General features: G+C 38.5%; 3 protein-coding genes across 4 annotated transcripts in view; 2 read left to right on the top strand and 1 right to left on the bottom strand.

The window, feature by feature from the left end:
* The first annotated feature begins 9649 nt into the window (after positions 1–9649).
* CLNK (cytokine dependent hematopoietic cell linker) lies at positions 9650–64530 on the top strand. The gene is made up of 17 exons (XM_083833708.1): positions 9650–9692; positions 26061–26132; positions 27128–27177; positions 32842–32882; positions 35312–35474; positions 37207–37286; positions 37593–37638; positions 38435–38498; positions 40958–41158; positions 44222–44249; positions 46713–46731; positions 47806–47881; positions 49084–49124; positions 53092–53231; positions 53594–53671; positions 56980–57135; positions 59822–64530. Exons 1-17 carry the CDS (start codon positions 9682–9684, stop codon positions 59951–59953), a joined length of 1398 nt encoding a protein of 465 aa, XP_083689834.1. The 5' UTR covers positions 9650–9681; the 3' UTR covers positions 59954–64530.
* Positions 62436–76423, bottom strand: ZNF518B (zinc finger protein 518B). Of its 2 annotated transcripts, none has more exons than XM_083836270.1 (2): positions 74823–76423; positions 62436–67998 (listed from the first exon to the last, which is right to left on the bottom strand). In XM_083836270.1, the coding sequence occupies exon 2, from the start codon at positions 67790–67792 to the stop codon at positions 64541–64543; it is 3252 nt and encodes a 1083-aa protein (XP_083692396.1). In that variant the 5' UTR covers positions 67793–67998; positions 74823–76423; the 3' UTR covers positions 62436–64540. The 2 variants fall into 2 exon arrangements, with proteins under 2 accessions (XP_083692396.1, XP_083692397.1); XM_083836271.1 differs by lacking the exon at positions 74823–76423 and adding an exon at positions 74153–74807.
* A 54817-nt stretch (positions 76424–131240) lies between these two features.
* WDR1 (WD repeat domain 1) overlaps positions 131241–144179 on the top strand; it is a 19148-nt gene continuing 6209 nt past the window's right edge. The window contains exons 1-9 of the mRNA XM_083834753.1: positions 131241–131435; positions 131581–131702; positions 135294–135384; positions 137978–138125; positions 139526–139706; positions 141548–141625; positions 142332–142412; positions 142531–142764; positions 143593–143680. Coding sequence (XP_083690879.1) covers positions 131420–131435; positions 131581–131702; positions 135294–135384; positions 137978–138125; positions 139526–139706; positions 141548–141625; positions 142332–142412; positions 142531–142764; positions 143593–143680 — 1039 coding nt within the window. The 5' untranslated portion in view covers positions 131241–131419. The remainder of the gene's footprint in view (positions 131436–131580; positions 131703–135293; positions 135385–137977; positions 138126–139525; positions 139707–141547; positions 141626–142331; positions 142413–142530; positions 142765–143592; positions 143681–144179) is intronic.

The raw sequence follows: 144179 nt of genomic DNA on the forward strand, positions 1-144179 counted from the left end.
TCATATCAGTCGAATTAGAAAAGACACAAATAAAGCAGGTTTTCTCAGCGTTTTAAAGGCACAGCAATCAGCAATGCTTCGCTGATTTGCAATCCCATATTAGCACCAGGCAGCTGTGTGACAGAATATATCTTGCAGGTTCCTGCCTGCTCCCAAAGGCATGCTCAGGTTGACACTTTCAAAATATTTTGCTTAGATATCCCTAGGTTTACTTCAAACTTACTATTAAACACCTTTTCCCCAAACTTAAGCTTGAGCAGAGAGATATTCATTACAATTTACATGGACTAATCCAAACACCTTTTTTCAGAATTGGTTTCAGCACCTTTTACCCAAGACCATATTTGACAGCCATGCAGTTTAAAACCACAAGTTGAGTACAACATAAGTTTAAAGGAGCTAAGATACTAATGATTTGTGCCAAGTTCCTAAATTAGTATATTGTATTATTCTTGATTCACGAATATAAAAATCATTGTTATTTTAATAGCATGCTTTCTAGATGTAGGTGACAAAGATATCTATGGACACTATTTTCATTGTTCAGTAGGCCTGAGAGGTTTTTATTTCTTAACCAGTATTAAAACATTCACCTGATTAAAATCAAGCTCCCTAGGAGGAGAGGAGAGGAGAGGGGAGGGGAGGGGAGGGGAGGGGAGGGGAGGGGAGGGGAGGGGAAGAGGAAAAAAAGAGTTAATTAGCTTAATATCAGTGAAGTTTTCATTTGTACAAGTCAAAATCTGTATGTTTTGTTTCAGCAAAATTTTATACCTCACAGACAGGCTTTTAAGCTGTATACAAATACCACGTTTCTAGTCAACTTGGAGCAAAATGGATAACTGTAATGAAAAGAAGATGACCTAAAAGTCAGAAAGTGACCAGTGATAGGACCCGCAGGCATGGTGTCAAACTGTGGCAGGAGAGGTTCAGGCTAGACATCAGGAAGAGGTTCTTCACTGAGAGGGTTGTCACGCACCGGAACAGTCTCCCCAGGGAAGTAGTCACTGCACCAAGCCTGTCAGAGTTGAAGAAGCATTTGGACTATACACTTAGTCACATGGTCTGAATTTTCGGGTTGACATGTGTGGTGCCGGGAGTTGGACTCGATGATCCTTGTGGGTCCCTTCCAACTCAGGATATTCTATGATTCTATGATAAAATATTCATAAATTTGATCCCAGTGTGATGTCCTGGTACCTAAATGGCAAAACTTACTTTGTCAAGAATATTTTTGTCATACACTTCAAAACAAAGTGAAACTTTTCAACATCTAGTTGGATGAGTAGAAAAGAGATTGATACCAACCCACACAAGACATTCACATCCTATTGTAGACCCCTGTGCAGTGAATAGAAAGAGTCAGAGTGCTTCGCAGAGGACATGAAAAGATGCTGCTTGAAATCATTAAGAAGAACTCAGTCTCTCTCCATTGACCACAGAGCTAGTAGCCTCCTGCTTCAGCTGTGGAATGTGTCCAGAGAAGGGCTACAAAGCTGGTGAAGGGCCTGGAGCACAAGTCCTATGAGAAGCAGCTGAGGGAACTGGGGTTGTTTAGTCTGGAGAAGAGAAGGCTCAGGGGAGACCTTATTGCTCTCTACAGCTGTCTGAAAGGAAGGTGTGGGGAGCTGGGGATCAGCCTCTTCTCGCAGAAAACTAGTGATAGGACTAGAGGGAATGGCCTCAAGTTGCGCCAGGGGAGGTTTAGGTTGGAAATTAGGAGGCATTTCTTCTCAGAAGGAGCAGTCAGGCATTGGGACGGGTTGCCTGGGGAGGTGGTGGAGTCACCGTCCCTGGGGGTGTTCAAGGAAGGGTTGGACCTGGTGCTTAGGGACATGGTTTAGTGGGTGATACTGGTGGTAGGGGAACAGTTGGACCAGATGATCTTGGAGGTCTTTTCCAACCCTAATGATTCTATGATTCTATTCTATATCTAAAACTTAACACTGTGCCAATGAAAAAGGTTAAACAGTTATCAGCTGAAACAAAGCTAAACACATCATTGTGCACCAAAATTTCATTTTTTTCACTTCTCCTGAAGTTATTTTTCTTTCTTTTTTGACCTGTATTGATACAAGTTTTTTTTTTTCCTGTTTATTTCAATTTATTGGTCAGCCCATCAAAGCAAACCCAATTGTTTTCACAGCTCTATCAACATAATTTCCCTAACAACTCTAAGAAAATACAGTAGCAGTTGTGTATTGCAGAGTAATTAAACAAAGGCTCCCATAAGACTTCCCTGGCATTACATTCTTTAATTTACCTTGGAAGAATACATTTAGGTTAAAAGAAAGATATATCGTGACCTTATTTATATTGACAGAGTTGCTATATTACTGTAAACTGTGTGTGCTTGATTGAATGTAGACATTTTAATACAGAGGCAGTCTCCAGCCAAAAAATATCAGAGGTATACTGTACACAAACCTTCCCAACGGAATATGCCAGCCTTTTGCCTCAGCATAACATTTGCTGGGATTTACTGATCTGTAGTTTGGCTTTGTAAATGACACCAAGGAATCTATAGGAAATTAAACCAAGAGTCAGCAAAACCCACTGTAGATAGATGGAAATACTCTGCTTTTCCAAGCAATAGAATGGGGGGGGGGGGGGGGGGGGGGGGGAGGAGGTTTCTGTAAGGGATTGAATATCCACCTTCTTAGAAAGGTTTAAATATAATTCTGTAATGCTCCATCCAGCTCATTGTTGCTTCAGGGCAGCAATCCACAATATACATGTTACCTGTATATTAGAATTTCCATTATTGTTACAGAATTATTATTATTAATCGGATTTATGTGTAAAATTATCTATCACCAAAACATGATCATAAACAAAAAGAATGGAAGAATTGAATGACTTGTGTTTCTTTGGTTTTATGCTGTTTTTGCTTTTTCCCATTGACTAAAACATGAAGGAAAAGCCTGTCCTACAGGATGTCAGCTGTAGGACACATATTAACAGTGTTTAAATAATGAGTCTTCCTTCTATAGGTTCCTCATTCCAGCTTTCCTCTGTACAGAGTTTCGATGTATCCCAGTTAAGACAGAAGATTCCTCTTAGGCATCCATTCATTTAACTCCCTTATTTATTTATTTATTTTTAACTCCTTCACTGACATAGGAAAACCAGCAAGCTTTTATTCCATATATCTCAAAGGTGAGTTTATTTTTCATTCCATTTTCTCTAGATACTACTAAATTGTGTTGTAAAAACTGTCTCTGTGTTTACTTTCCCATCATAATTCATCAGCACTTACACAAAAATAATTATGTCGTTAGAAGCTGAGTTTGGCAATTCTGGCATTTTATTCTGTGTTGATGACTGACGTATTTTAAAGTGTGAGTGATGTTAACGTGTGGTCATTAACAAAATAGTTGACTAAAAAGAAAAATAAGAGGTGCAGGTATGAACATCAAGTAAAATGGACATCTAAACATGGGTGTTCTAGTTCTTCATCCAAGAACTGAAGGGAATAAATAGAACATTCAATGTCTCCCCAAAACAGAAAAGGCAACGTACAACCCATTCTTCCCTCTGCTTTGCAAAAACAAATATTCCTTGTCTGTACTGTTCATTAAAGGGCATCTCCACTGATCCTTTTAAGCCTCAACTCTCCAATAGAGTAAGCCTGCAAGAGCAGCTTTATATAGGTTGGGAGAGCATCCTCCACAGAACAGAAGAGCTTGTAGGTCCAAGGATGCCCAGGGTGTTTGTGCACATTAAGCTTGTCCCACAGGCAGTCTGCAGGCTGTGTACCAAAGCAGCCATGCAGACAGAAAGATTGCAGGAGGCAAATCATGCTGTGTTTACATCTGCCCTGGGATGTTGCTCTTTCAGAGGCATAAAGACACAGCCATTGAGTCCTTTCCCCGTAAATGAAACATTTTCTTACAATGAACAGATTGGATGTTAAAGTACCATTTACTAAAGGCAAAGTCATACTGATATCAATTATAACATTAAAGGAACTTTTTCTGAGAAAAAGCATACTTAGAGGATATTTATCATCTAACTACTTCAAGATGCTGTGAAATTTTCTGAGAAATTTTCTGAAATTTTTTCAACTTCCCTGATTGAAACTTCCCTTAGTATTTACATATTTAAGCCCTAGTCACCATACATTCATCTGGGATGACTGTTACACAAAAAAATGTTGAGACTGCTCAATCCACAGCAGTGGAGTATACCAATCTTCAATAGATATACATTTTTCACATATACTTCTGTATCATCCAGAGTCAGTAAGGGAGGCTTGTTCCTTTGAATCTGAATAGTGCTTTTATAAGTAGTTCCTCCGTGAACTTGCTGGACATAGTTTAAAAAAAAAATAGTTAATTTCAGAAATTTCAAAATAATAAACTGTTTCAAATTTTTTCTTCAGCTGAACTACCAGTGGAACCCAGTTTGCAAGTAGACATGGGTACATGGGTATTAAAATTATTAAAATAATTTTTAACTAGCAAATAAAGCAAGCCTAGGTAATAAAAAACTAATTATACAGTAACAAGCACAGCATGAAAAATGCAATCCCACCAGAAACTACCTCACAGCTCCAGAACCTTCTATTCTGTGAAACACAAGCAAGCACAGACAACTTGGGGGGGGAGGGGAGGAGGAAGGGGTGTCAAGTTAGCATTTACTTAGTCAGATGAAACACAGATATGAACAGAAAACAAAAAGAGAGGAAAAAGAGCTGCAGAGTCACTCAGAGTCACTTCTGCAATATGCAACAAGAAGGGTCCATCCTGCAATGGACAGTAGTAAATGGGACAGAGATTGTAGTGTCACTGTTGTCCTAACTCTTCCTAGGAATTTTTGCAGTCATTCTTTCTACTCTTTATAGCAGAATAAGGAAAGGAAAAAAAAAAAAAAAAAGAATTTTCAGGTTGCTTTACAAGGAAATTAATAGGGTTTATTTTTATTCTCTAAAAGAACAATTAAGGACAATAGGAAGACTTCTCCTGACTCCATGTCCTGGTTTCAGGCTGGAATAGATTTAATTTTCTTCCTAGTAGCTGATATGGTGCTGTATTTTGGTTTTAGGGTGAGAATAATTCTGATAATACACATATTTTCATTGTTGCTGGGCGGTGCTTACACAGAGCCTAGGACTTTCAGCTACTCGTGCAGCCTGGCTAGCAGGGAGGCTGGGGATGCACCAGGAGCTGGGAGAGGACAGAACGAGGACAGCTGGCCCAGACTGACCAAACGGATGCCCCATAGCATATGGCATCGTGCTGAACCATAAGGGCTGGGGAGGTTGGCTGGGGAGGGCAACAGCCACTGCTTGGAGTCTGACTGGATGTCAGTCAGCAGGTGGAGAACAATTGCATTGTTCATCACTTCCTTTGTATATTTCTTTATCATAATTATTATTTCCCTTCCTTTTCTCTCCTATTAAACTATCTTTATATCATCCCCTTAATTCCGCCCCTCCCCCCCCCAATGTGGTTTTTTTTTTTCCCGATTCTCTCCCCCGTTCCACTATGAGGGGAAGTAAGCAAACGACTGTGTGGTGTTCAGCTGCTGGACAGGTTAAACCACAACACTGCAGTTTATGCTAAATCAGGACTCTAGTTTTGGAGCATATAAATGGGGAAAAAAAATGAAACTATAGTGTAACTATATGAAACTATACTGTAAGAATAAGCATATTGTTCCCAAAGTATTTGTTTTGCTTGTGTTGTCTTTTTTTTTTTTTGAGGAAATAGATTTAAAAAGTAGTTACACATATCTCAGAATAATTTATAAGCTCTTTAAACAGCTTGAGAAATAAGAAGATAGAAGATCAGGAGCAATAATCATTTTTCCCAGTTAAATAAAACAGCTGCATATCAGAAGAAATTTCTTTTTTTCGTGCTAAGGTTTGGAACAGCTATTGTGACACTGAGACAGAATTGTTGAATGTAGGTTAAGGTAGAGAATACATTCATCCTATCTCACTTGAGGCAGATGCACAGATAAGAAATGATGGGTATTCACTGGTCAGCTCACATAGTGCTGATTGGTGCCTCTATGTGCGCTAGCCATCCACAGGAAACTCACCAAAAAGCAGCAGAATACTCATCCACTTGCGCTGAGCATCACTGACCTCCAGGTAGCTTGGTGAGGCATTTAGCAACAGCGTACAATTTTTTGTACAGCTTTACAGGGGAAAACGTCTCGGCGTTGTTCTAGCTCAGAGCCCACGCGCCTTAAAGGAAAGCAACTGTGAGTTGCCCTTGTTTCTTCCTATGCTCTTCTGCTTTGAAAATGTTTTTTGTCTTTTAACCAAGAGATTAACTTGTGTATCAGTGTGGTTTTGTTCTTACAGTGTAGCTTTCTGCTATGGTTCAAAACATTTGGATTGCATTAGCAGTCGGTCCATAAAACTGCCATACCCCATTGGGCAGCCTCTCAGCCTACAGCAAATGCTCATGCCTGCCTTCTTAAACCATTTTCTTCCCCTTCTCACTCTAAGTAAATCAATAGAGCCTTCACTTTTTTTTTTGTGTGTGTGTGTGGCTAATTCATCTGTATGTGTCTTTTGCTCTGCTGATTTGTATTTCTGGGTAGAAGTCATGTATTAAAACAGAAGTGCAGTATATTTTTACACTTAATAAACCAATGCAAATAGCTTCCTAAATAACTATCTTTACAGAGAAGTTTCATGGTTCCTATTAGAGATATATTTTGTTTCTATGAAACTTCTGGTTGCATTTCTGGCAAGAGAAAGAATCACATTAATGTGCTATTAAAACAAATTGAGCAACATGCTAATTATTGCCAGAAAAAGATTAGCAAAACCAGATTGTATTCATTTAAATCAGATAAGTACTTCCTGCTACATGTAACTGTTTTCTGTTGTTGTGAAGACAGACTCCGAAAATAATCTTGACAATGCCATTTGACAACTGCTTCACACTTGCTCGTAAAACGACTGTTTCAGGTCCTACCACTGTGCCCCATTGTACTCACTACGATTGGCCTTGTACTCCAAAGCACTTCAAAAGAAGGTAGAGTGGGACACTGGCAGCATGAAAATTGAGCTATCCAACATTCCAGCACCTTAACTGTAGTCTTGTAAGTGATTTTCTGAATCATGCACACCGCAACTGTCATACATTTCCATTAAAATGTGTTGTAAGAAAACAGACAGTCAAATGAGAAAGGATAACCAGTATAAGGTTTATGTGCAGTCTCTACAGTGTCACAGTCACTGAATGGCTCCTGGTAGATATTTTTAGCTAATTATAGGAATTGATAATTATTTGAGTTTGATTATTTACAGAACTGAAAACCAAATTCTCCCATGTTGTCTGACCAAGAATCTGGCTGTGCTGTGAGCTGGATTTTCAAACCTGTTTTTCGAAGGTGTCTTAATGATTTAGAAGCTTATGTCCCGATTTCAGAAGCAAAGTATTCACTTGCTAACTCATGTCTGATTGGAGAAAATATAAAAATAAAAACATCTTTCTGCACCATAACCATGCATGCTTCATTTGCTTGTTTTTGTTTAACCTGTAGATTTTCTTCTTATTCAAATAAAAAAGGCAAAAAAGCTTGAAGTGCTAACTAGCACATACTGTCTAGCAAGTTTTTTATAGGACTAATTAGCATTAAGTGTTCATGTGAACAGAGTACTCCATTCTCAAACAGAACATCTCTGTTCAACATTTTAAGATATCGGGCATTCACAATGACCCATTGGGAATTGGGTCGTTCCCAATACTATAAATACTGTAAGTTCATGTGGCTTGCTCCATTCTGTTCTGTTTAGACAGCCAACCCATGAAATTTTCTAGGGATGCCTGAAATCTGCTGGAACTGTGCATCCTTTCTCTCAAAGTAAAAGCCCTAGGAAAACCCTCAATACTCTCCAAGCGAGCCTTCAAAAAAATGTAAGATTTGTTTGGCTTTTTTTTTTTAATGCAAGTTTTCTCACTTTGTCCTGCCTCTAATTTAGACATCGTGCTTTTAAGCTCCATTCCACACCAAAATGCCTACAGAGGAAAAAAAAAAAAAGTTTTATAACGAGAGAATTATGAATAATTCTCTCATTTGCAATACTATGAGTTACTAGTAATTGTTGGAATTATTATACAGTTACAGTTTGGCTCATGCTATCTTATAGCTCTAGATATCTGAAAAGAGCTAAATATTCAGAGGAAAGCTATCTGAATCAAAATACCCAATATTTAAGTTAGGAAAAGTAGCATTTCTACTCTGGTTACTCCATGACAGAAATCAGCATTCTGGTGAGCTTTTACAAGAGTAGACATTTAGGCAAAAGCACTCTTTTTTTTTTCTTTTTTTTTCTTTTATTATAACATCTTCCAGAATTTTTATTCCATCTTAACTTTCAAAAGTAATCAAGGAGTCATTTTTCTCAGTCAGATGTACATCTGCTTCTACTATTGCTGCTTACCGTAAATCACAAGCCACCGTTGGCTATTTTGGCTATCACAAATACATTTTTGTGGATTTCAAATTGAAAGCAACCTATCTTTTTTATTCAATGTTTGCAGAATTCTTGTTAATTAGCACAGTAAAACATCAGGATAAAATTAACTTTAGAAAATAAAACAGTTTGGCTCACTACAGATATATAGCAATAGCTAAAATTAGGTTAAGGCATTTTAAACTGGACTGAATGTGCACACTCCCTTGTAAAGAGAAAGCTTTAAAATTTCTGTGAATGAATTTAAGGCTAGTCTAAAATGAAAACACAAAATAGAGTGAAGATGATAGAAAGCTCAGAAGCAATTGGTATACATAAGGTTGCAAGGCCCTGCCGTTTGACAAGTGGCTGCACATTAGGAGAGAAAAAAAGACCATTTTTTACTCTCATTACAGTTATTTTAACTGATAAAAAGTAATGGCAGTGGACAAAGATAGAATAAATGGAAAAGTTATAAACTCTATTTGTACTTCCAAATTATGGAACTACTAAGGCTCTGATTAGGAAATATTGGGCATAGACAAGCAGACAATTGGAAAACTGATTGTGTCATCAACATAAAAGACATGGCAATACAATAGCTGACGACTCTGAAACAGTCTTTAGAGTTTTAGATTTCTCCAACAAAATTGCAAAACCAAACTTTAAAAGTGTGTTTTCACATGTATTTATTTTCATATCACCATTTGTGACCAAGAGTTTCACAAGACCTATAATGTCTAGATGTGGTTTTGACGAATTATCTTCAAACTTTATGTTTGGTTTTTAGAACTTAAACTTCACTTCAAATTCTCACAGAAATACAGATCTGTACGTACAAATTCTATTACTGAGTACACAGATGGCAGCGGTAGAACAATGTACACAAAAAACATAGAATCATAGAATCACCAAGGTTGGAAAAGACCTTGAAAACTTGTTCAAGTACACCTGGAGATTTCATTAACACCACCTTTAAAAACATGACCACGCTATACACTTTCTGATGCTGGTCACAGTCATCATCACATCTTTGAATACAGTACTCCTGCCAAAAGTGAAGCATTTTCTCTTTGAATAGATGACATCACAATTTATTTTCTAGCTTCGCAAAAAGTTATTCTATTTTTTTGTTGTTGTTGTTTGGTTGGTTTTTTTTAGGAGGGTGGCAAGAAATATATACATCTAGATTTTTAAGACTCTATATGCCTTGTATCCTCACAGGCTCATTTGAAGATTTGCATTTCCATGAGTCAGGAATCATGAGCATGGAGTAAGTATTGTACCTGAACATTTGCCAACCTCTTTGGCACTCTGTACTTAACAGCTACTGCATTTTGTTATTGATGTTAATTTTATGCTTCACTTATGCTAAAAGTTACATGGCAGTCTCACAGTCATCCCAAATCTTCTGTAGTCTGTTACTGCCTTCTACCTTAGTTCTTTCTGAAACTGTAGTCTCCTGCCTCACCTAGTTCTCAAATCATTGCTCCAGGAAGATTTCTGAAGGGTATCCTTAACTCTACTACACTTACCTCTGTGTTTACGCACATTGAGTGTATAAACCTCATTCCTCTCTGTCAGAGCATTTCATGGAGTTTAAAGAAGGCTGGTCACAAAACACTAGTGACAGTGCTGATGGGATGCCATTAGGCAGTGAAGCCAGGCACAAATTGCATGCAAAAAATCTCTGCAGACCTCAAGAAAAAGGTAAGCCCAAGGATCTTCCCATATCTGGGAAAAGCACCTGCAACACCCTGAAGTTAGCTTGTAGGAAGCTCTGGTATTAAGAGCGCAGATGGGCGCAAAGTCTAGGCTTGATTCTGAAGCCAGTTTAAATGCACTGAATGCATGGCCAGAGTCAGTTAACTGAAATCATACCGGAACTGAGTAGTGTATCCCAGTATGCAATGAAAGGTTTCTGAATCCCACTCTGATGTCCTTCACCAAGAAACACTGCCTCCCGTGTCTCTTTCCAACAAGGACATTTGAAGATAAGATTTATTCAGGCTGTTCCAGAATCACATATTAGTGGATAGAGCTACAAGTATGTTTAAAATAACCTGAATCCACAATTTTTTTCCACTGATAATAAGCGGACTTCCTATTCAGCAGCAGCCAGAAGTTTTTGGAGGGTGGTAGGTGCTACTTTTTAACTTTGTTCTGGCTGGGGTGCATCAGTCAGGATCACCTCACATTTCCACAAAGGTCAGAGGACCTGTAGCTTCTGCTTACCACCCCCGCAGAAGTGATAGGAATACGTGACAAAGCTTTTCCATAGAAGAGCTCAGTCTTGCTTCATTAAATTGGTCTGAGTATGGGCTGCTGTTCAAAAGCCCTCTGAACTTTTCCAGTAATTCATTTTCTGTTTACTGAATGTAAAATGCTGATTTTCACAGGAAATTTTGATTTTGCAAACTTTGAGAACTGGCTTTTTTGTTGTTGCTGCTGTCTTTAAGCACTCCGGCCACCAAGAAAAAGTTACTTCAGAAATATCCTGTAGCTACCAAATCTTGTGAAGAAATTAGCTGAAACTACTCACTTTCTACTCACAGCTCACAACTGATAGCAATGCACCCAAAGCAGCTCACTGCTTAACCACCTACCTGAGTATTTCCAGGTCTCCATCTAAAACTAGCTTTGTTAGATTTGCCTGGGCTTAGATCCCTCTAGAAACCAAAGACATTCAGTTACGTTTTATGTGGGGAAGGATGGGAGATGAATTTGTGGGTGTGTAGGAACGTTAACATAATAACCTAGAACAAATGCATGTTCTGGCAGGAAATTCTTGATTTTTCTTTTTTTTGCCAGCTCTTTGCAGTAAAAGAGAATTTGTATAATAGCTGGTATCAGTTCATACTGTCTGAAAAATGATATCTAGGCTGCACTTAAGTTTTCTTGTTCAGCTGGGGGAAGGGAAACTTTCAATTCTCAGAACTGAGGCTTAGCTAAATGAAAAGGTTTCATAAATATCCATTTTCTGAGCTTTCACAGAAAATAGAATGGATGTTGTAGGGAGTTAGACTTTCAAAGGACACTGGACTTAGGAACAGGAAGGGGCAAATCTGATAGTTCCTGATGTCTTGACAGATTAATCGGATATATTCTTTGCTATAGCTTTTATATCTGCTAATTATGTAGCTAGTCAGCTCTCCATTCTAGCTTACCTACCTTTTTTGAGGTTGACTGATTAGTAGCAGTCCTCGCCCTATGTAAGTCTATAATTTTGAGCATGTTTTAAAAAAATCCAAAATTTTAGAAATATATGAATTTGGACCTTGAGTTACAGCACTCTACAAATACCCAAATTCGGTAATCACTGAATGAACTAGTGTAGTCCCTAGATCTGCGGGCAGTAAAACACATGCCTGGCAAACTGGCCAGTATAATATTTGTAGGAGAAAAAAAAAAAAAAGAGTGTATAAAGTCATTTAGCAATTCTAGTGTCAGAGTTATAGTCAGCATAATAATAATACAATATAAAAAAGAATTAAAAACACATAAGAGATGTACATATTTTTGTCTCCTAACTTAAATAAAAACAAAGCCATTTATTCCCTCTAACTTGGAAATCAATGGGAAGTAAATATTTAAACACCTTTAAATCCATGGACTTAAACTAAGTTAAAGTCAACATACCCTTTCATCCTTAAGCAAAGTCATTTCTCAGATCTCTCCCAATTGTGTTTCAGCTAGCCTTCTAGCTCAAGGAGTAAAGGTATAACCCAGTATTCTTGATACTTTTAATTAAGACTGAGAAGGAAAATAATGTGTAAGATGGTACCATCTTTGTACAAGATGAAAGAACATCAGAGAACATATAACCTTTGCTGTTCACCTTTTTACATATGGTCATTCTATGGGTGCAGCCTAGGAATCGGGGTGACAGAGTTTCTGGAAGAGCATACTAGCCTTCTTTTCTATTTTGTTTTTTTCATAAAGCTGACCAGAAGGAAAGAAGTATATAGAAAAGAATGTGTGGCTATTATTATCCTCTTCAAGGTCTTACAACAGCCATACAACACATCACTTTAAAAACATTTTTAAATGAACAAGACGCCCTCAAGGCTGAAGACTCCTGAAACCTCCTGTGCTACATAAAACACATCACTTTCGGTTTCAGCTAGGGCCCCTGCTGTGGCTTCTCTTTTGAAGTGCTCACAGGTAGGGACAGCTCAGCAGAGAAAGCCCTGCTGGTTTTCACGAAGGAGCCTGAACCCAAAGAGCTTACTTTATGCTTGTTCTGGAAAAATTCCTGCTGAGCAGCAGGCAGAGATATTCAAAGAGAAGGGTGATGGGTACATTTGAAACACTGCAATTGATTAAATGACATTTTGCATGGGAAAGAGGCTCAAATTTAAGCTAAGGTCTTTACACGTAAGAGCAATAAACTGAATTTAAACTTGTGTTTTAAAGCTGGTGGCTTACCTTTGCTATGGGAGTAAACTTTTAACTACACCTGAGACTGAAGATGTTGTGGTGTCACTAGCCTTTGAAGCAGATACAAAGATAGCTCTCTGCAATGAGAAGCAAGTCTTTAAGTCAAGTTCCAACTAAGCTACAGCAAATTTAAAGCCTATGTTTTTAACTAGCAGGTTTCTTTGTCTGTAGCGAGGAGCTTCAACCCCAGCTGCAAGTACTTCAAAGGCATAGATTCCACAGCTGTAAATGTAGCTGGAAGATGCCAGCTTCATCACACCCTAGGTTTTACAATATAAAGTTTTCTAGCATCAGTTATAGAACTGTACAAATTTTATTAAACTAGAAGTTATCTATAACATTAATTTGCAGTTTTGATAGAAGTTTTAGTGGAAAATAGAGCTACACTCTAAAATATTATTTAGATAAAGTAGATGCTTTAGCATTTGTGAATTATTTACATTTGACACAGGTCTTCTTTTCCAAAAGACCACAAATATACCTTTTGTAGTTCTCTAAGGTGCTGCCTTTTATTAGCACGTCAGGTAGAGCTGTTCCTATGATCAATCAAGGCTTCTGAAATATTTATACAATATACCAAGGAATTATTTCACAACCTAGCCAAGTACAGTGTTCACTGCAAAAAGGCCAGTGCTGCTATGCAGAGGGATAACTTTATTACCCAAATTTTGTTCAGAAATTGCACAAACAACACTTCATGCACACCACTGAGTACCTGGAGGGAGAACAAAGAGTGAGATTGTGGCTTTTGCTGCTCTATAAAATATGGTGAGGAGACACTGTCTTCAAAGGAAGCATTCTCTGAAGAAAAGCACAGATTTTATAATATTGAAAAAAAAAATGGTTCTTATGATACATTTCTAAATGATGTCTCCTAGATTAATCCACAGACCCCTCCTTATCTTCTCCCTGATTCATGGGTATGTATGTCAACCATTTTCCTCTGCCTTGTGAATCTGGAGTCAGGAGAGGATCCAGACCTGGCCAAGGCAAACAAAAAGAAAACTCCCTGCTGGTTCATTGCCTGCAGGGGGTATTGAGCCAACAGAAGGAATGGAAAAGTATCTTAAGAATAGGCTTTTAGGGGGCTGACAGTTCCATTTTTAAGTCATGGGTTTTTATTTCCTCTGAAATGAAGCTTTACTTTTAAGAGTTTGCCCTTTTATTTTTAATGAAAATACTAAATCAATGATTTACAGCCTTCCTGACAAAAAAACTTCTCGAGATTTCCTTGTTGAAGTAGCTTTATTTTACTTTGTCTCAATTATTTGATGAACAAAACCTTCTAGTTCATTTGGCTTTAGTTATGTGTTTCTCTCCTTCAGAAACAAAACTAACAAAAAAAAAAGAAACACAAAAAAGAGAGAATGGAATGAAATCAGGAGAAAAAAAAAATAAACTAGAGACAGCCACATGCTTCCTAAGAGTACTTTCTACATACTCATTACACCTCCTATTTCCTCCCTTCTTCCTCTGGGCAGGAGGCAATACTCCATTTTACTAGCCCTTTGTGAGAAGCAATACAGTGTTTGCTATCTGGCCAGTCTGGAACTAGTGTCAGTTAAGCAGTTAAGCTGCTCTGTGCAAGAGACATTAAAGAGTATCTCTTATTCCATAATGGGGTTTACATTTTGTCTACAGCTGTGAAGCTTTTTCAGTCTTTTTAACAAGGGCAGCACAATGTCTTTGGAGGGATTATATGCTTGCCCTTTTCTTACTGTGACTTAAAGTATAATAGGGAACTATGGAGTAAATATAATGCTGTAATTAACTGGAGTGGCTCTGCTGATGTTATTAACCATGAGCGTGTAACTCAAGTGGCTTCTGAATAGCCACAAAACCCCAAGAGTGAAATACAACTCTGTATTCACTTCATAGCCATCTGTTATTTTTAAAGGATGCTGGATTTTCCCGTTAATGCTGAAAGTTTTAAAGTAAGGCGCTGCTATGAGACATTACAAAATGCTTTTGTAGATGGTGCATGAATAGGGGAGCAGGCAAAAATGATAATTCACTGATTCTAAACTTTAATTTAACTGTGTCACAGCAGAGGCATGCTTGTAATGCTGATTACCCCTTTTTTCCCAATGCAATATTCCTTTCCATTCTAATTCATCCTTCTGAGCAGCTTATGTACATCTAACATAACTATAGCCTGCATTATGGGGGAGTGGAAAACATACAGTTCAAAGCCATTATGGCTCTCTCTGCTCTGCAGTACAGAGTCCAGTTGCAGGAGTTGTAGCTACATTAAGGTCAATGTTCCAGCAACTGGTACAGCAACTGATGCTCCTGTGGTTTTGATCTGACGATTTCCTTTCCATCTGCTTTCCCTCTCATACTAAACTTTTATATTTCAAAAAATGTATGCTTAAAATGCTTCTCAATTCATAGGGAAGCAAGTTAAAAATGTTTGATTTTTAAGATGCTTATGTCAATTCTAGACCCTAAGAAAACATGGCAGGAACTGTAGCTGCAAGAGCAAAGCTTTAGCAGTGTTCAGGCCTTATGCTTTTAGCACAGAATTGGAAATTCCTGATTTATTTTTTTTTTCTGTTTCCCTTATTATATGCAACATTACTCTGGTTCTGTATCTAAATGGAAGATATTCCAGGACAAATCATTGAAAATGTGAAGTTGGTCACAACAGGGAGCTAATCACTCAAAGGAATCAAAGGAATGAACAGTGCTAGGTGGACCTCTGCATTTTCCTTTATAATACCATGACCAAAAAGTCTCAAGTATCCAGCCAAGTATTCACAAGTCTCTGTCAAACCACTGTTAGTTACACAGAAAGAAATGGGGACTGAGACGAGAGCAGTCAGTAGAAGTCTGGAGCCAGCTGATGATGGGTGGAGTGTAGAGACACAACTGTGGAGAATTGTTTAAATTTTTGGGTTACAGTCAGATCTGGTACTGGAGTTTGAAACTGAAGGAACCAGACCTTGTTTATCACAGGACTCTGCAAGGCATTTGGGGTTAGATGAAGGGTGCTACTGCTGTAGACAAAGAACGTTTGTTTGGTTTGGGTAATATTAAAATCACTGTTAAGTAGTATAGTGTTCTCAGATAGGAAGAACTGGAAAGGTTGTTGTGTGGCTGAATGCTGGTGGAAGCCAAGGGGCCTGGATGACACAATTCTTGCCAGCAAATACTTATTATTGGAACTGAACTTAGTACATTGGTGGATTTTACCGGAGCCAGGATGAGGGCTGTCCCAAGGGTCAGCAAGCCAGGAGCTGAGGAGCATAACAGGGCTGTCAGGCAAGAGGCTCACCAGCCAGGGCCCATTCCACCATCCCAGGCAGGTGAGCAGGGCATACTGAGGGGTAGCAGCCAGGTTCAGCCAAGGGTCCCAATCATCAGGCATGGAGCTGTGTCAGGGTTATGATCATATCTGGTGAGAGTAATCAGGGTCAGACACAGCCCAGCGATTACTGAGCAGCTCCAATGTGATGAAAGAGGTTCAAGGTCAGGCTGGGAAGTCTTTCTGTAGGTTGGATCTGAATCAACAGAGTCCATGGCCAGACATGGGCATGGCTGTGACTGAGCTGGGAACTGACAATTTGATGACATAGTTCATTGGGTAGAGTCTTACAGCTCTGGGCTGAGCTGAAATGGGGCTCCAGGCCCGTAGGCACGAGAGGTGAGAGAGGCCGGTCAAGGCCATTAAAGCCTATTACTGCCCTCAGGGCCCTGAAAACAGAAGGTGATGAGTAGTTTGCAGGGGTCCCTAAACTGTCTTTAAGGTTCCAAGTTGGAATTGAGGTTTGAGGCCTAGATTAAAGAGCTAGCTTTAAGCTGTATCTGGTAAACCCCACAGAATCTGGATATAGGCTGACAGCAACAGTATGGTTAGGTAGATGGGAATTTTCCTGTAACCTTATTTGGCTCTAGATCATTCATTAGATTATGAGTGAAGTTGATGATTAAATAGTGGAATTTTAATGATTCTGCCATAGACTGCAGAAGTAGCAGAGATAAAGTAGGTGTTTTTAGAAGTTTATGTCATTAAGTTAGCACTATTGATTTTTACCAAGTAGCCTGTTACGGTCTCCCCAGGTACTAAAGCACTCTGTCTCTGCTCCTCTAAGCAATATCTGACAGCAACTAAAGTTGCTACATGCAGGAAATAAGCACAGAAATAAAAATAAACCATTGACCATAGGTGGAAGTTAACTAGCCCAGTGTGAATCCAAAGCCCACACCTGGTCTGATTCCAAGACTATTTCACAGCACAAAGGATGGACAACTTGAGGACTGTTTAAATTTTATCACCTTCAAATTCCTGTGCACCACAGACAAACTTGACCTAGTAACTTTATGCTGCTCCATTATGAACATACAGAGTGCTCAGTTATTGACAGAATGTTTATTTATTTGTGGTTCTTGGAATCTGTTTCTGCTTCTGTTGAATGGTCTTCAAGGAGACAAGAACTTGGATAAGGATTAAATATTAGGCTGCAGTTAGCAGTGATGATTTCAGGAACCTTTTCTAAAAGGAATGTTGTGCTGCTTGTGAAATGCATCTGGTTTTCATCTTTGCCAGCTGCCAGAGTCAGGCACTTATTCACAAAGACTCCAGAAACAGCATAGCCTATGCCAACACAATCCCTATCCTTTGGTAAGCTTTTTATGTAGACATACAACATTTAGCTATCTACATGTCTGTAGCTGTCAGGCAAGGTGACCTGAAATCCCACGAAGCCACAATATCAGGCAGCTGGCAGCACCAAGCAGATATCCAGATACAGAGTGGAGTACAACTAGAAAAGAGTGGTCAAAAGCAATAAGAGGGATATTCTAGGATTAATTAGGAACAGAAACTGATAGGAATATAGGACTGTACAAAAACATGATTTCTTACATCAGGCTGGATAATCAAGAGAGAGAGGGAAAGGGGGAAAGAAAAAATCTCTAAAGTTGAGATTTTTTTTAAATATTCAGAGGCACCTGGCTACAGCTAGAGAAAATCCAGTCTTTTCAAACATGAATGCCTACAGTGAGTCAGTAACAGGTTAATTCAAACACCTAATTTATATTTCACGATCCCAATCTTAGTGGCACGAATGTTTAAATAGGCAAATATATCCCATTCAGCAAAGCACCTTCTCTTTCTTCTAAACTGCATCATTCCTTAATTTTTGTTTGTTTTGTTTTTGTTTTGTTTTGTTTGGAAATATTGATTGTAGTTTTGCTTAAAAAATATATATATATATTGTTTGACATCTGCTCATATAAGTATATAAATGAAAAAATGTAAACAATAACTGAAAAAAATGCTATAAAGATACTTGCTTGCTTTCATTTTAACATAGAAGTGCGACTGCCATATGTACCTTTAACTCAACATGGAAACCATTCCTGTGAGAATACGTGGAGTGGCCATTTTTATCCAACTCTAAACAGGATTTCATTGGCAATCTATAACTGTGGTGTAATGTGTGATTCATAGATATTAGGACATGGATATAGGTTTACAGTGCAGTAGCAGTAAGCTGGAGTCCTTTTATATATTTCCTTTCTGCTTTGGACAGGATAAATTTATTTTTTCTGAGTACTAAAAGCCATACTTTAGGCTAGACTCTATGTCTATGGTGGAAGCATCAACCACTTGTACTTTTGTTTTTATATGGAGATTATTCCACCTCGACTCAGATAGAGTGAAATTAAAATCTGCTTATCTGTCGGCTCCTTCCTGGCAGCAGGTGGACAGGGAAGGACAGAAATGGCATATTCTTTCAGTTCCGTACGGTTAAGTGTCTGTCATGTGCAATGGGTTTGCTCAGCTTGTTTTACAATTTGCTGTTGTAGAGCAGAAGCAAACCAGCCATATAACAGCAATAAGGAGGGAATTTTGATACTGATACTTAACTCAGAGTCAAACATCTCCTGAAACAGGAGGTTTGCCTGGGGCTATGGTAAAATTGCCAGACTCCCATATATGCTAGAAAAGGGTATAGATAATGACAACACCCCGGGCAGTTCTGGTTGCACAGTGCCTCCCCAGATTCTCTGGCAGGTAGCTCCAGCCAGCACTACATGCTCTGAGATAAGATGTCATCTGCTGCCTTCTTGTCTTCTCCCAGGGTATTGCTCATCTGTGCAGGAGGAAGGAGATGATAAACCTTCAGCTCCTCTGCCTGCTCAGATTAAATACTTCGGTATTCTTTTAAGAAAGTGGAAAGCTAGAAGGCTTTGGGTTCCTTTTTCACTCCCAAGCACTAGGGAGAGAATTAAGAAGTTAAATATTTTTCCTCAGACATCCCCGTGTGTACAGGGATTTGCACTTGTCATTGCAAGATATAAGGGCATCTTGCAAATAAGCAGAGTATCCTAATGTATGGACTTAAAAAAGCCAGAAAAAGCCAGTAAAAATAACTTGGTAGGTAGCTACACAGAACACATCTGGAAACAATACTGCTTATAAAAGGCAAAAGAAAAATTAGTTAAAATCTATATATGAACCTTCTGAAAGACATATATTGCAGGCAGAATTGCCTTCAGAGGAAATGTTTTCAAATTTTGCAAGTCCTCGGAGAGTATCTGTTACCAGAATCTTCACAAAAAAAGTAAAACACATTCGCTTCCCATTCATATCTTTACTCTTCATTCCAGAAGAAACTCTCTACCATTTAGATGTCAAAAATCCCAAGGGGCTGCACAGAAACTATGGAATATGAAAATGAAAATAGTCACAGTGATGCAACCCTACACCTCTAGGAAGTGTTAATATCACCCCAGGACAAAATTCAGATGAGGCATTGTACTTGAATTACACTGATTTCTATGGTCACAAATCACGGTGCTTCTAATGTATATCTTTAATATTATTATGTCACTGTAAACCATTTTATATGCATTAAGGTCTTCCCTCAGTCTTGCTCATTCACATTACTGTTTAAGTACTTGGATTTAAAAATGTGAAAGCCCTATCCACATGATATATTTGGTTCATCAATGCTTTTCCTGATCTTCTCATAGAATATATGATTTCAGGTGAGTTTAGAAAAACTCACTCATAGACCATTTTTATTCACACTTAATAAGCATTTCTATTTCAAGCCACTGTTAGCCTAATCTCCCTGGTCTATATTATGCCGTGACAGAGCTGTTATTATAGATAAGAAAGTGCTTGGCATAAACATGCATAGTAATATGAACAGTAACCACAGGTACCAAAAGCCTCCCACTAGCATTTTTTCAAGTGTCAAATGTCTGTGGTTACCTTTCAGGTATCCAAGGTCCCTGACCCTCCTGACAACATACGCTCAGCCAGCTTGACAGTTTTATTAGGGGTTCATGCTGCTGGCCCTAAGTGTTTGCACTGAGGTGACAGAACTGATTGCTATCCTTAAACAAGTACATATTGTAACGTATAATATAATATACAATATTTATATTATAATGTATATAATAGATACTATATGCAGAGAGAGAGAATATATGTATTCTACTCTTTTGTATATATATATAAATGGTCTATATGTGTATACATACATACGCAATGTGTACATATATAGAGAGAGATTATATATATGTATATATATACACAAGGTTCTGCCTTTTGCATTGTATTCCTTTAAGGAGACATACAGGAATGGTTAGGCATGGAAGAGGCAGCCCCATGGTTCATACTCCTTTCTTCAAGGGCAAAATGTCCGTGCCATACCTCCCTGAGGAAGCTTTGCAATGTGGTTCGTATTATATTGAAGCACTTGGCTTGAAGTGTCCCAAAACACTGTTGCTGTTTGAATATGTTTTGCCTGATTTGATAGCAGAGTTCTGGGGAGGAATCTCTGCCAAACTCCAAATCTTTTCCAGGCATTTCTCTGCACAGCATGGTATCACGCACAACAACAAAACATAAATCTACATTTTGCAACAGTAATTTCTTAAAAGGGCCAGTCTCTCTAAGTGTTTGCAAATAAGGCTGAGTAAAACCTTTCCTTCTCCTTAAAGATCACAAAGCTTGGCTTGAAATGTGCCTTAATACTGTCCCGTCTTTTTCTTCAGACACAATGGGTTATCATTTTTCTCTCCTTTTAATCTCTTTCAACCTGTGCAAAATCACCTGGCTAGGATTCATTGCAGCCACTCCAAACCAGATGAGGCAAATAAAAGTGTCTTCTGTGTGTCTTAATTGTCAGTCTGAATACCTGTATTACCCAGTAGTAGAGAGGTGGGAATGATAACATGTTCACCAAAGGAGCTGTTTCCTGATAAAGGTAACTTTAAAATCTTTTAATATTTTGTAAGTGGAGTTTCAAAGAGCTGGCATTTTGCTGATTGCTAGTGCAGTTTGGCACTAAGGAAATGTTTCTGTTCAACACTTCTAAAATCCGTATTTAATCAATAGGATAACTAATTATTGTTCACTTTACTTGTGTTTCTGTGGGTTTATTTTAACTGATATTATACTGATCGGTTGGTATGTTTATACATCTATATATATCATTTTAAAGGTTGCCAAGGAAACCTACAGCATGTTTATTTTTTTTTAAGAAAATAATTCAAATGAATTGTGCCAGTCAAAATTCAAATCATTTTGCAAATGAACTGTTACATAATTATACTAAGAGAATATAGCCTATAACATTTATTATTATGCTCCTAACATTCACTTTAGGTTAAAAAAAAAAGATATCCTTGGAGACTTGGAGGATCACAGCTGAAGTCATTTAAAGATGTTAATCATATAAGCATCCGTTTTAGGCAGCTTTTTGTCTGATGTCACTGCACTGAGTACAATGCTTCCACAGATGATCTTATTACTGATTCATAAAAACTGACCTTTACAAATTAAAACAAACCAAAAAAAAAATAAATAAGAGCTAATTTCCAGGACAGTGTCTGGGACTGATTTCAGAAAAGTGGTTGGGCCTCTGCGTCAGACCTGCAGGATGCTTATGTGCCTGCGTTCAAAACCATCAACCTGAAAAACGTGATGCAAAGGTTTTCACTCACCACCTCCCACGGGTAGGCCAATGCCTAAAGAGTCTCTAAGCAGTGGCTATCTCCCCCAAAAACTTCCTTTAAATTTTAGTGCTGAGTACAGCGTCATATGTTGTGGGACATCCCTTTGGTCAGCTGGGGTCAGCTGTCCTGCTCTGTGCCCTCCCAACCCCTGGGGAGCAGAAAGGGAAGAAAATTGAGCCTTGATGCTGAGCAGTCACTGCTCAGCAACAGCCAAAGCAGTGGAGCATTATCAACATTGTTTGAGCCACAAAGCCAAAATACAGCCCCATATGGGCTGCTGTGAAGATGATTGACTTCGTCCTAGCCAGACCCAGTACGGCACACTGCAAATTATATCAAGTACATAGAAAGGTAACTATGCTGGCCCAAAACTACCTCAAAAGGACTTAAAAGCTGAATGTGTGCCACAGGCAATTTGGAGTACAGAGGCTTCATGTTAGCCTGTTAAAGGTTCTAAATAACCCTGCTCAGATGTTCTTCCCATGTGTACCTCCTACCCGCCACTGGCATCAGTCCCAAAATTACTGTTTCTGCCCCTAAGTGGGATGGTAGCAGTAGGAAAGCTCTCCCGCTGCCCTTCTGCACATAATTATGGGATTCAGGAAAAGGAAGATTTGGACTCACATCCTCCTGAGCTCCAACGGGAGGCCAGGCGGGGTGTATTCAGGCACCCAAAATGTCAATGCATCCCTGCATTGAGGCAACTTTGAAATCGTCTTCAGTAGTGAGCTAGCCCAATCAAGCCAGATTCATGATCTCTCTTATTTCCTGTCACTTCCAAAAGTGAGCTAACTCTCTTCCATGCACTCCGTGAGAGGTTTTTGTGAGTGTTCTCTGCTGTTAGATTTAAACATTACTTCTGCCCTACTGACTTCAGTTGTGCTTAATCAGGGCCACAACAGCAGTAGCCAAGCCTCCTCCTAAGCCAAACCCTACTGCTAGGTAACGTCTGTAGAGAAAGATGTTACCAGAAAATGAGTGAACAGTATGATGCACTTTCAAACCACCTCATAACAGAATGGCCTTGCGATTGCAACATCCCGAAAATCTAATCACACTGCCATGTGCAGTGCACACAGCACATTTAGACACAATTCAGGAAACAAACTATGTTTTGAATGACACCGTCCCTTATTAATTGCCCTGGTAAACATTTTTATTCAGAAAATTACTTCAAGGTATGGATTGGGATAATCAGAGTGAAAAACACTAGGATCTTTCTTTTGTGTTAGGTAGACAATAAAATGTAATATTTATCTCTTTGTATAGTAGTAATGATACGAAGATTGCTTTCTCCTTCCACGGGCCTGACAGGTACCTAGGTTTTCACACCAGGGACTGACCCCCTTCAGATGTCTACAGTTATCACAGGGTTGCATACTCCATGATTTCCTCCTTTCCTTCTAACCAAACTTTATTTTTGCCTTCAGCTTATTGTTTTGTTCCCTATTTGTTGGTGGCATCCACATCTTTTCTTGTTTTATGCATTCTTTGACTTTACGATTGTGAATCATCCAGCACAGCGAAGATCTATTCTTTGAGACGAGCTCTCACAAATTTCTGCCAAAACAAATAAATATGCAAATAACTGCAAAAGTAAGTAACTACGGAAACAAATAACCACAATAATGTTTAACCAATAGGGAATTGCTTCTGAATACTTTGGGACGAATGATGGTATTTACAATCTCTCGTGAAGAAAAATTTGACGCAGGAATATGGCAGGGTGTTTGGAATGTAGTAATTGATGGAACAAAGCATCAGGCAATATTGAACTGCTTCATGTAAAGTATTGCCTGCAGAGGAGAACCGATATGATAGCTATTTTTGTTCTTCTTATTTCACTGCTGAAATAGAAGAAAAGAGAGAGAATAAAGGTAAGAAGAAAAGGATTTGTCTCTCTTTTTACCGTCAATATTTCAGCTACTGATTTAGTCATTCTTTACTCCTGGCAAGTAAAATTTACCCTAGTAATTATCCCCTTAAATGCTGGGAAGTAAGTAAACTTCCAGATGGAGTAACATAGCTACAACTTCTGTGACTCTGGGAAATTCTGAGATTTTGAAACAGGAACTTTTATACATCCAATTCGTCATGAATTAGTCATAACTTATTGCAAGAGAACTCATCAAGAGGAATTCAGCTGATATTAATGTAAATGTTATTTTTATTGCTTTAGGTGCTCCATTACAGTTTGTCTGCAGTAAAATATTAGTCAACCATCACTTAACAGGAAGTCTACCCTAGATTTTCTTCTTGGTATGTCTTCTGGCCATACACAATGTAACCTGGATCTTGAGCTAAATAGGTTTTGCTGATCTCTCTGTGCCACTAAAGTGCCCTGTCAAAGACATGCAATTTAGGTTTCTGTATCTGGTCAATCTCAAATGAGTAATAGATGAAAAATGTTCTAAAACGTAGCCAGATAAATGAAATTCTACATATCCCTTACGTTAGAAGTGAAAGGGTTTTATAATGCGTAGAAAAAAAAAATGCCTTTTGCAGAAGGAGGGAGAAAAGTCACTGTATTATTGCCCAGAGAATGAGGAAAATTCCATGAAAGCAAAAATGCATTGGCACTGTAATTAGACACAGGGATTTAAGAAATGGCATATCTGTATTTTAAAGAAAAAAATGGTGAAATGGGCTTTTTGTAATCTTTCTGGGCAAGGGAGGGATTTTGTTAACATAGGTCACCCAAAAAGTGCAGAATGTCCCCACGATCTGAACCCATGATAAGCTTCTGACAAATCCTGTACCATTAACAGTATTAGTTACCTTTAACATGTCTGTGGTTCTGAAGGACTTATGTAGGTAACCATCAAAAGAGGTATTTAACCTCAGTGCTGCATCTCACATGCAGAAAAAAAGCATACAAAGGGGACTAAAATAGTTCCATGCTGCAGGCAAAGGAGAACTTGCAGAAGGTCACTTTTCAGGTGCATGTTGGGAAATTCACCATGCAGAAGGGTTGGTGACAAATGCTGCAAATTCAAGCACACAAAAATTGCATTCACTGTATTTTAGAACATTTAAATGCAGTAGGCATTTGCATTTGGAATAGATACTTCAGTAAATGGAATTGGGGAAAATTTTGCAGAGAATGAAATTGTTCTCTTAAAGGAAAAACAAAAAGTTATACATGAATGATAAAGAGAATAGAGCTGACAAAAATCAGTTACCTGTTGTATTTCTGACATTCTAGAGAGATAACTCAGCAGTAAAAATTTAACCATTTACACTTCTGGTGGCTGGGGAATACAACAAGATTTTTAAAATTCTTGACTGGCAATCTGAGAAATAGGCAATGTCCAAAATTCTCTGCAGTTATAGCCACTGTTCGAAAATATCTCTCATGCCAAACAAAATCATGTCTTCTCTTTGTGTTTGTGACCATTAGTATTTTCACACTGACAGAAAAAAATATTTATCAATGTGTACATTCAAATATTGATTAAAGGATTTTTATTTTTAAAATGAATTTTGGAGCATGTTTATAAGGAAAAATGAAACTTGATTTGGCAATACTAATTATAGGATCTATGAACTTAGAGTAATTAGGGCAGGACTGAGCCCAAGCGAAATTGTTCAAGAGAACATGACCAACTTGACTATCTGTAGGCATTATTTAGCAAGAAAATCCTAACTCTTTTGCTGCAAACACTGAAGTCTCTGGTAGTTAAATGGTAAAAGTTGAAATCTTTTCAGTGTTTCAAATTAGTTTATTTTACATGAGTAAAATTATGTAATCTGTTTCTACACAGGGCTCAAGAGCAACCAGAAGTGGGGGACCAAGAGAAGAGGTCTCTGGTACTTTGATACATACGTTGCTGGTGTTTAGCAAGTGTTTTAGTATCAAAAGAGATCTTGGATAGGTGCCCTGTGTTTTAATTCCTATTCAGCTATACAAGAGTTTACTAAGTACCATACAGTAAAGAAACCAAAGCACTGGATGCAGGAATTCCTAGACTCCCATTCTCTCAGCAGGAAAACACTTTAGTAATAGTGTTTGGGGTGTTTTGTTTTGTTTTTTACAAATCAGAAAGAAAGAAAGAAAGAAAGAAAGGTCAGCAAATATATTCCACCAGAGGATGGAAATGTTTGAGGTAGAAAAAGCAATAATTTACATAAATGTGTTTCCCAGACTTGAAAATTTGAAAACTCACTTTTCTTTCCCATTTACTGCTACTTGCTAACAATAGACTTTGTTCAATTGTGTCAGAGCTAACAGGAAAACCAGAGTACAGTGCCTGACAGATTCAAACAGCATAAAGAAAACTATGCCAAAAAATAGGTAAGTGAATAAATTACCTTTTAAGGCATCCATAAGTAACTTTAATAAAAGCCGTAGTATTGATACGCCCATGTTTTAAGCAGCAGACAGCAAAGACCAGATGAATCTAGTGCGGTTTACATACTGCTCGCTGAACAGGAAACCACTCAGCTTCACTCTGTTCAAAAGCTGCTGCTAACCTAAATTATGTTGTGATTCCAAGAGTGGGGCACTTGAAGCTCAAAGTTTTACACTGATATTTTTGCAAACTTTAGGAAGTTCCAAGAATGGGTCATCAGAAAGTAGGTAAAATAAGTGTGTATTACTGTACTCCTGATGTGAAACCTGTCTGCATATTCATTGTAAAATAATAATTCTTGTTGTTTCTGAATACTAATTACTGTTACTGTGAAGATCTATATATGCTGCTGGACAGAGTGATACAAAGTCCAGCGGGTAACGAGGGTGATGGTGAGAAAACTGTCGTCCACAACACCAGGGTTAGGTCAAGACCTGTCAATGCATTTCTTCTGCACTCAATATATCTCATATATTCCCTGTGTCTGAGTAATAGCAGGATTGAAGAATGCCATGTCAGAGCTGGGGGAAATCGTGATACCTGTGGGGGTTGGCAGAAGGGGAAGGGCACAGCTGCATGCTAAAAGGAAGGTTTAGGTCCTATCTCTCCAAGCAAATTCATCCCTGAAGTGATATACTGAAGATGCTGTCAATAAGGCAGTTACAATATTTATGCCTAAAATTAATATTAGCAATATCAGTAGAGTTCTCTTTAATTGCACCAAATTTGGGGCTGTAAATGATTAAAAAAAAAAAAAAATAGTACAGTTTGACCAAAATTGTTGAATTTCCATGTCTATTGAATTGTTTTTCAAATGTAAATTGTTATTCTTGCAACTTTCATTCATTCTGTTATACTAGATTGTATGTAAAGTTTAATAGAGCAGTGGTAATTTCTAATATTTAAATTTATTTATTTATTTATTTTATGTTCTTAGGTCTTGTCCAAACATACTTGCAGAAATGAATCTGGAAATACATCCAAAAGGTAAAATTCATTCAGTACTGAAAAAAAAAAAAAAAAGAGTGCTATAACATATCTTTTTACCTTACTGTTTATTCAGTCAGTGATGGTTTCTAGTATGCAAGGAACAAAGGGCCAGAACATTTTAATGTGATTAAAAAAAAAAAAAAAAAAAATTGTAAGAAAAAAAGGAAAAGAAAGCTAGCTTCTTGGATACCCACTAATGAAGAAAAAAAAAAAAAGAAAAAAAAATAAGAAGGTGTTTATTTCCAGGCTGCTCCAAAAAAATGTTGGCTTCATGATGTTATATACTGAAAAAAGCCACACATAAGTTATCTTCTTGCTGGAAACTGAAAATATTACATTGGCTGATGACTTCTAGAAAGCAATTGAGGGAATTTAAAAACTCACCTGTTTTAAAACAATCACTTTTGTTGTTGTTCCAAAACAGTGGGACAATGACACAGGAGCTCTAAATGTGATTCCATGACAGTTATGGTCAATGTTAAGCATGTGTTTAATTCCCATTGACTTCATAAGTAAAGTATTGCTTCTTCTCAAGTCAGTGGAAAATGATACCGTATTTCACAACTTCAGCTGAGCTTAGAGATATTTAATGCAAAGCATATAAAATTATCTAAGTAAGTAAGTGCAAATCTGTTTAGTATACCATATATTTATTGTGTTATGTGAAGTTTTCTTAAATGTATATCAGTACAATACAGAAGATTTAGATTTAAGTCTGGAAAAAAAAGTAAAAGTGGTTCTGGGAAAATAAAACCCAACAGTCTAGCATCTTACTGCAGGTCTTTTATTCCCTCTGGATAACTGACATATCACAAAAGCTTAACATAACTGGCATTTATTCACATACCTTTTTCACAGTCTCTGAGGAGAAGCCTGCGTAGCCTTTTCCTTGGTCCTGGAATTAAATCTGTGCAATTTATGAAGGTTCTGCTTGTCTTGCCTAGCTCCTCTAGAGGCTAAAGGAAAATGCCAAGCATTTTACACAGTACTTTTGGACCTGACGGAAAAAAGTGACACTGAAAATTCCTGTGAAGGTTCTTCCTTGCAGTATTCCATCCTTTTTTTTTTATTATTATTATTTTTTCCTTCTGTTGAAGAGGTTAGGAGACACCCTGTAAGTATGACAAGGTTTATTGAAACATAACCCACAACACTTTATTGTTTTCTGTCACTTGCTGAAACACCACAAAAATGACTGAAAAAACCACAGCACATTCACAGACCCACAGAAGTCTGTGGGGATAGATTTATCTTCTGCTTTCTCATTTAAATATGGACTAGATTTCTGACATTAGATTTACATGCACGAATTGTTAACCAGTCACTCTTTTGGTCAGACTTTTTTTAGGTCACATTGAAAAGCAAGCTAGATGGTCACAAAATGCACACAATTTTATTCCGCTACAAAGTAAATAAATTTAATTTCTTCGCTTTTGTCCTTTGACAAGGACAAAAATGTCCATCTCTATCAGCTGGCAGAAACACACCCACACACATGCCATAGAAATCCAACACCTTACTGTTGTTACAACTGGTATACTCCACCTATTAATTTCACAGAGGATGCAGTGAAGCAACAAGAAATTTTAAGACTGATTATGACATGTTCAGTCTCTATAGCTTGAGGAAACTCCCACCAGTTGCAAGTTGTTAACTTCACTGAAAAAACATTGATGTGAGAATGTCCACCTGATTGCAAACTACCTGACACAAAGATGGAGAGAGACTAAGAGTGCTGGCGTTGTTCAGCCTGGAGAATAGAAGACTCCAGGGAAATGTTATAGTTAGTTGCTTTATGTTACAGTTAGTTGCCTTTCAGTAATTAAGTGGGCATACAGAAAAAATGGAGAGAGACTTTTTACCAGGACCTGCTGTGACAGGACAAGGGGCAAGAGTTTTAAACTGAAAGAGGGTAGATTTAGATTGGATATAAGGAATAAATTCTTCGCTATGAGGATGTTGAGGCACTGGAACAGGCTGCCCAGAGAAGCTGTGGATGCCGCATCCCTGTATCACAGTATCACAGATTTCTAGGTTGGAAGAGACCTCAAGATCATCGAGTCCAACCTCCGACCTAACACTAAGTACTCCACTAAACCATATCGCTAAGCTCTACATCTAAACGTCTTTTAAAGACCTCCAGGGATGGTGACTCCACCACCTCCCTGGGCAGCCCGTTCCAATGCTTAATAACCCTTTCGGTAAAGAAGTACTTCCTAACATCCAACCTAAAACTCCCCTGTCACAACTTTCGCCCATTCCCCCTCGTCCTGTCACCAGGCACGTAGGAGAACAGACCAACCCCCACCTCTCTACAGCCTCCTTTAAGGTAACTGTAGAGAGCGATAAGGTCGCCCCTGAGCCTCCTCTTCTCCAGGCTGAACAAGCCCAGCTCCCTCAGCCGCTCCTCGTAAGACTTGTTCTCCAGACCCCTCACCAGCTTGGTCGCCCTTCTCTGGACTCTCTCGAGCACATCCATGTCCTTCCTGTAGCGAGGGGCCCAAAACTGAACACAGTACTCGAGGTGCGGCCTCACCAGAGCCGAGTACAGGGGCACAATCACTTCCCTAGACCTGCTGGCCACACTGCTTCTTATACAGGCCAGGATGCTGTTGGCCTTCTTGGCCACCTGGGCACACTGCTGGCTCATATTCAGCCGACTATCAACCAATACTCCCAGGTCCTTCTCGGCCAGGCAGCTTTCCAGCCACTCATCTCCCAGCCTGTAGCTCTGCTTGGGGTTGTTGCGCCCCAGGTGCAGGACCCGGCACTTGGCCTTGTTGAACTTCATACAGTTGACCTCAGCCCATCGGTCCAGCCTATCCAGATCCTCCTGCAGAGCCTTCCTGCCCTCGAGCAGATCGACACACGCACTTAGCTTGGTGTCATCTGCAAACTTACTGAGGGTGCACTGGACGCCCTCATCCAGATCATCGATAAAGATATTAAAGAGGACCGGCCCCAGTACCGAGCCCTGGGGGACACCACTAGTGACCGGCCTCCAACCAGATTTGACTCCATTCACCACAACTCTCTGGGCCCGGCCATCCAGCCAGTTTCTAACCCAGCGAAGCGTACGCCAGTCCAAGCCCCGAGCAGCCAGTTTCTTGAGGAGAATGTTGTGGGGAACGGTGTCAAAAGCCTTACTGAGGTCAAGGTAAACCACATCCACAGCCTTTCCCTCATCCACCAAGCGCGTCACTTTGTCATAGAAGGAGATCAGGTTCGTCAAGCAGGACCTGCCTTTCATGAACCCATGCTGACTGGGCCTGATCGCCTGCTTGCCCTGCAAGTGCCGCGTGATGACCCTCAAGATAATCTGCTCCATGAGCTTTCCTGGCACTGAGGTCAAACTGACAGGCCTATAGTTCCCCGGGTCTGCCCTCTGGCCCTTCTTATAGATGGGCGTCACATTGGCTAGCCGCCAGTCAACTGGGACCTCCCCCGATAGCCAGGACTGCCGATAAATGATGGAAATCCCTGGAAGTGCTCAAGGCCAGGCTGGATGGGGCTTTGAGCAACCTGGTCTGGTGGGAGGTGTCCATACCTGTGGCAGAGGGTTGGAACTAGGTGATCTTTAAGGTCCCTTCCAACCTAAAACATTCTACAACTCTGTGATTCTGTTCTCTTTTATACCTGTACAATAGGGAATAGAAGCCAGGGAATTGGAAGTTCCAGGGCAATATATATAGTAAACAGCAGAAATTGTCTCTCCCTAAGTGGTGAGTCTCTTTGACAGTCTTCCACCACCCAGATGGCAATCAGCACTTTTCATTCTGCAAACCCAATATGTCTAGCGTAGTTGACAAAATGAAATATTCATCCTCGCTTCCAAAATGTCATCCTTAAATAACAGGAGGAGCAGTTTCTGTCTGGTTTGCACTCCTCAGCTAGCACAGAGCAAATATTTGGGAACTCACCTTATGTAAAGGGAATGCCCACAGAATAGCACAACTCTCTCTCTCCCTTCACTGGCATTGTGCAAAGGGCTGCAGTTCCTCCAAACTGTGGTGATCCTTGGGTAACAGAATAGATTATAGACTAACCTGGACATCAATTTGTAAATCAATGTTAGATATCAATAAATCGACCCAAAGGCTCACGTCAGCCGTTTTTTGGCATTAAGCATGAAATGTGCATCAATAACTTTGATGTTTACCACTATTTTTCATTTATGTTGTTCACTGTTACTCTGTGGGAGATAAAATGACCATTTTTATTAACAGATGTACAAAAGTGACAATTTAAAGACACTGACTGTTTTTTCATTGTTATATTGTCACCATCTAATTATCCTATCATCTCCATCGGTTTTACTCAGTGTCATTGATTTAACTGGCCTTACTTCTGATTTACACCAGCATAACAAAACAGAAAATCAGATAACTATTTTGCATGAATAATTCTCCTCCTTGTCAATGACCCTCTGAGTAGAGATAAGAGCACTATGTACATTGTATAAATGAACATTGAATGCCATCTGCTGGGGCATACAACACTCTGCAATACCAGGCTTATGTGCTTTTCAGACCTTAAAAAGAAAAACATAATAATAATAATTAATAATAATAATAATAATAATAATAATAATAATAATGGAGCTGGTAAAGACTGGCTTCTCTTAAAACACGTCTGGAAGGGAGGGCTGTGGGATGCTGCCCATCCTTCATATACTTGCACAGAGTACTCATTGGGTCTTGTTTTAACTCTCTCCTTGGCATAGAAGAATTTCAGTCCACAATTCTCCCTTCCTTCTAAGCGTTAGATCACGTTGTAATTATGTTAGTCTTGATAGAACCTTCATTCTCTGCTTTTGAAACCAGGCCATTACGTAGGCACAGGTGTGAGGTTAGTGAGGCTAAAGGGTCATTTCAACAGCTCAGAACAAGAGCACTTACTGCGCAAGGACATACTATGGCCATTTTGCATTTACCAGTCACCACATTAAATGTGTAAACCAGGTTAAGGGTGAAAATAAGGACTCTCTTCTCAAGTGAACACACTGTCTTGTTCACCAGCCCCTTGGCCCTGTAACATGCTTTCTTGGCTAAACCATGAAACAACATCTATGGGCAAACAGTCACCAGCTGGAACAGTTTACATCCTGGTAGATGGAGTGCTCTTATCTTGGGAATCATGGCTCTGAAGCTTCTCAAGCTGAAACCAGTCATATCTCCAGGGCAAGTGCTGCAAGTGCTGTGCTATTATCACAGAAAAGACATCAGCAGAACTCCTTTTCTCATTCAGTCTTGAAAGCAGGAGGCCACATTTGCTTGCACCACTAAAGGAACAAGATATGTTTCTATCCAGAAGAGGGATTTCCAGTCCAGGATCCCCAAGCTCAACACTTGGAGTTCTGCCCTAGGCAAGCAAAACTCAGAAGAGAGGTAGGAGATGGAGCACATCCTTCTCTGAGTGTTTTCTGTGGGTGCACTTAGAGAAGCTAGTGGTTGTGGATCCTATTTCTACATAGCTAGTTCCTTGTGCATTGTATAGGTCAAAAAACTCTTGGGTGGATTTGCTTCTGCTTCTTTGTATCAGTCACTGATCTGTAAAATACTGTGCCATTGACAAATTTTTATTACTCTATGTAATCTACTAGTTATTGTATCATCTTCTACAGAATGACATCTGCTGACATTTTTTCTCCATTTCATACAGAATATGAGAGAAGGAGTGTTCCCACTAATGCACGTTGTTCTGTAAGTACCATGCTGTTCTTCCTAGCATTTTATATTTCTTTCACTTCTAGATGTGTGCTAATATTCTCTTGGCTACAGCACCGGTAACAGAACATGTAGTCCTCACTGTTAATGTAAAATAAAGCATGAGATTTTTTTAATTACATAGGATAACTTCAACTTTGTTTTAATGAGAGCTAGATAAGTGAAGTCCATCTATGGTATGCATCTAAAATGCATCTTTATCATAAGATCATGCAAAATTAACAGGAGTCAAGCTGAGCAAGTATGTAAATCATAAACTTTGAGCTTTAATACAAAACCAATGCAAATAAAAGCTGAAAAGATAACAGTACACATTTCAATATCTTCCAACTTGTATCTGAAATATGGTTTTGAGTTTCAGCTGTTAGGTGATGCATAAAAGAGTGCAAATACCTTACAAGTTACAGAAAGATGAAAAGAAAGCACAGGTCCATTGCATAATGAAGAAGTTAAACAAATAAATGATGACAGAAGAAGGCTGCTGTAATTGATACTGTGGCTGCTTCAGGTTTTGTAGAAAGCTTAATTACATTCACACACTATATGGATTTAATAAAAACTAGAAGGCAGTAATGGTGAAAAGCAGAACAAGGAAAGAACTGCTAGGAGAATATTTATTTATGCAAAAGCACTTAAGGAAATATTTGAAGTAATTTCTGAGATATTAATTTACTATCTTTGGGAACTCTTCAAGGAGTCATAGGTTCCTAAAACAGCGGAGAACAGAGGTAACATCAATTTCTTACAAGTAAGAAAGCAGTTTCTGAGGGTTCATTGGATACCTGGAGAGACTATTACACAAAGTCAGTTTGAATGCATCTTTTGGAAATATTAAGTATGTTTATTAAAAAAAAGCTGTTAGTGTGAACACGAAGAACCATTCATTGAACCAAAATAATTTTTTGGCAGAAATATGAGCATGCTGGGGAGAAAGAAAACAGTAGATGTGATATATCTTGATTTTTGTTAGGCCTTTGACAATTTGTAGGAGACTGTCTCACAAGCAAACTGTGGAAACCTGGCCTAGATTAATATGTATAAAGTGTTTGCACAATTGATTGGAAAAATATCCACCCTCAGTCTAGTTCACAGTGGGCCTGCTGCTAAACTGGAAAGAGTTACCCAGAAGAATACCCTGAAAATGCAGGTATCCTGCAGGGGGAATGTCTAGCGTGTAGTGGTATTTTTTTGTGCAATATGTACAGTTATAAAAAGGCATACCTCACCCTGATATGTACTGTCTAAAGCACTATATTCTTGGATGTCCACGTGATGTTTTCATCAAGCTGTGTACAACCTGGAGAGAGTTTCTAGGAAGGTAACGCTGGGGGTATGAGGTTCAAAATCCTTTTGGGGATATAAGGTTCAAAATCCTTTGAGATGTCTGAGCACAGAAAAGCTTTAAGCTAAAGCTTTAAAGAATTGTTCTTGTTTAGTCTAGGAATGAAAAGACTAAAAGGAAATATAATTATAGACATTAAACATAATAAAGGTTGAAATAAAGTGGATAGTAATCAATTGTTGTGTGTGTGTATGTGTCCTTGGAGTGTGAAACAAATTGGCTTAATTTGTAGCACTCAAGAGAAAAAGCATTAACTAAAAGGATAGTTAACTAGTGGAAGAAGACACCTCAGGAAGCTATCGATTCCCTATTACTAGCAAATTCAAAACAAACATCAGAGAATATCCAAGTATGCTGTGAGTGGGTGGATGTACCTATACTGTCTCCAGTAGCAAAACATTATTAACTGAGCTGCTGGGTGCCCTCAGCTGAGTTGATATGGCAATAATCTCAGCTATGTGCTGCCTGTGCATTTCTCCTCCAGAAGTAAGCCAGCAGTGATGTCCCAGCATGTAAACAGTGAGTAAGAAGTGTGGAGCAGGACTCCGGAAAGAAATCTTGAGCAAACCTGGTCCAAGTATATAGACAAATCCAGAGACATCTTGAGTCAATTGGACTGCTAATTTGCTAGCATGAAATCCCCAAAAGAGTGCATGCTTTTATTTTAAAGCATGAAATTTATGATGAGCTAGTTGATATATTCTTGCAAGTGACATATATATGTAAACAGTCAGTACAATACAAACACCACATGGATAATATTATGAAAGGCATAGTTTCAAATGTCTGCAATGATCATAAAATTAAACATTCTCAATGCATTTTCAAGAGTGCTGACAGGGAGATTTAAGCTGCCTCCCAAAAGGTTATTGTAGGAATCAAAATCAAAAATGTAGAGCCTCAAAACTCTTGCTCAATTACTTTTCAACCCTTCAATTTCCATCAGAAAATGTACGGTGTACCAAAATATCTTGTTCTGGCCATCACCTATTTCCAAATCTGAAATTAATCTTGAACTTAAACTTATTTGCATTATCTGTATATCTCTACCTCTTTTATCCAGGACAAAAATTTCACAGGGGAGTATCAGGCTGACTTCAAATCATGCTCTAATCTATACGAGAAGAAAGAAGATGATTATGAGACAATAAATTCTTCCACTCTGGAACCCATACATACTTTGAGAATCCTTCCTCCCAAACCTGTACAGGAATCTGAATATGCAGGTATTTTTTTCTTTTTTCTGTTTGCTGAAAGCAGGCCAAACCTAAACATAAACAGGAACAGTACACATTTGGTTTTATTTCATTCTTGGTATTTATTTTAATGGTATAGTTTAATTGAAAAAATAAAGCACTAGTGAGCAGGATCAAGAGAGGAACTTTGTCTGCAGTTTCATATTCACCGCCTTTTTCCATTAGAGTATGTTAAATCAATACTTAGATGCTTTTTGTTGTGTTTTTTTTTTTTTGTTTATGTGTTTGTTTCATTTTGGTATTGCTTTCATGGAAGAAATTCTATAATCCCACCTTCTAGAAGAAATTCTATAACCCCATTTGCAAAAACCGACTAGTCAAATCTACAACCTTTACAGAAAAGCTCACTGCTATTTAAGCATAGAAACCTTTAAGATGGAAAGCATATTAAAAAAAAAAAAAAAGTTTCCTCCAGATAATAATTTGCAGATGGATGAATGCAGCACTCTTTTTAAAGATATTTTCTGCTGCTTTTAATATCCATAATTAACAATTACTTCGAATGTGTTTCTCAGAAGGTATTCTTAACTTTACAAGATAGCTGCATTAGTCAAGTTTTAGATTACTAAAGCAATCTGAAGTCAAATTTAATAACTAAACATGGCTAGAAGCCATGGGTTATAGAGATTCTAAACTATTCTCAAAATAAAAAGTACAAAAATGGAGGAAATCCTAGATGAGGAAGAATGGAAAACAGAAGCCAAACACAATCTGAATTTACAGGATATGTGTATACATATATATATATATATAAACTTGCTCCGGTTCCCATCAAAGTTTGTGAAGATTTTTCCATTGATTTTTGTATGAGTTTGATGTCTAAACAAATAAATGGCTTTTTATGTGAGAACTCTATCAGTGTGTGAGCAGATCACAATCAGTCTGAACATCCAGATATTCTACATAATGTTCCAAAGAGTCATTTGGGCATTTTGTTTGGAAAAGAGTTATGTCGGTTAGAAAAGATTTTACGTCAACAGCCAGTACCTTCTGTGGTTTATGTAACTGTCCCGAAATATCAGAAAGAAACTTTTGTTTTTTATGGTTTTGGAGAAAACACATTAAGCAAAAAGCTGCCTTTTACCTGCATGTTATGCCCAGTAACTATGATGTAGCATTGATACAAGAATGATGAAAAGGTACGAAAATGTATTTCAGAAAGGCAGAATTCCATGCTACCGTCCCATTTTGCCATCTTTCCTAGAAAAATAAAAATGCCCTTGAGATACAAAGTAATGACTTGAAAACATGCCAGTTAACAATCTGCGCATTTCCTTTAGAGGGCGATAAGTGCAGTATTTATTAGAGGCTAAAGTAAAAATTAAGATGTTCTCTGGAGACACCCCCCCCTCCACCCCTTGCTAAACCCAAACAATCCATTCAAGAAGGCTGTTGGCATCTCCAAGAACAAATGTTCCAGTGAAAAACAGAATCACTGATATGTTCGCAGCCTACATCAAACATCTGCCTTAACTGTGCATCAGCTCACAAAGGCTTTTTTTTTTTGCTTTTTTTTTTTTTTTTACCACAGTGAGGTATGCCTCAATACCATTACCAAAATAATGTGGAAGTTCAGAAAAGACAAAATGAAAATGCTATAAAAATGGCATCACCTGACCTCATAAACATGTTCTGAACCTATTCATATTGAGACACAGCATCACCGAATTACTAAGGTTTACTTTTTCTTCCTCTTTTACAGACAAACGTTATCTGATGCCTTCAGGTATCACTTCTGAGATGAGCAGCCAGCACCCCTCTCAGTCACCTCAATACTTGGCTGTAAGTAAAGACCTTAAACCCTGTTCACAAATGATATTTCCTCTTTTCTGTAACATCATTTAAAGCTACAAGCGGTCCAGTCAAAGTCTTAGCCACATAATATTTGATTTTTTCCAAAGTCACAAAGGTTCCTGTTTCACTTTGCAACAATGTGCTCTCAACTAACTATTGTTTGTTGATGCCTAAAGTCAAGACTGGATCTACAAAGTATATGGGGCATCCCAGTAAAGAATAAACGTGTTTTTACTAGCTACAGTTTCAAATAACAATGCCTAAGATCACCTCTTTACTTTGTTTTATTAACAGAAACGCACGTCTGCTCTAGAGGGGAGGAGCATGCTGACTATTAGAGGTATAATTAAAAAATCTGTTTCTGCAATCAGAAATAGAATATGGTGATTCCATATTTAGCTTTGTTATATAGGTACACATTGAAGATGATAGAAAAGACAGTTTTCAGAACAGCAGCTGCTTTCCAAATTAAACCTGCTGCAAAAGGTGGAATGCTGTTTCGACAACCAAATATTTAAGTAATTATTTAACAAAGGAGATACATTTTATCCCATGAGCACCTTGTTTCTCAATGGAAATATATTTATAAAAGCTATCTGACAACGTTCTCCTACTCAGAACATGCTAAATCTATAGTATTACCTGGTATATATTTGTTTCTCCACTGCGTTTGTTCTATTTCTTGTGACAAATTTGTAGACAGACTGCAATCTTATTCTTCAAGAACTTAATGAGGCCTCTGATTATTAAATCCTTTAATTTACAATTTTACTCAATAATAAGTTTATTTTAAAAGTATATTTCTAAATACTTTTCTATATACATTTCTATATGTTTGATATACTTTAGATATAGCAAAATATCATGAAACCAAGTACTGAAGAATTAAATATGATTCACCTTGAAAGGGAATTATGATTTTTCTCTTATCATTTCAAATCTTTGAACCATATTTGCTAAATATGGCCAGAAAAAAATGCAATTACCAAAATATGATCACTTTCTATGTTTGATGTAAAGGGTGATTTTCAGAGAGTAAGTATTACATTTGACCAGTCAGAAAAATAATACAAAGAATTCCATTAAAAAAAGAATCTGTTTAATTTTTTCCTTTTATTTCATACTTTAATTCAAAGCATTGAGCCAAGTAATTCCTACAGATGATGAGAAAGTAAGCAGTATAAGTTCAGAAAATGAAAGGTTAGACTGAATCTTGTGAGCAAATACTGATATAGCTTGTACGAAAGCTGAACTGAGAGAAATACCAAGCAAGGCAGCTTCAAAATCTGCAGAAATTAGTAGGAAAGGTCCTACTGACAGTTGGATAGTTTGATAAAGCCTCAAATTCCACAATGTTTTACGAGTTAGCTATATGTGTTTGCCTGCCTTCCTGAGATATGTGCTGACATCATTAAAGATGAACCAAGGACAACGCAGAAAGGTAAATTAAACTCTGCAATTCGAAGGTGTAACTTAAACATATTTTTGAGCACTTCCTGAGCTAACAGTGCTTGTAGAGTAATCTAATAGTTTTAGATAATAACTACACTATTATTAAATTTGTCTTAACATTTATTCTCATACACACAGCTATTAGTAGCTTTGCCACAAGATGGCATAAACAGCACAAAATAATTTTTTTCAACAGCTATTTTCTAGAATGGTTAAACATTTAAGGTGTCAGTATTTTTGTTCAGAGCAACTTGCTCTGGCTTACTTGAAGGAGAACTTAGCTTGTTTTGCATCACTTTTAACGTTACTTATGATGTCAGTATATAGAACTTCTGAAAATATTTTCAAAACCAAACTCTAATGCAAATAGAGTAAAATAATTTTTATTAGTAAGATGTCCTATGTGCATTTAAATAGCCAGTCAAATTGTGGTAAATTTGGAAACAACAGCAATGACAAAAAGCATAGATTTACTTTCATTTTTAACAAGACAGACCAAAAAAAAGTCCTACATAACTTGATAAGCACACATATAAAGTCTCTGAACAGTGTTTAAATTTGCAAATTACATGAAAAAAAAAATCTCTCTTTCAAATATTTCATTCTGAAATCCAGAGGTAAAAACAAACTTTACTCTGTTTTATCAAGCATCATAAAGAGTTTTTAGTTTGCTTTATTTTATATTTTGAGCTGAGAAGCTGAGATAATCAAAAATACTTTTTGTTGTTTTTTGGTTGGTTGGTTGGTTTGCTTTGCTTTGTTTTTTTTCCTGCTTTAGCTTCAGGTAATTTCTAGTTATGTCTCTTATGAAACAAATGTTTGTGAGTGATATTAAAAAGATTTACCTGGCTACTATACAAGAAGACTCTCAATATTTCCAGGACTGCCATAATTATATAAGAACAAGTAGTCTACTCTTTAATTGGAGAGAAGCACAAATGGTTGAGAAGGAGTTTTAAATTGCATCTGAATCTATCTCCAAATCCATCCTTAAAAAAAGGCTAAATAAAGTACAGATTGAACAAAACCCACATGTGATGAGACAGCAAAGAGTTCTGGAGGTGGAACAGGGTGGCAGGTGGATGGGGGTGGACTGCCAATAATAATACTAGAATAAGCCTATACTTTTATTTGTGGATTATATGGACAGCATTCTATCAACAATTATTATCAATTTTCTTTAGGAGAAAGAGGGAAAATACATGGACCCCAGGTAAGCAGAATCTCTCATCAGTTAGATTTTTTACAGGGCATTTTGCCATTGAAAGTTTTTTAAAAGCACACTCCAATTTTGCTCGCACTAACTGAAGGATGAGAGAACTTGTATCTGTAGTCCTACATTATCTCACTTATTTGTATTCATGGTTTGTATAGGCATCTTTTACCCCTCAGTGATTTTAAAGTGGCATATTAAAGTATGATGTTATGTGTTGTGGACGACATAAAACTTTGACTGTTGACACAGACAAGACTGCTTAATCTAAGATAGCAATACTTCTTTTAGTAAAACAAGGAAGAAAAGCTTAAATGTATTTTTGTTTTCTCTCTTTCCTAGCAGCCTTTGCCTCCTCCACGGTAAGATCAATTAAGAGATGGCTTTTGTGCATTTCCCAAAACGTGTGCTCAGGGCACTGAGTGCTGACGAGCGCTCACATCCAGCTGTAGCAGTTGTAATCACTCCCACAGAAGACAGGCCAAGCTCTATTCCATGAATACGTATGAATACATTTTTCTATGATACGCCCACACCAAAAAAAAAATCTTTTTTGATTTTTTTCCAATCTCAAACAATAATAATTGTTATAGTTAATAGATACTTTCAAAAGGTAATCCAAAAATTCCAAGCTTATTCTTCACCATCTATATTAAATGCAGTATGAGCTGTAAATCAGTTTTAAAATGTGATTAGAATTACAGACATTCAAATTATTTCTTAAGTAAACTGCAGCATATTCTGCAGCTGGGCTCTATACACAGCTGTACCCACCCAGAGATGTCAGCACTGAAGAGCTGTATTTGGCACATACCAGTGAAGTGTATGAAAGTACTGTTAAGTGGCACAGAACATAGTACAGTAATGTCTTGCAAATGTAGAATATTATCCAAAATTACTTTTGCTATTGAATCCTGGACCTGAGCTAAACTCAGAACAAATACATAGAAAAAATCTTGGAAAAATTCTGTATTTTCCTTTTTTGAGCTTGCAGTTACAACAGACATAACTCTTGTGCCTCCTTTATACCCTACAAGTTCTTCCAATTCTCCTTTGACTTCTTCAGGCCACTGAAGACACTGCCAAAGCAATATCAACCACTTCCTCCAGAGCCAAAGATAAGCAGCCAGGTCTCCCACACCAGGAAAACGCTCAGCCAAGCACATACCTTTCCAGTATCAGCAAAGCTCACAAGGTACTGCTATGTTTCTTCATGCTGATTGCCTGAAAATTAAAACACTCTCCCTGGCAAAATCACCAGACTTTACCTCCATTGCACCTTTGCTTTTACTTAAGGAAAATAAATGTTGATTCTTTAGACAGCTGTGAATAATCAAGAGAAGGGGTATTTAGAGTAATCTGATACTAACATTCTTTAAAGAAAAAAATGCCAAAATAACGGTAAAGAAGTAAAGGAGCAGAAAAGTAGAAGTCGAAAAGGAGTAGAAAAGTAGACTAAAAGTCATGAACACTTAGTATAAAGTTTGTCCTACTTTTTTCCTGACATTTAGAGGTTTTGCAACAATTCCAGGCAAAAATAATAGCACTTGCTTAGCACAGTTGGTGAACCGAGTAATAGCGAACCATGTGATGGGAATATACACTGACTGTGCCAGAGAAATACAGAAATATCTCCATAACCCAAGGATGCTACATTCAGCAAAAGAAATGACTAATCTGCAGCCAGAAATCTTGCTCCAGCCCGAGACCAGTCCTTTACACCAGATCCCTGTAGCCCATCCTCTGTTATACAACACCCAGCGGAGAATGGATCTGCAGCACAAACCATGTGTGTCCAGCTCTATGGCAGACCATGTGCATGTCAAGTTATGAGACTGTCTGCTTTTTTCATGCAACAAGCATGCTTAGGCACATGAGCATGAATGTATGCTGCTCACTGCCATGGAAACAGAGGCACTCCTGCTGTGTGACCAAAACACACGTGTAAATGGGGAAGGTGGTGGGCATGTGCTGGGAACAGGAGTGGTACGTATCCTGGGGCCACAGGGTATAATGCTCAGATGCCTCTCTGTGAAAACCTGTTGCAGCCAGATGTTTGGGCCCAACGAAAATATGTCAGTTCTGTCCATCCTTCCACAAATAGTTTCAATTTCAGTTCGTCAAGTTGGAATTTTGCTTCATTTTGCAAAAGTCACCACAGTCCAAATCCTATAGTACAAATACCACAGAGAAAGAAAAAAAAAAGCAGCTTACAAATCAATGAAGTAATCTTCTACTCCAAGTTAAGTATATACTTAAGGAGCTGACTCTAAGTATGTTTTATTTTTTCCTGAATGGTGCTTAAATTTTTTTTCATGGATTAAGTTACAGAAGCTTTCAGTTGTTAAGACATTTTATTAATATGAAGTAGCTTCATATTCAGATGTGTGACCTGACCTACAGCTGAGAAGTTCCAAATCCCATGACTGATCCCTTCCCTTCGTAGGACGGCATATAAAATTGAAAGCTGTGAGAACTATTTCAAGCTGTGTTTGCCAGCAGTCATCAGTATGCAAAGTGCTAGAATTCAAAAGGTTCCTTACAAAACCAAAGTCTGTAATATAAATACATGTAATTTCTTATTCTAGAAGTAAGGAGTGGCAGCAAAAATCATAACCACAATGCTCTGTATTGCAGTTATAAATACTAAAATCTTTCAAATAGTCTTTTTTTTTTTTAAGTTGACATAGGGTTTTTTTTAATCACAGGAGTAAGAGGGGAGTGGCAAAGACTAAGACCACACATAATCTGGGAAGGCATTTCACAAATTTCCGACACAAGCACTTCACTCGAAATATTTGTCACCCATCACCAATCCAGTCACAGCTCTGCAGGGAAAAAACATATGTATGGACTGCAGTATGGAGGAGTGCAGCACTACACCGTTGTCTGCCAGACTGTCAGCAAAGCTGTCAAACTGCAGGCATGATTTACGAGCGCACATCCTATTTTCCAACAAGATTTGGAAGACTTATAAAATTACACACCATTATTTATACACTCTATAAACATCTGCATAAAATATGGGCATGTGCAGGATTCTGGAATGTATCTGAGAAGCTTTGGTGAGATTTAAATGTGTGGTAAATGGAATGGGCCATACAAGTGGTGTGTCCCCTCGTAGAGGAGTCCTCCCTGCAAACACACCTTTATTACCTCCTAACTTTACTATGCACCCAGCATCGTACATATGGACTTTTCCTTGTCAAATAATAACCTCAGAGTCCAAGCTAACGAATTGCACGTGCTAACACAAAAGCATCTTTCCAAACCCAAAACAGCATGATGCCATTTCCCTTGGTCTTATCACTTGGTGCCTGGGAGAAGAGCCTGATCCCCACCTCGCTATAGCCTCCTTTAAGGCAATTGTACAGTGTGATAAGGTCAGCCCTGAGCCTCCTCTCTGCTAGGCTAAACAAACCCAGTTCCCTCAGTCGCTACTGTAAGACCTGTTTTCTAGACATTTCACCAGCTTCAATGCCCATCTTTGGACACGCTCCAGCATGTTGATGTCCTTGTTGTTTTATGTTCATAAATAACTTCTAAAATTTAGACCTCTATCTCTTTTGCTATTAAATGCAAGCTGCTGAAAAGTCTGTTCATCAAACCTAGGACATCCAATAAAATATGCCAGACTTGATACATTGTCCCTTTTGAGGGGGAGAATACTTTCTGATGATCCTTCTCACTAGCGGAAGGTATTCCTGTTGACCAGGCATATCAGGAGAAAGCAGAAAAATACCTAAATACCAGCTTGAATCAGGATCAGGAGAAGCATTCTACAATTCTCTTTATCTGTTTGCATCTTAAGTTCCTGGTTTGCATTTCCTTTTGTCTATACTTTGCGTTCTGCCACCATGAACGTTTCACTTTTGAAACTCTTCAGTCTTCGAGAAAATCTGTTTATAGCTGACTTTAAAGTTTCTAATAAGATTTTTAGCATGAGAGTAAGAGTAGAGGAGAAAGCTCATAATCCTTCATATCACTTCTCCCTCCCCCCAGAATCAATCCTTACAAGGACTTTTCTCATTTACCATAATGAATTCTGCGGATGCTGTTCTTCTTTTATGGATGTCCATAACCTTTTCTTGCAAATAATTTATGTCAAAAAATAACCAGCCTCTGAATTTCTATAGCAGTAATAAAATGCCAAGGGCTGTTAATTTTCAGTGATGATGTAACCAAAGTATTTAAATACTCAAAGTCATTTTTTATTTTATGATAATGAATTTTTTTCATATATTTCTTTCTTTTCCAGGCATATATCTCTTAGGGAACTGAATGAAGTAAGTAATCATCTTTGTATACATTATTACCACCAAAAGCATACACATTTCATGGCTGTGTAGCTTCAGAAGTACAATTATTTCAGTCGCAACTTAGCCTGTTAGGTAGAAACAGTATAATAACCATATTAGCTTTGGGTCATAAATATATCTATTTTTAACGTGTGTAGTACTGTCAAAATGGCTACTCTGTGAATGACAGCTAACATCCTGAAGTTGTTTTCAGAAATAAAAACACAAACAGTGTATAGCAGCCTCCCCAGGTATCCAAATAAAAGCACATCTCCTAAGTGCCAAATGCTGCAAATGTCTGAAAAATGTGAGGAAGGGAGGCACTCATGCTCTGAAGGCCAGTGATACTGAGCTCCTGTGTGCAACAGAGGCTATAAAGGCTCTCGCTCCCCACTCTCACCTCCAAGCTGAGCTCCTCTCCCAGTGCAGCCTGCAGCCCCGTACCAGCTGCCTGTGGCCAGAGGGCAGAAACTGAGAGATGATGCCATGAACTCACCTGTAGGCATAAATGCAACATAAAGCATTATCTTTTCTCAGAGACTGGTAAAGGCAAGTGATTATTTTTTCAGATCCCAGTTTCTGTAAAAAAAAAGATTTTAGAAAGTTTCTTCACCACCTAATCTATTTGTCAGTGAAGTAAAGCAGAAAAAATGGGCTTAGCAACAAAAAAAAAGGGGGGGGGGGTACTTATGACAAACAGAAATTTCTTAGTGGTTTACTGTAAGATGTATTAAGAGATACAGTCCCTACAATAATGCAGAATGTTAACGGCTGTAAAATTCAAAGATGATAGGTTATAATCTACATCATTTTGTGTTTCTTACTGTGTTCTATTTGTTACAGTAATACATTTGTAAAATGTTTTTATCTCATTACAAGAGAACAAAGGAAAAAAAGTAATTTCTACACTGGTTAAGTCCAGCCATTTCCTATCACAGAAGCTGTATCACAAACCCATAAGCTGATCTAGCTCTAACTTCAAAATCCTTTGAATTTTTCTGATCCACAGCTCTGAATGGGAGGCTATCCCAGAACCTCACCCCTCCCATGGCTAGAAACTCCTTTGCTTTGAAATATTTTTACAAAACATGCTTTGATTGTAATATTATAATTAACAATTAAAGCCAAAAAAAAAGAGCTACTGCCAAGAAAGATAATATTTTAACACAAAAATCTTTGTCTTCTCCTAGATGATGACTCATTACTAAGTATAAAAATAACCCCAAGAACAACAAATATCTTACATCTGTAATTAATATTTCTGGCTGGGCACTGTACAGCTGCACAAATGCTGCAGCTCTTAGTAAGCTCATTGTTTAGCTACATCTTAAGGAGAAATACTGTATATTTCATAACATGGATCACTTCCCATCTGTATAGCTCCTAAGACATAGATAGCTTCAGTGTGACCAAGAGGAGACAGGATATGCTCTTGTTAAGTTTTTGGACATCAAACTGCAGGTCAAAATGGTTGAGAGCAGACCCAGACACAACAGGACCCAGATGAGCTGTAGGAAAGGGTCACCAGAGCACATCTGGAATGCTGCACAAGGAGCTGCTGGCAGGCAGGAGCGTGATTATGAGGGCAATTTCAAGAGTGTTGGAACAGGTTGCCCAGACAGGCTGTGAAATCTATGTTCTGTGGGTCTGCAAGACTCAGCTGGACAAAGCTCTGAGCCCTGGCCTCATCAACTAGCTTAGTCTTTGAGCAGTTCAATGACCTGCCTAGGTCCTGTCCAATATGAATAGCACTATGAATTTCTAAGTAATGCAAAAACATTAATGGGGAGGTAAGTTTTAAGGAAGACTTAAAAAAGCACCATTTACAAAGAGTATTTTTTTTTCTGTTTAATGCTTATGTATTATATTCTCATGTGTATCAAATTAATAATCAAAATAATTACTATTCTTGCGTGAATCAAAATACTACAGAAATACAGTGAAAGTTTATCCAACTGTGGTCTCTAGACACCTATCTATTGTTCACTTCTCTGCAATATAATATGCTGTACTGAGACTCCCCACACGGTGTTTTTGAATGAAGTATCTGCCATGACAGTTAAAGTAATTGTTCTACTAAAGGGTCTGAAAAGAAATGACTGATTTTAATCTTTGGATAGTGTATCTCCAGTCAATCAAAATCAATCTCTTGAATTCATAGAAAATCAGTTAAGGAAAGCCATATTGTAAATTAAGCTGATGCACGATAGTGATCATGAAAATGGTGATCATTGTGATACACCTTGTGTTCACTTATACCCCTAAACATTCATTTCTCATTGTTGCCAGTGGACTGAGATGAAAATTCAGCCTGAGGTTTTGACAAAGTGATCAGGTATTTATAACTGATTGTCTGAATTTAAAATGAAACGATAGTTGAGTTTGTTCTGGTAAGTTCAAGTTGATAATCAAAAGAAAAATATTCACTGTCTATGTTATCATTTTATATAGGCATCTGGAAGAGAAAAAGGTTAGTATTTAAAAATATATTAACTTGTTTTCTTTCTTTCATATCCCAAGAACAAAATATCCTATCATTAAAACTCCAGATGAAGTTCTCAGTACAGGAACCTGACATCTATCCTACTGTACGGGATTATGCAGTCTGGCTCTGAATTAAAACTAGTAATAGACATCCCCCAGGTATACATCTGCTGGGAACTGAGAGATTTAGAGTGACCTCAACGGTTCTGGAAAATGGAGTGCAAAAAGGGATTTAATTTGCATTAGCTACACCTATTTGGGGAAGCAGTGCATCACATTTGTTCTAAGCAAACCAAAGTTTTAAGGTCCTAGGGGGAAGAAGAGTGAAAAAGAAAGTTAAAAATCTTAAAAGAGATTTAAAGAAAAATCCTTAAAGAGTTAAAAATCTGTCTTTTTAAGCTTTACATTTTTAAAGCTACAAATAGAAGCTTTTGTTTTTTTTTTATTTTTTCAAAAAGCATTTTAAAAATGTCAATTCTTTAGATGCACATAAAATGTTTTAAAACCACCTTAAGCTATTCTGTCTGTCTGAAGGTCCATGAAACAAAAAAATACTTGAAAATACCTTGAAGACAGATACAGACTAATTGTTATGCTGTTTACACCTCCATGTCAATGAATTCATAATTTCCTCTGGCAGTTCCTTTTGTGGATTAAGGCATGGTTTCCCGATTTTCAGCTAGAAGTACTATTGACTGCATTTGTTTTCTATCTGTCCTGCCCTACAAAAAGGATTTATGAACTCTCTGTATGCTTCTAGTACAGCATTCTCCACTATTTACCGTTATGTTAATCCATATTATGTTAATCCATATTTGGCACCAGCAAAACCTGCAATGTTCAGCATCACCATGTAACATTCACTACCACAGTAATGTTTCCTACTCTAATCATTAATTGACTGATTTAAATCAGACTGATTGTAGCCTATTAGCTTTCTCTAAGCTTCCCCTTGTACACAAATTTGGTTAACTTAATTTTTTTTCTGTGGTAGTTGCTAGAATACTGTCAAAGTTACACAAGAGAGGATACAATAAGTTCTCGTTCTTTTTATTCATAGTTACAGATTTGATGAAGAAACTGGAATTGACTTTACAATCACAACAGTACAAAATAAAGCATCTTCCTGATTCCAGGTAGGAATATAAGAATTTCATGAGCTTGTACTGGATGCTTCAAGAACTAAACATTCTGCACGTAGCAAATTATACTTCACTATGTAATAAAGCAAGAAGATATCACTTTCTGATGCCATGTAGTGATATATAATGTTTTGCCCTGAAGGTCTTTGGGAATTGCTTTTAAGCTATTATAAATACACATTCAATTTTTATCTTTAATAGCATACCAGTGTATTATATTTTGCCTCAATTTCCCTGCAGTGGTGTTAAATATACTATAAGAAGTAGCTCTGTCATCTCCAGCCTCAGCATTTTCCCTACCCTCTGTATTCCATTTTTATATGTGAAGATATGCTTGGCCTTCTTAAGGCCAATTATTATTCCATAGAAATCTGCCACAGTTTCTACTACTTTTCTAACCTTGCAAATCTTTCTTTTCTAAATGAGTTTTTGAATGTAATTCTACCACCTCTCTCCTAAAGCATTCAACAAAATATAAAAGTATAGGATAATGTATAGGAACTGTGCCAAAAATTTAACATCTTTCCTACAGTTGACTGATAAGACAGAATCTCTCATCTAGCCTTCTTGATGATGACAGCATTTCTCCAAGATAAAATACTACCTGTAATACCTAAAATTATTACCAGTATTTGTGACCCCTAGTATTTTGATTCTTGTGCTGTGGTACCAGTGGCTCTGTTATGGGAAGTTATCTGTACAGTGCATTTCCCAGTTCTAACTAATATTACTACAAAATCTGGGGCACTCAGCAGTGGGCTAGAAAATCACAAGCATCAGGGAACAACTGCTTGCTGCATCTTCCTTATGGAAGGACTGGAAATATCAGGTGAAATTAGCAGGGGGTGGGCTCAGAACAGACACAGGGAAATTGTGCTTCACTATAGAATCAAAGAATCATAGAATCATTAATACATGGAGTGAAAGCATGAAACTCTTGCAAAGGCTCATGGGGAGTAAAAATTTATGTAATTTCAAAAAGTGGCTGGAGAAATTAATGGAAGAGAAATCTGTCAAAAGCTGGTAAATACAAAAATACCACCTGAAACTCAGGAGAGCCCAAGGCTGCAATTTGTAGGATGAAGGTGTGTTCTGGGGTAGCACAGCTATGCATTGCTCTGTAATTTTACTCTTACTTAAACATGTGCCGCTAACAGAAATATTTTTCTGACGTTACTTTCATTGCTTTCTCCCAGCTTCCAGTATATACAGAGCTCGAAGAATGTTTGCAGCTCAGGTAAGAAGAGAAGAGCTTTGAAAACTAAACCAGGAATGGATAAACTGTGACACAGTAGGCACCAGATCTGTGTTTCTATGTGTGTGCATCTGCACTGGGTGTTTTCAGTGCATTGAGGCAGTGTAAAGGGATTGTTAAAGGAAGCAAGCAGGAAAAAAAAAAAAAAAAGTAAAACAATGGCACAGTCAATAGCAATGAAGAACCAACAGGAGTTACTTGCTTGGCTGTACCCTGCGCATGGTTCAAGAAAGCTAAGAAATGCCTAACCTAGCACCCAAGGGCATTAAGCCACTACAAAACCTGACACCCAGAAAAGGAAGGAGATTTGGACGAGCTGCTGAAGGACAACAGGGATAAGAGGAGAAGGCAAATTGCTGGGCATGCAAAGAGGCAGAGATGGAGAAAGCGTGCTGTGAGCAGAAGAGGGTGCTTTCCCCAGCAGAGCTGCCATCAGCTGACAGGGGTGGAAGCTGCAGGTGTTCAGGATATTATATAGCAGCTACCTTGGTTTTAATGACTTTGGGGAAGTGAATACATTGATCTTTTCTTTGTGGAAACTACTTTAGGTTTATCACAGATTCCTAGAGGGAAGGACTTGCAGATGGCATTATCAGACAGGCCTGTTAACATGTTATGGCTGGAAATAGGAAATTCACGGGGCTGCGCGGTGTTTCCTGAGGGAAGGGACTGGGAGCCAAAAGTAGCAGTTGTGGGGTGCCCTGCCCAGCCCCAGCCCGTGGTGTGGCTTGTCCAGTAACCATGGCAACATCACTCCCGTCATTGTCCCTGTATTTTTTTGAGACTCACAGAACTAAATGCAGCACATGGGAGTGGTTTCACCACATTGACGGGCACACTCTCTAATCTGGAAGATGATGCTTCCACAAACACGGTTAAAAGCTGTGTTAGCTTTTTGCTGTTGTGTCATATTGTATCTGGTGTCTGTCAACCTCTCTACCTAATCTCTTCTAAAAAAAATATGGCTTTATTTGTATTTAACCCTTTAGCCCAAAAGTTCTATTTGACTTATCCCTACCTGTCAATAAAGTTACCCTTGCTTTAAAAAGCAATTCCCTAAATCCAAAAGAGAAAGGATTAAAGTAAAATAACATAACATAACATAACATAACATAACATAACATAACATAGCATAACATAAAATAAATAAAATAAAATAAAATAAAATAATAAAAACATCATCTGTTTACAGACATTTGAAAAGCAAAATCCCTTTGTTAGCCAAACTTCATGATAAGAATTGTGTAAGGAAAAGAAAACGTTTATCACTGTGTTGTATAAATATGATTTTTGCACATATATATACTAAAGAGGAAATATTATAGAAAGGAAACTCTCTGATATGTTGGTCTTTCATAAAAAGATTGATTGACAAAGAAGTGTGTCTAAACCTTAAGTGGAGTACATATAAATAACATGACCTTGGTCTTTTGAATTCTCTGGGTCTCTGGGTTTTTTGAATGTCATTAAAAGTGCACCAGCCAAGTTATCTCATATTTTATTTCATTTTTTTTTTTAAAGTAAGTCTTTGAGAGTGCATGCCTTGGGAAACCCAGTGGCTCTGGGGCCTCAAGGAGTACAGGGCTCATCCATGCTGGTAACTTTCTACTGTCTTTGACTACACTTACTGTACTTTTGTATTCTCCCTTAACTGCCACTGCAAATGCCCTTTCTACCAAAAATACAAACCTCTAAGCCATGCTGAGAACCCATGAGCTGCATAAACTGAATTCATGCTAAAAGCCAGGAACGCCAGGAAGCACATACAGGCTGTATTATTTGTTCAAATAAAGAAGGATTCACCTTGACTTCAGCCTGTGTCAGGCCAAACAAGCCCACCTCCCTCAGCTTCGTGCCGTAAGCTCCTTTACTTCTGTTTTGGGCTGTTCTCAGGAGTCTCTCAGTCCTCTCATCTACGCGCAATTCCTTGTTTTTCCTAGGTTCCCTGTACCAACCTCTGCTTCAGAAACTCCTGCCATTCCTACCACTGCTTTTGGTCCTTCATGCGCAGGCCCTCTAGGACAGCGCACCCTCACTTTATCTCCTTAAATTCCTTGCCCTTGTGAAACAACAGGGACAGAACAGAACAAAGAAGTGGCCTTCACCCCTGCTATCCTACATGGTCCTTTAAAGCCCATGTTTGGATTAAAAAAAAATATTTTACAAAGAAAGTATTAACTTTACTGGATTTGTACGAATAACTTTGTATTTTTTACAATATGTAAGTATATATTTCTCTCACTCTGATTGATATTTTTTTATCCTTTATTGTTTAAAACAAGTTATTTTCTGTGTAAAAATCTAAACTGTTCTTTAATTTCTTGGCAAGCAGTGTAAGAGAATTTTCCACTTCCTGACATACGAGAAAGAAATTCTACAGAACAAACACACCAGTCACAAAGCAAACATAGTGCTAGCTGCAGGGTTTCTTTTTAAAAATAAAGTATCTGAGGACAGCCACCAAAAATGAAATGTGAACACAAATGACAGCTTCAGGATCTAATAAACTGAATGGTGGCATATGGGTGTTTTAACGACTCAATCTGCAGAAAAAAATTATAGATGCCTGGTTACAGACCCTTTACACAATTAGCTCAGTAATTTCATTTCTGAAGGGATCAATTGCCTATTGAATATGGTTGTTTTCCTACTGACATCAGTGGACATTGTTTACTGGCTTAAACACAAATGCAATGTGCTGTAAACCAGAACATGACACATGGTACATGCATGAAACAATGAAAACTATTGTTCTTCTGTAAAAGAATGTCTCTGAACTTCTTTAAAACTTTCATATGTTACGTATTGGCAGAATAATCTGATAAAACATGAGCAACAGATAAAACATAATGAAATTTCATTTTGGCAAACATTACTGTCTCTTATGACAGTAAAGGAAAAGATGGAAGCCATCGATAATCACATTTTTCTCATTTACTCTTACAATAGTCACTAACTCATTTCTACCAACAGCACTGCACAAAACAAATAAAAATGCCTTCTGTTTTATGGCAGGATATGATGTTTTTATTCTGCAGTTAACCATTTCTTTTTCTCATGGTGTGCACCTGCAAAATGCTTCCTAACCGTACATCTTGAAGCTTTTCTCAAGCTGTTTCCACTGCAGCCTCACCAGCCCGAGCCTTCCCATGTCACCCCACGCTTTGTGGTCCTGCGCCATCCCGTGCACTCCCTGGTGCTGTGCTGTTAAAAGGCAATATTAAATATAGACCGCAAATCACTTGCTTCAGGAGGACGCTTTTCAGCTGCCTGAGCAACCTCAGTTGGCTCACGTAACCTCACCAGGAAAGGAGGGAGCAGGAGCGTGCAGCCTGGGAGCTCTGCCTTCACCTTTTTCTTGATGCAAGAGCAAATTCACTTCTCCGTATCCAAAAAATGAGGCCTGGCCCTAAATTTATTCACTGCAGCAAGCTGCAGAGCAAACTGAAATTCGTCAGCACAGCAGAGCCTTGAATTCTCTAAGGCTTGTTGGAAATAATGCCATCTGGCAATGGGATAAATGAGGAGCTTTAATGTGCTTGGATACAATACAAATGCAAGGGGTTTGAAAGGTAAATGCAGAGCAGAATTACACTTGTAGGACATAAATGTCCCCGTATTTATTATTTAATTTAGTATTTTATATTTTATTATAATTTGCATATAATATTTTGCTGTGCTTACAGGTATGAGAACCTTGTAGAGTGATGTCAGTTAAAAGGCATCAGAAAACTAACTCATATCTTAAATTTCTTGGGGCATGAATCTGAAATCACTGGTCCTGCATTAGCACAAGAGCAGTCATAACAGTTCTAAATTTTAAAGGTTGAGAACACAAAACTGCAATTCCAAATTGTAAATGCTATTATCTTGTGTATAGCAGATAGGGTAAAATGAAGCTAAAATTTAAGTTTAAAAAATATGACTGTTTTTCTTTCTGAATTTACAGGGACCACATTAAATGTAGAGGATGTGTCAGTGGAGAGGTCACCGTCTCCTATACAGTGCACATCATATGAAAACAAACCATTCACAAAACATTCACTTGTAAAACGGGAAATGAATTCTCTTACCCAGCCCACTGAAAAGGTAAAGAATGCTTTACTTAATGAAGGCAGGGTTGTTGTTTTTTAAATGGGATTATCACTCTAATGCACACACACATCTAAGAAATATGGTTTACTAAATATATTTCTCTAAGAAATTAAATAGTCTGAAACCTGTGGGCTTTCAGCACCCCTGAAAACAATCCAACATGGTAAGAATTTAGATGTTTAATTTGAAACAGATTTTCCAAAACAATTTCTAGATATAGATGCATTATAATCATTTTAATAAACCATGATAAATTTGCTTTAAAGGCAAATTTGATTTAATCAGTTTTCACTGGGAATTGCTTCTACCAGCTGTGGTTAATTTCTCAACACTGATTATGATATCTTAAAATTAAGGACTTAAACAAATATGAATGGTACATTGGAGAATACGATCGCCATGAAGCAGAGGTGGCATTGTTACAGGAGAACACTGTAAGTACAATTTCTCTTGAAATCTGTGGTGTAAAATCTTGGAGAATATGTCTTTAAACTGTCCACAATGGCTTACTTTTTTTGTTGTTGTTGTTTTGTAAACTAACTATATAATCCATAACAATTTAGATTTGATACAAAATATAGAAAGAGTTAAAAATATTGTCAACTGATTTTATTGCATTTCTGATAAACAAATTTACATCAAAATTCTTAATTGCCACACTACCAAACATATATACACCAACAAGTAGTTTGCTAATTAACACATCAGACGTTATCAACAGGATTAAGGACAGGAGTATGTTTCAGTATTTATTTATTTCTAATTAACTACTAGTCATATGGGCATCCGCCTATCTTGCTGTTTTGCAGTCATTATTATGCTTCAGTGTTTTGCAAAGCACAGCCTGGAGGGCGTGGGGTGAGCAGAAGGACGGATGACTCCTGGGAGCAGGAGGCACTGAGCAGAGCGCTCTGAGCAGTGCCCAGCAGCCGGGGCAGCTGGCACTGGCTTGTGACCTACATGAAAGACGCTCTGCTCTCACTGTCTCACTCTGGGCAATGCGGGTGGATAAAAATAATTCTGTTGGGGTTAAAAAGGGTTTGTGGTATGGTCAACAAAAGGCATAAAATCCATTTATCTTGTAACTACTTCAGAGACTGAAAGCAAGCCTTCAGGGCTGAAACGTCAAAGACACGTTCCAACCCATCAGCCAACCCACAGTACCCCAAACTGTGCAGGGCTTGATTTATTTACTTATTAATATAATAGAATGCAGTGATTGCTGTTTTTGAGGGCAATTTTAGCACAAAACCTCTCGGCTGCAGTCTCCAGAGAGCTGCAGTCACTGAAGGAGTCAGGAGCATGAGGGCTGCTGTACTGCCACGGGTTAACAGCCAGCAGGGAGTTTCGAAGGGCTGGGGCCCCACACAACACAAGGGGTCCCGCACGTCCTGGTGTCTGCCCTGGTGTTCTGGCAGACCCACAGCAGAATGAGCTGCAAAGGGTTGCTGAGGACAGCCAGGCCAAAGAGCGCTAGCATCAAGTTATTCCAGTGTTTTTAATTTTTCTGTGGTCATTTAACTTCTTCCACTGGGCTTCCAGTCTGATAGGGTTTTACAGTGTTTCTTTAGAATACTTCTGTGCATAATAATTTTAAATACAGTATGGGATCCCAGGGCAAATGGGAGAGAGAAGGCAGTTTCTCAGTGAGCTCTTTCCAGTTGCATTCAGAGTAATGGCTTGAGGCCTCCCATCAGATCTAAATTTGACTACACTATCCCGAAGTGGCCATTCTGAAAAGAGTTTGGAAAGCAAAGCATACAGCCGCTCTGTGATTGTGTAGGGGAGCATAAATGAGAAGCAGTTAGTAATGGTGTGCCTTTGGTAACAGCTGAGTGTGGGGATTAGTTCTGATACCAGATCCTGGCTTACAGCTCAATGCTTTGCACCCAGGAGGACTATCAGCAAGAACAACAATGTAGGCATATTTTTTGGACTTCAATTTATTCATAGCATCTGCTGGGAATAGCATAGTGATTTTCAGCTATTCAAAAGTAAATCAGATTTTTTAACCTCCTATCCTTAGCTACCTGTGAAAACCCCAAAAAGTATGCATTTAAGAATTAATGACTATTTTTTAACATTCTTGTAGAAATACACTGTAGCAGCTTTATTCAATATTAGCACAGTCTCACTGAAATGCATAAATACATTTTTTTCCCTCTTTTTTTTTTTTTTTGTATCTGATTTCTGGCCAGAAAAAAGTCTTGCACCCCACAGCATGGGTTCTACTACTGATTGCAGCAAGCACAAAATCAGATATAATAAGACTAATAGCATTCCTTGATTAATGTCATCTCTTGGTTTCTTCATTAGCTGTCGATCCTTAAAAAAAAAAAAAAAAAAAAAAAAGTTCAGGTCTCCTGGTGTGGCAATTCTCATCAGAAATTCCTGTAGTTTCTACTACAGTGACAATAATTTGTTATTATTCGCATAGAATCTAAAAACTTGTGAGATGCTTAGATTTGTCAGCGGTTCTTAGCTTCTCTGATTCTCTGATTTACATATTCTTTCACTCTAGTCTCAAACATTGTTACAGTTAAGAAAAAATAAAATAAAACCATATATATGAGAACACACTCCATACAATCAAGAGTAGTAATTTTGAAAAAGTGACATTTTGTTTTTCCTTCCTCTGATCCTCTACTGCATAAATGAGAAATATCAAGATGACATGGATCAGAATTAGATAAAGTCATTTGAAGGAATTAATGTTGGAATCTTAGTTCCATCACTGGTAACTTTCTTCTTCTCAGGCCTTCCTACAAAAGAGTAAAACTAGACAGCCAGATCACAGAATTCGAAACATTTTCTGACAAACATTTAGGTTCATGAACTCTTTATGCATATGAAAATCTTCACTGTGTTGAATGAAATTGCTAAAATCAATCATGCAAACATTTAATTGCATACTGAACTTTATGTATATGAACAACCTACTGGGTAGTTCTGCATGGGTGTCAACTCTGAACACACGTTAAGTGGACAAAGTCATTTTTCAGTATTATTTCTATATTCACTGTTACACTTCATGGGTATCTTTTTGTTATTGCATGTCCTTAAAAACAGAAACTATAATTGAAACTGTTGTAATAATTACATAAAGGATTTATTACACAACCAGGTTACCCCAATAGTATAAATATATATCATACCAGCTTAAGACTCACTACAGTTTAAAACTAAGCGGTCATAACAAGCATTAGAGACCATGTCCTTGTATCGTAAATCATTATTCTATCCAAAGGAAATTAACCAAAATCATACACTGTTTTTTAAAAAGAAAAAAATGTCATTATCTATCCTTTCTTCCTTCTTACTGTTACTCATTAACTTTTTTCTTTTAATTGATTTGACTTTTGCTATCTCATTTTAAGATTATTTACTAGCATGGAGCTTCAATAAAGATTTCAGCTTAACATTGTACAAGAAAGCAGCGTTGATCAAGCCATGCTTTTCACTATTATCAGTCAAAGTGTATGCTAATTATATGTGACTCATGGAAATTATTGATTTAAACACAGCTTCACTACATTTAAAGAAAGTGCTTTGCTAAACTGCCTACCATCGAACTTCATTTAAAAATATATTTTCTTGATACAGTATAACACTGCACTGTAAAAATTAACTAGTTTTGCAAGATTTAAAACTAAACACCCAAACACCAGCTCTAGGCAAATGTTATGATACACTTTTACCAGGATTTGCTGGTATAACTACTATAATAATTTGTGTCATACAGGATGAGACTTTCTTGGTTAGAGACTGTTCAAAGAAATCAGACACTGAACCGTATGTTTTGGTTGTCTATTATGGAAGAAGAGTATACAACATTAAAGTACGTTTTCTAGAAGACAGCCAACAGTATGCGCTGGGAACAGGTCTCAGAGGAGATGATGTAAGTAAAATGACCTCTGTCTATTATCTATTTTATTGTATATTTGCCTATTTTATTGTATAGTGTCTATTTTGTGTTGCACTTCACAAGTTCTTAACACCAAAGATTTATTATAAACTTCCCCACAGAACAATTTTGCTGTTTCATTAGTTTCTTTTACAGTACTGGTGTTTCAAGTATGTCTCAATGTTTCAAGTAACTTCAAGACAGTAATTTGAAACCTAATTTTACATGCCATGCTCAAATACTGATTTAAATAACTGAAAATTTCCTACGCATGTATAATATTTCTACCTATCCTGACTAAGTATCACCTGCAAAGTAAAGCAGAAAGTCTTCCTTTTCCAGGTATACATCTTTATGCCTATAATTTTAGCATATTTTGTAATTTGTTAAAATAAGTAGAAATTTTAAAATCTGTACAACTTCATACATCTGGCAGCATGGTCTGTTGCTGCTATTGCTACAAAATCAACCAGATTCTCTAATTGTCTGTCCCTCATATAACAAAAGGCGAATTAATATCTTTAAAAAGAGATGAGGAAGTAGGAAAAATATGGGACAAAGGATATTCAGAAACCATGAAATAATGTGGGAGGGTTATTTTTCCAAGCAAACGCTATTTATTTGGTTGTTGCCTTCCCCCATTCCAGTCAGTTTTCATTATTAAAGATCCAGAGATAACTATAACACTGCTACTTTTCTTGTACACAGTTCTTTTGACAAACAACTCAAATCTTTGCTCACATTTAAAGCTCATCATGACACAAAAATTAAATATTTTCTACTTTCTAATTAAATATTATCTACTTTGCTAATCTGCTACATACAAAATACATGGTTTTTAGCAGAGTGGATCAAAATTATATTAGTAAAAATTACAAAAACTTTTAAAAAAATAGCACATTTGCTTTGAATCAAGTAATTTTGATTCTTAAAAAAATACAAGATTGCCAAATCAGATTTCATCTGATCCTCTTGTTATAAACTGGGCATGGATCAGGTGGAAAAGACAGTGATTACCATGAGATACTATCATGTATACAGTATGCCTGTGAATATAGGAAATGTGATAGAATAAGCCATGCATTTCTTCTAGAAACAGCACTAAAAGTACTAAAGTAACAGTATACTTGCATTTCTGTGTACAGTTCTCGTGACTTAACAATGAATCCAAAGAATAGCTCAAGATGAAAAACAGTGGTGCGATCACACATGACACGTGATCGTATCCATGACAGAAATGGATCACTTTTCTCTAGAGTTAAAGTTAGAAGTCAGTTTGTCTCACCTGCAAAAGCTTTGAAGTTACACACAGAGGGAAGAGTACTATTTAAATTGAAAGTCAATGGCACAAGGTGATTACTAATGAATTGACTGGAAAGTAGAGAAGTAGAGGATTGCTAACCATCAGAATGGCAGATCAAGGACAGATTCTCACCAGTAGGACAGGTGAGGGTAGCTTTCATAGAATCATAGAATGATTTGCCATGGGCACGCTAAATCTTCCGCTAGACTAGGTTGCTCAAAGTCCCATCCAACCTGGCCTTGAACATCTTCAGGGATGGGGCATCCACAGCTTCTCAGGGCAACCTGTGCCAGGGCCTCACCACCCTCATAGGAAAGAATTTCTTCCTAATATCTGATGTAAATCTCCCTTCTTTTAGTTTAAAACCATTACCCCTGTCCTATCCCTACATTCCCTGACAAAGAGTCCCTCGCCAGCTTTCCTGTAAGCCTCCTTCAGGTACTGGAAGGCCGCTATAAGATCTCTCTCCCTGGAGCCTTCTCTTCTCCAGAAGAGTGCTCCAGACCTTTGATCATCTTCATGGCCCTCCTCTGGACTGATTCTAATACATCCATGTCCTTCTTGTGCTGGGGGCCCCAGACCTGAATGCAGCACTCCAGCTGTGGTCTCACAAGAGCAGAGTAGAGGGAGAGAATCACCTCCCTCACCCTGCTGGCCACGCTTCTTTTGATGCAGCCTGGGACATGGTTGGCTTTCTGGGCTGCAAGCGCACATTGCCAGCTCATGTTGATTGTCTCAACATGTTTGAGAATGGTTCAGTTGCAACTTGATCAGTTCAGGAACCTCGAACCAAATATTCATCATTTTATGAATGGGCTTAAGGGACATCATTGTTTCTCACAGCAGGGAACAAAATTAAAACTCTGCTGAAACCCTCCTGATCTCGTACATTAAAGGGATTTTATAGTGACTTAATTGGCAAATCAAATGGGAAAATAAAAGGTACATGTAAAAAACAAACAAAACAAAACAACAACAAAAAACAGAGAAACCAGCAGTATATCATGTACTACAACCTAAGAGTAATTTTGATAGGATAAAGTTAGTAATAACTTAAAGTTGCTTCATCTTTTCAAAACCTATCATTGCATCTGATATCAGACTTTTATGGGTGACACTGCATTCCTGGGGCTAGACATGCTTCCCTTTTGCTCCAAGCAGACAGCTGCTTTCTATCACACAAGATGGAGACACAAAGAAAATAAGAGGATTAAATCCCATTGCGTTTCCTTTTATGATAGCTTCTGTCCAATCATAATTCTACGCAAAATATTGCCTACTTCTAATGCTGTCATTTGCAATTCTTTTAATGTTATTGACAAAAACATATAGTACTTGCAGTGTCAATGAATAATTACAATTTTTCTTTTTCCCCAGAAATTTAATTCTGTGAAAGAAATCATTGACTTCTACAAATATGTTCCCATCACACTCATCGATGGAAAGGATAAGGCAGGAAGCCAGAGAGAACAATGCTACCTTACATATCCATTCAAGTTACGCAAATGATACTTTCTGCCTCAACATCACCCATTTCTGTATAAATGTAAATAGATTATTTAAATACGTCAAAAGCCAGATTAGCCTTTGAGTGATGAAGCATTCGTATTATGAAGCATTCTAAACACTCTCCTAAAAAACTTCTCTCCAACTTGGATTATAGATTACTGTATTTTTGATTTGTTGCGATTTGTTTTTATCCAATAGATGTGAGCCTCACATTGTATTAATTCACAGAAAAGTCTTAAAAGACTGACTCCTGATACTTTGACAACTGTTGAGCAATTTGCTTATCTTGCATTGTACCTGCTAATGCAAGATGAAAACCAGTCTTGCTTACCTAAATGTCACTGAAGCTCAGTTAGTAGCAAAGCCTAATAAAGCACATTGTAGTCATATTAAATATATTCTTGCTTTTAAAAATACACACCAAATGCTATTTGTCTGAGTATTCGCTGTTTAACACTTTCATTCAGCGTGCATATGTACTTGCACAACAAAAAGCCCTGCTCAGCAACCACTGAAGTCAATGGGTATCAGCTGATGCTCCCAGGTATTGGAGCAGATTCTAAGGCTACCTTTAGCAATGAAAACTCTTACTGGTTAACTAACACATATTCTTCACCTTAAGTAGAATCATAGAATCATTTAGGTGGGAAAAAAGCTCTGAGATCATCAAGTCCAACCGTTAACCTAGCACTGCCAAGTCTACCACTAAACCATGTCCCTAAGCACCACATCTACACGTCCACAACCAGCCTGTACTGACATTGGAGATCTCGCCAACCTAGATGCAGGAACTTGTACATGCCCTTGCTGAACTTCATGAGGTTCACATGGCCCCAGTTCTCACATCTGTCAGGGTCTCTCCTGATAAATTCCCTCCCCAACAGGGATATCAAGTGCACCACTTGCCTTGGTGTCATCAACGAAGTTAGTGTCACCCATAAACATTATGGTCGTTCAGATTCTCTTAGGCATTGCCTTTCTAGGCAGGCCACCTCTGGTCTTGGGTTTTAGACTCTCCCTCAGATTAACTATTGCTCTTGGGAGAAATGTGCCTGGCTCTTCTTTTGCAATCATACTTCTTCCCTTCATACCTTCCTGCTTTACACAGCATAAAATAATAATACGAAGATTTGGGAATGAATGTGCTGAGCTATTTATACACATCCCTCTATCTGCCCATGTCTTTGTGCTTTGGCTGTCCGGACTGACAGCACTGCAGGCACAACCACATAGTTGGTAGGATTTCCACAGGACACCCCACCCTGCTCACCAGAGGTGCCCCTAACGCTGCCTGAGGCAGGGTCAGCAGAGTGGCAGAAGCAAAGCACTGTCTGTGGAGGACAAGAGCATGGGAAGGGGGGGCTGAGAACAGAGCTGATGGTGTGCCACTCCCTCAGTCTCCCCAGCTGGAGGCCAGGGTGGAGGGACAAAGCAATCACTGAAGTGACAGATACCTGTATTCCATATTTGAACTTTCAAACATATGTTAGGACCATTAAGCAAGCAGTCCCTTTGAATTCTCACTATGTTCAAGTGTACAGATAAAAATTATCAGTAGGAGCAGTAGAATTGTTTCAAAGTCACCTAAAAATGTTCCAGCATTTATCAAAGCGGATGAGAATTTTATTATTTTTTTTTTCCCAGAAAAAAAAATATAATTTATTCATATCTGAGTTTGGGGAAGTTTAACTAATTTTCCCTACGAATACGAAAGGCAAGTTTAGAGCTGTTTTGTAAAGCATTAGTGATCTTCTTTTCTCAGCATGCTGAGTTTATTGAGTTAATTGGAATACACCAAGAAAGCAACCTCAGGTACTTTATCCTTACAGAACAGGACCAAGAAGAATAAAAGCATTAAAGCCCAGAAAATGACATTCCAACCCAAGTTATGATGTACTGTGTAGTCGCACAGACTAGCTCTACATGAATTTAACAGTTGGTTGTTGACTTCCTTGCAATCTTTTTATTTCTCCATGCTGCATCAGAATGCAAAGGAACATTCATTACAATTATTTCTCTCAAACCACTGAGAGTATTAAAAATGAAAGAAATTATTTTCACATGACATTATCTGATCATTAGAACCAAAAAATCAACAGAACAGAAGCTGCTAAGTACAGTTTGGCAAAGCTCATGAAAATTGAAGAGAGGCATGATGTAATCTGCTTTCAGATTTTTATAGTCACCATATAAATTAACTTGTGGAAGGTTTTCATGTTAAAAAAATATTTTTTTTTTCTAAATTAAACCCATGAGAAAATAGAACAGCTTAACAATTTAGATAGGAGACCATGTCAGTGACATACAAAGCCTTGTAGATGTTTAGTAAAACAGCAAAGTTGCTTACTAAAGACAAGCATTACTAGTATACTTAAACCACCTACAGTTTATAATGCTGAGCAGCAACACTTTTTCCACACACACAAAGATTACAGCTTTCATTAGGAATGTTCTAATTTTGCCAGTGAAAACTCTTAAGAAGAAAAGTCAAAGCCATTTTATTTAGTAGCTTCTACAGAAACAAAATCAATTCAAACAGTAACCTGGACTGAAAGAGTTTAAACAAAGGAGGAATTTTAGCCATGTTTTTCTTATGTTAACAATTTCGATATTTATTGTATATGATAGGCCAAAGTTTTAAAATGGAAACTATTTTCAGAATCAAAAATGCAAATAGTACTGTTAGGTTTGGCATAAAAGTACATGAAGTGAAAAAACCCTCTGGTGTACCCATCTAAAAAAATATAATTCCATTTGAATACAAAATGAGAACTGTCATTTCGTTATTACTGACAAAGCAGACAAAAGGAAATTTGTTCTGTGGAATAGGTTAGTCTATGATACAAATGATACAAAATTTTTCAATGTGTGATGAAAAAGATCTCACTTAAAGCACCAAATATCTGAAGGATTTTAACACTATTGCAAAATGCTTGGAAAGCAATGTTTTAACTGTTTTTTTAAAATAAGCCTCAGTCAGATGTACTTTATAGTTTTAAAATATTTACATTTCAATACAGATACCATACATACTTTATCAAAACAATGTATAATCTGCCGGAGTGTATAAAAAAATATTCCCAGCTTAGTTCAACTGTTTACAAAAATGCACGAACAGCGAAACGAAGAGTTAGGAACTACCAGTTTTTCAAAAGAGTAGTCCCAGTTCAAACATACAATAAACATCCAGCATTACAGTCAGTATTGATCTTCTTATCTTTAAAAATGTAATAGGTGATTTTAATTGCAATTGTGTGCTTCAATATAATTCATTCTATACGATTTTAAAATAGAATGATTTAAAATTGACGAGATGAAGAAAAACATGTATTGTTCACGTACAGTAATAACTATCCCTCTTCTGTAAAAACTTGAAATTTGGCCCTGACTTAGAAATGTGTTTACGCAACTGAGCAATGTTTATACTGCACTGAAGTCAGTAGATATTATAGTACATATGTAACTAGGCACATGCTTGTATGAATTGACACCTACAAAAAATATACTCTAGCAACATCTAAAATTTTAAGATTAAGGATGAAAGATTGCACTGAAAATCTGGTTCAACACTGTCAAAGTTGTGCAATACTGTTTTTCATTTTGAAAAGTCTTTCCTCTTCAGCAAGCTTCCCCTGTAAGTAAGCATTAACCTACTGACTAAAGTTTTAACCAAATGCCCAATTCTGCAAATGTGTTCCTATCAGACCACACACACGGTATTAGAGGGTTTATGTTTGGCTATTAATTCCTCAGATTTCAGAACAATCTGTTGAGACCACATTAAGAAAAGCTTCTCTCTCCTATCAGTCCAAGTTTGATGGTATCTCTGGCTCTGCCTGCTCAGAACAAAGCCAGTACAAAAAGCTTGACAGTCTTGTGCTCTCCTTCTCATCTCTACGCAATACAGTCTAGGTAAAGACTAAGTACTACAGAAAATTAATCTTTTTAGTGCTATTTGACCTAGCGTGATTAACTCTGATCTCACAGATTCTTCATTTACACATTTGTATTCCTTGAAAGTCAGTGGAGGTAGTCTTCTTCCACTGAAACAGTGCTTGCACTTAAGTTTTACTTTCTCTGCTTGGTACATAAATTGCCATCAAAAACTGATATACGCTTGCTGCCCACTGAAGATTGAAGGTGCTTTTCACTACATATATGCCTAATCTCTGAAACAGCATGCTGTAACAAAACAAATTAAACCCTGTGAGACAGATCCCATAGTCTAAGATTTTAATTCATACAGACCTAGAACAAATCAGTTACAGCACACTATTCTAACACAGAGAATGGCAACTAGAAAAATGTTTGCATAGCAAATCTTTTTCAAGTTTATCTTATGGAACAGATGAAGTTGACCTCCAATAAAAATTTCAAACATGAGTGCAAAGTAGTGCTTAGTCCTCATTATAAGCTTCTCAGTATCTTCCTAATTCTGCTCTCTTCTCCCACTTTGCTAACAGTAGAGACCTTCTCACGAAGTAAAACGTTTTTTCCTGTCTTCCTTTCCAAACAAATTGATGGCGCCCATTAAAATTGAGATTTAAAAAAAAAAACAAAACAAAACAAAAAAACAACACCTCTCACTTAATGATTTTTTACTGGAAGAGAAAGAACATCCCAACCCTTGGTTGCCTCTATCAAGTGCCTTTGTCCATGACTTATCCATTCTTCTTGGTCCATATACACTCTTCCACAAAACCAACACTTAAACATACACTGAAGTGTTTCAGCTGGTGAAGCTTCCACCACCTGGTAATTGTTTTTATGGGTCTTTTTTAGTTTCATTTTTAGCATACTCTGCTTTTTTGCTTGGCTTCCTGTCTCAGCATTTTGAAGAGTAAGACGCTTTCGATAACGTTTGACACCAAGACAACTACTTGTCCTTTCCGATAGAACTACTTTCAGGACATGACCTTTATACCTGTTGATAGTCTTCATGACATTAATTATCTCTGGCGTGTCAACGTCAGGATGGTTTAATACCACAACCGGCTGGTTGCGACGAGGGCATTTGATCAGCTGATTCATTCTCAGAGGGACAAGCCGAAGACGTCTTGCTGTCAATAGATACGACATGTCAGAACTTGAACTGGTTTCTGACTGAGTTCTTGTTTTCCTCTTAGGAAGTTCCCTGAAGCTTGCTTGTTTTACCTTATTTTTGGGTCCTAGTTGACTTTTTGAATAGGGTTTGCTTTGCTTACTCACATCACTGCTTTTCTGATATGGTACACCATTTTGTTTGCTATTTTTAATACTTGCTTCTCGCCTTGGTCTTTGCCTGAGCGATAGACTTCGAGACTGAGCATTTGGTTCAATCTGATTAGGCAAATGTGGCAAATCACTGCTAAATTTCTCAGAAACACTAACAGGAACTGGGCGAGGCAAAAGCATTTCATTGCAATACACAGAAGGAGCTGATACTTCACTCTTCTCTATTCCTTTAGAGTTTTGACTACTAGTAGCATTAAGCACTCTCAACACTGTCCCTTTGGGGATAAACACTGGAGTAGCAACATTGGAATTTTTAGTTACCCTGCTTTTAGATGTTCTTGCAAACGTAAGCAGCTGCTCGTTACTGTGTTCTTCACTACTAATCACACTATTTCCACCATGCACTTGAGGGAAAGACATAGCTTGTTCCAGTTCAGTCGCAGGAACGACTCTCTCACAGCTTGCTGAATTTTCCTGAGGGAAATGCACCTTTTTACTAGAAGCTTGACATCTCAAAGGCACAGATTTCATGTTAGATTCAGCAGCAGACATGAGCTGAGCAATCTTTCTACACAGCAACGTAGCTGACTTCTTATTGCACGTTGTATCATCCCATCTGACGCCCTCTGGAACATTTTCAGCCCCAGAACTAAGAGAAAATACAGATGAAATAACAGGTCCCTCAAAAGGATTGCTCTTATTTTCCATTTTCTGTAGTTCTAATGATTCCAGAAGAATATTGTTTTTTGGACTTACAGTTTCAGCTTTCTTTACTTTGCTAAAGCCAAAACTCATGTCCTCCCAAGGTGGAGTTGTAGTGAAATGAAAGTTTTTTTCCGCTTCAGAACATGTAACAGATTTTTTATCAAAACCCTTACCAGTTAGATGTGTTTCTGCAGAGCTAACTACCAGATTCTTACATTCTTTGTCATCCCTCTTTAGAGGCAATGTATCTTTTTGTTTAAGGACTGCAGCAGAATAGAATGTTTTGCCCTCCTGAGTAGCTTTTACTGAAACGTTCTTGGAACTTTTATCTTCAGAAACAGTGGCATATTTTGGACGGGATATATCCGCACCTTTTTCATAACAATACAAATCATAATGTAAGTTATTTTTTCCATCTACTTCCCACTTTGAGGATTTAAGATCACTTTTTTTTTCAGTACTATTAGTCACCAGAGACTGAGAATAAAGCTCTGCAACACCTGAATGCACATCAATACCTTTTACCAAATGAAGGCGTAATTTTGATGCATCTTCTCTCTGTATAGATACAGAATTGTAGTCTAAACATTGAGAATCCGAAGAACAAAGACATTCAGAATTTTTGTCATGTGTACTCTCCAAATTAAGCTGGTTACTAACACTGGATAACTTGTCTACATTCACTTCCATGGTTAGTAACTCATTTTGAATCACAGGAGATGGTTTTTTTCCTTCTACAGATCGTTCTATACCTTGATACTCAAGTTCCTCTTCAGCACAGTTCACAGGTTTGTAAGCTGCTTCTTTCATAGGTATTAGTTTAAGAACCAGCTGTTGAGCTCCATTCACTATTTTAATCTCTACTATCTGAGCTAAACAGTTAGAAGGAACTACAAGTTCAGATGGTGCAATTACTGTTAAAGGCATTCCAGGTTGTAAAGGCTCAGATTTTGGAGAATAAACCTCAACTTCCACACTTTGATTCTCACAGATGTTTATTTCAGATGGCTCCAATATTGTTTTGTCCTGTAGTGATGTTGCATTTATGCTACATTCTGTATCACGAGATGAACAGACTATTTTAGTCACTCTTTCTGGAATCTCACAAATCATATTTGAAGATGAATTTGAAAGTTCGCTTTGAAAAGGAATTTCTTCATATTTCTGCTTTTCAAATAAAGTGCTTTTACTTGGCAAGCAAGCCTTCTTTCGCTTGTGGTTTATGATAGTATTTGAAGGCCGTTTTGTGGGTGCTTCATGTACTCTTCTTGTATGTTTTACTATATAGTCATGTCTAACGGCACCATATTCACAGTATTCACACTGATAAGGAAAAGTTCCAGTGTGTTTCACCAAATGTCTCTGGAATTCACCTTTAGTGTAAGATACATAATTACATTGGGAACAAATAAATTTAATTTCTTCATGTTGACCTATATGCTTTTTATACTGTAAAGGATCCCGTGTTGAAAATCTACACTTATCACAGTAGTATTTACCTGGCAGAAAGTTTTTAACTTTAAATGTTTTCTGTTTTCTACTTGAGGATATTTTTTCATGCTTTTCAAAGTCTACAGCATTGGCACCTTCAGGAACAAAATGGAAAGCAGGCGGTGGAATATGACTGCATGTCTTACATATGAAATTTTTGTCTTCAGTCCACCCAAGTTTCTTATGCTTTTCTATATCTCGCATTGAAATTTTCTGAACATTTCTGCATTTTATACAGTTTATCAGTGACAACTTATTATTCTCAGCCTCAGTCCCTTGGTACAGGCAGTTCTGGTCATCATCCCCTTTTGATGGATTTGTTTTATCTTCAGAAGATTGCTTTGGGGATGTAGTTAAGGAATTATTTTTATCATTAACTTGGCCAGGGTACAATCTTGGTAAAATTTCCCTCATTTTCTTCAATTGCATTTGAGAATATGCAACTCTGCAGTAGTCTTGTCAAACAGAGCAGTAACAGACAATGTTTTCTTGATATTACTCTTGTGTATGCTGCTTATCAATTACTCATTCGGGCCACCAATCTGCAAAATATGCTCTTTGGAAGAAGTGGTGCTCAAGGAACTGCATCCATATTATATTCCATGTCCTTAATTTTATTCAATCAACTTGCAGCACTAGGGAATAAAAAGTAGAAGATTAAGTCAGTTATGATTTACTAATCACTAAAATACAGTGAACTACAGCTTAATTACAACATGCAAACTTGTTAATGTAACATTGATTGTATTGTGCACATACAATCATTAACTCTATGTGAAATATATCCAAATAAATAACCCTTTAATGTTTTCTTATATTCACTGTTCGTAAATTCATGAAATGATCTAATATATAACAAAACCTAGATAGTTTCTTCCATGTTGTGAAAAAAAAATCAATTTAAAAACACCTATTTAAGCCTAACAAAAAAGATACTCAGTAACAGAACTCAGCACCAGAATTTGATTTCAGTTTATATACAGTCCTTGACTGAGGAAAAGATACTATAAAACACTATAGGTGTCACTCATTTATGAATAGCAGTAAGGAAAAGGAAAGCAACTCCAACTCTAAGGATTATTAGAAACACACAACCAAGTTAACATAAAAATTCCTGAAGTACAGATGTAAATTCTTTTCTAAGCCATGCCAATGTTTCCAGATCCAAGCAGTCCTGAACACTAACTCATAACAACATATGATTTCTACTTCACATATTCTCAAAATAATTAGGTCAAAACAATCTGTGGCTGCAATAAGTTAATTACTTTCACTTCTATTAATATCAGTACAATCACTTCTACATACATGTGCTTGTGGACAAGCACATAAATAATTCACTCCAACCCAATAATACAAAATGTATTATTCGAGCAAAATAAGCAATGCAATGGTAGGCAGAGGAAGAACAGTATTATTAGTATAAAACCACCACAATCACTTGTGCAACACTTTTGGCCCCACAGGTTCTAGTACTTACTGTCACTTTTCTATATTTAACACGAACAAGATCTCAGCTTTAAAAGCTTTTGCCAAAACTACGACACCATTGAAATTTGGAAAATAAACAAATGAAGCATCTTTTTGAGACATAAATAAAACAAGATAAAGTCCAAAGCTAACAGTAACAAATAAAAATCTATTCAACACCTTTCTTACTCAAACAGTCTTACTTACAGACATAGTGTTGCACAGATCTGCATTCAAGTATAGAACCTGAGGTTATTTCTAGACTCCTCTGCATTTTAATATATCACACAGAAGATGGCTATTTCTCCTCCTGAAATCTAGTTTCTCTCCATGACTATCTACAGAGAATAGGGCTTGATTTGGGCTCTAAAACCCTCTCACAGAGCTGAGATCACATATTAACATCTTACTACTATAATACTACCTGAATGAGAACTTGACACTCCAGAACACCTTTACATTGCCTGGATATGAGTAAGAATCCAGAAGGTTCTTCCTGCATCTCCCTGCGTTCCATCTGCTAACATTCCTAATTGCTGTAAGAATGCCACCCTAGAGATGGGGCTACACAAAGAGCATATAAATTGACGTAACCTCAAACAACAGCAAAAAGTTAGAAAATTGGTTAGATAACTGCCTTTTCAGTCTCTAGCAGATGGATGGTGGCACACCTCAAACTCATCAGTAGGTAGCACTTCGGACTATAGCAGTCTCATCTCATTACAGTGCAGACAGCTATAGCTACATCCCTGCTTGAAAAACAAATCCACGGCAGCTTCCCAGGAAGAGGAAAAGTATACATTACTATATCATGATCTGAAGTTTTGTGTTTGATTTGTTTGGTTGTTTTAATCTAACATTGGTAACATTAGCACCTGGATAACAGGAGGAAAGTAAAATAAACGCTTCTGATGATCTCAGAAGGACCGTTCTCCCCTGCTAACATAACTTCAGACTTGGGATGAATCTTGTTGACACAAAAGACATACGGTAGACCTATATTCAAGAGATCCACTGCTTTATTTCAGGAGAAAGATTATACAAGAGTTTGGAGAGCTCAAGTGCTGCATCCAGACCAAAGATGATGCTTTGATGATATGTACAGTTTTAACAAGTAACTAAAAAAACTGCATTTTGAAAGGGACAGGTGAAATTAGATTAATATTGTCTTTGCCTTTTTTGCTGTTAGCAATTACCTGCTCATACTGAAACTGCACTCCACATAAACTGGCCAGCAGATAAGCATTGCGTACCTTATGCCATCAACAACCTTGATCACAAAAACCAGTATTAAACGAAATACATGGAAAGTTTTCTTATTTTTTGTAACACTGTAAACTTCACCTTCCAGAACAGCATGAAAAAGGATCCACCACCTTTAAAGACCAAGAAAGCACAGGAAACACTGTCAAACTTCTTATAAAACCTTCAATTTACCAGACAGACCTCAACTGCTCAGCCCAAGAAGGCAGCACTAGAAGAATTTAACAGAGGTAACTCAGAGAACAGGCTAGTAGTCTTTCTAAACTTTTCTAACTCAAGTAGTTTTATATTTGAAAGAGAAAACAAATGGGTATATAACCCCAAATCCAAGCTTTTATGCAGATCTGTGACAAATACTATGTTCAAATCAGTGTTGTTAGAAGCCAGGTTTCAAATGTTGCTGGAGTTACTGTGACTGCATTTGAGGCATGTGGTCAGTTAAACCCGACCAGCATCCAAACACCCACACAGCCTCTCACTCAGTTCCCATCCCTCCCTGAATAGAAAGGGGAGTGAACTGCAGGAGAAGAGCAAGAAAACTCATGGGTTGAGACAAAGACAGTGTCATAGATGAAAGTAAGAAGCAAAGTGTAGGGGAGGCAGTGACATAAACGAACTCACTCACCATCTCCCACAAGCAGACCAACACCCAGCCAGTCTACACACAGCAACCACCTTGGAAGCCGACACTCCTCTCCCCTTTTTCTTCTACTTCCAGTTATTATTGCATATTAGGATGTTTTATGGTATGAAATACCCACCTGGCCAATCCTAACCAGTTGTCCCAGCAGTGCCCCCTCCCAGTCTCTTGCTCACCCCTTGTCTACTCACTACGAGCCTAGGGGGACAGTAAGGGAAAAAAAAAAAAAAAAAGGCCTTGACATTGTGCAAACACTGTTCAACACCAGCCAAAACACTGGTATGTTATCAATTCTGTTTTAGCCACAAATTCGAAACACAGCCCAATACAGGCAGCTCTTAAAAAATTCAACTCCATTCCAGCCTAACCCAGTACAAGGTGAAAATGAACTGAATGACCAGCAGCTGCTGAAATTACACCCTTGCTGTCTACCTGTCTACCTAGCTTTTTTTTTCCCCCCACAATCTTTTTTTTTTTTTTTTTAATTAACTGTTCAGTGATCAGGAAAGGTTTGATGCAAACCATTCCATTTTATCACTATTTTGGCTAAAACAAAGTACACTGCAATGTGTTGGTTTTTGATTTTTCATTAAATACAGGAATGAAATTAGTTGCTTTTTCTGATTACTTCAAAAAAATAGATCTTTAAAGTACACACAGAAAGGTGGTGCAATAATCCAGCATCCATTCACTTCATACCAGCATGAATGGGGAGAGGAGGGGGCAGGCTGAGAATTACCCTGAAGAATTGTGGTAATTAACTGTTAGCAGAGACATGCTTCAGAAGATTTAATTAAATTATACATACTGTATTTTTTCAAGTTACAATCAGATGCAGAGCGCACAGACCAAACCAAAGATACCACTGGAACAAGACCTGAAAGTCTACAAGGAGTCTGAATAGAAATGCAGGAATGGGACTGATGAAGAAATCACATAAAAGATACTAGGAGTGTCAAAAATCAGTTCTAGTCACTGTCTTTACAAGAATGTATTCACAAAAAAAAAAAGTTTATGAAAATACTTTGAAACTCTAGATACCCTAGTTTTTGGAAAAACTTGGAAGAAGAAACAGAGGCACATGAAAAAAAGGATAACAGGAAGTTAAACCAAACTTTATTCACTCCTACCAAACACTTACTATTCAATGACATTAAAAAAAAGGAAAATTAATGAAAGGAAATATTCCCACCTTGCACGTAACACTAAGTAGTGTATCTTGAACCTTGCTTCTCAAGATAGAGATCAACAGATCCACAGAAGTCAAAACGTATTCCGAACAGTAGATACCACATTTTTATAAAGGTTAGAAAACAAACACCAAGTAAAAATAAATACGTAAATAGACATCCTCTGCAGTCTGACTATGCCAAATCCATCCAGTACAAAGCTTTTGCACTGCAGTAAATTACAAACCACTGACGCAGCCACTGTCAGAGACAGGAATTCCTAGCATCTTCCCATTATTCTATATTTATGAAAATTTCCATTAACTTCAAATACATTAATACTTTGTTCATCATCTCAAAGAAAAATATTTCTTTTCCACTCTTTTACTTCCCTTCTTTACCTCAAAGTATACACTACTATCAACAAAATGGATGTGGCAAGCAGCATGTTTTTATCATACGTGATCAAATAAGTAAGACCTTACTTCAGCGAAGTATACACCTCTCACATACTAAGTTCACAAACCGCACTCAACAATCAAGCTCTCCTTTGGTATTGAAAAACCCATTCAAGTCATTTCCTAAGAGAAATAAGTTTAAAAAGAATTAGAAGACACTGTGCATCACTGTACCAGGAGTATAGCATGCAAAATGCAAGTCTCTGTGGGAAAACTTAAATCTCCATGTAAACTTATCTTGTCTGCATTTCACAACTCCATACTATGCCACATACAAGCCATGTAGTATTGGTTGGCTGTATCTGATAAGCTGAGTGAACTGTCCTACTGACCCAGCAACAGGGGTTGACTAGCCAACAACCCACAATTGTCAGCCACTGGCTTTAGGCCTAACAACTAGTAGAGATCCAAAGCGCTTGACCCAAGTATTGCATAATATTGCAACTAATTAAAAGCACTCATTTTGTATTAAAAGCGAATTATTCAAATACACCAAAGAGATTTTATCTGTAATTATTTCTTCTTAAAATTGCATTTTGCTTCAAAGTGACAGCTAATCACACAGACATAGGGCTTTTTGTATCTGAAATTCACATCAAGCTTTTCAATCAAAATCAATGAGGAATGTCAATGCAGATAATTAAGAAAGAACAAAGACCACGAACCAAGTTTTTAAATCTTACTTTTATTATAAAATATACAGTTATTTCACTCTACAGAAAAAAATGTAACTACATTCAGAATGTTTACTACTTATGGTATAAAGTTATGCAAAATATTGATTGAAAGTAACTAAATATTTTTCTAATGCATAGATGAAAAATTCTAAAAATGTATCAACATTTACAGACATCATAAAAAGGCATGTATACATATATATATATATATAAAATGCAGTATATAAATACACAGTTTTCTACTGAAATGGAGGTCTGAGGCTCTAGGCCTGAGGCCTAGCTTTATCTGTACCTGACATATAAAAGACTCTGGTATATAATTCAACTGCTTGGTGGTCTTATTGCAACAAACTAAGCAAGGCACCCTAATGTAACTACTATATCAAAGGCAATACTTTAGACAGTGTCCAAAGAGATGCTCATACAGTTGTTTATCATTACATGCATGATTATCTTATGAATTTATGTTGCATACCTCTCTATTTCACAGAAATTACAACCATTTCAAAAATCTCTCTGTATATCCAAAGCATACTGACTAGCATTTAGTATTACCTTGTTCTATGCTTTAAGGCCTGTAAGCAACAAAGCAAGGAAGCATGACACTACAGAAAATGGGAGAGGAAGGAGAAAAGAGCTCTATTACATATTCCTCCATACCCAGTTCACAAAACACTCATGTAGATGCTAAAATTCATCTCTATGGATTTAATTTCTAATCAAATAAACCACTTACATAAGGATTTGCAAGAAAAGGACCTACTACTACAACCTTTTATTGTAGTAGTCATGCAGAAGAGAATACTAGCAAAATCCTGTAGAATACCATTAGTCTTCTTTGTAACAAAAGACTTCTTTTTATTACACGTGTGCTTCAGGACACGTAGGCTACATCCATGATAATACTGGATTATTTTTTAAAAGAATTCTGTCATTTTATACATCAATTTTTTCTTTAGCGTCCAATGTCAGATATTTTTATGATAGATTCCGTAGCAAAAAAATTTAGTTTCGGATTTAATTAAGAGATTCTTATGCCTAAACACTATAAAGAACAAAATCTACATACAAAAGGCAAGATGTTCAATTTGCTCAGTAACGTGGTTACTAACCCGAAAGCTTCTCTTCTTCAAGAAAAACGTCCCAGACGCCAAACCTGGACAACAGCTTTAGAGTCCAGGCGAATCCACAGCACTCTCATGGCGTCCACGAGCCAGCAGCACCCGCCAGCTTACCACCAAGAAAAAACAAAGACGAAAAAAAAAAAAAAAAATCCCAATTTTCTCAGGCATCCAGCCCGCCCACGCAGACACGGTGCTGCCCCTCCGAGGAGGCCAGGCCCGTCTCGCTGACAGAGCGTCTTCGCTTCGGTGCCCGGGCGGTGAGGGATGACCGGGCGGCCGGCGCATCCTCCGCAAGGCCTCGCAGCCGTCCGCCCGCTGCCGCCGCCGCCGGCGGGGAGGCGGCTCCGCCCGCAGCGCCGCGGCAACGCCGCCGGCGGCCCGCAGGGGGCAGCACTGCGCCGGGCCGCAGCCCGCGCTCGCCGCCGGGACCCCCTTCAGACCTCCCCCTCAGGAAGGCGGGCACGCAGGCTGGCAGCCGCGACGCGGGACCGCCCGGGGGAGCCCGGCGGTGCGGGAGCCCCCCCCCCGGCTGGGAGGAGGGCGATAAAAGCGTTGTCTTCCTCTGCCGCTTCACGGACTCCCCTCGGCTCCAGGCGCGGCGCCCGCTCCACCTCTCCCCACAGAAGGCGCCGCTCCTTGGCGCCTCCGAAGCACTTACCCCAGCGACAGCGAGCCCGCGCCCCCCGCCCGCTGCTGCTGCTTCTAGTGCTGCTGCTGCTTCTAGTGCTGCTGCTGCTTCTAGTGCTGCTGCTGCTTCTAGTGCTGCTGCTCCTAGTGCTGCTCCTAGTGCTACTTCGGCCCGGCCCTCCGCTCACCACGGCGACGGGCAGCGGAACTGACCTCAGCGGCGGCCATGCGCCGCGCCGCCCCATTGGTCAGCGCCGCGCCGCCGTTCCCGCCGGCGGCGCCGTGTAGAACTCTACTGAGGCGCCCCGCGCGCGCCGGCGGTGGCGCAGGCGCGCTGCGAGCCGCAGCCCGCACCGTGAGGCCCGGCCGGGCACGGCCCCGCGGGGATCCCCTGGGAGGAGAGCCCGGCGCAGCGGTGCCACCTCGAGGAGGCGCGGGGAGTGCAGCCCGGCCCCGCACGCCGAGCTGTCAACCAACCGTGCGCGGCTCGAGGGGAGTGGTGGTGGAGGAGGACGAGGCCGGGTTGATGTTAAAAGGCGTTCAGTGTTTACCAGAAGGATGACTGGAGAAGGGTTCGTCGTAGGGTTGCTGTATGCTCAATGTCTGTCGTGTGTTGCGTGACTGAGATCGCAGGGATACGGGAAAACCAGGGGGAAGCGAAGCACCCTTGTGTCGTGCTCGGCAGGGTTGCGCAGCGCCCTGTTTGCTGGCACTGTCACGGTTCTTATCACACTGCATTTGGTTTTCCTTTGTAGGGAAGGGTTCTGACAGGACAAAAGTCTGGTGGTTGCAATATCTCACCACATTCCCACTGACATCACAGTGGTTAATTTAATACAGGACATAGGCTTAAATTTCACAGGGATTGCTCAGTTAAGTAGCACGATGGTGTAGTGGTTGTTTTCTGTTGCTTCCTATTAAATCTAAATTTCTGTTTAAAGAAATTGTTCGTAGTCTAATTTGAAGGGAGAAAAGTTTAAACTTTTAGCATGCTACCTCCTAAAGATCCTTTTAATGTGACCACAGTATTTAACTATTATACTTAAAGAGGAAACCACATTTAACATAGAATCCAGAGTCTTTGCAAATAGTGTCTTTAAAATGGAGCTTTTTCTGTACAAGACTTAACAGTTGTATGCCATTTTCCTGCTTGTTCTGTTACATGGGATCTGTGCGATAAAAGGAACCGCTAGTAGGTCGTATCTTCTGATGAGTCTTTACTAGTACCATTGGAAAGAGTGGTCTTGACCTAGTCTTGCCGTTGTCTAGGTACGCCTGAGTGATACAGGTGGTATTTTGTGTTCTTACTCCATCATAGGCATTCACTGTACTCTATGTTGCAGACAGGTTATGGGAGTGGATCAGCCTTTGCCTTGACAAATTTATGCGTTGAGATAGCTAACATTGTCATCTAATCAGTTAGAGTTATGTATCATCTGTGTGGATGCCATGAAAGCCACCACGGGTGATCTCGACTTAACTGGTTTGTGTCAACTGTTCTGCAAAGATAAATATATGTGGGTTACACTTAGCATATAGTTTTCTTGAAAATCAGAAGCAATAGAAACATTCCTGAAATAAAAGATGATACTGTGTAACACAAGTAGTAAGTCAAGAAATAAAGAGTTTGCTGGTCAAACTGTTCTGTGGTGTTCGGTTTGTTCTTTTTTTCCACATCATTTAGCTGTATCTTAAACAGTCCTGAGTGTGATAAATGCACTTCATATCCGTGAAATTGAACAAGTTATCTGATACACAACAGTGATTAAACACTTTCACAATTCTTCCTTAGCCTGTTCCTAGGTTAGAAAAGCAATTGCCTGTAGCAAAAGCAAATAGATCATTCAGTATTTAAATAAGGCCAGATTAAACGATGTGACCCAGAAAAGCCTTTTTTTTTTTTAATGAAAAGATTAAGAGCCAATTTGCAGCTTCCTTGCTGTTTTCCAGCTACACTAAGTTCAGTCTCCTCCCTGCATTTTGTATCCTTGTGTTCACAGCTACTCCACCATTTCCTTTCACTGTCATGTAAATGCTGTCTTCGCTGAAATGAGTCAGATCCGTTCAGATCCTAGCTCCCCTTCTCATTTAGTCTCCAGCCCTCAACCTATTTAGACTACCAGAGACAGGATAATTCTGTAGACTTATCACCTCATCACTCCCCTTTCTTTTGCCATTGACCAGTGAATTCACACCCTTGTGAGGTCTTCCATTCCTTCCCTATTTGTCCTTTAATTCCCTGACCCTACAGGTACCACCAGTGTTAGTCGGGCACTTGGGGGCATCCACAATGAGGACCCTAAAGTGAGGGTCATTACCTGGTAATGGTAAGGGTTGTTGCTTAGGTAGATGCTGGTGGTAATGATACCAATTAGCAAACAGAATCATCAGCTAAGTAAGTAGCCTGCTTTACTTTAGAGCGAGTCCTAGTTCTTGCGGCAAAGAGATGATGCTCTTCCTGCATTTGGGACAAAATCTATTGTTCCTTTGTACCATTGTTATCCCCTGTGAGACCTGCCCACCAGGAATTCGGCACAACTCCTCATCTGCTGCTTACTGTCTTTCTGTCAGCCTGCATTTCCTTCCACTCAGTAACAAGATTATCTGACATGAAATGCTGATGATGGCTTGAAGAGCCAGGAGAGCCACAGAGAATTTTTGATGTTGAGCTACAGCTTTGCAACTCAGCTGCAAAACTATGAAACAGATGTGCTTGGAGAGGAACCAGGACGAAAAAATATAAAGAGGGTAAAAGGACTACAAGATTAAATGAAGGGCTCTAGGAGTTTTTCTTGGAAGAGTTTTCTGTGCATATTACTAAATACACAAGCTTCAAAAAGTAGGAAAGAGATGTACTGGAAAACCTGAGAAAAACAGTAGTGATAACAGAAGTTGCCAATGAAAAGGGACACTTTTTTTGAGACATACAAAATTTCTCCTTGAACTGTAGAAGTACCCTCACATAACATCCTCCTATCTCTTCAAGACTATCATAATTACACTCAGGTGGATATGGTTTCACTATATGCTGTGATAATGCAACTGCACAGTCTATTGTGATCTGTGAATAGAGGGGAAAGTGCTTCATTTGGTTATGTATTCTGTGAATACACACTGTAGATCTGAATTATATAAAGAGTGAAACATATATTGTAGATCTGAATTATATAAAGAGTGAAACATATACTTGAAACAGAGGAATATTTTGTCTTTCAGGGTGGAAGTATACCACTTTGTAAGAGTTCAGAGCACTTAGAAAAGAAAAAGCCAATCTTTGTTTTCTGAAGTGTGCAAGTACAAAATGCATACAGATGACAAAAATGAGAATTTGAAATAGAAGCAAGTTTAAATTCTGAAAGTTCCCCACTCCTCTTGGGGGGGGGGGGGGGGGGGCGGGGCGGGGGAGAGGTGCACTTGCAGGATTGGGCTTGGAGACTGAAAATAACAGCTTTACATTTCTGCAGCTGATCTCAATGTTTTATGATACATTCCTGATTAAAGCGGCTACACAAAGTGCATGTCAGATATGATACATTTCAGACATTTCTTGAGGTGCAGGTTGCTGCTTATTATCAGAGTGCTCACTTCTAATGCCCTCCAATCAAACAGAATAGCAGGACTATTAAGAAGTTGCAAGAGGGTAATTTTACATTATGATGTTCATTTCTGCATCTGTACTTTTAAAAATGTTACAGCCCTGTAGGGTGCTGAGATTTTACTGTACCACCCGTAAAACTACTGGTTTTCTATTGCTCTCTAGTGGTCAACGCGTAACCCTGCTCCTATATCTTATAAAGATTAACTTCATGTTTTTTGCTATCAGAGTGCACTATGCTAACATTATAAACCCCTCTGCAGACATTTACCTTTAGTTTAAGGAAACTTACACTCCGATCCTTGGCGGGGGCGGGGGGCTTCGTGAAGGCATGGGAGGGAATGCAAAGTGAGCAGAAGCAAAACTTAGAAGTATATCAACTAGATTAAAACACGTGTTGTTACAAATGACGAGTTCTCCATCACTGCTTATTTTTGTGTTTTGTAGCTATTTCTTATAAATATTTGAGACCACCTATGTACATAATAACTCTAGAATAGAAATAGCTCAGTTGGAAGGGACCCACAGATATCATCTAGTCCAACTGCCTGACCACTTCAGGGCTAAAAGTTAAAGCATATTATCAAGGGCATTATCCAAAAGCCTCTTGAACATTGACAGTCATGTAGCATCAACCACCTCTCTAGGAAGCCTGTTCCAGTGTTTGACCACCCTCACAGTAAAGAAATTTTCCCTACTATCCAGCCAGAACCTCCCCAGCACAGCTTTGTGAAAGTGCCTTGCAACAGCCTTAGTCAAGCAACACAGTGTTCATGGCAGACTCATTGCATGAACATTAAGACAGAAATGTGGAAAACAGTCTTACATTTTGCATGAAATTTAGAAAAATAGCTATCATTAACATGTCTTAATACTCATTTCAGGCTTTTCGTACACTATCTGCAGGTTTACTAAAACATCAAGGATATGGTATCTTTGAAAGTGGGATAAATAAACTATTAGAAATGTGTTTCATTTCCAAATATCTACACATGCAGTAACACAATACGTCTGTCATGTCAATTGCATGTTGATATAACCTGGTAAAAACAAACCTTGCAGTAATCCTGTTCTAGTGTCTCTTTAATATCTAGTGCTTTCCTACAAAACCAATCCCATCAGACTTAATCGTCTATTTCAAGTTCTGCTGGGGAGTGACCATAAAAAGTAAAATATACCTGTGTGGGAGAAATGGGAGAGGCTTACCACATAATAGTGAGCAAACAGGTGGTAAAATCAGTGTGGGTATTATCTTACCTGTGTTAGAGATAGCTGCTCTGTAATAACAGAATTAAATACATTTTTTTCCCTTAGGAATACAGTTTTCCATACTTTTGCTACAGCAAAAGTACTTTCACCCCCACTGAGATAGGGACCTCATTCCCCTGACTCAACAAATGTACTTTAGACCTCTCCTTAAGTACCATAATTGCTCTAAGAGCTTTTTCAGGTAATTAGCCATTCTGTGAAGCTTCTGTTTTCTCATTATTGTTGTGTTGTCTATGAGGAAATTAAAGACAGGTGGAAGATCATCCCTGTTAAATCTACACATATTCAAAACGAGTTAAAGTTATACAGACCTTAGATGGCATTCCTTTATTTAAAAGTATTTTTCTTCATGGCTTTTTATAAAGGATCCTAGTTTCACATTAAAGAAAATATTCAAGGGTATATATAAGACTGTTCAGTGTGTCTTTTTCTCTAGAATAAATGAAAACTGACAAAACAGGAGTTTGGGGTCTTCCCCACCCTCTCCCCTTAATAGCTCATTGATCAATGATAGCTCAATGATCATCTATATCCAATTCTGATCATCCATACTGCTTCTGTTTTACTTCTGTATTGATGTGTGCTTAATTCCTAAAGTGGAACAGGTGATGAATTAATAGAATGAAATATTTTAAGGTATTCCCAAGGCTCTAGAATGAGTAAATACTTGGTTCAGTCAAGCCTGAGAACTTTTCTTCCTCCTGCTCAACACCCTAAACCCCTAGAGCCGTTCTGTCTGCACAGAGCTCTGAGCATGGCAGGAGACTGAGCTATGCTTCGTTATGTACAAGCCTTTGAATACAGCCCTGAGATGTGACGTGATATCAAAACTGACTTATCCTGGTTATCCTCTCAAAAACACATTTAAGGGGCATCTTTTAATTTCTTATCTCAGAAAGGGCTCAGGAGATTAAAATTTTATATAGCTTCTGGCTTAACATTTTTGTGAACCTGTAGATTTCTGGAAAGTCTCTCAGATGTCTGACAGCTGAGGTGCACCCCTGTGACATAAGACCAAAAAGAGTGTAATTTTTTGGACAGTTTTCCAGCAAGTCTACTATTGCAGAATTCACATATATTGTTTGATGCAAAAGAGCTTGAATTTTAGAAAATGCTACAGAATCACAGATTTTCCATATTTGAGGCCCATGGGGGTTTAAAAGTTTTCTGCTGCTATGGCAACTTCAGCAATAAATGCTTCTTAAATACCCCCCTTGATGAGTCATAAGTATCTATTAAACTTTCTTTGTGGTGAGTTACTATTTCCATTCAAAGAATCTCATTGATCTTTTATAGTAATCATTCACTCTCTACAATCTAATATTAAGGAGGAAAAAAATAATGTTTCAGATTTATACAGTCAGAAAATAAATTCTACGAAATTCCTGGATCTTCAGACATAGTCCCAAACTGGGCGCTCCTCAAGAAGGAAATCGTGATGGCACAGGAGTGGTCCGTCCCCACGTGCCCAAAGACGAGCCGGCGTGGAAGAAGACCGGCCTGGCTCAACAGAGAGTTGCGGCTTGTGCTTAGCAGAAAAAAGAGGGTTTATAATCTTTGGAAAAAAGGGCAGGCCACTGAGGAGGACTACAAGGATGTAGCGAGGCTGTGCAGGGAGAAAATTAGAAAGGCCAAAGCTCATCTGGAGCTCAACCTGGCTACTGCCGTTAAAGACAACAAAAAATCCTTTTACAAATACATCAACGCGAAACGGAGGACTAAGGAGAATCTCCATCCTTTACTGGATGCGAGGGGAAACCTAGTTACTAAGGATGAGGAAAAGGCTGAGGTGCTTAATGCCGCCTCTGCCTCAGTCTTTAGCGGCAATACCAGTTGTTCTCTGGATACCCAGTGCCCTGAGCTGGTGGAAGGGGATGGGGAGCAGGATGTGGCCTTCGCTATCCATGAGGAAATAGTTGGCGACCTGCTACGGAGCTTGGATGTGCGCAAGTCGATGGGGCCGGATGGGATGCACCCGAGGGTACTGAAAGAACTGGCGGAGGAGCTGGCCGAGCCGCTTTCCATCATTTATCGGCAGTCCTGGCTATCGGGGGAGGTCCCAGTTGACTGGCGGCTAGCCAATGTGACGCCCATCTATAAGAAGGGCCACAGGGCAGACCCGGGGAACTATAGGCCTGTCAGTTTGACCTCAGTGCCAGGGAAGCTCATGGAGCAGATTATCTTGAGGGTCATCACGCGGCACTTGCAGGGCAAGCAGGCGATCAGGCCCAGTCAGCATGGGTTTATGAAAGGCAGGTCCTGCTTGACGAACCTGATCTCCTTCTATGACAAAGTGACGCGCTTGGTGGATGAGGGAAAGGCTGTGGATGTGGTTTACCTTGACCTCAGTAAGGCTTTTGACACCGTTCCCCACAACATTCTCCTCAAGAAACTGGCTGCTCGGGGCTTGGACTGGCGTACGCTTCGCTGGGTTAGAAACTGGCTGGATAGCCGGGCCCAGAGAGTTGTGGTGAATGGAGTCAAATCTGGTTGGAGGCCGGTCACTAGTGGAGTCCCCCAGGGCTCGGTACTGGGGCCGGTCCTCTTTAATATCTTTATCGATGATCTGGATGAGGGCGTCCAGTGCACCCTCAGTAAGTTTGCAGATGACACCAAGCTAAGTGCGTGTGTCGATCTGCTCGAGGGCAGGAAGGCGCTGCAGGAGGATCTGGATAGGCTGGACCGATGGGCTGAGGTCAACTGTATGAAGTTCAACAAGGCCAAGTGCCGGGTCCTGCACCTGGGGCGCAACAACCCCAAGCAGAGCTACAGGCTGGGAGATGAGTGGCTGGAAAGCTGCCTGGCCGAGAAGGACCTGGGAGTATTGGTTGATAGTCGGCTGAATATGAGCCAGCAGTGTGCTCAGGTGGCCAAGAAGGCCAACAGCATCCTGGCCTGTAAAAAGCAGTGTGGCCAGCAGGTCTAGGGAAGTGATTGTGCCCCTGTACTCGGCTCTGGTGAGGCCGCACCTCGAGTACTGTGTTCAGTTTTGGGCCCCTCGCTACAGGAAGGACATGGAGGTGCTCGAGCGAGTCCAGAGAAGGGCGACCAAGCTGGTGAGGGGTCTGGAGAACAAGTCTTACGAGGAGCGGCTGAGGGAGCTGGGCTTGTTCAGCCTGGAGAATAGGAGGCTCAGGGGCGACCTTATCACTCTCTACAGTTACCTTAAAGGAGGCTGTAGAGAGGTGGGGTTTGGTCTGTTCTCCCACGTGCATGGTGACAGGACGAGGGGGAATGGGCGAAAGTTGCAACAGGGGAGTTTTAGGTTGGAGGTTGGGAAGTACTTCTTTACCGAAAGGGTTATTAAGCATTGGAACGGGCTGCCCAGGGAGGTGGTGGAGTCACCATCCCTGGAGGTCTTTAAAAGACGTTTAGATGTAGAGCTTAGCGATATGGTTTAGTGGAGTACTTAGTGTTAGGTCGGAGGTTGGACTCGATGATCTTGAGGTCTCTTCCAACCTAGAAATCTGTGATAGTGTGAGGAAACATTGCATCACGTTACCAAACAGCTCCAAGACAGAGCCTTAAAAACTCTTGAAAAACAATTTGTAAAGCACCAAATGCAACACACTAAATGTTATAAATATGGGGTTATCATCTCTACTGTTTATCAAAAGTTAGATCTGAGAAATCCTATCACACTTGCTCCCTACACACTGCAATTATTAGATATTTTTATTTTAAATGCACCCAGCAGAGAAAGGTAGTAAACAATAAATTACTTTATATAAGGCTAAAAAAAACTTTTTTTTTTTTTTTTTAGTACAACCACTTTTCAGCCCCTTATATTTACACTCACTCTCTTTCCGCACCTCCCCGTGCCTCTTTGGCACTTTAAACACCCTACATGACAAAGACAAGCTCAAAAGGCCGTATATAACTAGTCCTGTGCAAGAGTTGATGTCAATAATTTGGGAGTCTCCTGGGCTTCAAAATTTAGCCACCTAAGTCTAGTTTGATGGCATCAGTCTGGATAGTTCAGACAGCAAAATTGGGTGGAAAACTGTATTAGCAGAATATTAGATACACAGAGACTTCTACAGTTTGAGGACCAATATAACTCCTTGTTTTTGCATCCTTTACCATTTGCAGTGGAAGAAAATAGATCTGAGCAGCTTTTGATGGGGAGAGACCTGGATATGAATGTATTCTAAAGTAAGATTACTTTTTTTACATGTGTTTAATCTTATAATCATCACCGAAAAAAAATGTGCACTGTTGTAGAAAGGATTTTTGTTTTAAATAAAAGTTGGTTAATTGACTTTGAACAGATAATGGATGCAGCTAGTCTTTTGAATACACCTAATGATCTTATTTAGCTTTTTGAAGTCAACTTGATGTCTCAACAGGCATCCTTAGTGATATTTTTAGTTGCAGAAAAAAATTTCACAAAATAATGAGGCTTGCAACAGGGAAATCTTTAGTCAAATTAGAATTCCAAGTTTAGACTGCATTTCCTAGCAGCTGCAAATTGGTATTTTTTTCAAGAAAAAATATAGTCTTCCACCTCCATTCCAGGAAACCGTTCCACATAAAGGGAACCAACAACAATCAGATTTCAATAGACACTCTTTGTGTTGTTATTTTACTGTATTCCACTTTATTTTGCACTGTTGTTGCTAACACATGGCCCTGAGTTCAAACCAATTTAGTTCACTAAGTCCTTAAAGTGAACAATTCTGCATAAGATATAGAGTTTAGACATAGAACATTAAACAGCAGTTTTACTCTAGAAGCAAAACACTGGTCTAGTTTTGTGCTATTACTGAAAGTTTCTGCGATTCTTGCCTCCCCCCAGAAAAAGAAAAAAAAAAAAAAAGCCTTAGAGCAATATTCAGCAACCATTGATTCATATAAATTATTACTATGTTTTGCTATTAAGAGTTTAAAAAAAAAAAAAGTTTTATTTAAGGTCTTTCAGTGCTTATATATCTGCTTGGCCTCAAGAACCTATCTACCTCTTTAGCCACCAACAGAACTTTAAAGCCTTTGCCCAGCACACGCTGCTGATTTATTTAACAACACAAAATGTTATATTATTTGCTAGTACTTTTAACTATATTTCTTCAGAGTTATCTTTAAGTAGTGCAAAAGGCTCTTCCTTTTACATTCATGTCACTCAATGGGACATTAATACCAATATTAAATTTATTAAATTTACATGCCTAATTTCTTTATAAAAGATGTTTATCAAGACACTTCTTAACATAATTAGAAATATCATGAGATCGATATTCAATTCTCTATTTAAAATTCAGAGATTAACTGATCAAAACAAAATATGGAAGCATGACTCTTTTTATGCTCCAAAGTCCTCTCTATCATCTTTATTCCAAGCTCCAAAGGCAGGATTCAAAACCCACTAAAGCTGACAGAAGTCTTTCCATTGATTTTCACAGGTCTTTGGTCAAGCTCCAGATGACCTAGCTAATTGTGCCAATGAACAAGCTGGAACTCCTTGTATGTTCTTGTTTACAAAAGAGATGGAGCAGGTCAAAATTCTCATTTAATCTCACTATACTGGATAGATCAGTTACAAAACAGTGCAACAGTAAAGGAGACTTTAAAGAGACAGACCTGAAACAACCTGCTGTGCAAGTGTCATTTTATTACTTTAGTTCTCTGAGCTTTATTTTTCTTGATACAACCTGCCAGAACATTTCAAAATTGACTTAAGAATACTATTTCTGTTCTCTGTGCTTTTTTTCAGTTATTATCGGTTTTTGCATAATGGATGTATCAATAGAATAAGTTTGAAGGGAGTTTTACCCTATTGGTAAGACACAATGAGATCCTGTCCAGCTCAGATATCTCAGATCAGCTAGGGAAATCGTTGCCTCTGACTGGCTTCTCTCTGTGCTACAGCCCAATATTTTTGCACCGCACTTTCCTCCCATGTCTAGGTCTGAGGTTGACAGGAACTGAACTGTTTCAGATTTTTCTTACTGCTCCATCAAAAAAAAAAATCTTTCTTAATGGTGAATTAATTGAATTATACACATACTCATGCAACAGAATTATTACATTAATATGTAAAACAAAGTTTTTAAGAAGACATCACCAGGGTTCGTTATGCTACTGGCTGCATCAGCTTTAATGAATCTTTTTACAGGGCAAGCCTAAGCCTTCCTATGCAGAGGAAGAGACACTAAACTGTAGGATAAACACAGTGAACAGCTGAGCAAAGCAAAGCTGAATATAAAGCAGTCATTGCATGTGAGCACCAGTTCTGAAACATAAAATAATGAAGGATAGAAAGAAAAGACAAATTATTATAGTTGTACAACATTTCTAAAAGAAACCATAGTTCTCATGCATTTATAAACCTAGGTGAGACTTCAGGTGAGAGCCCTATGATAAATCATCACAGCTTCACTGTCTCAAGAGGAGTGGTCATTTAGATCAACTGTTATTCCAGAAAGGTAATGCAAAACTCATGATGGTAAATTCCTCTGAGAGTCAATACAGAAGCCTCATGTGATCCTATGTTTTTCTCTATGAGGGTAATTTTCAACATTTGCAACTAATAGGTATGGTTGGTGTTCTATTTGTCATCAGCATCATCAGCATCATCTTCAGTTCACAGTATACCTCATGAAAATAACCAAAAATTATTAAGGACTCCAGTCACTCCTAGTAGCACACATACAAAAGACCTTCTAATGCAGGTGTCATATCAGTCAACACAGAAGGAGATACTAATTATTTTGGTATCAAATATTAAATATGTTTCTGTGTTTAGAATTCATGATATTTTATTCTAATGATTTTTATAAGAATCTATATGAATCACTTAAAATTTCTGTTAGCTCTTGTATCAACTATTATATGGATAATAAGACATGCAAGAGAGAATCTAGACATTCTGCTGATTTTAGCAACCAAATGCTTGGATTCAAAATGAACAGACTCACTGAACAGGAGAATAAACCAAAACACCCACACATAACAATATTTTTCTCCATACTAGTGCAAAAACAGGAAAAGCAAAACCAAACTCAATGAAACAAACAAATAAATAAATAAATAAAATAAAATAAATAAATAAATCTCCTGGGATTGTTTGAATCAATAATCATGGTGGCCTGAAGCCTGAAAACTGTTAAATGGAAAAATATACTGGATTGGTACTGATATACACCCTCACTGGAGTACTGCAAGTGGAGAAATAAGTTCATAAAGAAATTTACATCAATTCAAAAGCCTTTTTGCTACACCTTTAGAGAACAATTGCACATACAATCTGAATTAGCTATAATGTTCTTCCAGTGCACTGACTGTTATCTGCTGCCACCAGGAAAATAAATATTCCTTTTTTTCCTCTCTTCTCCCTATCCAAACATCACATGATGTGGCTTCAAAATTTTTGATAACCTATTTCTTCGAAGAGATTTTTGTAATAAATGTTTAGTATGATCAGCAAAGAGCTAATGAAGAGTTTTGGTTGGAACAGAATGTATTTGTCCTGCAGGACGGTGTGACAAACAGGAAAAAAACAACCTTTTTCTACAGTTTCCAGCTCCATGGTACTGACACAATAGAGTCTTTTGCACAACAAAAGAAAGAGAGCATCCCTGTCCTTAAAGGGTTAAAATGTAAATGTACAAGATAAGTAATGGCAGAATTTGTGACAGCATATAATATTGTAGAATGTCTGAGAAGTCTTAATGGCTTTATAGGTAGACACCTGAATCTCAAAAAATAACATAACAGGACCAAGTATAGTTTGTCAGATGACAACGTAAGTTTTGTACGAAACAAGAATCCAGAAATGCAAGGCATTTAATGTAGTGCATTCCATATGGAATATACATGCTACAGGGAAAAAAAAATATATAGTTGTTGAAGTAATTTCCAGGAATGAGAAAAAGCAAAGTGGGAACAAGATAAATGATTATAGATCTGATCAGGACTAACTTAAAGAGAAATATATATATATATATATGTTTCTTTGTGAGAACAAGTACAAGGACACATAATTTTTTTAAAAATGCATATCATCTAAGGTAGAAAACAGGACTGTGTTCTATGATAAAAACTATGTTGAATTAAAATACATCTCTGAATACAAAGAGGGGATATTAACCTTTTCTATTCAAATTAGGCATGGCTTTGAAGCAGAATTTAAATTGAGTAGTAGCCTGGAAGCTTTGATTTACATCAAATAATTGGATATGAGCTTCCAACATGCAAAGCAGACAGCTGCTGAAAATGATCTGACGAAAAACAAGATTTTCAAAATCATCACTGAATTACCAGTAACAAAGGCCAGGAGTATTGGGAACAAAACCAAGACTGAGGAAAGTATTAAAGATCAGATTATTCACCCAGGAAAACTTTGCATATAAAATAATGGCCTCTATGAATGCTGCTACCATTCAGGGAAAAGATCTATTTGTTACAAATGAAAATTTTAGGAAAATGTCAACTAAGTGTGCAGATGCTCAGGTCAGAGAAACAAATGCTAGAAATGACAAAGAAAGGAATATGGAACAGACCAGGGGATGTTATTTTTTCTCTATATGGAAGCAGTATGCATACACCTTGGGTATTCTGAGATGTTATGATTTTCCCATCCCAGCCAGTAGAATGGGTTCACAGAAGGGCAGTGGAGGTTATCAGAGGCTGGACGAGCTCTGTAAGTGCTAGCATGAGAAAGAAACCACTGAGGAGGGAATACAATAGCGGCCTCTGCAGCCATTGGCAACACAGAGAATAAATAGAGGACAATTGTTTTTTACAGTCCAAGAGATAAGGGTATTATTCTTAAATAAAAGAAGCATGCAGCAGATGCAGAACACAGGAAAGGAGGTGATCTTCCACACAAGCAGATATACTGCAAAAATTGCAGTGATAGAGTGTAGTTCATAATAAAAGTGCACGTGGATTCAGTGAGGGGCTGAAAAAATTCAAGCAGTAGTGTCTGCTGGGGGCTGAGCAGAGGGACATCACTCTCAGAGAACACTGCCCGGTTGCTGGTTTTGTACCCTTCACTAAGCCTCTGCTGCTGGTTACTGCTGGGTGCTGGGTTGGAAGGACCTTCGGCCTAACATGCCTTTTGTGCACTCTCAGGCAGCTGCAGGTGTACCCTCGTATCTCAAACACGTCAGCTTAATTCACAGTACAAATCATTTTCCACCTTGTCAAAAAGAAAAGACAGAAGCAATGGAGACCTGTTAGGGATCAGTAAATTAAAATTACGTAATAAGCTACTGAGGGCGATTTTCCCATCAAAGACAGCAACAGGCATTTGTTAAAGAAAAGCAGGTTTATTATGACACAAGCAGAAGGAATAAGTTAAAAAGTGACGTAACAAGATTGCAACTTAAAAGTCCAAAGGTGTTTGGGGATCTTCAGCATGCAGGAATATGTTTCCCATTGATATTTGGCTCAAATGTTCAGCAAATAGCATAACTACTTTGTACATTTTATATAATATGAATATCTGCCGTATTTTTTTCACAGTTTTACTCCATTTATATATATACATATATATATGCATATATATATAATCCACAAGACCTCATCCAAAGCTTGATAAATGTTGGTAGTAGTTTTAAGATGTTAAAAAAAAATAAATAAAAATTAAACTAAAAAAGAAAGGAAGCCTAGAATCAGAAACAAGAAGTTCCTTAATTAAAATAGGAATAAACACCAGTGGTATAAATACTCTTTAAGAAAGTAAGATATGGGTAAAGTGAGAAGAGCTCAATAAGAAGGTCTGTCCAAAAAGTCTTTTCAGATGCAGGGGCAAAACAATTGAACAATTAAGACAAACCTCTTTCCTTTACAGGTTCTTGAAGACTATAAAACTGCAGTGATACAGCAACTTTACTAGATGAGAAAAACCCACTCCTTTGATTTTACTGGGTTTCAAGTGTATTCTTCAAATGTTATTGTTCCTCTCCTTATTTTCAGTAACTTAATTCAATTCTTTTGTTGAACAAGTTTATGGGAGGATTTATTTTTAGTATCTCCTGTCACTGCATCACAGCATTCCCACACTGATTACTCCTCAAGACAATTGTGCTTCCATAACAAGGCTGTGGAGGCAATGGGTGGGGGATGATGGATAGCAGGCAATATATTCAAAGGCTGCTGTAACCTAGTGAGACTGAACATCTTGGGCTCCTTCTAGTGTCGACAGTTGGAGGTGGGGTCCTCCAGAAAGCAGTTCAGAAGGAAGTGAAATTCCGATTTTCCCACCTTTAATTTCTCTCTGGAGAGCTTATCTCGCTACACTGATTGTGGAGGGAGCTTGGGAGATCAGCCTTATTATGTTAATATTGAGCTTTGGGATGCTACTCCCCTTTGAAGATCTGGCACAGAGCGCCACAAGCCTATTGGATTTCACAGTAGCAAAGGCCCCCGAGACCACAAGTGCAAGATAACAACAGAGGCTTTAAGAATAGAGGCTCAGGCCCCAGGAGCATAAACACAAATCACAGAAGGTCAGTGACTCACCAGTGCGGGAATGCAAGCTTGGGAGCCAAGCTGAGCTGATTTTAAGGCATCACAAAGAGAACAGAGAAAATGTATCTAACATATGTAAAACATCCTATAGACATCCTATAGACAGTGAAAACACAAAGATAACAAGAAAGTGCAAATAACAGTCAGAGTCCCTGCTAGGAAACAAAGGAAGAACAGAAATAAGGGAATTTCTCCAGCACCCTCTCTTCCAGTTGCAGAGGCCGTGTCTGAGTCACATTGCTACTTAGCCACAGCTCTTCCCTCCCTCACCTTTAGCAGAGAAGGAGCAATTTCTGCTTTGCCACCCCCCACATTTTGCTGCTGTGACTCAGCAGTTATATGAAAAGTTTTCATAAGTTAAGAAAATAAGAATTTTGAATAAAATTTGTATTTTCTGCTCCAGATTTCCCACAGAATAGTGTGATTTATTACCACAGTACCAAAGCAATGTAAACTAGGGTGCAACAATCACAATGGTGTGCATGCAGTGGAAATTTTTTAACAGCTCGATAGAAAACATCCCAGGAACAAGCCACTTCACACAGAAAGTGAAATGAAAATGATGAGATGGCAAAATGAACTGTGCAAATACCTCTTAGAGGCAAAGATGAACAAATGATTTAATAAATCTCACTAATTTTTTTCGAAAGCATTTAAAACATTAACACTTGGACCAAAAAATAAAAAATCCTTGGAATATAACTGGATTTTACCAATCTAATGTACAATATTCACCAGTGAATTACTGTGCTGAACTATGAAATTATCACTGTATTCCTTTACAGATGTAAATACCATAGATAACCCCCCCAAAGTGTGTTTTGTGGCCTGCCTAAAAGTCTTCATATATATCATAGAAAAGTCTTCTTTAAATGAAATAAATTGAACCTTATTTCTTGCTCTATGATTATTTTGACATTAGAACAAAATGTTCAACTACTTGCTTGAACCATGACTCTCTCCAAGAGCTTTAGTAGCTAAGCTCCCAGTAATTTCTTGCACATCCTCCTCTGCAGCACTCAGCATTATTTCCCTAAGTATTTTCTTAATGTTAAGAAAACAATTCCTCCAAGTTAAGGAATGCTTACTCCTTCATTACCAAATAACATCATAGGTCAATCAAGGATATGATGTTTGCCAAAATGACCTCTGTTTGTTGAAAGAGATCCTACAGTCCTTAGTTTAGGGGCAGAATGTCAGAGCAGTCTCCAAGTCTGTTAGAGAGGATCAGGAAGAACTTCAAGAAAGGAAACAATACAGAAAATTTGTTCTGATAAATGTAACCCATGGAGTAAATGAAGAGAGGATTTCCTGATTGTGTGGGCCAGAAAAGAGTCTATAATATGCTGGCTTAATGCAGGCTGACTTCAGATATTTTTTTTTTTATAAAAAAGATAAAAGCATAGTTTGTTTTCTTTTTTTTTTTTCACTGATGCCTCTTAAAAACACTTATTATTGTGCAGCTGTCCTCTCTGTTTCTGATGCTGATTCCATTCCACTTATCTTAATCTAAATCAAGTGAAATGTAATGTCAGCCTTTGGATAATATTACAAAACTTTAAGTCTGTAGTGGTTATATTCTTTACAAGTTGGGATCTGGAATTTTGAATGAGAGCTTTGTTTCCTAGCAGACTGTTTCAGGATATTCAAGCAATAATAGGATGTATTTTTTTTAACGTTTTTGTTGTTGTTGTTTTGTTGTTGTTTTGTTTTGTTTTCACAAAAAAAGTTCAGGCCAGTTTGAGATCTGGCATCACATGGGTCAAGAAAGACATTCCTTCTAATGATTAGCTGTAATTTTCTGGCCTAATGTAAGATCATAGAATCATAGATTCATTAAGTTTGGAAAAGACTTCCAAGATACTGAGGACTGTGTCTGACATCCAGCAGTCCTGAGGGTATATTTAGCAGTTGTTGGTTCTTCATACATCTTAGCACACTTTATTCACTAAGTGTGAGAAAGCACTAAGAATTCTTTTTTTCAGCCTGCTTTCTGTACAGTAATAATTAACTCATTACTGAGTTAATTGCACTGAGCAGTCATGATTTTAACTTATCATGTCACCTCTTTAAAAGAAGTACATATAAACGTAATGCAGCTACTTAGTAACAGCATTTTAAATGGAATTCAGATTTCTAATGAAATTATGTTATTCTCTAAACTCACAATGTTAAAATCCATTACAAAGCTGAATATGTAATTGTAATGTAGGCAAAAACTTGATACATTTAAAATTAAGGGACAGCTCTTATAGCTCAAGTTAGGCTAAACCTATCCCAAAAACAAACAAACAAAAACAACTAACTAAAACTTCCCTTTTCTTCTTATTTTGGGAGGAACTACAACCTGAACTTATTATATAAACAAAAGAGTAGAGCACATGCCTCAACCAGGATATATAACAGAGAGTGTCAACCGAGAAGAAAAGAGGCAACTATTTAAATGACAGTAGTCACATATTTCTAATGGTGAATGAACCAACTCAGAACGAAACCACTTCTAAGAAACATCACTAATCAGGTACTTTCTTCATGTTTAGTCTTTTTTTTTTTTCTGGGTAAAATAAAAGTTTTTTTTTTAGAAAAGAGCTAGTTAACTAAGATAAGAACCCTTCATGTATTTCATACTTAAGAAGGGAGATCCAGTAGCTTACAGGAAGAATAAGCTCCCTCAGCATCATGAAAGAGTTTCCAGCAGCATAGGACCTAACAGACCCATGATTTGAGATACAGTGTGCTAAGTATTAACAGAATCACTAAACTATTTTGTGATGGCTCCAACTAGAATATTTGCTAAAAGCTTCCTGCCAGTGAAAGAGTACAATAGAGAAGGCTTCAAATGTATTACAACTGTTAGCCAGCTGTAAATAACAAGCAGTTGCATGCAGTGAGTCAGACCAGTGCTAAAATAGAACTTGAGGAATCTATTTTTGTTTGGAATAGAACCAAGCCTTAACCATATTTCTGTTCAAATTACTAAACTGAAGCTGCAGTGGATTTGAAAAAGAAAATAGGATTGCTGCTAAATAAGGTTGATTATTGAATATCTTCTCGATGAAAACAAAATGTCAAATTGAAGTGGATTTGCAATCAGGAAGTAGCTGAGGAAATTTGAAACAATGTTAGTCACTGATAGAGGTGTGGGAAGTAAATGGGAGAATTCAGTTACTTCCCCAAAGAGACCTCCAGATGTCCCTTCCAACCTTAACCATTCTGTGATTCTGGGATTTTGTGATTAAAATGCCAACCGGAAACATTAACTATCTCCTCTGTTGCCAAATCCTTACCAGCTTCATTGAAAAGAGCAAGAAAAAAAATATCTTGAATAGGTATTTTTGGCTCGTGTGTATACCCAAATACCAATTTCTGCTATCGTATGTGGTCAAAGTCAAGGTGAAAGTTAGAGTAACATGGCCTTCCCATTTTGCAGCTGAACTCCCCTGTGAATGTGTCTACATTTAAGATTATTTTTTCATTCAATAAATGTTGAAATCCTTACTAATATAGGCAGGACTGAACTTTGATGGCATGGAGTTTTTGTCTAGAAGAAAGACAATCCCTTAGCATATGTACAGTTTAAACTTTAGCGGAAAACAGAACGTTAAAAGCAACCTTTTTTTTTTTCCTGAACTTTGACAATAGAGTTAAAATTTATAGCTTTCCTTTCTTTAAAAGCTTGTTTGGACAAATGCTGTCAGAACAAATCATTCTATATTATTATTTACTGATAAATAAATATTTTGAACATTTAATGAAATTAAAAAACAGTAACTTGTGATGACAGTACTAGTTCCTCCAAAATTCAAGATGTTTTTTCTCAGACTTCCTACCCTCAGCCCATCTGGAACACATTCTGGCCCCATGTTCTGGAATGTATAATACAACCATTGATTAGCCATTTCTTAAAACAACACCATTTGCAAGACAGTAAGTGTCTCTTTGATATAAGTTTAGATACTTGCATGAGCTGATTTTTCAGAATTATGCAGGATGGATTTGTCATTATTTTCTCAGTCTTGGCTATCAGATTATTTTTTTCTCTAACACCCTAATTCTTTTGTAACCAGCAACACTCAGAGGGTTCGGTACACTACAACACTCAGCTGAAATGTTGTAACACTATCCAAGATTTCAAATGACTTAAGGACGGTATTTTAGTTCATAATTTTATCTTAGACTATGACATTGGCAATACAACAACTGGTGAGATTTACTTGCTTGTTAATACAGAAAGATAATATCTGCCTTACTTAAACCATTTCAGAGTAGTAGAAGCCATTATTATGATTTGTCTTTCATTTTACATGACTTACAACCTGTTTTCAAGCCCAGACTAGACAGAGTTTCTCCATAGTCTTTGATATGTACTCCCTTCCTTCTCGTGGGACTGTGTGTGGATTTGGCCAGAAAACTTCCTGATGATATTGTAGTGTAATCTCATTCTGAAAACACACCATAATTTTCTGCCTAGTACTCTTCCTATTGTGGATCCCAGTTTGACAGCCAGAACTTCCAAACTAGTATTAGCATTGCCAATAATGCATTTTATTGAAATATTTCATCAGATAAAGGAATTTTATTCAGATAATGTGAGCTATGTGAAAGCTATATCCCTTTTAAGAGTCCTTTTTAAGTAACTTCCTTGCAAATCCCAAGGCAATGAACCAATGTCTCCTGGATGTCACTTCTCTCTTTATTTCCAACACAGTTATTAAACACAGAGTTGCACTTACTGCTACCAGTAAGAATCACAAATCCTGAAGTTGTGAGAAACTGAAATACCAAATTTGAGATCCAACAGCTGTTTTCTCCACTGAAGAAAATGCAGGCTAATTCAGAGTTATTTTCTAAAAGCTCATCATGCCATTTCTACAAATGAAAATAACTTACATGCTTCACTTGTAACAGATTTCTTGTAAATGGCCTTAATAATAATAATCACTCTTGGGACAATATCTCTGGGTAAATTACCCTCATGTGCCATGAGATGATTTCTCAGCATCACAGTTCTCATATTTGTGCGGTTGTTTACTTGTTCTCCCTTTAGCAGAAAGGGAACGAACATAAGCCATGGCCTCAATATGACACTTGCAGAGCATGTTTCAAAAACCACATGCATCGTCTTTGTGAAGAACTCATATGTCCTCCTATGAGGCACAGAAAGATGTTTCTTGCTAAATGTCTCATACTGTCCTCCAGAGCAAAAATAGGGAGGCAGGAGAAGGGAAGAGAACTGGGAGCAGCTGAAGCCTTCTCTAACACCCTTCTTTGCTATTTTGCAATGCCAGAGGTAGGCAGATAACCCGCCTTGGGCAGGTGACACAAGCAATTAGCACTATGATTTTCAGAGACCCTGACTATGCAGATGGTATGGTAAGCTTGAATAACATCTGAAATACCTGAATACTTGTTTGCAGAATGTCCTGGTGAGGCCTTATCTCCTGAGATGAAACGAATGCAAACATGCATTCTAGGTTCAACACTGTTCCTCCAAGGCCTGTGATCCTGTCCTCCCACTTGGTATTAACACTCCTCAGCTACAACTACCTCTGCATAAAGACTGAGCTTCAAAACATGTCTCATGGCCTTATCATATATAGGTGTGGCTTGGGTGATAAACTCATCAAGGGATATTTATGCTTTCTGAGGGCAATTAGCCATGGCTGAAGAGCCATCTTACTACATCTTGTGCCTATATCCAAAATGGCAATTGTTTTAGGGTCAGCACTGCATGAAGGGTGTGGTTCAGAGCAGAATTCAAAGCTTCCCAAAAACGTGCAGTGAAAAAGCACGAGAAGGAACAATGCACTGTCAAGATTTGCTCAAGATTTATGACAGAATAATTACAATTTCCATTAAACCTCTGTCCTTGTGAGACCCCTGAATGTTAACTACAATTTCTTAAACATATATGCCTGTCTTATCACACGCAGTATTTTGAAATTTCACAAGTGTCTGTGAGTCCTTCTCAGAACATCAAGAATCACCATTTAAGAAGCACTGCCGAGCAAATTCCCCTTTCAGTTATGAGCCAGAAAAAAGCAGAGGATTTTTTCCCCCAGATATACGTACTATAACACCAGCAATAAGCAGCTCAGAGCAGTACTGTGGTACAACTAAGACTGACAATCCAGACAGCAAGTAGGTAGCTCATACACATCGATGGCAACATTGTGCAAGTAGTATCTGAAAAATGGTCTGAGCTCCCCTCCCTGTAATAGGGCTCTTCTAGCTCAGCCAAGTCTAGTTGGGGTTGAGCACAGTAGTTGCTGTTGGTTATAGTCATGACAAGTCCTGAAACAGGGCTTATGTATGTATGGAGTTCTTATTCACTTTCTCTCCTGGGAAACGTAGGGCTAATACAGTGCATGAAATAAGACAAATTTTAATATACACAGCTGCATTTTAGTGTGCTTTTCAAAATTATAACATTCAAGAGTTATCCACTACCAGTACACTGGCAACCCTTCAATTACATGGGGTGAACTACCTCAGCATCTTGAGTGTGGGAGTTGTTAATTTTACAGAACAATCCTTAACTTGCAGGAACTCAAGTATAAACACATGATATTGGATCTACAAAAGCCACCTCAAAATCTGTGTTAACATCCATGGAATTATTCTTGAAAATAAAATTGGCTTGACTCAGCCTTTAAAATAGTACTAGCAAGGCACAGAGATTTAAAAGCAGGTTGTGCAGCTTAGTCATTGGGACCCTATGTACAGGAATCCTTGGGACTATTTTCCTCTCTCTTATGGGCTTGTTGGTTAACTTGAGCAAATCACCTCATTTCTGGTCCTGCATGACCCATAAGAATGTCTGAAATGTTAAGTCAGATGTCAAGATGTTGTGGTTTAACCCGGCTGGCAGCTAAACACCACACAGCCGTTCGCTCACCCTCCCCCCTCCCTCTCTGGAATGGGGGAGAGAAACGGGAAAGTGAAGCCTGTGAGTTGAGATAAAGACAGTTTATTAAGACAGGAATATAATAATAACAATAATAATAATAGTGATAATGATAATAGTATTAATAATAATAATGTGTAAGAAAACAAGTGATGCACAATGCAATTGCTCACCACCCGCTGACCGATGCCCAGCCTATCCCCGAGCAGCCGGCCCCCCACCCCGGCCAGCCACCCCTATATATTGTTTAGCATGACGTCAGATGGTATGGAATACCCCTTTGGGCAGTTTGGGTCAGCTGTCCTGGGTCTGTCCCCTCCCAGCTCCTGCTGCACCCCCAGCCTGCTCGCTGGCAGGACAGAGCGAGAAGCTGAAAAGTCCTTGGCTTGGTGTAAACACTGCTCTGCAACAATTAAAACATCAGCATGTTATCAGCGCTCTTCTCATCCTAATCCAAAACATAGCACCCTACCAGCTACTATGAGGAAAATTAACTCTGTCCTAACTGGAACCAGGACACAAGAGAACAAGGAATGTTGTTGTTGAGACAACAATGTATGACAAGTTTACAGGTATCTTAGTGAAGAAGACATTTCAATGAGGAAGCATACCTGCACCTAGAAATTACAAATTTATCTGGTTAGAGCTCCTTAGCACCTCAAAGAGACAGCTAAATCTGTGTGTTAATGAATCTCAAGATGAATGTTTCAAAAATAACTATTGCAGGTAATAATTATTCTGCATATGATGAAGATTTGATGAACAAAAACAATACCATGGACAAAATCCCATTAAAACAAAGAAAATGCTCTGTAGTAAAGCTTCCCTTGTAATGCTTTTATGCTCTGTGTGACAGAAACACATTGTGCTACCAAATGTCAAATGGGGATAAAAAGTCTGAAGTCCCCCAAATTTCTTTAGGGTATCTTTCGAAAATTAAACAGGCATGGAGTTTTGCAGTTTCTGACCACCAATACATAGGGAAGTACAGACATGAATGAAGAACTTCCCAATCTACCCATGTAATTCAATAACATTTTTACATGATAAAGAATGTGAGTAATGGAAAGATCACCTAATTCCAATCCCCCTGCCATGGGCAGGGACACCTCCCACTGTGTCAGGTTGCTCAAAGCCCCATCCAGCCTGGCCTTGAACACCTCCAAGGATGGGGCAGCCTCAGCTTCTCTGGGTAACCTGTTCCTGTGCTTCATCACCCTCATAATAGAAAATTTCTTCCTTATATCTAATTTAAACCTATCCTCTTTTAGTTTAAAGTGAACAGAGAGTCTTGGACTGCACCAAGGTTCTACATCTCCAAGGCAGGCAGCAGACTATTCAGGTATGCCATCTGTAATTTTCCTGAATGCAACCAATGACTAAAGTCATCTACTAGCAATTATGAGTGGGAATAATGACTGTGGTGATTATGACAACATTCCTCTTGTAGCTAATGGTGTACTATGACAGGAAATATGGGCTATTTGCATATTATTAATGGTTTATGTGAGGGATGCTTTGGAGTCCATATATGTATACTTTGAATTCAGGCATCTTTGAACCAGAGGCTATTAGTTAAAATACATCCTGCTCCACACTGTTCCTGAATAATAGGATGAGTTAGGATTCCTGACTACTCATTAGGACAAAGGCAGACTACATCTAAAGAAACAAAGACAGACTCAAAGACTACAAGCTACAGACACACTGCAATGTTTACGAGATATCTTGTTCCAACCAAATGTGCATGTACAGGGTGTGACTAGACTGATCTTCAGTATTTCTCATTGTGTGTTGTGAGAGTTTATTAGCTTCTACTGGGAAGGAAAAGTCCTGTAGGCAAACCCAGTGACTGTGCTGACTGGATGAGTTCCCTCCTACTTTTTGCTTGGGAGATAGCTGGCAACTGACACACTGAGGTCTGCATCTCGTACACAGATAGTTTTCTGCTGGGACAATCTAGTGCAGCACATTGAAACCTGTGTTGCTGAACCGCAGGTCACACAGACTTTTCATGTTATAGTGACATAGTACTGTGTTCTAAAACCTCTTGATGTTAAGTTTGAAAATCTAGAAATACCTAATTTAAATCTTCAAATCAAGCACAGATAAGAAATGGTGAATCTAAAATTTTTTCCATTTATCATCTAAACAAAACATTTATGTTCAACAAAATATCCATTTTTAGTAGTGCAGTGAATTTTTCTGAGCTCCAAAGTGAAAAAGGATGCAGCTCTGCACTTTTTTGAAGAACAGATGAATCTTCACTATTAATGTCTTGCCTTTCCAAAGTTTCATTTGAAGAATGGAATTATGTTGTCATGAACCATGACAATAGATCTCCCAGGAACAATTATACATCTTAATCATACGTACCTCACTTATTTTCACAACTAGCCATGTGTAAAAGCGAGGGGTGGCTGAGATAAAAGGTTTTGGCATGTCAGAAGGGTGCTGCTGCTTTGCATAAGGCATAAGCACCCTCAGGAGCTGTGGTTGACTTTATGAGATACCTGGAAATTGTCCCTGTAATCCATTGGCTTTTGGCTGCAAGTGTGCTTGCAGGATTTCAGGCTTTCCTAGCTAGTCTGCTCCAGCAATGGTTTCTGTGTAACAGCTTGTATGAATAATGGCACTCAATCATCCCCAGCTGCGGTGTAACAAGCAGACGGGTATTTTGTGAAACCTGGAAACAAACTAGTAGACACTGCTGAATGACTGCAAAGTGAACTTTAAGGCATCAGAGAGAAAGACAAAATAGAGGAAAAAAAGAATGGATGAAAAACAAAAAAAAAAAAAAAAGAAAAAAAAGAAAACTGTGAGAGCCCTGAGGGCACTCATGGGATTTAATTGGCTAGAGGAGTTTCACCAGGGCCCCTAACCATGCACCAACTGCTGGGCCTCAGGATCTTAGTTCTGCTCAAGTGTAGGTACTCTGTCACTGCCCAAGTTACATTGTTCTATGTGCCTGTCTCCCGTCCAGTCTTCTTTAGTTGTTCACCAGACATCCTGGCTGTACCCTGGCCTTGGTTCATTGCTTGCTGTTTCTGGGACAGTCAGTGGACCCCGTTATCAGCCCCTGGCTCTGCTTACGTGGAGCAGCCTCTCTGCAGGTCTGCAGAAAGTCAATGCGTTGCTGTTGGGAGGAAGCATCTCTAGGAACATGGAGGGTTCAGCCTTGTAGAATCAGGGGAAAACCTTTTTCTACAAAGAACTTGAAAGCACCTACAAGCTTGTAGAGATCTACAAGAAGAACAGAGTGGTGGGGATGCGAGGTATATTAAAAATAATATTTATTGCTTTTTCTAGGTGTATTTCTTGCAAACTACTTTGTTTCCTTTGTTATTTTCAATAAATTTGTGTAACAAAGAAAGAAACTAATGAAGCTTGTGAACATTACTGGGCCTATTATTCCTTATTTTATTTTAAAATTTTAGAATTTTCTAAATCCCAACAGGCTGAGAATGCACATAGAATTGATGCCTGAGGTTAACAGTCAGCAGAAAGGTGTATAAAAATTTCCAGTGACTTGCATTCAAAGGTGCTTTTTTTTTTTTTCACCCCCCCCAATAATAAGGGGCTTCAGAAACTAATTATCGTGTAACAAAAGACGGGTTTCAATTGCCTACAAAGCATAGATATCTGCCAGAAATATTATATCAAATGAAGTTTGTGTGCTATTGTTTTGCTATAAACCCATCTGAAAACTCCATGACTAATGAACTAGGGCAATTGAAATTATGTTTGAGGAAAGCTCTATTATCTGACAATGTTGGGGACCGTTTTTTCCATCCTTCCACTATTCATCCCCACCCATAAATAAAACACAAATTATACTTTTAAAACCACAAAGATAGACTAGTTTTAATTTCACAAAATGTACCAATTTGTATAGTCTGGCAAATCTTCAATGTCAATAAAGATAAATGCTCAGAAATGGTAGGGAAAGACTAAGACTTTTTTGCCTTGCTCAGTTCTGGGAATGTTTGGCACTGACAGACTATTTGTCTGTCCTTTTTGCAAAACATATCATATTTCTTCTTCCAAGTAGTCAATGACAGTTTACATGGTTTGGAGAACTTGTAATTTAACTGGCTGAAAAAGACAATAATCTGCTGTGAGTACAAGAGTGTGTCTGAGGGCTGTATTAACTTAAGATGCAGGCATTTCATTCAGTTCATTTTTCTATAACAAGCCAAACAACTATTCCTGTAATGCTATTATATTGCTTTAAGGAGAGAAATGCAACTTTATGTCCAGTGTTCATAATCAGAAGTCATATCTCTTTAAATGTATATATATGTTTTTGTGACTGGAAAACTATATTCAATACATATAACCTATTTTCCTTTTTATCCAGCCATGTCTCCATTGTTAGTAGTATTACAAAAAATAATAATAATCAAGCAATATTAAGATATTGCAAAATCCTAATGGTTAAATCTCCTTATCCACCCTAACCAATTAATGCCAGTTAAAGAGGCTGGGGTGATAAAAGCATTCCTCCAAAATCCATTGTTTGCTCTGTGCAGATTTCCCTGACCCAAGCAGCCTGGCAGATATCTGAGAACTTGCTTTCTTGCAGTCTCCCTCCCTACAGTATAGAGAGGGACCCAGCAATAAAGCAAGAGATAATCTTGCTTAAGCTTCTTCAAGACAAAGGTATATATGTTCACTTTTGTGCCAACTTTCTTCATACCTTAAATAGCTCCTTTCTTCACCATATTTTCCTGTGAAGTTCCTAAAACATGTACTTACAGGCAGAAAAGATATACACTTTTTTAAGCCTTCCCTTCCCCAGCTATCTCAACAGCCTCTCTTTTTTCTAGCCATTTTGAAACACCAGGTACCCTGCCTATACAGTTTTCCAGGAGTCTCACTGCTATTCACACCAGCACTACTGGAAATGTTTTTCCTCATGCATTCTGGAATCACATTGGCCCACATAAAACGAGTGACTGATATTTATCCCGTGATCAGCTCAGGTTTCCAGCTCTTTCTTCTCAGGTCTTTTTTGTCTTTTCTCTCTAATGGAGTACTGAGCTTCTAGGAGCTGTATCTGTCAGACCCTGAATACAAGACCTTGCAATTTCATTTTTTACTTTGAATTTCATGCCAATTTTAACTCTACAGTTACAAAGGTTGCTTGGTTCTCCCTTTATGAAATTCTGACCCTATTTTCTTTCAACAGCGCATCCAAGTCCAATATAATCAGAAATGCTCATTTTTAACCATCTATTGAGTCATAGTCATCAAAGAAGATTTCAAACAAGACCCGTACTAGGACTGATAGTTATCTTGGAGACTGCTCTGTGACCCTATACATTGCTTTGCAACACAGCATACTGTTGCCTCCTTTTTCACCAGCTCCTCATTCATCCTTGTATTAATTCCCATCTTCTATACTGCAGCTGGTAATTTCCCATATAACGCCTTTGGGCTACGGGAAGGCCACTAGGAGAGCTCTTGATTAATAAACCCTGACAGTATCCATCCATCTTAAACTTAACAACTTGAATGGAAACATCAAGCACACTTCACAAAAGGAATGAATCGACAACACAGTGTTTACAGAAAGCCTTAAGAGATCCATATAATTTCCCTTCTTTAGAAAACTAGAAAGAGCTATCAAGACAATCTAACTCTCATAATTCCTGTGTTCTGTCAGGCTTCAAATTCAGGATAGTTTTCTGAATTTGGAGACTTGTGTTTCAAGAAAAATCCCTTTAACTCTAACAGAGCAAGCAAAGAAAACTTACCAGCTCTGTTTTGTTTTATTTGTGTTTTATCATACTTTGGGTGAATTAAACAAGAAAACTGATTTGGCTTGAAAGAATTTCTCTTGATCCACATAACACATGGCTAGCATTAAGTTATTGTAAACAAACTGTTAAGGTGTTGTCTGATTGAGATGGAGTTAATTTTCTTCAGAGCAGAGAGTACTATTTTGGATTTGTGACCAAACCAGTGTTGGTAACACTCCAGTGTTTTAGCTATTGCTGAATACTCTCTGTTTCTCACCTCCACACTCCACACCCATCCCCTTCAGTGAGTAGGCATCCAGGGTGAGCCCCCACAGGTACCAGTTTTCCTGCTTCTGAGACAAGGTTGGAGGTAAGGAAAGCAAGGGCTCTGATGGAGGGGATCCAGGGACATAGCTCGAGCCTGGAGGAGAAGTCAACTTGTGGGGACCCTGATCTGTCAGAGCTTCTGCTGCCTCCTCCAGGCATTGCCGCCTGTGGTAAACAAAGCAAGAGAAGGCACCAGGTAACTGCTTGCTTTCAGGTGCTTTGAAAGCTTTATGGTAATAAGAAGAAATAGAGCTACTAGTCTAGCACTCAATTCTTCCCCAAAGTCTCATTGCCTTCCCCCATTACAGCTCTACTACTAAGCAGTACTCATACTCACACTCCTCCATATGCACACTCCTGTAAGAACAGAAATCCAAAAGCAGCCAAAAGAAGAAAGAAGGTTATTACATATACTACAAACCTACTTTTCATCTTTTCTAAAATCAGATCAACCTGATCACTCCATCTGCCCAAAACGAAGGCCACGCCACAACCTCTCCATCAGGAAAATCCATCTGGACCAGAGATGCTTGTTTGTATAATAAATTAGTTTACATTGATTATATGACTGTTCTTCTTTTCCTCACAAGCCGGCACTATAATCCCACATGTAACACAGCCTGTGATCAGGTCAGCTTAAAGGATGTAAAGACAAGCAGACCTGGTATGATAAGCACAATGCAGATATTCTCTCTCACACATGAAGTTTAACTTTGACTTTTCAGACTGTCTGATTTTTCACAGAAGTAACAGTGTACACCTGGCATTTCATCCTTCCTGCATTTTTATATTGGGAAATACAAGGGTTAAAGAACAACTCCATAACTGAAGAAAAGTGCAGATAGGAAATACATCCAGATTCTTAAGATTGTTTATAACTGAAACTGCACACTTAAATGAGAGTGAGCTCCAGAGCAAAGTAAGGAGCTATTGTTTATACTTTATATTATTGTTATTACTTTTGCTTACAGCAAAGCAAGGAGCTATTGTTCACAGTTAATGACTAGTCTCTAACAAACAGCACATATTGCTCTGGAAATGCTAATCACCAAGAAGAGAAAGCCAAGATTTTATAATTATATTACAACAGCTAGTAAAGGATATATTTCATTGATTACTTACATCTTTAAAAAGTATGATACAAATAATATTATAAATCTGTATATTATCATTATGTTAAATATGCATAATGCACACATATATATAAAACACACACACATGTACGTGTATATATATATATGCATATATACTGAATTTGAATTATTGTCCATAGTTGCATACAACATTGTCTTTTGTGCTAAAATTCTTATTTGTTTCTAAATATATACATCTATATAAATAAAATACTTTTTATACAGTTTAATTTTCATCAAATCAAATGCTGGTTTGTTAGGCACATTGCAGGTACAAGCATAGTGACAGGGGAATGCTGCAGCTAAGTCAGTGTGTATTATTTCAATTTGTGATGGTGAAATAAGAACCACATGCAAGTCTGTTTGAGCATGATAAGAACAGGAACAAACATTTAGTCCATATAGTCCATATTTTGCTTGAGATTGTCAGCATTTTAATATTATGTGGCAGGCAAAATGCTACAATCAGAGTGAGAACAGATGGTGAAAATACTAATGCTTTCCTAGACTGCAGAATACAACTGGATATTGTACTTCAGTTGTCACCAGGATCTACCATGCAGATATCATCCCACATCCAGCTGATAGGCAAAGAGATGAAGGGTAATATTTTAATAAGTTAAAATTACACCATTCATGATATTAGCTGCAAATGAGACCAGTATATCTTCCTTAATGAAAAGATGTCGTCAGCTGTGAGATAAATGTACAACAGAATCAACGGGGAAGAAATATCAGAGGACTTCACCCAAATGTAAAGGTATTTTAAATACAGAGGAGAGAGAGATCTCTCCACTCCTTTTCTAGAACATTTAGAGGAAAAAAAGCCCTGTGATTAAATGATATTGCCAAAGAAACAGATGGGCAGTACGACATTGATTCTGAAATGTTCACAATGTCCGTACTTGCACTCCAAATTGCTATCACAGCACAGCAAGATAAGCCACCTAATATTATGGAAAAGGTTGCTGTGATATTTGATATAATCAAAAATATAACTTGTATCTTAAAGTTTATAGCAATACGTTACCAGATTTCTCACACTTACTTGTGAGGCGTGGCAGTTAGGCATCTAAAAGACAACACTCAAAGCCAGCCCTTGTCTGAAAAGCTTGCAGTCCTACGAACAGGCATACGTTAAGACAGGAAGAGACCAGCTGCAGAATCTAGCCTCTTTACTAGCACCTTCTTCAGAACTGGTACAATGTGGAAGAAGTCCTGAAAAAAACTGGAGAAGACTGGAGCCGTTACTGGAGCATGGGGAGTGAGGACTGACAAGGTAAGAGATAAGACAAGACTGCTGAATGAGGTGGAGCTACGATGGTCTTCAAGATAAAGATGAGATATTAAGCCATCTGGTGGAGAAGAACAAGACAGGAAACAGTGGCAGGTGTAGTGGGATGTTGTATTTCAGAGACAGGGAGTGGAGTGAGACATTTCCCAGTGAATCTGCAAGGAGAGAAGTTATAGCAAGGGAGGAAAGGTATCTGAATGTATGTTAACCTTTCAATAAAGGAACTGTATTTAATTGTATGGAGGAAAGGAGCAGAGATATTCACAGCGAAGTCAGAATGTGGAGGAGTCCTTACTTCACAATACGAGCCCCTCTGGCAGAATGGAGCTGTTGTCAGCAGCAACAGAGAAAGGCAGGAACAAAAGGATTAAGGATGAGAAATAAGAAACTCAGTTTTACAGTGCTAAGCTTGAGCTGCCAGGGCATCATGAACTGACATGCCAGGGACAATCTGCAGCACACAGCTGGATACACCATGCAAGGACAGGGGTGCATTCATGAATCACCAGTGGAAAACTAACCACCAAAAAAGTACAGGAAGTTGTTCAGGATTAATATATAAAGCAGTGAGTTAAGCACAGTATGAATTCCTGTCTTCTCCACAGAGCATTGTCAGCAGCCTGGAAGGTACTTCAAAGGGAAACCAGCAGTGGAGAGGAAATGTGTAAAAATGCAACTAAATAGGTCAGTCTTTTGAATGGTAGAAAATGTAGAAAAATGGTTGATTGTGTTTTGGTTCCTCTTCTTGGGTACTTTCAGTCCTCTGCTGCCTCTTGCAAGCATCTCTTTCTACAGAGTAAAACAGTTTCTGCAGTTTGTATTTAAAGCACGCACGTCTGTAAGGTCTTCACTAAAGAACAGGGAGATGGTGCTTGATTCATGTTGACTCTGGTACGTCAGCTTTTTGAGTCTGTGACTTCATAGAGCTCTGGTATCTTTGATGTACCATTTTATTCTCTTACATCTGTGTATTTTGCAAAAATTACCAGTAATCTTTTCACCCCATGCCTTTACTTTTCTGACTTGAGTTTCTGTATTCCTAGAATTTCAGTATAAAAGATGTAAAAACTTTTCTTCAAAAATATACCTAGAATAATTCTGCTGTGATCCAGCTCCAACTTTTTCTGGTTTATTTTCATTTAGGCTGTCTGATATAAACAAGATTGATTTTCTTTCCTAACAGGATTATTTTATTTTGCCTTAAAAATAAAAATGAGTAAGACTCTCAACAGATACATAGGAAAACAAATTACCTGTACCAAATCTTATATAAGAAATAATAAGAAAGTGTCAGTTACAAGAAAAATCATGAGCACATTTAAAAAATTAGAATGCATACACGTATAGAAGGAAAGTGTAATTTAGGCTATTCCACTAAGGTGGGGTTTATTGATTAACAATTACTGCCTTACTTTTTAAGATAAAAATAATTTGTAAAAAAAATAATAAAAAACAGAAGCAAATATTCAGAAAGAGAATAAAGCAAACATTCCTTATTCAGTGAAATACAATTAGTTGCATTTCCATGTCTTAATCTGTCTTTGGAGGGGTGCTTTTAAGACATGCAGCATATAAGTAGACATTAGTGAATGTAATCCTGACAGTTGTCTCTACAATAAAACTTAAAAGTTATGACTGTCCCATTCTTTCCAGAGTAACTTGGAAGACTGAATTAATTTAGAATTAAAAAGTAATATTACTTAGGGGAATACATTTGACAAAGCTGTTGTTAATCTCTTCCCTATGGACGAAGGCTAAACAGACACTTCTCCCCTTCAGCTATCCAAATGTCAACTACCCAGAAGTTCATGGCTGGCAGCAATAGCTGTAGCACAGTTTAAGGGAGAAAACTCATGCCTAGCTGCCAATATCGGCCAACACAGGAGTTCTCATCACAGTGGGAACCAACAAGTTTATGTTAGCAGTTTATATCAAAATACAGAAGATCTGAATTCCTGTACCAGGAAGAGAGATGGGCTGAAAGTGAGGATAATGCCAGGCAAGGAGAATAGGGTCGGAAGAAAAAAGGTATCTTTTCTGTCCCATTAGAAAGAGTGAAATACAAACTACCAGGCAGTGTCCCCTACTCAACATGGAGCAGGCAGCCTCACACTTTGCATTTAGATTAGCAGCTGCAAACAAAAAGCCCTCCAAGCAAACCTGAAACTGCCTTTTGCAGAATGTGTGGGACACTGCAGGAAGTCCACTAACCAATAACAGTATAATGTCATTCTAATAATAGAACTTCAAAGGTACAGTCAACTTCATCTGAGAAGATTAATTACTTACAGACACAGAAAAAAATACATCTGTATTTTTTGTACAATTTCCCAGGAATAAGTCAATAGGAGTGAGTGAGCAACTGTTTTAGAGACGCAATCTCTTCTATGTCTTACCTTCCGGAAGCTCATACTGGGAGTACCAGGAATACCCCTGGGAACGGCATCACAGAACATACAAACTCATCAGTTTGGTCCAGTAAGAAGAGCAGAAATTCCTGAAATTCAGTCTAAGATCCCAGGAAACAAACAAATAAATAAATAAATAAACAGCAAGGATGAGATCAGCAAGTGAAAGTGGACCAGTTCCAAATTATCAAGTTTATTGGAATATCTATATATCTCAGTAAAAAGAGATTCAGATAGAGGCTATAAATATTTTATATATAATTGGCTCTACATTTAATAGTGATTGCAGCTAGGAAGAGTAAATTTTGACTCTTCTCATTCTGAACAAGTAATCTCTCTGCAGACACTCACAGATTAATGATACCATTCTCTGAAATCTGAGCCACATAGTCCTTCAGACTTCAAGAACATTTTAAACAGAATTTCTGTGTCCTTACCAGCTCATTGAACTTACTGTTTTGTTGTGTCACATTTACTTGGAGAAGACTCTAGTCTATAACTGGCTGTTATTTTTTATGTTTGCTCATTGAACATTGACTTACATTTTGAAAAGTGAAAATTCCAAGCAGGAAATTTTATAAAGAGGCAGTGGCAACTCTGACCATAAATAAAGAAAAAATCTATGCACAGTGTAGAACTACATGTCTTTGTTATTGCTGTTTACACATGTAAGATATTCGCAGTTCACATTTTTTACTTGATCTCATGATCTATGTGTCACAGTGGTACTCTACTCTTGAGACTAAAATGTATTCTCCTCAAAAGGATAAACCAGCATCTGATTTCATTTAGAGAGAGAATTTCACTGCTGGAACATCTTTGTTGTCCAGGAACATTTATAAGTGGTTGAATAATTCCTTCCACATCCTCCTTTATTTAACCAGCTCGGATGACAGCAGTCCTAGAATTCTGATCACTGCAAAAAACCTTTGAGGTCACTTCAGGGAATTGGAAATGCTGGTGTATTGGAAATTCAGGTCTCTTGCAAAAAGGACCAGATAATGTTTGAGCTGCTATCCACGCAGGAGAATAATAACCCCAAGTGTCTAATTGCTGTCTTCACTCTTAAAATTAAGCTTTTCTTTTTAACTCCTTTTAGGTATAATCCTTAAAAAGCAAAACTCATAGGAAATGATACTTCTATGTCAACAGATCAGGTCAATATCTCTTTCCTGTCTGTCCAGCTCCACGACAGGAGGAGGAAGTGGTGTGATACTGGAAGCAGAAAACCTTGTGTACGCCAGGAGACATTACTTCGCTGGGCATGCCAGGGATATATTTGGAGAGACCCCAAAGAAAGCACTAAGTTTCTGCTGAGCACACAGAATAATAAAAAAAAAAAAAAAAAAAAAAAAAAAAAAAAAAAACAGAGAGAGAGAGAGAAAGATTTTTAGGTAGAGAAGGTAGATATATCTTAGATAAGGTAGATAGATAAGATAGATAAGGTAGATGTATCATAGAATCATAGAATGGTTTGGGTTGGAAAGGACCTTAAATATCACCCAGTTCCAACCTCCCTGCCATGGGCATGGACACCTTCCACGAGATCAAGTTACCCAAAGCCCCATCCAACCTGGCCTTAAACACTTCCACGGATGGGGCATCCACAAATTCTCCAGGCAACCTGTTCCAGTGCCTCACCACCCTCATAGAAAAAAAAAAAATCCTAATATCTAATCTAAACCTATCCTCTTTTAGTTTTTACTTTACACCTTTACACCTTGTGCTATCACTACACACCCTGATAGTCTCTCCCCAGCTTTTCTGTAGGCTTCCTTTAGGTACTGGAAGGTCACTATAAGGTCTCTTCTTCAGGCTGAACAACCCCATCTCCCTCAGCCTGTCTTTGCAGGAGAGGTGCTCCAGCCCCTTGATCATCTTCCCGGCCCTCCTCTGGACTTGTTCGAATGCATCCATGTCCATGGACATGATTTCATTTGGTTATGGCTTGAAACCTCCTATCTGAGTTCTTAACACTAGATGTCGTTGCCACCACGTCTCCAGGAGGACAGCTGGCTCCTGCAGCAGGGCTTTAAGTGCTTTGCTGGCAGAGGCTTGTCCTTTGCAGTATTTACGAACATAAACCTTTTGCTCTTGTTGCTGTAAAAACATTTGCCATTTTCTTCAGCCTGTTTTTAGTACTATCATTTCAGCCAAGGACTGATGCCTCAACAGAGAGGATCAGGCAGGGAAGAAGACTTCCGCAGCTAGGAGGAAACATCAATTCCTTGGGAAAATCCCCAACACCCACAAGGAATGTCACATCCCTGCACCCTGTCCCTGCGTTATGTTATATATAACAATATACATTCGTGGATATCCCCATCTGTGCATGTTGCTGGCAGGAAGGCTGGAAGGGCCTCCTGTTGTTTCACACGCACTGTTGGTGGAGAGCCACAGGGCACCATCCTCTTTACACTTGGCATGCCTTGCATTTTTCCATGAGAGTGATGAAGGGCCTTATTCAGTCATGTCAGAATTTCATTGGTTCCTGTCTTCTTCATATGCAGGGTTAAGGATTTTTCAGCCTTCAGAGGAAACTCCCTCGTTCTATCACATACTCACTCAGAAGTAGCCAGGGGGAAAAAAAATAAAAATAAAAAATTAAAATTAAAATTAAAAAATAAAAATAAGGTAGCTCTGTGAAAAGTACTAGTGACAGATAAGTAGGAAACAGTTTTACGCAGTTGAAAGGTGGAGCATCATGCTGAGGAGAGGAAAAAATGCCATATTAAATCAGTGGAGCATACAGCTAGACCAGCACCTGGTCACCCATCTCTAACAAAGTCTTGCTAAAAAGGTGGAAAAAAAATGTGATGTTGATGATTAGGGAATTTGTCATCTCCAGGAAATATTTCCTTCAGATCCTTGAGAAACAGAGGTTTGAGTTTGCTCCAATACAGTGGATTTATATCTTTAGAAACTCTGATCTTATGAACCATAAAATTCTCTCATGGTCATAGAATCATAGAATATCTGGAGTTGGAAGGGACCTGGTAGGATAGAATCGTAGAATGGTTTGGGTTGGAAGGGTCATCCACTTTCAACCCCTGGCTCCACACAGAGCCACCCCAAAATCAGACCATGTGTCTGAGAGTGTTGTCCAAATGCTTCTTGAACTGCAGCAGGCTCTGTGCCATGACCACTGCCCTGGGGAGCCTGTTCCAGTGCCCGACCACCCTCTGGGTGCAGAACCTTTCCCTAACACCCAGCCTGACCCTCCCCTGTCCCAGCTCCATGCCGTTCCCTCGGGTCCTGTCGCTGTCCCCAGAGAGCAGAGCTCAGCGCCTGCCCCTCCGCTCCCCTCGTGAGGGAGCTGCAGGCCGCCATGAGGCCTCCCCTCAGCCTGCCCTGCTCAGAGGCTGAAATACCTCTAAGCTGGGGTATTTAATAGTTCTTTAAAACAAGTAACTCCAGAATTTGACTAGTTAGGTTTTCATAACCTGTAAAGCACTGAAGCTCAGAGTTTCCTACTTCAGTTCTCAACCACATTTTGAAGAACACATCAGTAGAAGGATTTTTTTAAATGAAAGTGTTGCATTTCTGAATCCATTTTATTGCGTCCAGTTTTGGTTCACATACTACAAGAAAAACAGATGAAGCAACCCAGAGGAGGGACACCAAGATGGCCTGTGGCTGGAGCACCTCCCTAAGAAGAGGTGCTGAGGGAGCTGGGCTTGTTCAGCCTAGAGAAGTGATGGCTTCAGGGGAGACTAGTGTCAAGTTTCCCGTTAATAAGAGGCAACTGAGAAGACAGAGCAAGGCATTTTATTACAGTACACATTAGGAGAACAAAAGATGACAGCCACAGATTAATGCATAGGCAGTTCAGACTTGATCTGAAGAAAAAGAAATGTCTGTGAGGAAAATTAAATACTGGAACAGACTGCCCAGAGTGACTGTAGAGGGAATCTCCATCCCTTTGGAGCTGACTGGATAAAGCTGTGAACAGCCTGGCCTAAATTCAGCTTTGACACTGCTTTGAGCAGGATATTGCACTAGAGACTTTCTGAGGTCCCTTCCAGCCTGAATCCCAGAGGCTGTCTCCAAACTAGAAGTCATGCTGTAACCACGAGCAGCATAGTATTGAACTAAATTAGCAAACTCTGATGAGATTAAGCAGATGCTTAGCTTCTGGATAGCTTGGCACACAAGGAAAAAGGTCGCTTCATTTGGCACAGAAGCAAAGTGCTACGACTCCTACTTTCCCTGTGCTTTTATCCCTCTCTCTGTAAAAAGGAATGCTGCAGCTCCTGTGTTCACCTTTGCCTCTGTCTATCTAGGCTGCAAATTCTTTGCCTCTGACTATGAATGTGTGCTGTATCTAAAACAGCTGATCTCAATTAGGGCTTCTTGTCACAACGCTACCACAGATAGATAGCCAAAACCATTGGAGTGCTCAGTTAAAACTCCTGGAGTGCTTTCAGAGACTTCAGGCTGCCATCCACAGATTTTAACTATGTTTTCAAGGATTAGGATTTTCATAAATCAGATGCCATTGTTCTATCAGATGCCATTGTTCTAAAGAAGCTATTGTTCTCAGATGCTGCACCGCTTGTAAGAAAAATTCCAAAGTATTTATCATCAGACCTCCATTTTCAAACAAAGAGTACTGAGATATAAAGCTGGCGCTCTTCAGTTGTAACAATGGATCTCTTAATTTCCCCTTTTGATATTTTTTTCTTTAAACTGTGACAATCCCATTATGTACTTTTTAATTTTTCAGAAGGACTTCTTCTTTCATCAGTTTACTAACATTCCTTGATCTGAAGACAGCACTAGCAAAATAGTATTTTGGCAGCATCTCAAACTATATCTTTACCTTCATTATGTTTATTTTTATTCTCAAAATAATCTGCATAACATTCTGTGTAACATTAAATGGTTCCTTGTAAGGAATTTTCTCCTTTTGGTTCTATGATCCCACTGGATTTGGTGTTACCCTTAATAGGATGCAGTACATTAACTTTGCCAGACCCAAAGCACTGCCAGTATTCTTCCCTCATTTCTTCGGCTAAGGGAAGGGATTTAGTAAAACATCTCCACTCCACACATGTACCCCTGGAACTCTTAACTGTTCCCAGAATGATACAAGAGAAATCATCACAGGAATTTTTCTTTTCTTTGCTTTCTTTTCTTTTCTTTGCTGGAATGAATCAGTTTAACCAACAGGATGTGTTTTGGTAAACTCCACATAATTTGCATTGGAGATTCTGGTTTGCCAAAACAAAATGTCACGTTAACAGAGTTAAACAAAGACTTGTATTTCCCCTATCTCTAAACAAGAACTGGGGCCTGCTATGGCAAAGCTTTATTTTGCTTTATTCAGAGAGGCCAAAGAATGCATCTTTGGTAACCCAAAATGGTGCATTTTCTTGTGTGGTGCCTGACAGTGTAACGCATCAGCTGATGTGATGCTGCAGTATGACTGCAGGGAACATGTCTGACCTCGCTTTACCACAGGGAAGAAGTCCTGTGTTTTGAGCCTCCTATGCTTAGCTGCAAAAGTACGTCAGCAGAATAGTTAAACACATACTCAGGGGTGCCTACACAAGCCATGGTTCCTGCGGAAAAGTCCTAGCCCAGTACCCAGAGGGGAAAGCAATTCCCTCAGATTTACTCTGACCTCCTGGCAAAGACATGGCTTCATTCGATTCTGCATTCTTGGCATCTACCTAGGTTCAATCATGCTTCAAATTCTTGCATTGTCTGCATTTCTCAGTCTCCTCACTCACACAGACAGTTCTGCTGGGCTGAAGTTAATATTGCATGACTGCTTACTGAAGAGAGACAAAAAAAAAAAAAAAACTCCCTTTATTTTTATTTTTAGACTATGGCACAGTTTCAGATGATCTTGGACTCATTTCTTTGTCTACTGACACTTTCCATGAATCTCACAAATCTGTAGAGAAAACAGTTCTTAAAAATTCACAAAATCCTGTATCTATGGTAGAAAGGTCCTTGGCATAAGCTGAAGCCCAAGTCAGAAGCAAGAGCTGTATCTCCCTGCTATATGCTTGCCTGTCATCATCTCCTATGCCCACTCCCCCAGACAAGCTAGGCTTTCTGGAATGTGGGAGGCGTATCAGATGGTGTCTGTCTATATCAAAGACCAAATAATGCTGCTACATTGCATGTAGAGGTGCTGTGTTTTGATTTTTTTCAACAATTCTTCCTACAAGATGTGTAGTCACAGTCAGAATACACCTTTTATAAATGTTCCTTTGTGGCTAGCCTTTCTTTGGGAAGCCATAACGACCCTGCAGTTTTCCTTCACTTTTATTAATGATGCATTGGAGCAGCCTTCAATAAGTGCTGTGTTTTCTATTCCTTAAATGTAAACCAACAATAAGTAAAATATTTCTCTATTCTTAGGTATCTGAAGAGACAAGCCATGCTGCATTTTGAGACTTTGAACATTTGCCTGAAGCAAGCCATCACTGCATGCCAGTTTCCTCAAAAACTGGGCTTTTGTGACTGTAGTATGCATTCATCAGTCCTTCTTGTACTTCGTAAGCAGTTATCTAATTTCAGCAAGGTTTGAAAAGAGAAGTGTAGTCTCAAAGATAATTAAGTTCCCAATAAGTTTCACCAGTTGTGAAACCTGTAGGAACATAATAATCTTTGAGGGAGAGGAAATTAGTGTCCCTCAGGGAAAGGCTCCAGTATAATCTCAAGAGTCATCTCTTCTTTTTGCCTTGTCAAAAACCACAGATCCACATTGGAAACAGCTGTACTTTGATAATATTTAAGAAAGACTTTCTGTAGAAATGATGATTAGCTGATAAGTGAGGTTTATTGGAGATATTACAGATGCAAAGAATGTCACAGGGAACATGGAAGGAGAATCCCAATGTAATGTAGTGAGACAAGTGTAGAAAGAGTACACAAAGCCAAGAAAACCAGGCATTATTAGTTCTATTATTAATGTAATCCGCTGTTCTTCTCAGACTTTAGTGTAGAAAGTATGTCTTTTTTTCCCTAGAGACCTGGACCGCAGTCTTGTTTGAGAAAACATCTAATGTCAGAATTTCCACTTAAATATGCAAAAAGTTTTATACTTGTGCTGTCCTAGTGGGGATGCCTCATGTATAAGCAGGAAAAAAAAGAGCACTTTGGATGAACAGGCTTGCCTGAAGTGTGCCTTTCTTCTTTGCTTGTAGTCTTCAAATACTGAATTCATCCTGAGTTACTAATACACACAGGCACGCTGATGTGGAACTTGAGGCAAAAAAATGTTAACACAAATTTAAAATTGGTACACATCAGAAACTGCACAGTTTACTATGAGTTTATCTACAGTGTATGTTATATATGCAGAGAAAGCATTCTTAAGTAAAATCATTGTGTGCTGTTTCATTAGTGCTTACAATTTACTCCTTCTGCAACTGCTGTCTATAAACAGCGGCAATCCTTTGCGCAGAGATTTTCTAGAAGTCATTAGGAACTCTTTAAAATGACACAGATGTCATTTATGAAATGACATTTATGCAAAAAAAGAAAAACAAGGAGACTTGCAAAGCTCAGGAAGATGGGCTTATTAGTCAGTGCTTATTCATGCACTGACTAATGTGAGATGTCACTTGTACAGAACTGAACGTCTCTCCACAGCCTGCAGCACAGAAAGCCCACAGGTGGTTTCTTGGCAGTTACAGTCCTCTCCTTAGATCAGAAAATATTCTCCCTAAATTATGTTGATTTTTTTTTATTTTTTTACAATGCACACTTCAAAACCATAGCTTAGCATTCCCTAGGGTGTTGTGTCATTTTCCTGAACTCATCACTCTTTGGGAATTTGCTGTCTACTCTTCACTTTCTTTGTTCTCCCATTTTTTTGTCAGTGTAAAAGAAAAAAGGGGACACAACAGGTACACAATGGACGATTGTGTCCGGGAGGGCTTATAACACAAACTGCTGTTATAAGCTGGAATCTCATGTTTTTGAGGTAAGTGGATCTAAATATACTAAGTAATGAGATACTTCAGACTGCCTGTGAAGGGCAACTCTGAAAAAGGCAAAGTCAATTTTTGGATGTGTTAATTACTGTATTTCAAGCAGATATAGGAAAATATTGGTGTTGTGTGAAGCGTTTCTGCTGTGTTCTCTGGGGTAATGTGTATCATTCTAATCATTCATGCCCTAGAGAGGGACACAAACTGAAAGATGGCCAGGATGACCCTGAATTTAGAGATGCTGTCACGTAAGGGTGGTTTGGCTGACTTAATGCTGCAAATCAGCACTGAGAATTGATTTGATCATTGAAACATCACTGCATTGTTAGGAAAGAAAAATTCTACCTAAATGAGAGAACAATTTGTTAATAACAATTATAGGTTGGTAATAAATAGGTTTATGATAGAAAATTTGAAGAAAGTTCTGCATAAAAAGTAAACTGAACTTGTGAAACAGACTTCCAGCTGCAATAGAAGATGCAAAAAAAAATGGCCAGGCCAAGCCAGGATGTCAATCCAAGGGCAGACTAGGCTTGGTGGGTTCCGTGGCCAGGACAGCTGTGGGGAGACAGATCAGGATCCTACAGCATTGCAGGGTCTGACAAAGTAATTTGAAGGTCCTCACCTGGCATGATTATTTCAGTCCATATTGTTTAGGTAAATAACGTATATGAAAAAGGGTACAAAAAAAACTACTTCTGGCTAGCAAAATCCCATGAAAATGTTCATGAGCAATGAATGAGATGAATGTTCCTAAGGGGACACATGGTGGCTCATACTACTGTTTTCTCAAAAGCCATATGTTCTACAGCTCTGCTCTTAGCAAATTATAACAAGGGATTCAAAAATATTGACCACTGTAACTCTAGAGGTTCACAAAATATATGTAAAAAATATGACTAGCAGAAAGCTCTCTGGTAAGCCCACTTCTACTCTCTTATGAAGGTACCTGATTCTCTATATAATCAATACTGCAGCGTACTTTTCCTAGTGCTGAGTCCTGCAAAGCCTGATGTCCTAAAGAATAACTTTTAGGCAATGAAGTTCATGGCTGAAAATGTATCATATCTATTAACTCACTGTTCTTCGCAGAGGAAGGAGATCAGCAACTGAAAGATTTAACAATTCCATCTGCCAGAAATCTTTGTAGACCATAAAACCTCGGTGTTCCTGGAATAGCAACAGACGGGGAAAAAAAAAAAAAGTAATTAAAAAAAAATAAAAGCAAGGCTTTTAGCACATAATTTACTGTGGTATATTTGGACTTATAAACTGGGTGATTTAGAAAGTTGTTTAAAATCAATACAGAGTGCCCTAGATTATGGCTATTCTATTAAATTTGAATGTGGTGCCTGTGTAATTTCAAATGAAGGGGCGTGGTGGCAGCGGGGAAGAGCATATGGTCATAATTGCTTTCCTACAGCATAATGATGCAAGAAAGAACATTTCCAGGCAAAACATGAGTGAATTTACCCTAAGTTCCTTAAATTCTTGTGGTGTTACTGTCCTCAGAGCCCTGTCACCCTCTGGGCTTCCTCTTTTTAGATGAGTTCACAAAAAAACAGGCTTTGGCTGTTTGTAGTATGAAAATGTAGGCTAGAACTATAAACTTCTTAAAAGAGATTAAATCTGGTGAAGCAGAATAAAGTGCCTGTAAACGTTTTTCTCTCTGAGGCCTTGCAGGCTGGAAGAAAGGTTTCTTCCAGTGCAACAGCTTCTGGTGACTTGCTGAGTTACCATCATCTCCCCAGTGTCCCTCTGGATGGTTTGGGACAGATTTTTATCTTCTTGTCCCCTCCTAAGACTTGACTGTTGCTATTCTCAACTCTCCTGGTCTCCAAACGTGCTGTCAGTGCCTGTTCCACGTGCATCCCCCTCTGCTTGCTCCACCAAAGGCCCACAGGGAGCTGCATTGTTCTCCTGCCCATGTTTCATTCAGTCTGGCCCAGGATGCAATTACCAGAACAAAGTGAATAAGCAGGCTTTTACAGAAGTATAACAACCTAAAATCAAGCATTCGGGACTCTTGCAAATCTTCCTTAAATACTGGAATCCTTTCAGGCTCATACATACAGATGTCTGGAAACTCAGTATGGGAACAAAAACTTTTCAATAAAGAACAGTTGGGCAATATTTAGGTAGTCGCTGACACTCTTAAGGACTAGCAGCAATCATATCACTGCATGACGTAGATTTCTATGTATACATATATTTGCAACAATGATGGAACATAGAATGTAATTTTCTTTGTATTAGCAGTATTAAAAAAAAGAAAGTCTTTCTTTTGAGGAGTCTATGAAGCTTTAAAATATATATTGGCAACTTTCTTCCTTTCATACAGGTTAATTTGAAATCAGTCTTTCTCCCTGGTCTATAAATACAATGAAACACTTCCTATTACTACTACAAATCTTATCAAAACACACAAAATTTACATGTAGCGTGTGATACACAGTCCAAGACACAGCAAAATAAAGCCAAAATAATAATAATAAAAAATCCTATCAACCTTCCCTCAGTAACTGTTCACCAAGCCACTTACGTAATTCCAAAACTCATTGTAGTCAATGAGTTTTGACTCTCAAGTCAAATGCTCTCAGAGGAGTGAATTTCTTCACCTTTGCTCTATAGGAAAGCAGGTATCCTGAACAAGGGTAGATGAGGGTGCATAGCCAGTCATATCATTGACTTCCTGACTAATGAACAACACTCACAGTCTCATTAAATCCATTTAAGCAAGAACCAGACAGAACCAAGAGCTATTTCTATGCCGCTTGGAGGTTTCTAGCCTGAAACACTATTCCTGGATGTAAAGCCACACGGTGCATAGCTTTGTCTCCACTGTGCTCAACCCTAGAGTGGACTTTCAGCAACAACTCGAATCACCTAGAAAATCAACCCGAAACTTTGCCAGAAACCAGAAGATGGTTGGGCCATATCCAAGATTTGAAAGGTATATTGTCAGAAAATTTGACTGCGGGTAGACCAATCCCAGAGCCTATAAGAATGCCAGCATATTGATTTAGCTTTTCTCAGCACCATGGGCTTTTAAGTTATTCTCTCATATCCTCTGCTAAAAATACTGTTCAACTTCCACACTCCTTTTTTTTCTATAAATTTATGAATACAGGAACACAGTGTAACCTTGCCATTTTGATATCCTTCCAGGCAACAGAGCATATAGTTCAAAAGGATTTTTCCTTTATCATATAGCTTCTTTCTAATATTCTCTCATTTCCACAATAGCATAGCCTCTGTCTAATAGCACAGACTCTGGTTGTTTTAGTTTTTTTTGTTTTGTTTTGTTCTGTTTTGTTTTGTTTTTCCAAAGAGATCATTAATGCCAGTCATTAGCAGCATGCCCCAGGGGTCATAACTGAGACTGATACTACGGACATCTTCATTAGTGACCTGGATGATGGGGAAAGCGTTTGCTGCAAGTTTGCTGATGATGCAAAAATGATGTGGACTGGCTGATGCACACGTGAGTTGCCCTGCCATCCAGAGGGACATGGACAGGCTGGAGAAGTGGGCAGAGAGGAACCTCATGACGTTCAATAAGTGGAAGTGCAAAGTCCTGCACCAGGGGAGGAGCAACCCCAGGCACCAGGACAAGCTGGGGGCCACCCAGCTGGAGAGCAGCTTGGATGAAAAGGAGCTGGGGATCCTGGTGGGCAACAAGTCAAACATGAGCCAGCAATGTGACATTGCTGCTAAGAAGTAAAACAGCATCCTGGACTACTTTAGGCACAGCTTTCCCAGCAGGTCAAGGCAAATGATTCTCCTCCTTCTACTCAGCATTGGCAAGGAAACACCTGTAATGCTGTGTCCAGTTCTGGGCCCCCAGTACAAGAGAGACATGGAGATACTGGAGAGAGTCCAGCAAAGGGACACTAAGGTGACTGATGGCTTGCAGTATTTCTCTTATAAGAAAAGGCTGAGAGAGCCGAGTCTGCTCAGCCTACAGAAGATAAGGCTCAGGGGGCTCTTATCAGTGTGTGTAAATACCTGATAGGGTGAGTAAAGAAGAGGGAGACAGGCTCTTCTGAGTGGTATCCAGCGACAGGACAAGAGGAAATACAGGAAATTCCATTTAAACATTTTTTAATTTTTGTTTTATTTTATTTCATTTTATTTTTACTCTGGCTGTGCTTGAACACTGACACGGGTCACCCAAAAAGGTTGTAAAGTCTCCATCCTTGGAGATCCTCAAAATCTGGTCTGAGCAACCTGCTCTAGCTGAGCCTGCTAGATCTTCTCCAGAGGTCCCTTCTAACTTTAACCATGCTGGGATTCTGTGAGACACTACATCCCAAAGAGAAAGATGATCATATACACAATTCTAGCCCAAATATCTGGAGTCTTAGTCAGTTCTCAGCACTGCCTCAAATTCCTGTATAAACCAGTGAAACTATAAGTATTTGCTACGGTTACCCTGTCCTTAAAAATAAATAAATAAATAATAAAATAAAATTTAATCATTTATTATTATTTATCCTGCTGTTGTATTATCCCATCAAAACTCAATGTTTCACTAATATTACCGAACCATTAACAGCATAGTTTGCTTTCAGGGCTTCTGTCACTTAGAACATAGTCAGCCATACACAACTTTTATAGTTTTCAAACTACAAAATCTTTTTCATGTCTGAAGAGCCAGTCTTTCAAGCCAAGCAATCTTTCACCTCAGGTAACCATATTCTTTGGCACTACCTTTTATACTGTTGGCATGTTCTAATCTAGAACATTGTCTGTGCTTCTCTCCACTTCCTTCATAAAACCACATTATGGTTTTAATAAGGATGATATTTCTGAACTGCAACTTAACTTTAGTTGTTAGGGGCTGAATGCAAACTAGGAAACTGATTTTTTTGCCTGTTCCCTTAGCTTTGCTTTCAATAGTCAGAGTTCCTAATGTCTTAAAACATTAAGTAAAACAACAGTTCTTGCAAGACACTTAACTTCGTAAAATTTAAAGTCTAAAAATCTGGGAACAAAACATTCTCTGGAGTTCCTTGGTGTTGAGCCCTGCTTCCCACTACTCTGTCACATAGCCAAGATCTTTCTGAGCTACAAGTTGGGCTTTAAAAATGCTCAGTGCTGGCTTATTACTTCTCCTTGTGAAGTCAAGGGTGCAAAGACCACTGCCTTTGACTATAAAGATAATGCTGAATACTTTCAAAAACTCCGTAACAGATTAACTTGCTTTTGTGATAAGACAAATATGTAGTCACTTTTAAGTCAGATATTTCTTGTGAAGAAAGGCCAAAGACCTGGAAAAGAGTTTAAATTTTATTTTAGTTAATAATCTACTGAAATTCTCTAGAATGCTTATAATACCATCCTTCACCATGTATATTGCATCTTAATTTAAAAAGTACTTGAAGCATTTGGAGATGGATCAAATCCCATTTTTGCAAACAGCCTTTTAACTCTCGTTTCCTCTACACCTAAACCACTCTAAAAAAAAAGGCAGGATGAACACACTTTTCTCTCTCATAAATATAACTTCGAAAATGTGCACAACAAAAATGCCTCTTCTGGATATTTTCTCTGAATGTGCAAATGCAAACTTCTCTTTGAAAATATTAAGATAATATCTATCTTATGACAATTTGCAGATCTTATGGAAGAAGTTTCACAGGAAATAAAAAAACTAATTCTTCCAAATCCTCATATCAGTACTTCCCAATCACTCTGAGATCATTCTTTTGTAAAGAGAAGCACTTGCCTTGAAAATCTACATTAGTTTTCACAACCTATTGTGTTGTATTTTAGATTAAATTTGTTATGTGCACAGAGTACATTGACATATTAGAGACCTGCTACAAAGTTCACCATTCAACAGCATATTTTTATATTTTACCTCAAAATAACTAATCAGCTATTTCTACTAAAATATTTTATCCCATTTTCTAGGAGGTGGTAAGGACATTAAAAACAAACAAACAAAAATTTTTTTTCAAACATCCTACAGCTGTCAGAAAGTCTGCAATAAGCAACAGAAAAAAAAATCTGAAATGTCAGCCCTAACACATTGATATTCTTAAAAATGGAAGAGGACCATGTTTCCTTTTGCTGTTTTAGCAGATTAACAGGTTTTGTAAAGTCATTCATGTTAGCTGTCTGGATCTGTAACATATTTTCCATAGCTAAAAATACAAAGAAACAACTGATTGAAACAAAGCTGGTTTTCTAGCTGGTTGTTAACATTGAGAAACTTCTAAAAAAATCTAAGTACTGAAGCCTATAGAGATTTTTGGCATTTAGGTGTGTAAGTATAAGGTCAGCAAGGAAAAAAATAACTGTGTTAAATTGGTAAGGAAAGATAATTGCTGTAGTATAGCCTTGTTCTGGTGTGTCTAACAGGGGAAGCCATGTAAATCCAAAAGACAGTTTTCCAGCAGAAACAGTCATGAAATCATCTTCCTAACATTATTATGGCAGATGGGGGTAAAAATAACCAGCTTCAATAGCAACAGCAATTACTGTGTTATTTTCCAATAACATCTACTTTTTTATTATCAAATAACCAACATGTTAGAGAAATATTCGCATCCGGCCCTCACTCAATAGCATGGAGACCATGGATGCAGCTGTGCTTTATGGACCATCACAACACCCCACTCCCTTGTAGGCTCTGCCCTTCTAGCAAGAGCCACATCAGCATCCTTAAGGTTTCTAAACGACTTGACACACTTTTTTTCTGTCATGGGATGCCTGTGATCTCTACAGCATGACAATTTTTCTTGACAGTTTACTTCATATTATAATTTTCCACATTTATGAAATGTCTTTCATCAGAGGATCTCACGGAGCCTTACGAGAGCTCTATTATTTTTTATAGTGAGTTTGTATAAAACCAGATCTCATGTCCTGACTCCCCTGCTCTATTCACTAGTCAAAGCTACTTTCCCTGAATATGTCTCATTTAACTGACTCCCATAACCAGGGTTGCCTGAATTTCCATCCGCTCTTTCTCTGTTCTCTAAAGGAAGTTGTCAGGAGCACAGAATATAGTGAATCATGTTATATTTGTTGAATAAGAGCACACAACTCTTCACACCTAAACTTGTTAAAGCAGGGATCAAGTGAGACCAATTTTTAAGAGTTCCAGCTAAAAGTAAGAATTACCATTGCTATAACGCATTCCTCTGAGTAGACTGGTTATTGTACCTGTTTTTGCCATGACAGAAGTGAAGATGTGACCATCTATAGGAAGTGCACTGTGTCACATACACAATCATTTCTAGAATTTTTTCCTTTTTAATGAGATGTTATCTAATAAACAGACCCATGGGACAATCTAATGTCCCTGGCAGTAAATGCTGTTAAGCTTGTTGTCTAATGACAGACCTGAAAACATGCCATCACGAACAATCATGCCAAAATCCTCAATAACATCATAGAGTTCTAGTTCTCAAAAGTCAAAATTCTTCCTTATTTCATAGCATCTGGCTGTCTGTGTATGCCTACAGTAATTCACGGAGCTGTAATCTCAAAAGTAAACAGTTCTGAAAGCTGTTTTCCTGCATTTCCGATTATTATGTAGCCCAAAGTAATTTGAAGGAGTTAATCCATTTCTTAAGATGTCTATGGATTGCAGAACAATCAGTAGATGCTTTGATAAAACAAATTGCTTATTAGCTCCTTATGGTGTTTCCTCTGTAATATTCAGATATTGCATGTGATCACTTTGATGCAACACCATAGAGATATATAGGTTTTAACTTCTATTTAAAGACCTAATTCTCAGTGGTTTCAGTGGAAAGAAGGTAATTTAAACAGGATTTAGATGTTTAATTCCTTTAAGGATGTAAGCCTTTGTCTTTCCATCGTAGATAGTTCACCACTGCTTTCCAGACAGTTCAGTGTTGACCGTTTTAGCTTTTGACTCTATGCTCTGTGAAAGTTAGTCACTACATATAATCCAAAAATTCTGGGAGAATTTTGGATCATTATCAATTATATTTAGCAATCTGCTTTTATGGTGACAATAATATCACCATTAAAAAAAAAACAAACTATCACAATGTCTGAACACAGGTGAATAGAGCTAAGAAACCCATATGAAACTTCATTGTTGTGTTTCATTTGTATTCTGTCACTTAGCATTGCATCTTTTGAACATTAGTTAAAGCTCTCTGAAATAGAAAAGAAAAAAAAATCTATAGAGCTTTGGACTTTATAGATCTAAAGTTATTGAGAAGACTCTTACTGAACATACTGGATTTTGGATCAGGAATACGCAAGAACTCCTTCCTATGCAACAGGAAAAGTTTCCTGATATTTAACATAGTTGAATCCCCTGAGTGTAGTCATTTAAGAAATTGGTTACCAATGGAGTTACTCTAATCCCACTTAAGGAGCTTCTCTCTTAAGCAGCTCTGATTCCTTCTTAGAGTGGGGTCATCTTGGTAGACACTACTTTAAAACAAGCTTAGAGAAACAGGGAAGACAAAGGTCTCTGAAGGCTACTTAAATAGTTCAGAATCAGATTTTCACCGCAAGGAAAATGATACCAGCCTGGCTGGAGTTCATTTAAAGTATGTCCTCACAAATGTTGTACAATTAAGAGTTCCCTTTGCTAGACTGAGCAATCTCCCATGTGAACAAACATTTTGCTGTTTACATACTGGAGCTGAGACAGCCCCCGTTTCAGGGCTCTCAGTAAAGTTTTCTGTATTGCACCTTTTCTGGTTCCACCATCACATCTTCTGACGTGAATCCTTCTTCACCAAATGCAGTCAGATGAATTATTCTGTGACACTACTGTATTTTTGAAGTGGTTTTCCCCTTTTTATTCCTTTTAACTACCAGGCTTCTTCCTCATTTGCATATGTCAGTCTTTGCCTTATTTGCTTAATTAAGAGTAAAGTTCTGCTCTACTGATGAGAACAAAGCCTAATTCCTATACAGCCTGTTAATGTAGAATGGAGAAACTGTGTTATGCTTCTAATTCTTGGAAAATAACCTTCAGTACAGGATTAATATGAATGTTAGAATGAAAAACCATTTCGTGCCTCAAGATATAAGTATTTCTTACATTATTAACTATGCTATAGGAACCTTAATTACATACAAGCTACCATCAGAAAGCCGAAGATCAACACTTTCGATCTTGGGTGCCTCAAGGCAATTACTTTAAGCCGTTTCTATTATAGATCTGATTTTTATGGTGCTACACACATACACACACACACACACCCCTCTGAATGGAGGTGAAGGAACATGAATGTATTCAGTACACTTGAAAATGAGGTCACCTTATTTAGAAGCCTAACTGCATTCACTTTCAGCTTTGACAATTTCAGTTTGGATTCACGTTGCTAAAAATAAGAGCACACCAATTCCAGACAAGTACACTGAATGGCACAGGAGAGCTACTACATCTTGGAGAGCTGTATCTTACAGTGTGCAGTGTCACGCTGCAGAATTATTTTGGCTTTTACCAGTGGTATTAGTGGTATGCTACAGGGAGCAGAGACTAGGTCACCAGCAAAATGTGACAACTATAAATGGAGTGGGTGGCCAGTTATCAGAGCCAACATGTAGGAAGAGTACCATGAATCAAAATAAAATGCTAGTGTCAAATTTGAATGCCACATATGGCATCAAGAGAATCAGCAAATAAGGCACTATAAAGGACATGATCTAACTGTTAAGGGTGTCCCGGGTACATGAGTGTCATCTGGACGCCAATGCAGTTCAAAAAAAAGAATATCCATATTTGGCCATAATACACATTTCTTTTTGGTAATAGTTAAAACTCTTTCTATGATCAGAAATTTCAAGGATTTATGTCTCCAATGTACTTCCACATTTCTAGCCATGCTGAAAACAGCACTGCAACTAAATTTTGTCAGACCAAATCAACGATGAACACTCAGAAAGGAATAGCTTTTGTTTGCAGCTGTGTCTAACTACAAACAGCATGTAATACATAGCTGGGAGAAACAAAAGCTTGCCTGTTTTGGAAGCTACATATTTCTTTTGTTGTTAGGAGTAATACAGGTACAGCTTCTCCTGTGTGGCAGTAGGCATGGAAACATTGCTGACACTGGAATACCTACAGCATAGCAGTCGTCATAACAAATGTACAATGTGCTCCATTACATGGTAACTCTGTCCCGTGATCCCAGATGTAGTAAAGATCCTTTTTTAAACCACTTAAGCTGGTTAGGAAGAGAGGAGCTTTAACTGCTCGACAATTTTGGCAGTTGTAAACTGCCTCGTTTAATTTGGTTTAAGGCAGTTGTGAAATATGGAGATATAAATACATATGGTTTCCCAAGTCCTCATTACAAAAGATCGTTATTTCATCTGTTTCAGTCTGTATAAATGTAAATAGAGTAAAATAAAGTAGCCCATAACCTATATCATGTTACAGGAACCAGTCAAATCTATATGCTCAAAGACATAAAACTTCTGCAACACAGTCAACTGATGTTTTTTATGCTAGAATTTACACCTGCTTCCAGATGGTGTATACTTTATGCCCCGAATCAGGAAAGCAATTGGTTTTCTTCTTTTTCTTTGAGGCAATTACAGATGGTATTTTAATGTATATATAATCTGTTATATATACCTGTTATCTTTCTAAGTCACTGAATTCAGCTAAGCCATTTGACTCAGCCTGTGGCAGAGAATTGCATGTGTTAATTCTACAATACTCCTATCATTTCTAAATCAATTGCCTTTTAATTTCAATGACTGCCCTCTTAAGAGGGTGAAAAGGATCTAATTGCCTCCCTATGGACCACTTGTAACTACACAGCCCTCTGAAATTCACTTTTTTACTCCTGTGCTGAATTTCTGTGTAATTTAACTTGATCACGTATCAAAAACGCCTTCCTTCTCCCCGGTTGCAAATTATTTTGTCATCTCTTCACGTTTTCTCTGATAAATTTTCTGACAAGATATCCAAAACAGAATGCTAAATTACTGGTGAAAACACAGACTACATCTATACAACTTTTTTTTTTCTTTTTTTTTCTTCTTTTTCCCCAAGAATTTTAATTTTCTGTACCTTTTTCCATTCCTTTATGCAGCTGAGCATATTAGAAATCTTTACAGTTTTTGTCAATGTTACTGAGATCTGCCTCACAATAAATAAATAAATAAATACTGTTGTTGAGCATATTCACCAGAACTTTGTGTAACAAGGCAGTATCTTTGTATTACTAACAGCTCCAGCTAAATCTGTATTGATTCAAACACAAAGAGGGTTGTATCTTCAGAAGGGGGACCAACAGCAATATTTTAACAGATAAACCTGCATTTTGGAGCATCTGAGATGCTCTGAACACTAAACTCTGAACATGTTGGTGAAGACTGCAGCACTTTGGCCATTCCAGAAAGGCCCACATATGACCATTTTACTTTTTCTCACCTTTGTAGGGCTCCTGCAGTTCTTTTCAACTCACAGATCACAGGGAGACAGGGATTCTGCAGCATTTCTCTAATTGCTACAAATGCCAGCTGGAGCATGTGAGGTGCTTAAGTGGTTACTCTCCAAAGTGTTTCATGACAGTGAAGCTTTCTCTCAGGTTTTCTTGGCTCTCTGACAATGTTAAGAACCAGTAAAATGGAGAAATAACCAAGGTTTAGCTCAGTAGCAGCCATAGCTAACCTAAGTCTGTAATGCTCATTTCACAACCTTCCCATCATACATTCCAAATCCCTTGCAGCAGCCCTTGAGCTCGTTTAACAGGACTGTGAAACAGGCCAGCATTCATTTAACTGAAAACTAACCTGGCAAAAATTTGATGTGGTTTACGCTAGTTCAGGTCTCCAATCTAGGAATGGAAACACACAAGTATCAGAACAATGGATGGGGGAATAAGCTGAGGCCCAGGGAAACAACAGTTTAAATTTTTATATATTGCGTGATCACGGGGCTATAGTTTTTTGTTTGTTTGTTTTAAGGTAACAATTCAAACTATTGTAGTTTTTAGCTTTCAGTCTATTTCAGGGTATCACGGTCAGATAATACTCATTGCAGTCTGTCTTTTTTCATTGACTCTACAACCAACATTCTGATATTGATCCCGCAGGAGTCTGTCTGGAATAAAAAATCAGTATTTCTTAGTGCGCAAAACAGACTATTAGACTATTTTGTTGGTATTTGCAATAAATATTTTATTAATTATATATAATATATAAAGCCCTGACTTACTGACATCTGGCATTCTAAATTTTTGTTATAGTAGCAGCAGGTATGATGTGTAATGCTAATTCTCATTTCGAACTCTGGGTTTCATTTCTGTGACTGGGAGCAGTTTCCACCATTTATACCTCAGGAAATGGTGATAAACCAGCTGCAGCCTGGGGAAAAAAAAAAACACAGCACAAAGAACTATTTTATTTAACATTCTTTTTCAAAAAGCTGATGGCTACTCAGCATCACACAAAACTTGCGTATAAATGCAATGCTATGCTAAGTGATGTGGAAATACCAAAAGACTGTGAAATACTTTCTAAAGAGCTATTAACGTGTGCCTGAGGCTATACTGCTGAGCTGCAAATTTAAGGGGCGTGTTTGCATCAGTATTCAAGTCATATTTGTTAGTGAGTAAACGAGAAAGGTAAATAGTGCCAGAAACATCTGAAAAGTTCCTATGCATTTTAGACATTCCCTGTGTTGAGCCATACAACAGCACAATCTTTGACTTTTTATTACTTCTTTAGCTAATAGCCTGAAGTCCAGCCCTAGATCCACATTTCTTCTTCATGCAATGTTGTCATTTATGCATGTTGTTACCCTAATGATGGCCCAGAGCCTCCAGCATAACATTAGTATTCAACCCTACGTGAATAACATCTCTGATATCACATGCCTAATGGCAAACACCTACATGCCTGGAGAAGTGAGGCAGTAGGTTACAAGCCTTCTGGAACAGAAATTTATCATTACATAATTTACAACCCACTGTATGTGTCTGTGACCAACTAAGTAATAATAACATTCAACCGTTCTCTAAAGCAACCTAACATGATGTCCCCATCGTCACTAAGTGATTAATGCTATGTGGATGAAGCACAGTATAGCAGGCGGCACATTTATGCTCTTGAAAAAGACATAGCAAAACCTCGCTTTCCAAAATACTTAGAAATGTCCTAACACATGCCAAGCTTGAGCCCAGGGGTGGCAGACTTCTCTGGCACATTTAGTTTGGTTGACTGAAGCAGTTAGCACTAGCTGCCCACCCTTCTGCCAAAGACCACCATCTCCACAGCTATACTGATGTAAACTGACAGTGGCAGATTCCCACATTCAACAGATGAGCCAAATGACAGCTGGAACAGTAATGTCTTCAACCATTCCAAATAAACCTGCTACCAAACATGTATCGACCATACTTCTCCAAGAGGCTGAGCACTTGCATCTCCAGATAAATGGAAATCTCCATTCAAAAAAATTCCAAGACTCTGACAAAGTATGAGGATGGTTGTGAAAAAAAAAAATTGCTAAGGCCAGGAAAAAGTTATTAATGTGCTAACCAAGTTACCAAAAACTAAGTCTTTGCAATGGAAAAAGTAACCTCTTCTTCAATTCCATGGACCACTACAAGCTGACAAAATGGAAGCTCTGGGCGTGCCATGCTGAGCCTTACTAGTCTACTTCAGATTTTGATTTCTAGCCCCTTAAATAATATAGACACCTTAAAAAAAAAAAAAATCAATTCTGAAACTCTGACCCTACACTTTTCACAAGTACCCACAGGCATACTTGCTGCTTTCAAACCTAGACCATCATTTATGAGGAGAGGTCATTGCTTTAAGAAATTACAAATGCAATCCTTGCAGAGAGAGGTAATATTTTTTTGTGAATGAATGTAGTTTAAAAAAATGTAAACATTGAAATATTAGAGTTGGAAAAGGCTTCCAGGATCATCCGGTCCAACCATCCCCCTGCCACCAATGTCACCACTAAACCATGTCCCCAAGCACCACGTCATGGTTTTGGGCATGCAAGGTTCTACTCACGTACACAAGATATAACACAGCTTTGGTGCACAAAAACACCTTATTGCAAATGCAGAATTTTTATTTTGTATTCATTATCAAATATTGGCATAGTAAGAAATGTATAGCTTCATATATTTATTAACAACAACAAAAATGAACACATCAAAAAAAATCTGTCTTCATATGGATAATTTGATTTTTACTAGGCATTCATTTAAGGGAAAAGTAATGCAAGGAAACCAGGCACAACAAGGGAAAAACCCCAAACTAGGTCACTTTATGAATAGGGCAAGTTACAGTGACAAAAGCACAAAACAGCACCCATTTCAGGAGCTTCTGCCAATTAGGTATAAATTCTTCACCTCTTTGCATAATGCGGAACTGAGGGTATGCTCAGGATGTATAATAATAGCATTGGAAGAAGAGAAAAATATTTTTTCTTAAGTTATAAAGGAGTGGTGAAGGTGGTACATGTTTCTCCTTACTACTTGTCCTCGTTTAAGCGGACACCTGGTTCTACCTCATGGTAAGATTTGAGATAAACTATCAGTTTGCTAAGCACCTGAGCAGTATCCGGAGTTGAGTGTCATAAAATAGCATGAAACTACAGGAAAATACCCCGGCTATTAGCAATTACAGCATAACTGCAAACTTCAGAGGGATGAGGCAGGACTGATCTTTGACGAAATACTGACTGCAGGCAGGACTCGGCTTCTTAACACCGCCGCAAAAGGAAACCAAGGGCCATACGCCTTCACAGCCCGTGTGGCAGGAGGTAACCACAGCCGGCTCCATCTCTGGCCACCGCCATGGCGGTTTCCAAACCCAACGGCTGGCTCTGCCCTCAGAATAACTTCAGACCAATGCCTGGTGTGCCCTCAGTAGCTATTTCTGGGACAAATACCCCCTAGGTGCCATGTTTAACCACACACCAAGAGCCACAGGCCCATGTGGCACTGTGAAGGGAGCCAGTGACAAGAATACGGGAGAGAGGTGAAGGCCCTGGTGACGGGGACTCCGCACCCCATTAGCCCGCACCGCCCCCCCCACCTCCCTCTCCTCACAGCTCCACTTCCCGCCACCCACCCGCCGTCCCCATGGCAACGCCAGCAACCTCCCTTCACAGGTCTCCCTATATGGCTTCACCACCGCTCCTGCGCATGCGCCGCTCAGACTGGTGGCAGGAACATTAGGTGGAGCGACGAGGCCCGCGCATGCGCAAGGCGCCGGGTGACGCCCAAACCCGAAACCGGGCACCGCCGCCGCGTGGCGCCCCGCAGCTCCCAAGCGCCGGGGCGGGCCCGTGCCCGGGCGAGCCGACGGCATTTCCGGGGGAGGGCGGGAGGGAGCGGCGCGAGCAGAGTTGACTATATATGGTCATAGGCAGCGGCGGGCGGCGCGGCCGCTTCCTGGTTCGGGCCGCGGCGCTGAGGCGGCGGCGGGCGGGTGAGGAGCAGAGCGGGAGCCGAGCGGCCGCCGGTCTGCCCGCCTGCGCCTCCCTCCCTTCCGTGCCCTTGCCTTCCTTCCCAGCGCCTCCGGCCGCGAGCGGGCGAAGATGCCGTACGAGATCAGTAAGCCCCCGGCGAGGCGGAGGAGGGAGGGTGGGGGGCACCGGGGGACCGCCGGCAGCAACAAGTGACCGCGCCTTCTCTCTCTCCCCCCCACCCGCCTTCTCTCTCTGTCTCCCTTCCTTCTTTTTTATTATTTTTTCCTCAGAAAAAGTGTTCGCCAGCCTCCCGCAGGTTGAACGAGGCGTTTCCAAAATCCTCGGAGGTGATCCTAAGGGCAATAATTTTCTCTATACCAACGGAAAATGTGTCGTCATCAGGAACGCCGATGTAACGTATCCCGATTTATTTCGCTCCGTGCCCTAGCCCCGCTCGCTAACTTTCCTTTTCCTTCCCAGCCCCTCTCCTGTAGCAGCCCGGGCTTCCTTTCACGCTTAATTATCGCAATTGAGGTCGCGGCTCCGTGATCGGCAGCAGGGGGATAGGAAGGGTGCATGACTCAGGCGTGCAGCCGTGGGCAGCAGCTACAAAAATCTGGGGAAAAAAAAAATAAAATCATTATTTCCTTCCTTTCTCTGCATGGGATTTATAGAGTAGAGACCGGTGTGTTCTGGTTGGCCCTGTTTATCTCCTTATATACCAACGTGAGGAAGTTGAGAGTTTTGTTTGCCTAATAAATGAAATCTTCCTTATTTCCTGTATTGGGCCTTTTGCTAGTAAAAGAAGCATGCAAATACTTGCAAACAACTGTCTTTAAGTCCATTATTCTGTAGCTTTTTTCCTCCCCACCCTCTGAGCACTCCAGGAATTGAACCAGTTGTCAGGTACTTGACTCTGTGGCAAGCTGCACCTTGAGCTTTCACCCGGCTCATAGGGAATTTTTATCACTATTTGAATACTAGAATGCCCCAGTTAATGTTTTCACTGGTGTCTTTCTTTCTTTTTACTTTGGTGATAACTAGAGTAATGTTAGATGAGTTATTTAAATGATTTCAAAGATGGCACCCCTTTAGAGAAGTATGGAGGAAGTGCTACATGTCCAGGCTATTGTCTTGCTATTGGTTTTCAAAAATCATTCTTTACTTATAAGTAAATGCTTGGTCTTTAGAAAAAATCAAACTCTCCCCCAGATTTAATTTCCTCTCTTACTGTAAACTTGGCTTGCAATAGGGAGGGCTGCAAGGGGACAGATCCTATCTCTGGAATTTCTAGGTCTCCACAACAGTGTATTTGTAGATGGCTGCTTCTGCTTTTGTAAACTGCATTTTTTTATATTTTCCTGATTCATCTTATAACTCCCACTGTATTCAGATGGTTCTTCACTATCATGTCATAACACAGAAATGCTAGTAAACACTTAATTCTTTACAAATTTCGTGTTTAGTAACAGTTTAAATTCATTCACTGAAAAACAAATCCATGCTTGTACTCTGGTTTTAACGTCTCAGTATTTATCCTATAGTAATAGTGTTTCACTCTTGGTGTCAAGAAAAGTTCAATTTTCTGAAACCAGAACCCCCAGTTAAACACTATAATGGCATACAGTCCAATGAGAGAAGAGAGAAAAGCCACTCTGCTTACATTACAGTTCTTGCCCAAGATACGGATTGTGACCTCCTCCCTTGCACTGTCATTAGTGCTTCTCTGACCCTATTTTGGGGGGTTGAATTGGAAGAAAACAATTTGCTTTTAGCTTTCTGAATCAGCTTACTGAAGGTTTGACTGGTGCAAATGTTAGTCCCAGCATGAGACAGAATGTAGAGCACATTGCAAAGTCTGAGTACAAAAGCGAGGTGGGACTCTGGGAATTCCAATTTAGACTGTTTAAACTCTCAAGGGATTTTGAGAATGGAAGTCATAAACCCTTCAGTTTTGTTATTTATGCTGGCATGCAAATTTACCTGAACTGGCAAGTAGGAAGAACACCCACCTCTAAATACCTCTAAATCAAGAGCTAATCAGTGGTGATGAATGTAGCCTTCAGGGTTAATATGTGAGCATGAAGTAGAGACGTTCCTTAACAAGAAAAAGTCCTGGAATGGTGCTGAAAAAGCTCTCAGAGACGGGACTAGTGATATTTGTAAGGTTTCATACTTAATAAATAATTTATACTGTCTTCATGGGTCCAAGCCTACTTTGAAGCTTGGAACTTTAACTGCTTGGTTTCATATGTGGCTCTGGTTTCAGTGTTCAAAATAAGCCACATAAGCTTTCTCTTCTTGAATCCGGTATTAGGTACTGTATTTGTCCTAGCTAACAAACTTATCCGAAAACCTCTTTAGAATTGATTTTTTTTCTTTTCCTCCTGGTATGAAAGATACATGAGACTTAAAAAAATAAATAGGATTTAAAATGGTAATTCTGACCTACCTGATATCCTGAATTTATTGACTGTATTTTAAATTTGGGAATTTGATCTTAATGGTGCATTTCACCCTCGAAGTCAGTCTGTAAGTTCAGTCTCTTCTGCTTAGGTCCCTGGACTCTTGGAGAGTGTTGCTATAAAACAGCAGCCACTTATGTATGCCATTACTAACAGAGTGGGGTTGTTTTGAGCTCCTTCAACTTGGAGATGGTGCAGCTATAGCATAGGGAAAACATTATCGTGTATTGCTTAGCTAAAATCCCAGTTGCACACAAAATGGAGAATGACACGAGGATGCTGCAAATGCAGACAATTGTGACTTAAGTAAGGCTATAATGCACTCAAGCAATGTAAAAGCAGGAATGAAAAAGTTGCTTCTTGCATGAGTAAGCTATATTTTGTCTCCTGAGATGTAGCAGTACTGCAACAGCAAGAACTCATGCAAGCAAGAGACTCTCTGCTTTCTAGCACAGAGCAGGTGCTTTAGTTTTTCCTGATTGGACAGCTGAATCATGCCACAACATCAGGTGGTTCTCTGGTTTGGCTGGATAATTCAGTATTTATTACAGCAGATAAAATGGACTTTTGTTTTGACCATAGGAATAATGTTTCTGGAGCTGGAAGATGCCTGTTAACTGCCAGAAAAAGACTGCTCTAAGGAGTAGCGCATTACATTGTAGCTTAAGCAGTGTGTTTGGGAGATGTGCAGAATGGCTTTTCTGTTTATGCAGTTAATTTGAGAGCAGGCATCGGAAGAATTTTTGTCTAGATGTTATCCTTTGATTGGTGTGGCACCTCAGTAGTGTAACACCACTGATCTTATGAGAGACAGTCAGTTTTATTATCCAGCCTGAAGCCTCTGAAAGCGCATAAGACCGAAGAGATAAAACTGTGATGGCATGGCAGCAAATTTCTTTCAGAACTCCTGTACAGCTGTTGCTACTGGGGAAGACTTCCTGTGCTACTCTAGTAGCTTTTTAACCAGATTTCAGTTGGCAAGAATGAGTAAGCCTTGCACAGCTCATTGGTTACTGAGTAATCCGGAGTGTGCGTACTGATGAGTAACGGCCATGCAGTATGGTTAACCATCTGCTGAACCTTCATACTCTGCTATAGTACAGCTTCTGGGTGTGTGTCCCGAAGCACAGCTCATGTTTAGTGATCTACCTGGAGAGCTGTCTTACCTGGCCAGCCCCATAAAAAGGACGTTTAATGCTTAGCATGCTACTTTGGAGAGGGTTTTTCTATTTTTCAGCAGATACTGAAAAGAAGAGAGGGTCACAGCTAGTGTTGGCTGTCAGAGGAAATAATTTAACTGTGACAGTTGTTAGAAATTAGCATGTGATGTTTCAGTCATAACTGGACAGTAATTTTCTGCAATGTGCCCTGCAGTTTTCTTCTCAGTTGTGGACTATATCTTGATTTAAAGGACAAATTGGAAGAAAGAGTGAGAGGAGTGCTGGGAGAAATTATGAATTCTTTCATGGAATGTCTGATTTTACTTCTGTGAGAACCAGGAAGTACAACCTAGTAACATTTTTTCTCCTTTAAATTAGAATCCTGCAATTGCTGACATCTATACAGAGCATGCCCACCAGGTTGTAGTTGCCAAGTATGCTCCCAGTGGATTCTACATAGCGTCTGGAGGTAAGGTATTGATGCGCATGCTGGATGGGCTATGGGGGCAGAGCTGTTAAAGTGCTTGGCACAAAACTTATTGGCACAACAGAGGAGTCAACCTTTAAATGTATGTCCAAACTGTATGCAACCAATGTGACATGCTGCAATGAAATTAAGTGAGGGAGGAAGGAAGGACTTGTGTAGTTGTTCCTCTAGCCTCTTTCTAAAGCATTGAGTTCTGTTTCCTGCTTGGTCTTTTTAAAATTGGTGCTTAAATCAGAAGGAACCTGGAAATCAACTTTACAAAGTATAAAGAGAAAAAAGCTTGGTGTAATAAATGACATTTTTTGTACATGCAGCAGAATGAAAAGTTACTTCTGAAATATGGGACTACTGTTTCTTCTCAGTAATATACTTAGATACTTTAGGGGTGAGGGAGGATTCTAGAAGAGTATATGCATTTCGTTTCCATAGCCTCTTTTTTCCTGACAGAACTTGGCAAGATTTAGCATCGTTTTTCTTACAGTTGTAACAGACTAAAAAAGGCTTTCACTGGTAAGTTAACAGGGAAAGTGGCAGATTCCCAACTTCTGTGAAATATATATGTGAATGAATATCTGAGAATGGGCAACATGAATTTCCTTCTGTGTGAATTTTTTGGACTATTAATAAAAATGGCTGCAGTTTTTGATGATTTACAAACAAAGAACTAAACAATCCCATATTAACAGTAGCTTGGTTCAAATAATTGATCCTTTTTCAGGAGGACTGGTGTATGGTTGAAGAATATTAACTTGCAACATCCATTTCTTAGAAAGAATTGCAATCAATTTGTATATTTAAAAAAAATTGCTGTTAATGAAAAACACTTGAGAAGCAACTAGTGGACCCAAATAGAGCAAAACCTCCTGATTTTAAATAATAGATCAGTTACTGTTGCTGAAAATAAACATTCTGAATATGTACCCCGTAGGGAGTCCAGATTTGTTTACACAAGTATTAGTAGTTGGTGAATTTCTCATCAATTTTATGGGTAGAGCACTTTTTTGAATTTGTAAAATATCTGTCCTTTCCTGCATATCCAAAAGCTGTATTAGAAAATCTATCTTCTGAATACCAGGGGAGCTTTAAGAACACTGATAACACAGTCTTAGGTTTTGTATTTTTGTTGTTCCTTTTCCCCTCCTCCTTGTCTGAACGAAATGAAAGCCAGGATTTTTTTGGCTCAGTCTTGTGTGTGAACCATATGTCAAACCGAGTACCTTCTTAAAATCTAGTTTGTATTTTTTTATTCTACCGACCTCCTTAAAGTAAGTTATATATGCCTAGCCTGATCCGATAAGATGTCTTTCATTCATGATCAGTGTAAGGAAGCTCCTTGCTTCTAGGGGAATTATTCATTTGGCTTTTTTTTTTCAGAAGTTGTTTGTCCTACCCCAGTAAACAAGTTCAGGCTGCAATATTTTCTTTAAAAACTGTCTTCTGTATATCACTGATTTTGAAGTTTGAACTTGAATTCCACTACAAAAGCATTCTAGGTGTAAAATGAAGGGTTCTGAATCTGACCTTTTAGCAGAAGTAGAGGTGGTGAGTCAGTGGGCAGGTCCCAAAGATACAGGGATGCTGTATGTCCATGCTGTAAAGATGCACTGATACTCAAAAGAGCTCTGCTGTGGTAGAAGATATGCTGTTAACATGTAGTTTATTCTAAAAAGTGGCTTTTATGAAGGGTTCAGTACGCACAAAATCTACTGTGTGGGCTTTGTTACAGATATGTAAACCTGTCTGTGCATGGAACAATTCTGCTGGTTGCAGTGTTGCACCACAGTAATGGCTTCTAAATGGAAGAAAGCTCTAGTTTTGTGTAATACTTAGAGGAAATAATGACCAAGGCATCTGGCATTATGTTGTCCTAGATTGTTAAGACCTGTTACATCTGCTGCTTGTGTCATTAATATTTTTTGATATTCTGTTGGATTTCTTTGTAATACTCTAGAAACCGCATGTGGATATCTGTACAAATAAGTGCGTACGTGCTTTTGTATTGAAAAAGCATGCTGATGTGTGCATGAATAGAGCTTTATGAGTAGAGGTCTCTTTGTACCTCTAAATATATATACCTTGTATTTATGTGCAAAAAAGCTTTGCTACAAAGGTGCAAAAAAGCTGAAGTGCAAATTTTAGTGCAACAGCCACTCTCCACCAGTTTCCTTTCTTATTATAGTGTAGAGTGGCTTACTTTCCAAAGAAGCATGTGTGAGCCATCTTGTAGTTGGAGGAGGATTTTCATTTTTTGGTAATACAGACATGTAACATGCAAATGCCTACCTTCTCTTCACTATGTAATTTTTCTCACATGTTCTCAAAAGTTCTTTACATGCATTGTATTTATTGCAGCATGTCTTAAGCCTTAATATCTGGTTAAAAACATACATCAGTGAAACAGATGTAGTCTTCAGCATTCTTAAATCAAGGGATTTGTGGTCGTTGCAATATGATAAGATTGGTCCTTAGTACCAATATTCAGTGTAGCTGAAAATTTGTATCCTGGCAGATTGTTGAGTCATGTGACTGAGTCATGCTGGAACAACAATAGTTATATTCTGTTTTATTATGGCAGATGTCTCTGGAAAGCTAAGAATCTGGGATACTACACAGAAGGAACACTTACTGAAGTATGAGTATCAGCCATTTGCAGGAAAAATCAAGGACCTTGCCTGGACTGAAGACAGTAAGAGAATTGCTGTGGTTGGAGAAGGAAGGGAAAAGTGAGTAAATTTTTTGTATATGTCTGTGTATTTATGCATATGTATTTGTGTGTGTGTATAAATATTCACACTGTAAACCTCTGTAATCTAGCAAAGCAGGTTCTTTGCAGAAAGCTTTTCCTTCTTCAGAGGAAGGAAATTGTGGCTTGTTCCCTCTTTAGACTTCAAAATGTCCCGTTCTGCAGCAGAGTTCTTTATGCAGTATTTGACAGCTGTAGAGCTACTTGGAAAATACAGTTCTGTTACAATTGCTTAGTTTAAATTATTTCTTAGAGGTGATATTATGTTAAATATCTGTTCAGTGTGACTCTTCAGGGACTTCTTTGATTCTGATAGAGTAGGAAAGAAAAGCCACAAGTAGATTCTCTACCTCTTCTTTCACCCCTCTCAAATTGAGGATATGATTAAGGCTACAAATAAAGAAAACCTTGTATCTGAATTTTCTCACCCAGCAACACTCCCATACTTTAAGGTATTACTATGTTGATTAAAATTGCAACCAGTTGTCCTTGTTTGACTAAATAAGGTGTCTGCTTCAGTCAGGTTTGTGTCCTTCCTTTAATGCTTAAAGACTGGCAGATCTTTAAAATAGAGTCCAGACCAAGTAGTCGTATACCTAGATGTCTGAAAAATATAGTGTGGTCCTGTTGCCCACCTCCTGCACCATTTTTAAACACCATCATGTACTATGTCCTGATACTGGAGAGATGTTCTTTGTCCCTGTTTGTCCCTTCACCTCTACCTGCCCCTTGGTAGATACTGTAGAAATTTTGTTCTTCTGTGTTAAGAAACTGGACTGTTTCATACTAGGTGTGTGTACTTCAAATCTAGAATTATGCTGAAGTCATTCTACAAAGCCCATTTTAAATAGTGATTTTCTGATAGTTTAATGCCATTGTACTGACCATACTGATTTAAAAAACATAATTTAAAATAAGAAATGGCAAAAATGCTATTATAATAATTCTTTATATTTTTAAGTAATTGTTGTAAAAGTGATGGTACCCAATCTGGGCTAAATTGTCAGATAATTAATCTGATGTTATTGTTATCCTAGCTCTCTGAGTTCTGTGTAGTGACTTGTTGGTTGGCAAAACTTAGTGTTTTCTTTTATAAACCAGTAGAGTTGCTGAAGAAGATCTTCTGGATCTCTGAATTTTAGAAGCTCTGTACATAAAATGTTTGTCTGACATTTTCACCGAATGTCTCCTATTAAAGTCTAGGTTCTATCTCCAGCAAGATCTTAAATATCCTTCAGGGAACTGTGATGCGGTTGCATGAGATTAATGAGATGACCTAATTTCTTTGAGTGCACTCGAATCTGCTGTTTGCAGATGATCAAGGAATTAATCTAAATGTAACCTTTATGAATTATACTTAATGTGTGCTTCTCTAACTAGATTTGGAGCAGTGTTCCTGTGGGATAGTGGTTCTTCTGTTGGTGAGATCACTGGACACAACAAAGTGATCAACAGCGTGGACATAAAACAAACAAGACCTTATCGTCTAGCAACTGGCAGTGATGACAACTGTGCTGCTTTCTTTGAGGGACCTCCATTCAAGTTCAAGTTTACACTAAGTGTGAGTTTTAAGTTTAGTTGTGGTTACATTTAACTGTGCACCAAATTAACGAGAAGCTTTCCAACAAGCTTGCAGTTTTTGTCACAGCTAATTTTAATAAGTTCTTAATTCCCTCTTTTGAGCCACAGCTGGTGTCACGTGTCTGTCTTAAACCCATGTTTGCATATAACTGAAGGCTTGACTCAAGCCTACAACCAAAACAAATCATTGGGTAAGAAGAAAACCTGAAGCATTTTAAATTAATTTTGGCTTTACATCTTCTTTCATAGCATAAGCAGTAGGAATTCTCATCAGCCCTTGTGATGCTCCTTGAGCTCTTCTTCCTGACAGAGAAATGCACAGTGTTTCTTAAGACTCCAAGGTGCTTAATTCAAGAAATGTGGTTGTGAGAGTGGAATTTCCCAATCTGCTTAAGAATGCTCAAATCTGAAATCCCAAGGCAGCTCTGAAAGGGCGAGAGGAGGTGTTTTGAAATGTAACTAACCACAGAAAATATATACCCAATACTTGCAGAAATCAATTTTTTTACATTCTTTCTTACTTTTTTATTGTACTAACTGAAACAAAGCCTGGAACTGCCACATTTAAGACATTCGTTGTTACTTGAGGCAAAAAAGCCAAGAACTTGTGTAGCTTTTTCTGATGCCACAAAATGTGTCTTGCCTCAAAAAAAAAACAAAAAACAAAACAACAGTATTGCAGAGATACTGAATTTTGTTGGACTAGTAAATTCCAAATATTTAGTGGCTCTTTTAAAAAAACTACAGTAGTAGGACTTTTATTTTCATAAGTATGTGCTTTGAGTAAGCTTCATACATTGACTTTAGTAAGGATTCCATTCCAGTTCTAGAAAAGGAATTGTTTTGAGCTCTGCAATCCAATGAAATGATGTAGTTGCCTAATATATTTCTGAACTTAAGTTGATACTTACATTTTGCTAAGTTGGTTCTTCTGGAGCTGTGAGGTCTGAATTGCTTACCAGTGCTGCTCAGACTGGTATGTGATGGAGCCTTCCTTTTAAAGTGATATTTGAGTTGCTGTATGGGATTCAAGTACAGGCTGTTAAATGGCTTAGATTGAAGCTTGAGGTATTGGGGGGGGGGGGGGCAGTATTTAATCAAAAAAAGTAGGTTAAAACCTGTCTTTTATAATACTAAAAATAGTCTTCCAAATCTCTTTGCATGGGAGCCTTGGCCTCATTGTGGTGCTTTCCTATTTAACGTGTGCTTTCTAGTTAACATCGTTTGAATAGTCTCCTATTTGTAAGTGGCCTATTTGCGGAGCATACATCAGTCTTGCCTGGTTACTTCAGAGCTAATATGACTGCAGTCTCCCAGAACTGGAATTCCAGTGAACAATTTATTCTTCATTGCTGTTTTTTTACAATAATAAGCATAAAATACTTTTCTGTGTGTAAGATTTACTTGGACAATGAAGTCAGTCAAAACTTAGAGAATGCTGCAAAAGAATTAATTGACTAGAGGGCAGGAATCCCATGATTGCATATAGGCTGCACCTGAGAGTTCTTTTTTACCCCTACATATCCCTGATACAGGGCTTACTCATTCACCTGGTATTGTGCAAGTGGTGTGAACTACATCAATATCCAACAGTTTCTTCCCTGGGCTGTTGTTGATCCATATGATCATCTTCAGATATATTCGTATATTCAGAGGCTTGGTTTGCTCTTGAGAAACTGAAAAGCAGTATTCTCTACAGCAGGCATCTCTTACATAACTAATTTATGGCTTGAATATAAGAGAACTTCACTGTTACTGGATTATTTCCTATGTAATTTGGTCTCTTCTTATCTTGTGTGCTGGTTGTTCTCTTTTCTACAGGACCATACACGGTTTGTGAACTGTGTGAGATTTTCTCCTGATGGGAACAGATTTGCTACAGCTAGTGCAGATGGCCAGGTAAAACACAAGTAACTCTTTTCTGTATTGACTTTTAGAATGAGATTTTCTTGTGCATTTTCTTATTCTTGCTTTTTCTTATTCTGAGAAATGACTGATGTAAACTTCTAGTGTCTCCCTATAAAGGTGTAACAGCTGATGTCAGACCATTTTCACTTTAGCCTTGTCCCTGTTCCATCTCCCTGGCGTATTACTTCTCTTGGAGATGATTTTGGTAGGAATATATCAGACTTCTGCAATATGTGCATCCTTGTTATGATCCTGAGAATTCTGAACTCATAGATGGCATTGTAGCTCCATGTGGACACCCTGCTGCTAAGGGCAGATTTAATAACATTTACCATAGGCTGCTCCTTCTATGTAGTAGATTTCCATGTTGTAGGCAGATACCCCTGACAGCAGTGCTAAGCAGCTGCCATCACAGCAGGAGTTAAAAATGTTACATCTCCCACAATTTCAAATGTCAGGATCCAGTGTACAGGGTGGCTTACTGTGCTTATTTAGAATCGTCACTTTATTGATTCAGGCTTAAATATTAAATGCAGGAATACTTGTGCCTCTTCAAAAATCTGCTACTTTGTAAGCTGGAAAATGTGCTTTGTAACAAAAGAACATGAGCAGTGCAAGTACCAATGTTTTAGTTCTTCAGTGTTTTTTCTCCTGTTACCGCTTTTCTATTTGTGATATGTCTGTGTGCTCTTTCAAGATTTTCATCTATGATGGGAAGACGGGAGAGAAAGTGTGTGCTCTTGGTGGAGGCAAAGCTCATGATGGAGGTATTTATGCTGTAAGTATCACTTCATTTGTGCAAATGATCCATGCTGTTTCGTTACGAAGTTCATGGACTGTGAAGTCTTGCAATAATAAATGCACTTACTATCTTGTGGTGGCATTTAATTTTACAGATTAGTTGGAGCCCTGACAGTAGCCAGTTGCTTTCTGCTTCTGGAGATAAAACTGCTAAAATCTGGGATGTTGGTGCTAATTCTGTTGTCAATACTTTCAACATGGGATCAAATGTGTTGGATCAGCAGCTGGGTTGCTTGTGGCAGAAAGACCACTTACTGACTATCTCCCTCTCTGGCTATATTAATTATCTGGACAAGAACAATCCAGATAAACCTTTACGTGTCATAAAGGTAGGTGAAACTTACATTGTCACACCAGAGTCTCTCTGATAAATGGTTTGCTGATTGAAGTTGTCTAGATGGAACAGTTGAGTGCTGAAAGATGGCTTGGTTAAATGAGCGTTGGCAAACAAGCTATATGTGACTATCACAAGTCACGTAAATCAAAAAGTTACAATGTTATGTGCAGTGATATTGTGCAAATATACAGACTGACTTGGTTTCAATTGAGGTTATCAAATTTTTCTTTTGTAGTAGCTTTAAGCATTCTTCAGATGAGAGAAGAATACAACATAGATAGAAAACTACCAGTGATGACTCAGTCAACCAGAGCCACTGTGTTGTGAACAAGGTGACTAGGGTTACTATACAAGTGAGCTTTAATTTTAGGAATTACGGAGTTCGCTGACACAGCACTCTCACGGGAGCTTACGTTTTTACATGAACTAGAAACAGATGTCCCAGATTCTTGCTACTATAATTCTGGCAGCTGGTATGGGTGCACAACCACATTTAATCTTCATCTGAATCGTAAAGTGCTTGAAAAGTAAACTTTGCCTATGAAAAGACTGTGAAAGTATTTTGGCCTAGCTAGCAGTCTTAAGTAATAGGGGTATTCACAGTGCTTATTTTTTCTCCTTAATGGGTAGTACATGTAAATAGCAATACTGCAGTGGTAAAATGACTTCACTAATTAGTGGTTTGTATTCTGGGTGACCTTCAATGCTTATAAATGTTATTTTCTGAATAACCTGTAATTCTTCTCAAATAGATTTGAACTTATGTATGGATGTTAAAATGAAAAATTGCCTATCAGTAATTATTGTGTCCTATTCACAGGGTCATAGTAAATCAATTCAGTGTCTTACAGTGCATAAAAATGGTGGAAAGTCCTATATTTACTCTGGCAGTAATGATGGTCATATTAATATCCTTTGAATAATAATGTGATACTTGTTTTAACCTTATAGTCCAAGAAAGCTTGTTAGGAAAAAAAATGCTTCGCCAAAGACAAAAATTATCTTTATTGAACACAAGTTAATTTACATCTTCTGAAGGAACTTATTTTGTCTTCCCTGTCTTATTTTACTGTTTGCCTTTAAATTTGCCTGCTAAATACATGCCAGTTCCTAATTGCCAGTTCTCACTTCTTTGTGGTAGGTAGATTGTTAGAATGGAGAAGTAAATAAATATACAAATTAGCCTCTTGTAACTTTCTATATATACTTGATTACACATGTTAAATATGCATTGCTGCTGCTTGCTGTTACATGCAGTAAATAGGTAGGTTTCAGCATGAGCTGGAAGTTATCTGTTTTGGTTTTTTAGATGTTCAGGCCAAGGAAGATGACAAACTCTTGTTGATCTCCCTCTGACCTAGTTACAAGCACTTCTTACAGCAGTTCTTCCCACCTGTATTCAGGTGA

The sequence above is a fragment of the Anser anser genome (genome assembly GCF_964211835.1).
Source record: "Anser anser genome assembly, chromosome: 4".
Lineage (NCBI taxonomy): Eukaryota > Metazoa > Chordata > Aves > Anseriformes > Anatidae > Anser > Anser anser.

Excerpts from the sequence above, each read along its gene's own strand:
- CLNK (XM_083833708.1), top strand. Across the intron at positions 27,178-32,841 it reads TCTGGAAATACATCCAAAAG|AATATGAGAGAAGGAGTGTT; the intron begins GTAAAATTCATT and ends CATTTCATACAG. Across the intron at positions 35,475-37,206 it reads ACAGGAATCTGAATATGCAG|ACAAACGTTATCTGATGCCT; the intron begins GTATTTTTTTCT and ends CCTCTTTTACAG.
- ZNF518B (XM_083836270.1), bottom strand. The coding sequence starts at position 67,792 with ATGCAATTGAAGAAAATGAGGGAAATTTTACCAAGATTGTACCCTGGC.